Genomic DNA, 102,624 nt, shown 5'->3' on the forward strand with positions numbered 1-102,624 from the left:
GCAAGGGCTGCAAAAGTAGGAATCCATTGGCAGTTGTAGTAGCCAGATGCCTCTAAAAATTTACATAACTTTTTTTTTTTCATTTGGTGGTGGGGGATCAACAAAATCAACTCATTCCCATCACATTCACCACTGTGAGTGAATTCTAGGTCCAGTGATGATGTTTACCAGATATTCTAACCACAGTGTGCTGATTTGACTCCAGAAAAAATGTTTTTAAGTATTTTGCAAGACATTTAATGAAATAAGAGATATGTTTTTATTTCACCACCAGAACCTCTTTAAAAATTGAGACTATTATTTCTGGAGATTCCAGAATTTCCTTTGGAAACATCCTCCAACTCAAATGAAAGTCTGGTGTAGTCTCTTAAAAATCCATGTTGCAATAGGTGCTCTGTCACTGAGAATCACCGAAAAGACGGGGTTAAGGCCACAAAATGAGCCACAAACCATATATGGAAAAATGGTTTTCTGCAAACTTGTGGTGAACTCATGTTTTGCTTTCCGTTTTCTCAAAGCTGAAGTCTGCTGTGCTTTGCAAAGCTGACTCACACACCCTTGGAACCTACAGTGTTTCTGGATTCCAGCCCCTGGGGCACCATGTCAGACAGTCTGAGCAGGCGAGTCACATTTGCTGTGACAGCCTGGATGCTCTCCGTGGTCTCCAGTTCTTCCGCTCCAGCAAATACTTTGCCAGATATCGAAAACGAAGATTTTATCAAAGACTGTGTTCGAATGCACAACAAGTTCCGATCATCAGTAACTCCAGCAGCCAGTGATATGCTGTACATGGTAAGAAAACTTCAGTGCTTGTGGCCGAAGTCAGTCAAAAACAAGGGATGTGGATTGCTTTGGGTGGTGAATGCTTGGTAACCCTGGGATCATTTTCTTCTGTGATGAAATTGTGCAGTAGTTTCACTACCTCTGATCAAAGCAAACCCAGTTTTGCTCTGCCTTCTCAATTCTTGTTATAAGGAAGTTCAGCTAGTATGTTTTACTTCTCTTTTAGGGCACTTCCTTTCCTCGGGTCTCAGGTGGAATTTAGTTCTCTCTCTCTCTCTTTTTTTTTTTTTTTTTTGGTCTGTTAATTTTTGTGAAGTTTTGTTGTTTCATTGTTCAACTTCTTTTGTTATTGCTGGCAGAGTGCTGGCTTTCTCAGGAGGGTAGCAGGGGATCCAAGGGAAAGGCTAGGATTTTCATCAGGCTTGAGTTTAAATCCTGGGTCTATGGTTTTGGCCTGGTTTTTAACCTCTTGGAGCCTGATAGTAGAGGGGCTATTTGGGGTATGAAAATTGCAGAAAATATGTGAAACCAGCATATATTATTTTGCAACATAATTGGCCTTGAGTGAGATGTTGGTCTGTGTCACTCTCTTTGATTCTAAATTCCTTGATACCAGATTATCATGTCTCCCACGAACCCTAGTGAAAACTTAAAGACTATAATACGATCCTCCACAAGTGGAGGAACTCCGTCTCTATGGTCCTTCTCCTTTCCGGACGTGGCATCTCGCCTCCCATGCAAATTCCCGCTCTGGTTGCAGTGTTGTGTGAATTGCAGGCTTGACCCTCCTACTCTTTCCTATTTATTTCTGCAGACATGGGACCCACTACTGGCTCAGATTGCAAAAGCATGGGCAAGCCATTGTGAGTTTGCACACAACAAACGGTTGAAACCACCCTACAAGCTGCACCCAAATTTCACTTCACTGGGAGAAAACCTCTGGACTGGGTCTCTATCCATTTTTTCTGTGTCTTCAGCCATCACAGCCTGGTATGATGAAGTTAAATACTATGATTTCAAGACTCGGAAATGCAACAAAGTCTGTGGCCATTACACTCAGGTACGTATCTGACCTAAATTCTCTAGAAATGGTCATCTCATGGGTGAGGGGAAAACTGGAATCTCATGTGAAGAAAATAGAGTATACTAATGTCCCCATCAGAGGAGGCGATGGTACCTCACTCCAGTACTCTTGCCTGGAAAATCCCATGGACGGAGGAGCGTGGTAGGCTGCAATCCATGGGTTCTCGAAGAGTCAGACACGACTGAGCGACTTCACTTTCACTTTTCACTTTCATGCATTGGAGAAGGAAATGGCAACCCACTCCAGTGTTCTTGCCTGGAGAATCCCAGGGACAGGGGAGCCTGGTGGGCTGCTGTCTATGGGGTCGCACAGAGTCAGACACAACTGAAGCGACTTAGCAGCAGCAAGCAGTGTCCCTACAAATATGAGAGAATAGGGATGACAGGCTGTCTTCAAAAATAAATAAATGGAACAGAGTTCAATACCAGAGGAAATGGTGCTTGAAGAGTGTATGACGTGGACAGACATTAAAGGTGAGGCCCACCAATCTGGACAGCCTTTGATTAATTCTGATAACACCCTTCTGCCCATGGTACTTTGTTCCCTTGTGAACAATCAAAGGGCCTTACGAGTGAGTAGATTTATTTCCAGGCCCAGGTGTTGCAGTGGTAAAAGAATCTGCTTGCCAATGCCGGAAACACAAGAGACATGGATTCGATCCTTGGGTCGGGAAGATCCCCTGGAGGAGGAAATGGCAACCGGCTCTAGTTTTCTTGCCTCAAAAATGTCCATGGATACGGGAGCCTGATGGACTGCATACAGTCCATGGGGTTTCAGAGTCAGACACGACTGAACAACTGAGCACACACGAACAAGTCTTCTAGGAAATTTGAGGCAGCTGTTCGGGGACTATAAAATTAGGAGAAGTAAGCCTCTCAGACAGAAACATCAACAAGAACTGGCTCTTCTTTATCCTCGTAGTCTTTCAAACAGGGACTAAATATCTATGATGTAAAGAGGAAGAAAAAAACCCACAGTCCCAGCCTCAATGGAAAGACCAACATGAAAACTTGTACAGACAATCCTGCAGCTATCCTGCCCACAAATCTACAGTATAAGTCTTGATAGCTACATTCAGAGTCTCTCAATGAGATTGTTTTTTAAAAAGTCAAGCTGTTTTTGGCTTCCTAATCCTAACTCATATTTGCAGCATGATGGAAACAAATCCCTAGGAGGCATCTTCTACAGTCTTTTTAATATACTGCCTCCGTATACTGGCCACATCTTGTTCATTTACTTTTATTTTCTGTCAGTCCTTGACAAATAACTAAAGGCAGTGAACCTATGTATGACTGATTTTAATGTAGAAAAAAACTGTTGAAATGATGAAAGTGAAAGTGGCTCAGTTGTGTCCAACTCTTTGTGACTTCATGGACTATACAGTCCATGGAATTCTCCAGGCCAGAACACTGGAGTGGGTAGCCTTTCCCTTTCCCAGGGGATCTTCCCAAACCAGGGATCGAACCCAGGTCTCCCACATTGCAGGTGGATTCTTTACCAGTTGAGCCACAAAGGGAAGCCCAAGAATACTGGAGTGGGTAGCCTATCCCTTCTCTAAAGGATCTCCCTCAGACAAGAATCAAACCATGGTCTCTTGCATTGTAGGCAGATTCTTTACCAACTGAGCTATCAGGGAAATAATGTCTGAGAGCAAAAACATTTCTAACAAGCCAGTGAAGGTGGAACAGTAGATGTTTTTGTTTTTTTATTTCCATATTTATTTGGCTGTGCTGGTCTTAGTTGCAGCGTGCAGGATCTTCTGTCTTCACTGCAGCATGCAAGCTCTTGGTTGTGGCATGTAGGATCTAGTCCTCTGACCAGAGATCAGGACCCCAACCTCCTGCGTTGGGAGCAAGGAAACTTAGCCACTAGGCCACCAGGAAAGTCTGAAGGTGTTTTTAAAGAGCCAAATATTCATAGAAAAAGTCTCAATATATTTCAGTTGTAAAAAAGATTCTGACTGCATTGGTCTCGTTATAGGTGAAACACATTTGGCACAGTTACAGGCGATTGTTATGATGAAAGGGAAAGGGCTGATTTCAGTGAAATCTTCATCTGAAGTTTACTGTAATCAAGGAGGAGCTATCAAATCATCAGTAGCCTTGGTCTCTCTCTTGGAAATATAAATAAGATCTCCTCTAGACTGAACCATTAATTTTGGCTTATGTTAACCAATGAATTTAACCAGAAAACAAGTTTCACTGGATTCCCGCAAATCCCTAAAGGACAAGAAAACTAGATCCAGATTGCCTACAGTGTCATGTGGTGCTATTATGCATCGGGGTGTTAATCTCCAGAAATCACTGTCAGTTTGAAGGTGCTGACTCTCAATATTTAAGCTTCTCACCTATACCAAGTACTTTGTAAAGTATGGGTCACATATTTTAGTTCAGACTCCTAAGAAACAGAGCCTGACATAACAGTTTATTTGCAAGATTTTATTAGACTACAATCGCAGAGAAGTGGGAGGGAGGAGAAATGGGGAGCGTGGTGGGAAATGAGGGCCACATCTGGGAATGGCCCCCAGCCCTTGTTGTTCTCATTCAGTCACTCAGTCGTGTCTGACTCTTTGTGACCCCATGAACTGCAGCATGCCAGGCTTCCCTGTCCTTCAGTATCTCCCAGAGCTTGCTCAGACTCATGTCCATTGAGTCAGTGATGCCATCCAACCATCTCATCCTCTGTCGCCTCCTTCTCCTCCTGCCCTCAGTCTTTCCCAGCATCAGAGTCTTTTCCACTGAGTCATCTCCTAGCCCTTAGGAGTTGACTTTCTTTGGGAAAAGACCTGTGTAAGTGGATGTGTTACAGCATATGGCTAGTGCAGTTTGAAGAAGCTGACAATATGCCATGTGAGCGATGCGGACAGAGCAGCTTACTTGGCCAAAGGGAAGCATGGAGACATAGGACTTGTTCACACAGCAGGAGATATATGAGTGGTTCTGAAACTGAACAAGACTGTCAAATGAAAAAGAATGCAAAGAGAATGACAGGCAAAATTAACAAGATAAAGAAGATGTACAATGTGCACAAATGAGCTTGGTATTTCAGAAAAATGGCAAGCAACCTAGCCTGTCAAATACATAATAATCCAAAGACTGTTAAATTGACAAGACTCCTAAAGTTTGCAGGTTAAGAGACAACTTCATGTCCATCATTCTAGGAAGACAATACAGGAGGAAACTTCATTATACATCACAGAGAACTGAGATTTCAGAGATGGCCCTCCCCAGATTAACTGAACTTAATTGTAAATTTTTCTCTTGTAGCTAGGAGGGGAAAGGAGGGCTAGTATTTGGGACATAAAACAGTTCCTAAATCCACTTCTGTGTAGAAAGGTAGCAGAGCCCAAACTGAGTGATCCTAACCTGCTCTTTTAAGGAGACAACTACAGTCTTTGCCCACCTCAGATGATGGAGAGGCAGTCCAGGGCCTCCCTGGGTCTGGGAAGATGCAGCACCAGCAACTACTGTTTTAAGTGAATACATAAAATATATAACCTTTTAAGGTATGTAGCTCTCTGCATTTAAGATCTCATTCAACTCTCACTATACACTTCTAAGAGATGCTGTTATCCATAGATAGATAAACAGGCTCAGACAGATCAAGAAGTCGTTATCCCAGTGCCATTTAGCTAGTAAGAGGAAGAGTCGGGAGTCAGATATGATATGCTGCAAAGATTAAAAAATATAATGTGTGTAAATCACCTAGTAAAGTACTATTGTTTAGTAGTCATTGAACAAAGTTTAGATTTGTTCCATGAGTTATTTTTCCACCAATTATATTGGAAGAAGGCTCTGACAGCTTGGTCAAAGAATTCCTGTTTTTATCCTTGCAAGAAACCTTGCTAGGGTGTTCAGGATTACTCAGCTGCCATTTTAAAATCATGCTGGAAATGACCTTGAGTGGGTATTTTTAACTTCCCACTTAGCCTCATCTGTTAGATTTTGGTTGGTGAGCAGTGGTTTACAGAGTAAAGGCAATAGATAAAGATTCATTATTACTTCATGAAAGTGTGTTATTTCTGGACATGTTAACACTTTAGTTCTGTCTTCACTAGAGATAAATTTGAACTGTGGAAGAATTTGGCTATATTCATATGGAAGATTATTCAAATTAGATATTTTGTTGCCAACAGATTTGCTCTAAGTTTCTGAATGCTGCTAAGTCACGTCAGTCGTGTCAAACTCTGTGCGACCCCATAGATGGCAGCCCACCAGGCTCCCCCGTCCCTGGGATTCTCCAGGCAACAATACTGGAGTGGGTTGCCATTTCCTTCTCCAGTGCATGAAAGTGAAAAGTGCAAGTGAAGTCACTCAGTCGAGTCCGACTCTTCACGACCCCATGGACTGTAGCCTACCAGGCTCCTCCATCCGTGGGATTTCCCAGGCAAGAGTACTGGAGTGGGTTGCCACTGCCTTCTCCTAAGTTTCTGAATAGTTAGATTTAAATAGCTGGGAAGGCAGCAGCTCAGGTTTGATAGTTCTAACAGTGTCCACTAGAAGGCACTATTGATCTCATTTCTGGTTTTATTCCCCCCACCCCACCCCCGAACACACACACCTTTAAATTTTAATTTTTACACCCTTGAAAAACTGATGGAAAGTATGATGTCTCAGTTTGTGTGGCTGATTTTATATATGTTGTATATTATTGATAATAAGTCAGATGAACTGAGACTTGAAAGGAGAAGGTAAAAGGGAATTGTCAAGATGAGACATGCCTGCTCTCACTTGGCTGAGTTCCCCAGAGGCAATGTTTTTGTTAAGTGTAAATTCCTAATTCTGCTAAAAAGGAACACACTCCGGAAGCATCTTGCTTAGGGCATGGACAGTCTTTGTACTTCGTGGTCAAGTAGAATTAGGTTCCACCCCTCATCTATAAAAATCGGGGCAATGCCTATTTATTGATCTGTTTTGTGATTAAATGTGCTGAACACTATCGTGGCGCTAGGGAAATTCTCAATGTGTAGCTCTTATTTTTTAATTTTTGTTTAACATATTAAAAGAAATGAAAACATGCAACCAGAATCTGCCTGATAAAAAAATTTTCAAAAGTTTTAAAGCAAAAGAAAATTAGTCAAAAGAGAATAAAACAGGAACATTTGCTGAGAGCTTGCTATGTTTCAGAAGCTGTTTCAAGTGCTTTCTTCTAAGCCCATTTAAATTGTCACAATAAGCCTATTGAGCACCTTTGTTATCCTATTTAATAGACAAGGAAGCTGAGATCTAGGTCACACACTGAGTGGCTGAGCTGGAATATGAACTTGGTCTTTGTAGTCCTAGAGCCTATGAAGTTGCACCCCAAACCTGGATGCCCATGAAGCTATTAAAAAGAGACCAACATGAATGGATAAATAAACCTGATATATCCTGCAGTAAGTATTATTCAGCAATGAAAAGGACAGTGACTCTTCATGAATTGAATGACATAATGGATTTCAAATGCTTGTACTTAGTGAAAAAAGTCAGACTGAAAAGTCTACATTTAAACTGATTCCATTTATATAATATTCTGCAAAAAAGCAAAACTACAGAAAACAGATTAGTGATTGCCTGGGAGTAGGGATAAGAACTGACCACAAAGGCACACAAGGGAGCTTTGGGGGAAATGTTCTAGATCTTGAATATGGTAGCAGATGCACAACTGCACGCTTTTGTCAAAATTCATAGAACTATGCACCTAAAAAGATGTCTTTTATGTTAACTACAACCTGACCTAGAGACCAACAGGCTTCCCAGGTGGCATTAGTGGTAAAGAACCCACCTGCCAATAATAACAAGACAAAAAAAATAGCATATAGCATTAAAGGTGTGTGGGGGAGGAATACAAAGATTAAGACTACTCAAGATACAGCACTATCAAGAGGTGTTCGAAGACAAAAGGATAAAAATATAAAACGTGAGACTCAGGTGATAGTTCATACAACATTGCCAGTTACCGTGAAATAAGAATTCCCCTGAGGAACTTGTTAAAATAAGCTTTTTTAAAAAACTTTATTTTTATCGGAGTACTGTTGCTGTTCAGTTGCTCAGTCCTGTCTGACTCTTTGCAACCCCATTGACTGCAGCGTGCCGGGCTTCCCTGTCCTTCACTGTCTATCTCCTGGAGTTTGCTCAGACTCATGCCCATTAAATCAGTGATGCCGTCCAACCATCTTATCCTCTGTCGTTCCCTTCTCCTCCTTCCTTCACTCTTTCCCAGCATCAGGGTCTTTTCTAATGAGTCAGCTCTTCACATCAGGTGGCCAAAGTATTGGAGATTCAGCTTCAGCATCAGTCCTTCCAATGAATATTCAGGACTGATTCCTTTAGGATTGACTGATTTGATCTCCTTGAAGTCCAAGGGACTCTCAAGAGTCTTCTCCAACACCACAGTTCAAAAGCATCAATTGTTTGGTTCTCAGCCTTCTTTGTGGTCTAGCTCTCACATCCTACATCCATACATGACCACTGGAAAAACCATATCTTTGACTATATGGATCTTTATCAGCAAAGCGATGTCTCTGGTTTGCAATAGCTTTTCTTCCAAGAAGCAAGCATCTTTTAATTTCATGGCTGCAGTCACCACCTGCAGTGATTTTGGAGCCCAAGAAAATCAAGTCACTGTTTTCATTATTTCCCCATCTATTTGCCATGAAGTGATGAGACTGGATGTCATGATCTCAGTTTTCAGAATGTTGAGTTCTAAGCCAGCTTTTTCAGTCTCCTCTTTCACCTTCATCAAGAGGCTCTTTAGTTCCACTGCCATTAGGGTGGTGTCATCTGCATATCTGAGGTTGTTACGATATTTCTCCCTGCAATCTTGATTCCAGTTTGTGCTCCATCCAGCCCAACATTTCCCATGAACTGCTCTATGTAAAAGTTAAATAAGTAGGGTGACAATATTCAGCCTTGACATACTCCTTTCCCAATTTGGAACCAGTCCATTGTTCCATGTTCAGTTCTAACTGTTGCTTCTTGACCTGCATACAGGTTTCTCAGGAGGCAGGTAAGGTGATCTGGTATTCCTGTCTCTTTAAGAATTTCCCACAGTTTGTTGTGATCCACACAGTCAAAGGCTTTAGTGTAGTCAATGAAGCAGAAGTAGATGTTTTTCTGGAATCCCTTTGCTTTTTCTATGATCCAGCAGCTGTTGGCAATTTAATCTCTAGTTCCTCTGCTTTGTCTAAATCCATCTTGAACATGTGGAAGTTTTTGGTTCACATGTTGTTGAAGCCTAGCTTGAAGGGTTTTAAGCATGATCTTGCTAGCATGTGAAATGAGTGCAATTGTGCTGTAGTTTGAGCATTCTTTGGCATTGCCCTTCTTTGGGATTGGAATGAAAACTGACCTTTTCCAGTCCTGTGGCCACTGCTGAGTTTTCAAAATTTGCTGGCATGTTGAGTGCAGCACTTTCACAGCATCATTAGAGTATAGCTGACTAAAAATGTTATGATAGTTTCAGGTGACAGCAAAGGGACTCAGCCAGACATAAATATGTATCCATTCTTCCCCAAACCCCCCTCCCAATAACAAGTTTTTTAGGCTGAATAATATTCCAGATTGTGTGTATATATACACCACGTTTTCCTTAAGGAAATGCTGTCATTTGCAACAACATGGACAGATCTAGAGGGTATTGTGCTAAGTAAAATAAGTCAGAGAGAGAGAAACACCATAGAGAAACACCATATGATGTCACTCATGTGTGAGATCTAAAAAAATAAACACTTAGAAAACAGATTGGTGGTTGCCAATGGGGGCAGGTAGGTGAAATGGGTGAACAGGGTCAAAACTTGCAGTTATAAATAAGTCCTGGGGATGTAATGGGTAGCATGGTGGCTACACTTAACAATCCTGTATTGTGTATTTGAAAGTTGCTAAAAGAATGTGAGAAACACAGTCACCAGCCCAAAACCAAGGGAGGGACTCGGAGACACGAAGCACAGCAAAAGCAAAACTTCTACTGAATGTCTTGCAAGAGCCGGTGTCTGGCGGCAGGCACACCAGGGACGGTTGCAGCGAGCACTTCTACTCCCTGGAGCACGAATGCCTCCCTGGTTCCCCATTGGCTGAGTACCATGGGGTTACAATCTTCCCAGACTGCACTGCTTCTCATAGGGTATTCTTTCTTCTCCCTTCCCATCCTAAGTTCACAGTTCTCAACTAGGACTTTAGTTTATCCCTTCCCAAGCATCCTGTTAGCTTAGAGACTCTCCAGTTGTAAGCTGTTAGGTAAGACTAGCTTGCTAGTAATTTTTCAAGACAAAATTAGCTAGCTCTGAGTGGAAAACCATTTGTTAATAATTTTCCACCCAAGGCCAGCTACTTTGTTCCGAAAATGAACCACTTCAAGTTCCATTTCTTATAGAGACTATATCTTAAAAGTTCTCATCACAAGAAAAGAAGTTGTAACCATGTGTAGTAATAGGTATTAACCAGACACTGTGGTGACCATTTTGCAATATATACAAATACTGAATCATTATGTTGTACATGGGAAATTAATATAATTTTATGTCAGTTACAGCTCAATTTTTAAAAAAATCAGATTTCAAGGACAATTCCAGAGATTCTCATGTAGTAGAACTGAGATGGGCCCAGAAATCTGCATTTTAAACAAAGCACTCAAAGAGAAGTCAATTTGAGATGCAGTGATAGAAATGAAGAAATTTTAAAAGTAAACACAAAAATAATTGAGAAATTAAAGTACAAGAATCAAACCTGAAAATGAATGGCTAGGTGCTCTCAGGAAGAGAGAGAGGCTTAATTCACTTGGTTACCTGGAGTTCCCTGCAAGGGATTCTAGGGTGAGAGGTGGGAAGGGGAACACCCTACTTGGATCTGGGAGCAGTGAAGGGGTCATCTTTCACCAAAGGAGAGCACTGCTCCTCTGGGAGACCAGTACCTGCCTCCCTAGCTCCTCCCTAGTTGTCACACAAAAAGAAGGTGGAATGCAAAGTGCCCCCCACAGGCCTTCCACCACCTCCTACTCCATCAATAGAGGCTTCCCTTGTGGCTCAGCTGGTAAAGAATCTGCCCGCAATGTGGGAGACCTGGGTTCGATCCCTGGGTTGGGAAGATCCCCTGGAAAAGGGAAAGGCTACCCACTCCAGTATTCTGGCCTGGAGAATTCCATGAACTGTATAGTCCATTGGGTCGCAAAGAGTTGGACACGACTGAGCGACTTTCACTTCACTTCACTCCATCAATAAGCGTTGGAAACACTCAGTCTCCATTCCAATTCTCTACCCTCATGCTATACTCTCTCCCCAGAGAGCTGTTCTTAACTGATTGTTTTCCTTTTCTTTTTTTTTTTTTTAAGTAAATTTGGCTTTTTCCTGGGTCAAACCGGCACACAGGCCTTGGTTCTGTGAGTCTTTCCCACCTCAGGGTTGGTTCCCCAGGGATGCCCTCTGCTGGGAGACTTGTCCTTGCTCCCAAGCCAGCTCACTTCCGCATCAGCCTCACTCACGCAGAACAGGGTCCCTGCTACAAACTCCGGAAGCACCCTCTGCTTCCTCTTCACAGACCTCAAAACCTGTGTGCAATGGTTTCTGGACAGCTGCTCTCCACATTTAGTGAAGGCACACACTGGTTCCAGGGCTTCGCCTTTCTAAACCCCCTATTTGGCAAAACTAGTCCCAGAATTTGGAGAAGGAAATGCCAACCCACTCTGGTACTCTTGACTGGAAAATCCCAAGGACCGAGAAGCCTGGTAGCCACAGTCTATGGGCTCGAAAAGAGTTGGACACGACTGAGCGACTTCACTTTCACTCTCAGTCCCAGAATTTATATATATACATATATATATATATATATTATAGAGAGAGAGTTGGTGTTTTATATATATGTATGTAACCAAGAAGGGTTAATTTGAAATGTACACTGGATCTGCTTCTGCGACTCTGACCCTTTTTTGCTATTATAAACATACATCATGGCCCAACTCAGGGAGATAACCTGAGCTGCCCACCTGTGAAGGACTGTAAGGAAGGGAAACAACACATTCCCCTGCCGGAGGCCTGGCATTCTAGGGGACATTTGCAAGGACTGAAGTCTTTTTACTTTGTTTCCGCACCTCCCCTCTATCTCTGATTTATAAAAGAACCTGGCAACCAGGCTCTGACAAGATAGTTATTTCGAGATGCTCCCCTGCCATCTTCTGGGTCAGCCAGCTCCCAGTTAAAGTCTCTTCATTGCCTCGACCCCTCAGATTCATTGGCCTGTCATGTGGCAGCAGAGCAAGCTTGGATGAGGTAAAATTTAGCTGAGCCAGCCAGGAGCCTCGCTGCTCGTAGCTAGCCGGCCCTGATCAGGGAATATTGGGGCAAGACCCAGCAGCTGCTGAGACCATTTGTCCTGAGGTTCTTTCCTTCAAGAGTCCCTGAAGTGGCACCGGCTACCTCCAACACTTGGCCATTGAGACAAGGAACCCCCAGATTTCTATAGAGTCCATGGACTCAATTTGTCTACCCAAATCCATAGCTGGTTCAGCTGGTTCGCTTGCTTTGTGTGCCCTTTTGTGTTATGAACGGACAAGCTCAGTTTTGGAGGGTAAGTTGCTCCAGTGTGCGCACCAGGAACATTTTTTCCCCTCAATGTGGGCTCTTCCTTTACAGGACAAGCCGCTATGGTTGGGGTACCCTGTTGGAGAGGGTGAGTATTGTTGGACTCTACCCTGATCTGGTTCATTTAGAGAACTAGTTATTGTGGGGCAAGACCACCCTGGTTGGAATTAGCCCATTTGTTTTGTAGGGTACATTTATGTATCTGATTTGGGAATCAGTTCAGTTGGAACCAGTTCATTGGGGAGCTAGTTCTTGTGAAGGTGGGCAGCCTAGCTGGAATTAGTTTGTTTGTTTTGTAAGGTAAACCTATTTACCTAATTGGGGAAATCGGGTCATCTGTGCAATGATGCTGAAATTTGTGCTATTTTTCTTGTAATTCATCTGCGTCTTTTGTGTTTTGGTGTTATAAAGTTTATAAAAATGGGAAATATTTCATCTGTCCCAAAGGAAAGATTTTTAAATATTAAATATGTTAAGATCAGAACAATGGCCCCTGAATGGCTCACAATTAAGCAATCTGGTGGTCAGAAGCACTTTACAAAGGAGAGGAACACCCATATTGAATAGGCCCAGGGGCTCTCTTGGACTTGAGGCATCCAATACTAACTTCTTCTACAGGAGCCCCAGGTAACTTTGATAGTGGGGGACAAGTTGATTGACTCTCTAAAAGAAATTACTCTCTTTTGTAAGTTAAACACGCAAATTACCTTTTCCCCAGAACCGCGTGATATCAAGGTTCTACCACGGCCTTTTTGACCAATCTGGGGTACGTTGCCTCCAATTTGGGGTGTTCTCCCTGTGAAGGGAAACTGCATTTATAAGGTGCTTTGGGGAAGGTCACTGGTCTAATGGGACTGTGAGGTCATGTTAATATGACTTTCCAGCTTATTCTGGTTACTTTGGTAATGTGCAAACATCTGGTAATACGAGTTTCCTCCAAGGCTTCCTTTATGGTTTTCTCATTTCTTTCTCCTCAAGCCCACTATGAACAGCTGAGCGGCTGTGGGAACAACTGAGGAACTGTGGCCAGGCTTATTCTCTAGCTGTTGTTCAGTCGCTCGGTTGTGTCCGACTGTTTGTGACCCCATGGACTGTAGCACTCCAGGCTTCCCTGTCCTTCACCATCTGCTGTAACTTGGTGAAACCCATGTCCATTGAATTGGTGATGCCATCTTGTCCTCTGTTGTCTCCTTATCCTCCTGCCTTCAATCTTTGCCCGCATAAGGATTTTTCCAGAGTCTGCTTTTCACATCAAGTGGCCAAGTACTGGAGCTATAGCTTCAGCATCATTTATGTTTTGGTGTTATAAAGTTTATAAAAATGGGAAATATTTCATTTCAATTGCCCTGCTTCATTGGAAGATCTTTGGGGTCCATATTAGATATGTTAAGATCAGAAGAACAATGGCCCCTGAAAGGCTCACAATTAAGCAATCTTCCCCAAAGATCCTTCCAATGAATATTCAGGGCTGATTTCCTTTAGGATTGACTGGTTTAATCTCCTTGTAGTCCAGGGGACTCTCAAGAGTCTTCTCCAGTGCCACAGTTGATCACACCATCATGGTTATATGGGTCATTGAGATCTTTATGGTATAGTTCTTCTGTGTATTCTTGCCAGCTCTTCTTAATATCTTCTGCTTCTGTTAGGTCCATACCATTTCTGTCCTTTATTGTGCCCATCTTTGCATGACATGTTCCCTTGGTATCTCTAATTTTCTTGAATAAATCTCTCGCCTTTCCCATTCTATCATTTTCTTCTCTCTCTTTGCGTTGTTCACTTACAAAGGTTTCTTTATCTCTCCTTGTATTCTTTGGGACTCTGCATTCAGACGGATATTTCCTTCCCTTTCTCCTTTGCATTTCATGTCTCTTCTTTACTCAGCTATTTGTAAGGCCTCCTCAGACAATCATTTTGCCTTTCTTTTTTCTTGGGGATGGTTTTAATCACTGCTTCCTGTACAGTGTTACAAACCTCTGTCCATAGTTCTTCAGGCACTCTGTCTATCAGATCTAACCCCTGATTCTATCTGTCACTTCTGCTGTATAATTATAAAGGATGATTTGGGTCATACTTGAATGTCCTAGTTATTTCCCCTTTCTTCAGTTGAAGTCTGAATTTTCAAAAAGGAGATATGATCTGAGCTACAGTCAGCTTCCAGTCTTGTTTTTACTGACTTTATAGAGCTTCTCCATCTTTGGCTGCAAAGAATATAATCAATCTGATTTCAGTGTTGACCAGCTGGTGATGTCTATGTGTATAGTCATGTCTTACATTGTTGGAAGAACATGTTTGCTATGACCAGTGTGTTCTCTTGGCAAAACTCTGTTAGCCTTTGCCCTGCTTCATCTTGTACTCCAAGGCCAAACTTGCCTGTTACTCCAGGTATCTCTTGATTTCCTACTTTTGCATTCCAGTCCCCTAGGATGAAAAGGACATTCTTTTTTGGTGCTAGTTCTAGAAGTTCTTGTAGGTTTTCTTAGAACCATTCAACTTTAGCTTCTTTGGCATTAGTGGTTGGGGCATAGACTTGGATTATTCTGATGGTGAATGCTTTGCCTTGGAAATGAACTGAGATCATTCTGTTGTTTTTGAGATTGCACCCAAATACTGCATTTCAGACTCTTTTTTTGATTTTGAGAGCTAACCCATTTCTTCTAAGGGATTCTTGCCCACAGTAGTAGATATAATGGTCATCTGAATTAAATTTGCCCGTTTGCATCCATTTTAGTTCACTGATTGCTAAAATGCTGATGTTCACTCTCACCATCTCCTGTTTGACCACTTCCAATTTACCTTGATTCATGGACCTGACATTCCAGGTTTCTATGCAATATTGTTCTTTGCAGCATCTGACTTTACTTCCATCGCCAGTCACAACCACAACTGGGCATTGTTTTCACTTTGGCTCCATCTCTTCATTCTTTCTTGCGTTATTTCTGTACTCTTCTCCAGGAGCATATTTAGCACCTCCCAGCCTGGGGAGTTCATCTTTCAGTGTTACATCTTTTTGCCTTTTCATACTGTTCATGGGGTTCTCCAGGCAAGAATTCTGAAATGGTTTGCCATTGCATTATCTAGTTGACTGCATTTTGTCAGAACTCTCCACCGTGACCTGTCCGTCTTGGGTGGCCCTACATGGCATGGCTCATAGTTTCATTGAGTTAGACAAGGCTGTGGTCCGTGTGATCAGTTTGGTTAGTTTTCTGTGATTGTGGTTTTCATTCTATCTGCCCTCTGATGGATAAGGATAAGAGGCTTGTACTTAGCCTCTTGAGGATACTGGCTGTGGGGAAAACTGGGTCTTGCTCTGGTGGGTAAGGTCATGCTCAGTAAATCTTTAATCCAACTTTTGTGCTGATGGGTGTGGCTGTGTTCCCTCCCTGAATTTGGCCTGAGGCGAAAGTATGGTAGGGGTAATGGTGACCTCCTCCAAAAGGGCTTATGCCAGCATGCCATGCCTTCCAGGACTGCTGCGGTTAATGTCCCTGACCCTGAGATTAGGTCAACCCCTGACCCCGCTGGAGACTCCTGGGCACTCACAGGCAGGTCTGACGCAGTCTCTTGTGGGGTCCCTGCTCCTTTCTCCTGGGTCCTGCTGCACAAGGTCTTGTTTGTGCCCTCCAAGAGTCTCTGTTTCCCCAGTCCTGTGGAAGTTCTGGAATCAAATCCCACTGGCCTTCAAAGTCAGATTTCCTGGAGATTCTCAGTCCCTTTGCCGGATCCCCTGGTTGGGAAGTCTGCTGTGGGCCCTAGAACTTTGCGATGCTATGAGGACTTCTGTGGTGCAATTGTTCTCCAGTTTGTGGGTTGGTTGCCTGCTCAGCGGCTCTGTAGTGGGGCCAATGGCAACCTCTTCCCAGAGAACTTAAGCTGCGCGCTGTGCCTCTGAAGATTGCTGCTGCCAGAGCCCCCGTCCCTGAAGGCAGGCCACCACAGGAGACGCAGGGCAGCAGCGCTTGCTCTCTGGCGTGTTCCGAAGTCCCACAGCCCCCTGTGCTATCTCGGCAGGAGAGAGCCGTCCTTGCCTCTCCTCCCTGGCTGCTTGGATCACAGGGCGGACCCCTCAGTCTGTCTTCCCTCTGTCTTCTGTTCCCTTTGCCTCTTTCCCCCTCGGTCCAGATTGATTTGCTGGAGCCCGGGTGTTGCCTCTGAGCCTTCCAGAGGGGCCTTCTCCCTCAGGCTAGAGGGAAGGGTGAAGCTTTCCAACATGGGTAGATAGATGTGTCAGTCCTGCTTGGGGAGGCCACCCAATTCTTTGGGGAAAGGATGGAAAAACAAAACTGTCTTTGGTTTACAAATGTAATCTTAACAGACCAGAAAGGTGATTCCAAAAATCCTTTCACCACCCCCAAACCTTCCCTGTTCATCTCACGAAGGAAGTGTTATTCACTCAGTCGTGTCTGACTCTTTGCAACCCCATGGTCTGTGGCCTGCCAGGCTCCCCTGCCTATGGGGTTTTCCAGGCAAAAACACTGGAGTGGGTTGCCATGCCCTTCTCCAGGGGATCTTCCTGACCCAGGGATGAAACTCTGCAGGCAGATTCTTTACCAACTGAGCTACCATAGAAGCTTCATCTTATGAAGTTTGTAAATGTTAAACAAAGGGGAAACAAAATAACCCTAGAAAGAATTTGCCTGTATCTTTGAGAGGCAAATGTCCTCACAGGTCTTCTCAGAAACCTTTATTTCTGCTGTCTTTTTAATGGAAATTTTAGAAAGGGTAAAATAATTTAGAAGCTGGCTTGTCCAAGGTAATTAAAAGTTGCTTTTCCTACAGATATTAATATTTAGCCATCTATCCAAGTGAGCCTGACTTGGTTCCTCTGTGAGAACCCCAAATTTAATCCTACCTTGTTATAAACTAATGGGCTTTATATTACTGTACCTGACTCAGGATTGAAATAAGAACTGAGGCCTCACTGTATGTACATGTCTGTATGTGTCTTTTTTTTTTTTTTTTTTTTAATCACATTGCCGCAGTTAATATGAGTTGCAGGTTCACGTGAACTGGACATATTTAATATTAAATTTGTACCTAGTATTAATGTTTAAGTTTGCTTATCTAATAATAATAGTATAGAGATGTCTTGAGTCATCATCATGTTAAATACAAAGTTAAGTATACTTTCATTGTGCCTAGGTTTAACAGAAATAAAATATTATATTTGTTAGAGATTTGTCAGCCAAAATATACCTCAGTGTGGAAAAAACTTTAAGAAAACTAAGATACGTGTTTTCAGTAGGAGTGAAGAATAAAAAAAAAAAAACATATTGAAGACCTATGCATGATCAGGATTTCATAAGAGTAGATTGAATTTGGTTGGGTGAATGAGTCTTGGTGATGAATCTTGTTTGGGAGTAAGCTAAGACTTGGATTTGACTTTTGTTTCTGTTCAGGGAAAACCTTTCTTGGAATGCCATTTTGATGACAGATTATATGACCTTTTTGCCTTCAAGTAATGTGTATTCACTTTTGAGGTCTCTGGTTATTTTGGTTGTTTTTGTTGTTCGGTTGTTATGTCCTGTCCGACTTTTGTGATCCCATGAACGGCAGCATGCCAGGCTTCCCTGTCCTTCACTATCTCCCAGAGCTTGCTAAAACTCATGTCCATTAAATCAGTGATGCCATCCAACTATCTCATCCTCTGTCATCCCCTTCATCTGCCCTCAATCTTCCCCAGCATCAGGGTCTTTTCCAATGAGTCGGCTCTTTACATCAGGTGGCCAAAGTATTGGAGCTTCAGCTTCAACATCAGTCCTTCCAATGAACACCCAGGACTGATCTCCTTTAGGATGTACTGGTTGGATCTCCTTGCAGTCCAAGTGACTCTCAAGAGTCTTATCCAGCATGACATTTTGAAAGCATCATTTCTTCAGTGCTCAGCCTTCTTTATGGTCCAACTCCCACATCCATACATGACTGTTGGAAAAATCATAGCTTTCACTATATGGGTTTTTGTTGGCAAAGTGATGTCTCTTCTTTTTAATATGCAGTTTAGGTTTGTCACAGCTTTTCCTCCAAGAAGAAAGCGTCTTTTAATTGTGCGGCTACAGTCTCCATCTGCAGTGATTTTGGAGCCCAAGAAAATGAAATTCATCAAGTTTCCACTTTTTCCCCTTCTGTTTGCCATGAAGTGATGGGACTGGATGCCTTGATTTTAGTTTTTTGAATGTTGAGTTTAAAGCCAACTTTTTCACTCTCCTCTTTCACTTTCATCAAGAGGCTCTTTAGTTCTTCTTCACTTTCTGTCATAAGGGTGGTGTCATCTGCATATCTGAGGTTGTTGATGTTTCTCTTGCAATCTTGATTCCAGCTTGTGCTTCTTCCAGCCCAGCGTTCCTCATGATGTACTCTGCGTATAAGTTAAATGAGCAGGGTGACAGTACACAGCCTCAACATACTCCTTTCCCAGGTTGAACCAGTCCATTGTTCCATGTGTGGTTCTAACTGCTGCTTCTTGACTGCATGCAGGTTTCTCAGGAGGCAAATAAGGTGGTCTGATATTCCCATTTCTTTAATAATTTTCCACAGTTTGTTGTGATGCACACAGTCAAAGGCTTTAACATAGTCAATGAAGCAGAAGTAGATGTGTTTTCTGGAACTGCCTTGCTTTTTCTATGATTCAGCGAATGTTGGCGATTTGATCTCTGGTTCCTCTGCCTTTTCTAAATTCAGCTTGTACATCTGGATCTTCTTGGTTCATGTGTTATTGAAGCCTGGTTAAGAAATAAGTATTATCCAAGCCCCATTGTCAACTGATCAAATATTTAACCATGACTTTTAAGTCTTATGTCATTAAGATACTTCTGTACTCTGATGATGTACAGAAAGGGCTTCCTTATCAAGGAGATCCACAGGAAGGCTATAGAAATAATTCTAGCAGTTCCACATCAAAACGATGACTATTTATTTGAGGATTCCAGCCCATACCGATTGAAACAAGGAGCTGTCCTGCCCCTGGCACCCCTAGACCAGGTATCCTGAGGTTTTTGCTCCATGACAGGCAGGGTTGACACTGTACTCAAGCTTGAAGCAATTACAGAAGATAGATCTTCACCTGTATGTTTCCCATAAAAATATGGGGATAAAATCTGAGGGGGGAAATGACACAGAAGGAAAGGGCACAGGGAACAGTCTTTGAAAGAATCAAATAACCCAAGGACATTATATAGTCTACATATAAGCAAATAGGTCCAGGATGGTGGACTTAGTCAGTTCCCACTAGACCTTGAACCTCAATATACACTCTTACTCTTTGTAACACAACAAGCCAAGTGATACAAGTGGGTGGAGGCCCAATTGAATGTAAAGAAACATAGAAATATATGTTTCAGGATCTCTTTAGATATCTACAACTTAAAAATAAGTGATGAAAGGGTTTTGTACATGGTCAGTCAGGATTGACTAAGGTTTAAAACAAGTTTGAGTAAATGAAACTATAAGCTAATATAAAATATAAGTTGGCCTCTCTTAAAAGAGACAAATTTTCTGACAATGCTAAACTGCCTTTTGATAACCGAGTTTAAGCTTATTTAATCTGTATTTGCCTTTAAAATATTTTATTGTTGCTTTGGTTCAGTTTCACAGTGACCCATGGTCCAGTTGTATTTTAACATGTTACTTGGTGCTCCTTTGACAAGGCTTCCCAAATCAAATTATAATAAAGTTCCTTTGAACTCCAGCTAACTTTTGGGTGCTTCAAAGGGGTCTCTGAGGGATCCAAAGGGAGATTAAACTAATCAGGTTCATATGGTATCTTAAACTAGAAGGGAAGTGTTGTCAAATGAATAATAAACTCTAAATTATATTATATGGTAATTGGTACAGATATTCTGGAGATTATATGGAATTCCTCAGAATTTTATATGTCCTGATAGAATATTATGAGTCATAGTTGTAGTTATGAAGGTGTTCTATGTCACAGCAGTAACTGGGTTTAAACTTAACCTTCTTTAAGTCTTTTGTTACTATACACAGTTACGGTTTTGCTGATGCCTTTGTAAAAATACCTCCTCTTCAAAAAATTTAGGAAAAGGACTTTCAGATACATACAAGTGTCTGACTTTCAGACAATAATACTGAACTGAATAAAAAATAAATAAATTGAAGAATTCTAATGAGAAACCTAATGACTTCATAAAGCTGTTAACAAAAGGGATTAGTTACATAGAACTGAGTAAACTGGTAATCAGGCTGTAATTTTTGTGGTCTCTATCTCAAAGGATTACTGGTTTAAATCTGTTGTAAAAAAAACAAACAAAAAAAAACTTCTCCTTCAATTAATCAAGACTTGCAATAAATAGTTTGGTAGATTATGCCTTTGGGAACATTTACTTTTTCTCTCTACCTGGTTGATCCTGCCAGTAACATATGCTTGTCTCAAAGATTAAACTGTGCCTAGGTGTGCATGGCCAGTACAATGAAACTGTAGACAGCTCACTAAATCAGTTATGGTGGTTATTATAACTAGTTATACTAATCATTGGAGAAGGCAATGGCACCCCCACTCCAGTACTTTGGCCTGGAGAATCCCATGGACGGAGGAGCCTGGTGGGCTGCAGTCCATGGGTCACTAAGTGTTGGACACAACTGAGCGACTTCACTTTCACTTTTCACTTTCATGCATTGGAGAAGGAAATGGCAACCCACTCCAGTGTTCTTGCCTGGAGAATCCCAGGGACGGGGGAGCCTGGTGGGCCGCCGTCTATGGGGTCATGCAGAGTCGGACACGACTGAAGTGACTTAGCAGCAGCATACTAATTATTGGTTAAATCTGCTCTTTGTTTTCCAATCCTGCTTTGTGTCTTTGTGCTGCCCATGTTGTCTGCATTATATCCTGTCTAATCTGTAAGATTGTTGTCTCTTACAGTAACCAGTGTGTAAAGCAGGCCTCCAACAAAACTTCTATGACTAAGCACTTTTGAGGAAATAATAGTAATAGCATGATACTAGATATGGAAAGAAGCAACAAGAGAAAATATCTCTTGGATTATAGTTAGACACAATCCAGAGAATTTTAATTATTGATGAGCCCTGGTTCAAAACTTAACACCTGGAGCGACATATCAAGAATATTTTGACTGAACTGGGATGAGCCGCCCAATGCCATGGGACAAAAGTTGATCATGAAATGTTTCCCAGATAATGGTCATTCATGACCAAGAGGGGAAGACCTGAAAGACGGAGTCAACGATTGCAGCCCTTTCATGGGAGCCAGGGAGCCCTGGGAAAAGGGAATGCCTGCCTCCTGGCAGTCCTTAGACGGCTGCTACTCCAACTACTCCCTGTGGTGAACCCGAGGAAACACTAAGAAAGCAGAATGACAGGCCCCAGGTAGCTAAGATGTACAAAATAGGATTTAATGAGCCCTGACTCTTGCACCTTCCCGTGCATAGCAAAGCACTAAATTTCCTAACTTGCAATGCCCTCTTACGTTTGAAGTTCAGTATTTCTAAGTATACAGGCATAAAATAGGCACTTTTCCGAGAGGAACAGAGGAAGACGGGTCTTAATCATTTAAAAACCCCAGCACCAGAGGGGGCCGTTTTGCTTGTCGGACGGGGGGACTCCCAGGAAGATCCATCTGACAAGCAGAATGGCCCCCTTGCTCGCACGGGACTGTGGGCTTAACACTGAAAGGAGGCAGTTGTAACCCAGAAGGCGAATTTTATGTTTACACTGGGTCTGCTTCTGTGGCTTTCACCCTGTTTTAGTTGTTATAAACACACATCCTGGCCTGCCTCAGGGAGATCGCCTAAGCCACCAACCAGTGAAGGACTGTTGTTGCTCAGTCCTGTCTGACTCTTCGTGACCCCTTGACTGCTGGACTATAAGGAAGGGAAACTAGCACACTGCCCTGCCCGAGGCTCGCCATCCAAGGGGACATTTGCAAGAAATGAATAGTCCTTTCACTTTGTTTCCTCACCTCCTCTATATCTCTGATCCATAAAAGAACCTGGCAACCAGGCCCTAACAATATAGCTCTTTTGAGGCGCTAGCCTGCCATCTGCTCTCAGCTGGCTCCCCCATTAAAGTTTCTTCCTTGCCGCAACCCCTCATCTCTCGGATGCATTGGCCTGTTTTGTAGCAAGCAGAGTGAGCTAGGACTGGTAACATATATATGTAAAAACAATTCCAAATGCAATTTGGTATCACTGGAAAAAGGAGTGCATTAAATTGCTAGCACTAGCAATCTAGTAATCCACTTGCTAGATATTTTAAATACTTCAGATACTTTCTTCTTTAGGTTTCTATTACAGCAAACAGTGTCAGGATAAGCTGTATACTTTTGTGGCTGAATGCAAAATGAAAATGTGGATGCCCTTTCTCAAAAATCGGGAGGAAAGTGCCACTAAAAATGCATTGATGTGTGACAGCACCGAATTAAGTCAAGCACAGGGCCCTTCTGATGATGGGGTCCAGTGGGACAGCACGGTCCTGCTCCCGGCGGCTGGCCCTGTTCTTGGTCTCCCTCCTAGGCCACTGCTTTTCTTTCTTTCTTTCTTTCTTTTTTTCTCGCATGCTCTCATGATGTATACCCCTGGTCATCTGATGGGCATCTCAGGAGCAACAGGAGCTGAACACAACCCCTTGTCCCTGTTCCTACCTACCTCCTTCTTCACTAATTTTCCTCCTCTTGGTAAATGTTGTTTAGACCCAAACATTAACCTGATTTTTGTCCTCCCCTCTTACCCCACTCTCAACACAAAAGCAAATTCTCCAGCTTTACATAGAAGATGAAGCATGTGTGGTATGTTGTGCTAAGCAAACATCAGTTGTGTCCAACTCTTTGCAGCCCTGTGGACTGCCAGGCTTCTCTGTCTATGGGGATTTTCCAGGCGAGAATACTGGAATGGGTTGCCTGCCCTGCCCTCATCCAGATCTTTCCGACCCAGGGATCTCCTTGCATTGGCAGTAGGTCCTTTACCACTAGCGCCACCTGGCGAACCTGGTTAATTCCAGGAACCCTCACTACCGGCAGCCAAGTGGGAGTCACCATCTGCTCTCTCCAGGGCCAATGAAGCAGCCTCCCAAACCCCCCTGCTCCTTTCGCCCTTGTTCTTCTCAGTCCCTTTGGTATGTGACAGCCAGCGGGCCTTCCTGAGACTTGGTAAAGGGCTGTCCCTCCCTCCACTGCAAGACTTCCCAGGCGCTGCCCCTGTCTCTGACCTCGCAGCTTGCCGCTCGCCCCAGCCTTATTCCTGCCGCCCTTGCATGCCAGCAGACTCGGTCCCAGGGCCTCTGCCCCAGGGCTCCCGCTGCACCGCCTGCTCCTCCTCCAGCCTTTAGTTCTCCTGTGCTGCCTCTTCCCCACTCAGGCCTCAGCTCAAAGGCCTCCTCCACACTCCAGAGACAGCGTCCCTGCAGGGGAAGCCCCTTCCTCCGCAGCAGTCACACTCTATCCTGTTATCCTGCTTTATTTCCTCATTGCACTAGCTATCAGAATGCCTTACTGTTTATATGTTTATTTCACACACGCATACATGCACACACACACGCACGATTTGTTTCCAACCAAATTCTGACTGCACAACACTTCCCTGGTAGGAAGTGCTTTATCTCACTAGAGTTACTGTACCTCACCATGTTTAGGAAGGCCTAATCATACTTCCGTGTCCATTTTATTGTCTCTCTTCTTCATATCAGTCCGTGTTTTCTTTCAGGTTGTCTGGGCAGATAGTTACAAAGTTGGCTGTGCAGTACACTTTTGTCCTCGAGTTTCTGGCTTCGGAGCTCTTCTCAATGGAGCACATTTTATATGCAACTATGGACCACCGTAAGTGCTGAAATTTATTACTTTGTGGAAAAAAGAACTATTTTAGAGGTATTTATCCTCATTAAATAAATGCAGAAGATAGATTTGGGTAATATAATAAAGCGTAAAAGAGAAAAGGAATGTTACCCTTAATTCCTCTGTCCAATTTTCTCTGTATGTTTGCTTGTGGTGTGTGTATACACACCTTTATAAACACTACGTCAGTGCACACACACAGAGACACGTATGTATAAGGGTAGCGAGACTAACGTGTTTTCAGGGACATAGATTAATTGGATATGGTAATAATATACAAGAGGGGAAGATATTCTCTAATGTTCTACTATATTAATTTATTCTAAATTTCTCAAAACAAAAAACCCACTCTGAATGGAACTCCCCAATCTGTATAACTTATTCACTTACTTTTGACAGTTTCATTTTTGAAAGACATAATTTTTCTCCTTTTGAAAAATGGGAAGACATATGACATTTCCCCCAACTTCCTTTAAATGTATATATGCGTTCTTTTGCATCATATACAAACTTAGAAAACAGAGACCATAAAGGAAATACATGCTTTTCTAGTTTTTACTTACAATTATGTATGCACATTTTCCATGGCATTAAAGTTTTTTAATGGATTACAGTAATTAAAAACAATGAGGTAATAATTGTATAAAGCTTACCGTGTGCCAAGCGCTGTTTTAAGCGCTTCACCTATATTAAAGGTATTTAATCTTCGTACAGAGTCTGTGATATAGGTCCTACTCTTAGCCCTGTTTTGTAGACAAGACAGCTGAGGCCCTGACAGTGACTGGCCTACAGTTAGTGAATGTCAGAGTTGGACTGTGACTGGGGAGCTCTGGCTGCAGAGTCTGTTTTCTTGTTAGGAACAGCTCACCTTATTGAAGAGCTGAGATTGTTCTCTGTGTTTTCTTTTACTTGTTTATTTATTTTTATTGAAGTCTAGTTGATTTACATTATTGTGTTAGTTTTAGGTGTACAGCACATTCAGTTTTTTTGTCTATGCATATTTTCTTTTTCAAATTCTTTTCTCTTATAGAGAGAGATATATAAATAATATTGAGTATAGTCCATGTGCTGTACAATAGGTCTTAGTTGATTATCTATTTTATATGTATTATTATATGCATTATATCCATGTAATATCTATTTTATATTTTATACATAGTAGTCTCTATGTGTCAGTCCCAAACTCTTAATTTATCCCTCCTCCATCCCTTTCCCTTTGGTGGCTATAAGTTTATTTTCTATATCTTTGGGTCTATTTCTGTTTTGTGTAAATAAGTACCATTCTTTGTATTCCACATGTAAGTGATATCACATGACATTTGTCTTTGTCTGGCTTACTTTGCTTAGTGTGATAATCTCCAGGTCCATCCCTGTTGCTGCAAATAGCCTTATTTCATTCTTTTTTTATGACTGAGTAATAATCTAGAGGTTGTTTCCATGTCTTGGTTATTGTAGATAGTAATGCTATGAACATTAGGGTGCATGCGTCTTTTTGAATTAGAATTTTCTTGGGTTATATGCCCTGGAGTGGGATTGCAGGATCAAATGGCAACTCTACTTCTAGTTTTCCAAACGAATCTCCATACTGTTCTCCATAGTGGCTGTACCAACTCACATTCTCCTCAACAGTGTAAGAGGGTTACTTTTTCCCTACAACCTCTCCAGTCCTTATTATTGGTAGACATTTTATGATAGCCATTCTGATTGGTGTGAAGTGACAATTTCTCAGATACAAATGTGTTGAGCATTTGCATGTGATATTGAGTATCTTTTCATGTGCCATTTGGCCATCTGTATGTCTTCTTTGGAGAAATGTTTATTTAGATCTTCTGCCCATTTTTTAATTGGGTTGTTTGTTTTGGTTTGTTTGTTTGTTTTTATACTGAGTTGTATGAACTTTTTCTTTATTTTTGAAATTAATCCCTTGTCCGATCCATCATTTGCAATTATTTTCTCCTATTCCATAGGTTGTATTTCTGTTTATGATTTGCTATGCAGACGTTTTTGGGTGTCTCCTGAGGAGGTATGGGTCAGCAGTGGACTGCTGCAGGGCAGGGGCTCTGGGTGCAGCAGACCTGGGTATGGCATAAGCCCTCTTGGAGGAGGTCACCATTAACCCACCATAGAGCCGCCAGAACTTACACAGGACTGGGAAACAGACTCTGGGAGGGCAGAAGCAGAACCTTGTGCACACCAGGACCCATGAGAAAGGAGCAGTGACCCCACAAGAGACTGACCCAGACTTGCCCATGAGTGTCCACGAGTCTCTGGCAGAGGAGTGGGTTGGCAGTGGCCTGCTGCAGGGTTGGGGCACTGAGTGTAGCAGTGCCTGCATGGGACCTTCTGAAGGAGGTCACCATCATCTTCATTATCTCCATCATAGTTTGGCCTCAGGTCAAATAACAAGGAGGGAACACAGCCCCACCCTTCAATAGAAAGTTGGATTAAAGACTTACTGAGTGTGCCCTACCCATCAGAACAAGACCCAGTTTCCCCCTCAGTCAGTCTCTCCCATCAGGGAGCTTCCATGAGCCTCTTATCCTCTCCATCAGAGGGCAGATAGACTGAAAACCACAATCACAGAAAACTAACCAATCTGATTACATGGACCACAGCCTTGTCTAACTCAATGAAACTATGAGCCATGCCATGTAAGGCCACCCAAGATGGACAGGTCATGATGGAGGGTTCTGACAAAACATGGTCCAGTGGAGAAGGGAATGGCAAACCACTTCAGTATTCTTGCATTGAGAACCCCCTGAACAGTATGAAAAGGCAAAAAGATAGGACACTGAAAGATGAACTTCTGAGGTCAGTAGGTATCCAATATGCAACTGGAGATCTCTGGAGCACTAACTCCAGAAAGAATGAAGAGACAGAGACAAAGCAAAAACACCCAGTTGTGGATGTGATTGGTGATGAAAATAAGTCCGATGCTGTAAAGAGCAATATTAAATACGAACATGGAATGTTAGGTCCATGTGTCACGCGAGTATATGTTCCTCGGTTCTTTGTCTCGTCACAACAAAGATTTGGAGCGACGGACATTAAAGCCCTCGGCGTGTCACAGCTCTCAGGTCTTGGACAAACCGTGCTATAGCTCTTAGGCAAATCAGTGTTACAGCTCCATTTTATTTAGAAGATAGCAGGAGAATCCATCCTCAAAGCGTGAGGGCATGCCAACCCAAAGACTCAAAGAGAAGAGAGTGGAGGAGCACAGGGGGCAGGAGGGGGGAGAGAGAGAGAGGGAGAGAGGGAGAGAGAGAGAAAGAGCACACGCACGTGGGAGAGAAAGAGAGAGAGAGCACTTTGGCTCCTCCTTTTATGTTTTTTCCTCCACCTGGACCTGCCCTATGCAAATTGGGCTTAGCCAGGAGTGCTGTTTGTTCTGCCTGAAGTCTTCACTCTGGTCCTCTGACCTTCCTTTGACCTTCCTTGTCTTTTAGCCACAGCCATTTTGGACTCCTTTTCCCTATTCTACCTACCTAACACATGAATCATGGCATATTAGAAGCGGTCAAACAAGAGATGGCAGGAGTGAACATCGACATTTTAGGAATCAGAGAAATAAAATGGACTAGAATGGCTGAATTTAACTCAGATGACCATAATATCTACTACTGTGGGACAGAATCCCTTAGAATAAATGGAGTACCCATCATAGTCAACAAGAATCCAAAATGCAGTAGTTGGATGCAATCTCAAAAACGACAGAATGATCTCTTTTCATTTCCAAGGCAAATCATTCAACATCATGGTAATCCAAGTCTATGCCCTGACCAATAAAGATGAAGAAGCTGAAGTTGAATGGTTCTATGAAGACCTACAAGATCTTCTAGAGATAACACCCAAATAAGATGTCCTTTTCATTATAGGGGACTAGAATGCAAAAGTAGGAAGTTAAGAAACACCTGGAGCAATGGGAAAGTTTGGCCTTGGAGTACAGAATGAAGCAGGGCAAAGGCTATCAGAGTTTTGCCAAGAAAATACACTGGTCACAGCAAACACCCTCTTCCGACAACATAAGAGAAGACTCTACACATGGACATCACCGGATGGTCAACACCGAAATCAGATTGATTATATTCTTTGCAGCCAAAGATGGAGAAGCTCTATACAGTCAGCAAAAACAAGACCAGGAGCTGACTGTGGCTCAGATCATGAACTCCTTATTGCAAATTCAGACTTAAATTGAAGACAGTAGAGAAAACCACTAGACCATTCAGGTATGACCTAAATTAAATCCCTTATGATTAAACAGTGGAAGTGACAAATAGATTCAAGGGATTAGATATCTGATAGACAGAGTTCCTGAAGAGCTATGGATGAAGGTTCATAACGTTGTACAGGAGGCAGTGATCAAAACCATCCCCAAGAAAAAGAAATGCAAAAAGGCAAAATGGTTATTATACTGCATTTGCCATTTTGTCTGAGGAAGCCTTATAACCAGCTATGAAAACAAGAAAGCAAAAGGAAAAGGAGAAAAAGAAAGAATGCCCATTTGAATGCAGCATTCCAAAGGATAACAAGGAGAGATAAGAAAGCCTTCCTCAGTAATCAATGCAAAGAAATAGAGGAAAACAATAGAATGGGAAAAACTAGAGATCTCTTCAAGAAAATTAGGGATACCAAGGGAATATTTCATGCAAAGATGGGCACAATAAAGATAGAAATGGCATGGACCTAACAGAAGAAGAAGATATTAAGAAGAGGTGGCAAGAATACACAGAAGAACTATACAAAAAATATCTTCACGACCCAGATAATCATGATGGTGTGATCACTCACCTAGAGCCAGACATCCTGGAATGCGAAGTCAAGTGGGCCTTAGAAAGCATCACTATGAACAAAGCTAGGGAATTCTAGTTGAGCTATTTCAAATCCCAAAAGATGATGCTGTGAAAGTGCTCCACTCAATATGCTAGCAAATTTAGAAAACTCAGCAGTGGCCACAGGACTAGAAAAGGTCAGTTTTCATTCCTATCCCAAAGAAAGGCAATGCCAAAGAATGCTCAAACTACCACACAATTGCACTCCTCTCACACACTAGTAAAGTAATGCTCAAAATTCTCCAAGCTAGGCTTCAACAGTACATGAACCGTGAACTTCCAAATGTTCAAGCTGGTTTTAGAAAAGGCAGAGGAACCAGAGATCAAATTACCAACATCCACTGAATCATCAAAAAAGCAAGAGAGTTCCAGAAAAATATCTACTTCTGCTTATAGACTATGCCAAAGCCTTTGACTGTGTGGATCACTAAAAACTGTGGAAAATTCTTAAAGAGATAGGAATACCAGACCACCTGACCTGCCACCTGAGAAATCTGTATGCAGGTCAAGAAGCAACAGTTAGAACTGGACATGGAACAACAGACTGGTTCCAAATCAGGAAATGAGTATGTCAAGGCTGTACATTGTCACCGTGCTTATTTAACTCATGTGCAGAGTACATCATGAGAAATGCCAAGGACAATAAAGCACAAGCTGGAATCAAGATTGCCAGGAGAAATGTCAATAACCTCAAATATGCAGATGACACCACCCTTATGGCAGAAAGTGAAGAAGAACTAAAGAGCCTCTTGATGAAAGTGAAAGAGAAATAAAAGCAAAAATAAACAAATGGGACCTAATTAAAATTAAAAGCTTCTGCACAACAAAGGAAACTATAAGCAAGGTGAAAAGGCAGCCTTCAGAATGGGAGAAAATAATAGCAAAGGAAGCAACTGACAAACAACTAATCTCAAAAATATACAAGGAACTCCTGCAGCTCAATTCCAGAAAAATAAATGACCCAATCAAAAAGTGGGCCAAAGAACTAAACAGATATTTCTCCAAAGAAGACATACAGATGGCTAACAAACATATGAAAAGATGCTCAACATCACTCATGATCAGAGAAATGCAAATCAAAACCACAATGAGGTACCATTTCACGCCAGTCAGAATGGCTGCTATCCAAAAGTCTACAAGCAATAAATGCTGGAGAGGGTGTGGAGAAAAGGGAACCCTCTTACACTGTTGGTGGGAATGCAAACTAGTACAGCCACTATGGAGAACAGTGTGGAGATTCCTTACAAAACTGGAAATAGAACCGTCATATGGCCCAGCAATCCCACTGCTGGGCATACACACCGAAGAAACCAGAATTGAAAGAGACACGTGTACCCCAATGTTCATCACAGCACTGTTTATAATAGCCAGGACATGGAAGCAACCTAGATGTCCATCAGCAGATGAATGGATAAGAAAGCTGTGGTACATATACACAATGGAGTATTACTCAGCCATTAAAAAGAATACATTTGAATCAGTTCTAATGAAGTAGATGAAACTACTATTATACAGCCTATTATACAGAGTGAAGTAAGCCAGAAGGAAAAACACCAATACAGTATACTAACGCATATATATGGAATTTAGAAAGATAGTAACGATAAGCCTGTATGTGAGACAGCAAAAGAGACACAGATGTACAGAACAGTCTTTGGACTCTGTGTGAGAGGGCGAGGGTGGGATGATTTGGGAGAATGGCATTGAAACATGTATAATATCATATGTGAAACGAATCACCAGACCAGATTCGATGCATGATACAGGATGCTCGGGGCTGGTGCACTGGGATGACCCAGAGGGATGGTACGGGGAGGGAGGTGGGAGGGGGGTTCAGGATGGGGAACACATGTACACCCGTGGCGGATTCATGTTGATGTATGGCAAAACCAATACAATACTGTAAAGTAATTAGCCTTCAATTTAAATAAATAAGTTTATATTTTAAAAAAAGAAAAAGTGAAAGAGGAGAGTGAAAATGTGGCTTAAAGCTCAACATTCAGAAAACTAAGATCATGGCATCTGGTCCCATCACTTCATGGCACATAGATGGGGAAACAGTTGAAACAGTGTCAGACTTTATTTTGGGGGGCTCCAAAATCACTGTAGATGGTGATTGCAGCCATGAAATTAAAAGACGCTTGCTCCTTGGAAGAAAAGGACCAACCTAGATAGCTTATTAAAAAGCAAAGACATTACTTTGCCCACAAAGGTCTGTCTAGTCAAAGCTATGGCTTTTCCAGTAGTCATGTACAGATGTGGGAGTTGGACTACAAAGAAAGCTGAGCGCCGAAGAATTGATGCTATGGTGTTGGAGAAGACTTTTGAGGCAGCAAGGAGATCCAACCAGTCCATCCTAAAGGAAATTAGTCCTGAATATTTATTGGATGGACTGATACTGAAGCTGAAACTTCAATACTTTGGCCACCTGATGGGAAGAACTGACTTTACTGGAAAAGACCCTGATGCTGAGAGAGATCGAAGGACGGAGGAGAAGGGGATGACAGAGGATGAGATGGTTGGATGGCATCACCAACTCAATGGAGATGAGTTTGAGTAAACTCCAGGAGTTGGTGATGGACAGGGAGGCCTGGTGTGCTGTGGTTCATGGTGTCGCAAAGAGTCAGACACGACTGAGCAACTGAACTGAACTGAACTGATGCAGAAATTTTTAAGTAGTTCCCACTTGTTTATTTAATTTCCTTTACTCTAGGAGACCGATCCAAAAACATCTTGCTGCAATTTATGTCAGATTGTTCTGCTATGTTTTCCTCTAGGAGTTTTATAGTATCCCATCCTATATTTAGGGCATCTCTGTATTTTCTTTTCATGGATGATGCACAGTCTTATAAAAATCTTAGGTCATATCTGTTTCCTTCAGTTCCTAGAATGATACTACTAGGTAAAAGTGTGATCACTTTATGTTCTGTAAAATTACATATTGCCAAATATCCTCTACCGTTTTTACATCAATTTATACTTCCTCATCAGTACTGGATATAATTTTTCAGGATTTTCTAATTGCTAGAAAATTATATTGCATGTTTTCTTTTGTATCTTTGCTCCTAGTGATTTTCATTTCTCACCTGATTGCCTACTTAGATTTCTTCTTTTGTGAATCATATGCTCTGCCCATATTTCTACTAGAATAATTTTGATTTAAAGTTTTTAACTTTGTCATAATATGACAATTTGTGATTTTTTGTCCTTGAATTTTGTTTGGATTTTACCAATCTTCAGGCCCCAGAAGACTTGTTATAGAAACCTCTCTCTCTGTCCCTGAAGTCAGAAAATGTGTTGACTACTCTGAGCATGAGTGGAAGTGAGGTGACCAAAATGGGTCTTGGTGACCCATTGACCAAATGACCAAAATGACCAAATGACCAATTTGGTGACCCAAATGACCAAAATCTTAAGTGAACAGATTTCACTTAAAGTCTTAGAGACAGCAAATGAGGGAAACCCAGGAAAAACTAGCCAAGCCATGAGTCAGACAGCAGTAACCTTTCATGACATTTGTATATCTTAGTATTTGGGATGTAGGCTCCTAAGACCACCCAACTTACTTCATTTACTGTGTGACTTTGAATAAGTCACAGATATCTCTCTGAATCTATTTCCTAAGTAAAAGATCAATATAAGCACCTACTGCTTAAGAGTAGCTCTGAAAATTATACAAGAAAATTATGTAAATGCAATGACAGGCCATGGTGATTGTTTGAGAAGTATTCGTAATTATTACCATTATAATTGTTGTTGTTCAGTTGTTCAGTTGTGTCCAACTCTTTGAGTGCCATGGACTGCAGCATGCCAGGCTTCCCTGTCCTTCACTATCTCCCAGAGTTTGCTCATGTCCATTGAGTCAATGACGTCATCCAACCATCTCATCCTCCGTTGCCCGCTTCTCCTCTTGCCTGCAATCTTTCCCAGCATCAGGGTCTTTTCTGATGAGTTGGCTCTTTGCATCAGGTGGCCAAAGTATTGGAGCTTCAGCTTTAGCATTGGTGCTTCTGATGAATAATCAGGGTTGATTTCCTTCAGCATTGACTGGTTTGATAAGAGTTCTCCAACACCACAGTTTGAAAACATCAATTCTTCAACGCTCAGCTTTCTTTATGGTCCAACTCACACATCCATACGTGATAACTGGAAAAACTATAGCTATGACTATATGGACCTTTGTCGGCAATGTGATGTCTCTGCTTTTTAATATAATGTCTAGGTTTGTCATAGCTTTTCTCCAGGGAGCAAGCGTCTTTTAATTTTGTGGCTGCGGTTACTGTCTGCAGTGATTTTGAAGCCCAGAAAATAAAGTCCGTCACTGTTTTCATTTTTTCCCAATCCATTTGTCATGAAGTGATGGGATCCGATGCCATGATCTTAGTTTTTTGAATGTTGAGCTTTAAGCCAGCTTTTCACTCTCCTCTTTTACCTTCATCAAGATTCTCTTTAGTTCCTCTTTGCTTTCTGCCATTAGAGTGATGTCATCTGCATATCTGAGGTTATTGATATTTCTCCCAGCAATCTTCATTCCAGCATGAGCTTCATCCAGCCCATGTACAGCATTTCACATGATGTACACAGTCTTTAAGTTAAATAAGCAGGGTGACAATATTCAGCCTTGACATACTCCTTTCCCAATTTTGAACCAGTCCATTGTTCTATGTCCGGTTCTAACTGTTGCTTCTTGACCTGCATATAGGTTTCTCAGGAGGCAGGTAAGGTGGTCTGGTATTACCATCTCTTGAAGAATTTTCCACAGTTTTTAGTGATCCACACAGTCAAAGGCTAATTTAGCATAGTCAATGAAGCATAAGTAGATGTTTTTCTGGGATTGCTTTGTTTTTCTATGATCCAAAAGATGTTGGCAACTTGTTCTCTGATTCCTCTGCCTTTTCTAAATCCAGCTTGAACATCTGGAAGTTCTCAGTTCATGTACTGCTGAAGCCTAGATTGAAGGATTTTGAGCATTACCTTCTAGCATGTGAAAGTGCAATTGTGCTATAGTTTGAGCATTCTTTGGCATTGCCCTTCTTTGGGATTGAAATGAAAACTGACCTTTTCCAGTCCTGTGGCCACTGCTGAGTTTTCCAAATTTGCTGGCAAGTTGAGTGCAGCACTTTCACAGCATCACCTTTTAGGATTTGAATAACTCAGCTAGAATTCCATCACCCCCACTAACCTTGTTCATAGTGATGCTTTCTAAGGCCCACTTGACTTCACACTCTTGGATGTCTGGCTCTAGGTGACACCATCATGGTAATTTGATCATTAAGACCATTTTTGCACAGTTCTTCTGTGTATTCTTACCATCACCTCTTCTTAATATCTTCTGCTTCGGGTAGGTTCATACCATTTCTGCCCTTTATTGTGCCCATCCTTGCATGAAATGTTCCCTTGGTATCTCTAATTTTCTTAAAGAGATCTCTAGTCTTTCCCATTCTGTTGTTTTCCTCTATTTCTTTATATTGACCACTTAGAATGGCTCTTATCTCTCTCTGTTATTCTTTGCAACTCTGCATTCAGATGGGTATATCTTTCCTTTCCTTAGTTGCCTTTCACTTCTCTTCTTTTTGCAGCTATTTTTAAGGTCTCCTTAGACAACTATTTTGCCTTTTTGCATTTATCCCATGGATGAGGAACCTAGTAGGCTGCAGTCCTACCAGAGTCGGACACGACTGAGCGACTTCACTTTCACTTTTCACTTTCATGCATTGGAGAAGGAAATGGCAACCCACTCCAGTATTCTTGCCTGGAGAATCCCAGGGATGGGGGAGCCTGGTGGGCTGCCATCTATGCGGTCACACAGAGTCGGACACGACTGAAGCGACTTAGCAGCAGCAGCAGCAGGGATGGTTTTGATCAGTGCCTCCTATACAATGTTATGAACCTCCATCCATAGCTCTTCAGGTGCTCTGTTTATCAGATCAAATCCCTTGAATCTATTTGTCACTTCTACTGTATAATCATAAGGAATTTGACTTAGGTCATACCTGAATGGTCTAGTGGTTTTCCCTACTTTCTTCGAGTCTGAATTTGGCAATAAGAAGTTCATGATCTGAGCCACAGTCAGCTCCCAGTTTTGTTTTTGCTGACTGTATAGAGCTTCTCCATCTTCAGGTACAAAGAATATAATCAATCTGATTTCGGTTTTGACCATCTGGTGATGTCCATGTATACAGTCTTCTCTTGTGTTGTTGAAAGAGGGTGTTTGCTATGACCAGTGCATTCTCTTAGCAAAACTCTGTTGGTCTTGTTACTCCAGGTATTTCTTGACTGAGAAGGACATATTTTTTTGATGTTAGTTCTAGAAGGTCTTGTAGGTCTTCATAGCATCGTTCAACTTCAGCTTCTTCGACACTAGTGGTTGGGGCATAGAGTTGTATTACTGGGATTTTGAATGACTTGTCTAGGAAACAGAGATCACTCTGTCATTTTGAGATTGCACCCAAGTACTGCATTTCAGATTCTTTTGTTGAATATGAGGGCTAATCCATTTCTTCTAAGGAATTCTTGCCCACAATAATAGATATAATGGTCATCTGAATCAAATTCATCCATTTCTGTCCTTTTTAGCTCACTGATTCCTAAAATGTCAATGTTCACTCTTGCCATCTCCTGTTTGACTACTTCCAATTCACCTCGATTCATGGACCTGACATTCCAGGTTCCTATGCAGTACTGCTCTTTACAGCATCAGACTTTACTTCCATCACCAGTCACATCCACAACTGGGCATTGTTTCTGCTTTCGCTCAGCCTTTCATTCCTTCTTGGAGCTATTTCTCCCACTCTTCTCCAGTAGCCTATGGGCACACAACCTGGGGAGTTCATTTTTCAGCGTCATATCTCTTTTGCCTTTTCATACTGTTCATGGGGTTCTCAGGGCAAGAATACTGAAGATGTTTGCCATTCCCTTCCCCAGTGAACCACATTTTGTTGGAACTCTCCACTATGACACATCCATCTTGGGTTGCTCTACACAGCATGACTTGCAGTTTCATTAAGTTACACAAAGTTGTGATCCATGTGATCATTTTGGCTAGTTTTCTGTGATTGTGGTTTTCATTCTGTCTGCCCTCTGATGGATGAAGATAAGAGGCTTCTGGAAGCTTCCTGATGGGAGGAACTGGCTGTGGGGAAAACTGGGTCTTGCTCTGGTGAGCAAGGCCAGGCTCAGTAAGTCTTTAACCCAATTTTCATGCTGATAGTTGGGGTGTGTTCCCTCCCTGTATTTGAGCTGAGTCAAAAGTATGGTAGGGGTAAGGGTGACCTCCTCCAAAAGGTCATGCCCTCTTGCTGCGCCTCCCAGAACTGTTGCTGTCAGTGCCCCTGACCCCGAGGCAGGCCACGGTCAACCCATGCCTCCCCCGGAGACTCTCAAACACTCACAGGCAAGAATGGCTCAGTCATTTGTGGGGTCCCTCCTCCTTTTTCCTGAGTCCTGGTGTGCACAGGTTTTGGTTTTTCCCTCCAGGAGTCTTGCTTTCCCTAGTCTTGTGGAAGCTCCATAATCAAATCCTGCTGACCTTCAAAGTCAGATCCCTGGAAGATTCTCGGTCCCTTTGTAGGATCCCCAGATTGAGAAGTCTGTTTTGGGGCCTAGAATTTTCACAACACAGTGAGAACTTCTTTGTCATAATTGTTCTCCATTTTGTGGGTCATCTGCCTGACAGCTTAAGGGGGACTAACGGCGACCTCCTTCGAGAGGATTCATGCCACACACCGCACCTCCCAGGATTGCTGCTGCCAGAGCCCCTGTCCCTATGGCAGGCCACTGCTGACCTGTGCCTCCTCAGGAAACACTCCAAGGCAGGTCTGCTGCTCGTTTCCCTGGGTCCTGGTATGCACAAGGTTTTGTTGGCGCCCCCCGACCCCCCACCAAGCACCTCTGGTGGGAACGAGATTTGATTTTAAATGTAATTGTGCTCCCCCCCGCCCACCGTCTGGTTGCGGCTTTTTCTTTGCCCTTTAATGTGGTGTATATTTTGGGGTGGGTTCCAACGTTCTCCTGTTGGTGATTCTTTGGCAACTAGTTGTGATTCTGGTGTTCTCGCAAGAGAAGAGAAGGCACACATCCTTCTACTCTGCCATTAGTATCATCCTGCTGAAGCAGCTTCTTTGTCTTTGGGTGTGGGATAATTTTTTTCGTGGGTTCCAGGTCCTCTTGTCAATGGTTGTTCAGCTAGTTGCAATTTTGTTGTTTTCGCAGGAGGTGAGATGAGTGCACGTCCTTAATAATAAGGTACAAAAGTGAGTTCTCTTGGTTTCAACTCCCTTTTCTTGATTTCAGAGATATAAACAATACTAAGTTGTAAAGCTTGTAAGCCAATTCATATTTGGGCTTCCCTGGTGGCTCAGATGGTGAAGAATTTGCCTGCAGTGTGGAAGACCTGGGTTCACTCCCTGCATTGGGAAGATACCCTGGAGGAGAGCATGACAACCCATGCCAGTATCTCCATGGGTAGAGGAGCCTGGTGGGATACAGTCCACGTGGTTGCTAAGAGTTGGACACGACTAAGCACAGCACATTACATAATGTTTCTATGAACACTGAGTAACATTCATTTATTCATACAAATAAAAGCATATGTTCATTCAATTATTCAAAAAATATGTGTTCACTCAACTTCATAGGACAACAAGCCAGACACAGTCCCTGCCCCTTTGGAGTTTATTGTCTGTGGCATTCAGACAATAAAAGTACAGAGAAAATAACTGCATGATGACAGGAGCCATGCTGGAAATAGAAATAATGCTGTAATTCACTATGAGTAGGCAGGGCCCTTGTTTGAGATAAAATGCTCAGGGAAGGGCTTTCTGCGACATATTTAAGCTTAGGTGTGAAGAGTGAGAAGGAACCAGACATGTGAAGAATCTCAGAAACAGTTAGATATTCAGTTGTGAAAACAAAAAGGATGTGGAAAGGATGACAGAACAGACAGAAGACCAGGGTGCTTGGACCGTGAATGAGATGAAGCTGGGGGAGGAGGGAGCGCAGATCACCCAGGGCCTTGTAGACCACTGCACCTTCACTTTACCCACCTCACAAGCTGAAGCCATCCAGGTATTTTAAGCAGAAGGTGACAAGACTTGCCTTAAATTTGGAGTTCACTGGGCATGCCTGTGGGGAAAGGATTGGAAGGGGAGTGGAGGGGAGCCCAGGGACCAGTGAAGAGGGTCCTCGTGTCCATCTGAGCCTGTTTTTCCTTCTCTACACAAGAACTTCCACGTAATTCTGAAAAGCGAGTCCCTCCCCAGTGTTTCTGAAATTCCCTCAGAATGGGCTCTGGGCAGTTAGTTCTCCAGTCCTGCGGCGCTCAGCTCTGGACTCCTGCCCTTGGCCCATGTTGACTCCTCCCCTCCCGGTCACCTCGAGTCTCCCTGATCTGCAGCATCCTGACACAGACTCTTCTTCATCAAGTGGGCCCCACCTCCACGCAGATGGCTGAAGAGATGATTATACCACAGAAGTGGAAACAACCGCTTCCATAAGCAGACGGTACAGGAGCCAGTGTACTTTGGCCATCACTGCCTTGGGGACTGTTACTCATCTCTAAGCTTTTCTTTATAAAGATCTTTCTTTCCTCTTCACCAGAGTCCCAGGGCCCCAACCCTCAGGCAACCAGGGGAACACTGAAACCTCCTACTTCTCCATTGGGCAGAATACTTAGGCTCCCTTGTCTCTTTGTATAAAATTTTACTTTATTGAAATATAGTTGACTTACAGTGTTGTATTAGTTTCTGGTATACAGCAGTGATTCCGTTGTTCAGCCACTAAATCATGTCTGACTCTTGCAGCCCCATGGTCTGCAGCCTGCTATGTTCTTCCGTCTATGGGGTTTTCCAGGCAAAAAATACTGGAGTGGGTTGCCATTTCCTTCTCCCAGGAATCTTCCTGACCCAGGGATTGAACCTACATCTCCCACACTGGCAGGCAGATTCTTTACCACTGAGCCACCAGGGAAGCCCAATGCACTTATACATATAGAACAGTTTGATTTGCTAATCCCAAACTCCTAATCCACCCCTCCCCGACCTTATCCTTTGGCAGCCACAAGTTTGTTCTCTATATTTGTTTCTGTTTTATAGATAAATTCGTGTCATATTTTAGATTTCACATTTACGTGATAGCATATGGTATTTGTCTTTCTTACTTCACCTAGTGTAATTATTAGGTCTATCTGTCTTGCTGCCAATAGCATTATTTCATTCTTTTCTATGGTCAGTTATATCCCATATATATATATATATATATATATATATATATATATATATATATATACACATTGGGCTTATATTGGGCTTCCCTCATAGCTTAGTTGGTAAAGAATCTTCCTGCAGTGCAGGAGACCTGGGTTCAATTCCTGTGTTGGGAAGATCCCCTGGAGAAGGAAATGGCAACCCACTCATTTTCTTGCCTGGAGAATCCCATGGACAGAGGAGCCTGGCGGGCTACAGTCCATGGGGTCACAGAGTCGGACATGACTTAAGGACTAAACCCCCACCATATTCCATATATATTCCCTTTACTTCACACCCTCTCCAGCATTTATTTGTAGACACTTCAACGATGGCCATTCTGACCAGTGTGAGGTGGTACTTCACTACAGTTTTTATTTGTATCTGTCTAGTAATTAGTGTTGGAGAAGGCAATGGCACCCCACTCTAGCATTCTTGCCTGGAAAATCCCATGGATGGAGGAGCCTGGTGGGCTGCAGTCCATGGGGTCGCTGAGGGTCGGACACGACTGAGCAACTTCACTTTCACTTTTCACTTTCATGCATTGGAGAAGGAAACGGCAACCCACTCCAGTGTTCTTGCCTGGAGAATCCCAGGGACGGGGGAGCCTGGTGGGCTGCCATCTATAGGGTCGCACAGAGTTGGGCATGACTGTAGCGACTTAGCATCAGCAGCAGTAATTAGTGATGTTGAGCATCTTTTCATGTGCCTGTTGGCCATTTGCATGTCTTCTTTGGGTTAATGTCTATTTAGATCTTCTATCCATTTTTTGATTGGTTTATTTGTTATTGAGCTATATGTGCTATTTGTATATTTTAGAAATTAAGCCTTGTGGGTCACACCATTTGCACATATTTTCTCCCAGTTCATAGGTTGTCTTTTCATTTTATCTGTGGTTTCCCTTTGCTGTGCAAAAGCTTGTAAGTTTGATTAGGTTCTGTTTATTTTTGCTTTTATTTCTATTGCATAGAGTCTGTAGGTCTCTTAGTCTTAATCATTGCCTTCTAGACAAAATCCAGGTCTTTGCAGAGCATGTTTTTCCCAAGGTGAATTTTGCCATTTCACTGCAAGTCACAACTGCCTTACTTTTAGCTTGTTTTTGAAGTAGCAATTTTTTCCTCTTAATAGTACAGAATGCACAGTTAAACAAAGTATGACGTAGTATAAGTGATTGCATTAAAAACATTCTAGAACTTAACTCAAAGAGTGCTGTGCTTTTTAACAATGAAAGATAGCCCAAGGACTAATGTCTATTTTGGACATCTTCCATAGTTGTTATCAGAACCTCTACTATATTCCTTAGACTATTTTCCACAGTGTAGAGTAAGCATGGGGCTAAATTTAATTTCTGAAACAACCTAAATTAACTTGGAGTCAAAGAATTTGAACATGTATTTTTAGTTGGAATTGAGGTGTTAGTAAAAAGTAATGTCTCTAAAGGGGGGAGTTCTTATTTTCTTTGAAAATAAATGTATAGCATTAGAGGATAGGAGTCCATGAATTTGAATTAGAAAAAAGTCACATCTTTTTCACTAACTTCTATAGAAAATAATATTTTTTGTGAATTAACATTCCAGTCATATCAGCAATACTTATGATTGGACAGTACTACCTGTGTCTTTATAAATGTCAGATATGCTCATATCACATTCTAGTTGTAGTTCTCTCAAAATATAGTTTGTATTCATCCCTAAAATTACTGTTAATTATTAGGCTCCCTGCTGTGCTGTGCAGGGAGTTGCGTCAGTAGTGTCCGACTCCTTGCGACCCCATGGATTATAGCCCACCAGGCTACTCTGTCCATGGGATTCTCCAGGAAAGAATACTGGAGTGGGTTGCCGTTTCCTTCTCCAGGGGATCTTCCTGGCCCAGGGATCAAACCCCCATCTCTTATGTCTCCTGCCCTGGCAGCGGGTTCTTTTCCACTAGAGCAACCTGGGATGCCCGACTCCTGCTAGCTCTCATCTAATACACAGAGAAGTATGTTTGTATATCACAAGTATTTTTAACATGATAATAATCATTTCAATTTAATTGGCTTACTTTGTAATCCTATGAATTTTATTTTAGCTATTTTAAAACTGTTTTGAGAAAGAACCTATAGGCTCCACCGGGCTGCCAAAGGGTCCATGACATGAAAAAGTCAAGAACTCCTTTCCAAAAGCAGAGTTCCAAAAAAAGCTTAGTGCAATGGCAAGTTCATTGAAATAAATGTACAGCCTCTCATCATTACTACTCCAAAGTTGTTTATGGAGATGTAAATTGTTTGGATATTATTTCACTTTCTAAGCTGATCTTGGTCAGTTACTTAACAGAGTGTTAAGCCTCTAGCTATGGGGATTAAAAAAATTAGTGTCTTCCCCATTGGGTTATTGTGAAGATTGATTCATTCAAGGACACTTAGAACAGTGCCTAGTACATGAGTATTCGGTAATTATTACGTTACCCGTGTCACATCCTTTATGTGAAAACAAACTGCACTTTAGGAACTCCCTCATAGCTCTTGTGATTTTCTTTTGGAAGACCCTCACCCCAGCCAAATGGCTCCTATCCAATAATAACCATGGAGATTTGCTGGACTAAGAACAAAAATGTGGGTCATGAGAGCTTTTCTAAGATGGACAGTTTTATGGATGGCAGTGATCACACAAGCCAGACATTAACTAGAGGGAACATTTCTTTAAAATCAAACCTAGGTCTCATTGATTCTGATATCTGTACATTGTGGTTTTTGGTAACTTAATCTTTGAGCTGTAGTTTCCTTACCTGTAAAACAGAAATAAAAATAACTTTCTCCCAGAGTTGTCTCAGGAATTAACTGAGATGATTAAGACAAAGGTTCCTAAACACAGGCACTTAGAGTGAGTTTGGCAAATATTAGCAGGTTTCCACTTCTGCTTCCCTCTCTCCACTTCTCTCATTAATCTTCTGAATTTGTGGACTTCAATCCTAGGATTTAGCAAAAAAGAAGACAGCACTCAGTCGTGTTTGACTCTTGTGATCTCATAAACCATAGCCCACCAGGCTCCTCTATCCATGGGATTCTCCAGGCAAGAATCCTGGAGTGGGTTGCCATTTCCTTCTCCAGGGGATCTTCCCAACCCAGGAATTGAACCCATGTCTCCCACATTGCAGGCAGATGCTTTACCAACTGAGCTATGTGGAAAGTTCAGTGTTTAGCCAAGGACCATGATAAATTGCAATTGGTTGGTGGGGGGAGGGGGGAGGGGGTAGAAAAACTTCCTAATGGATACTTTTCTTCTTCACAGAGGCAATTACCCAACCTGGCCATATAAAAAAGGATCCACGTGCAGTGCCTGCCCCAGGAATGACAAATGTTTGGACAATCTTTGCAGTGAGTAAAAGGAACAATCTACCAATAATACAATGTGTTCAAAACTCTTGTAACTTTCTAGAGATCAGTCCTGAATATTCATTGAATGACTGATGCTGAAGCTCAAACTCCAAAACTTTGGCCACCTGATGTGAAGAACTTATTCATTTGAAAAGACCCTGATGCTGGGAAAGATTCAAGGTGGGAGAAGGAGACGACAGAGGATGAAATGGTTGGATGGTATCATCTACTCAATGGATATGAGTTTGAGTCAACTTCGGGAGTTGGTGATGGACAGGGAAGCCCGGTGTGCTGCAGTCCATGGGGTCGCAGAGTTGGACAAGACTGAGCAACTGAACTGAAGAATGAAAACATTTGTTTTATCCTAATAGCTCTTTTCAGGAAAAGGGGCATCAGGTAGCAATCAAAGCAATGACTTACTGTCCTAGGAATGAATATATGTTCAAGAGAAATTTAAAGAAGCAAATATCCTTTATAGTTAGCACTAATCAGAACAACAAATGACTGATTATGGGAAATTGTAGACCCAAGATTTGCTAATTTCAGCAATATAAAAATAGTAACAAAGTTAACCAAAAGAATTCTGAATTGTGTTCAGGTAGAATTCTACCTGTCCAAAGCATTCAAGACTTAAATGTTCATCTATAGAACTGAATGAAATAAAGGCTGCAGTGTAGCACTTTTCACTAGTTCAGTTCAGTTCAGTTCACTCAGTCGTGTCCGACTCTTTGCGACCCCATGAATCGCAGCACGCCAGGCCTCCCTGTCCATCACCAACTCCCGGAGTTCACCCAGACTCACGTCCATCGAGTTGGTGATGCCATCCAGCCATCTCATTCTCTGGCGTCCCCTTCTCCTCCTGCCCCCAATCCCTCCCAGCATCAGAGTCTTTTCCAATGAGTCAACTCTTCGCATGAGGTGGCCAAAGTACTGGAGTTTCAGCTTTAGCATCATTCCTTCCAAAGAACACCCAGGACTGATCTCCTTTAGAATGGACTGGTTGGATCTCCTTGCAGTCCATGGGACTCTCAAGAGTCTTCTCCAACACCACAGTTCAAAAGCATCAATTCTTCGGTGCTCAGCTTTCCTCACAGTCCAACTCTCACATCCATACATGACCACTGGAAAAACCACAGCCTTGACTAGACAGACATTTGTTGGCAAAGTAATGTCTCTGCTTTTGAATATGTTATCTAGGTTGGTCATAACTTTCCTTCCAAGGAGTAAGCGTCTTTTAATTTCATGGCTGCAATCACCATCTGCAGTGATTTTGGAGCCCAGAAAAATAAAAGTCTGACACTGTTTCCACTGTTTCCCCATCTATTTCCCATGAAGTGATGGGACCGGATGCCATGATCTTCGTTTTCTGAATGTTGAGCTTTAAGCCAACTTTTTCACTCTCCTCTTTCACTTTCATCAAGAGGTTTTTTAGTTCCTCTTCACTTTCTGCCATAAGGGCGGTGTCATCTGCATATCTGAGGTTATTGATATTTCTCCTGGCAATCTTGATTCCAGCTTTCACTAGTAAGACGGCATTTAATGAGGAACAGTGTAGAAGGTGAATGAAGATAACTTTCCAAGGATGCTTTACATCACTTTAAAGTATTAATACACAGTTGGCCAAGAGTCCATTTATGTTTTCTGTTCCAGACACATTCCTTTCCATCTTAGTTTTTTTTCACTTTTTGAACCGGTGTGAAACGAAACATCAATCAAGCTATTACAGTTGTGCAAATTCTCTACTACTTTTGTGCTTTTATCTGTAACCAACTGAACCTCTCAGGGCTGCAGGACTGGCGTGGGGTGGTCAAAGCAGAAGGAGGCTGGAATGGACTGAGTTTAACAGCATACATTTTTGTTTGGCCAAAGTGTCCTATTGCTTACATGTCTTCAAAGTCCCTCCTAGGTCTAAAACTATAAAATTCTTTTCAACTGTTTGTTCCCTTCTTCCTGATTTGTATACATTAAATTCTCATTTTCTCTCCAGCCATATAGCAATACTTGACCACCTTTCTGAGCCAGTTATTTCTCTGCAGTTCAACCATTTTTTCTGAGAATCTGGAACAAGTGCCTGGCACACACTTTACAAATATTACCTACTATCCCCAAGTTCATCCTCCCTCTAATCTCAAATCTTGTTTGCTTTGGTATTCTGGTAGCATCTTTATGCCCAGTTTTAGATGTTTTTATGCTCAAACAATCCTCACAATGCTTCTTCAGAATCAGTGATGAGAAGAGACAATTAAATTATGTTGAGTAATTTTACTGTTGCTCCTGGTTAACTGTCTTTCCCACTAGACTGAATTCCAAACAGACAGAAGTTAAGCCTACCTAATTCACCTTTGTAACCAACCAAGGTGCCTAGTCTGGCTGACCAATTACCACTAATTTGACTGCATTTTTTAAAAAATCATATTTTGAAAGGCGTGCTGTGATTGGGTTGCAAAGAGTCAGACACGACTGAGCGATATTTTTTAAAATCTAGACAATTAGTAACAACAGCACCAGAACAATAACAAGGAGAAAACTTGTGGACTTTTAGCTTTTGATCTTGGAGATCTAGCTTGAAATGGTCTCTAATCTTGTGGGATAAAATTCAGAAATTTAAGACTGCACTCCAACAATAATGAAAAACCCCTGGCCTCTTAAGAAAGACAAAGGAAAACACAAGCGAACTTGCAGAGGGGTAAGGGTTGGAGGATGAAGGCTTTTCTCTATCAGATTCCATCTCTGACAAATTATAGCAAACACTGGAGGAAAAAAAAAACCTCTGTGGTCTTCCAGATAACTATTCCATAAATACCAACGGAGGCCAAATTAGGATGGTTTTGCAAAATGCACTGGGAATACCAATGGCACACAAGCTGATCTGAGCTAGTGCTCGTTGTGGACGGCATCTGTTTCACTATTCAAAAGTTGGAGGTTTAACATTTAAAAAAAAAATATATATATGTAAGAAAAAATATAACTAGCACATCACACCTTGATTTCATGGAAGTAAGTGCCAAGAAAAGTTAAAGCAGCTGAAGCTTCGATGGCAGGTCACCACAGACAATGCCCAGTCACAGGTATGACGGCCAGAGATGCTCACAAGCAGGCCGAGGATCAGCTCCTTTATGGATTCCACACCACAGGGGTCCAGGATCGGCTCCTTTATGGATTCCACCACAGGGGTCCAGGATCGGCTCCTTTATGGATTTCACACCACAGGGGTCCAGGATCGGCTCCTTTATGGATTCCACCACAGGGGTCCAGGATCAGCTCCTTTATGGATTTCACACCACAGGGGTCCAGGATCGGCTCCTTTATGGATTCCACACCACAGGGGTCCAGGATCGGCTCCTTTATGGATTCCACCACAGGAGTCCAGGATCGACTGCTTTATGGATTCCACCACAGGAGTCCAGCAGCAGCTGGCCTGGAACCAGTGTAGAAAAGGTGTTTAACCATTTATAAAAAGTATAAGAAGGCTATGGCAGATGTGGATTTTTTTCCTCATAACTACTTGGAATGTCAAGTGGTTATGACCTTTGATAGCCAAATGCCCTATTAATAAGTTAATGACAGACTAGAACAGATCAGAGGACACTCTTCACTACTGACTGATTATAGGATGATTCTTCTCAGGGAGAAACTTATTTTCAGGAAAATATTTTAACAAACTGACCACACTGATTACTACTAATACTTATTTTTAATTGCAATGTCTTATTTTTATTACATTTATTTTAGCTTATGTAAAATGACTTTCCATTTACAGTAGTGGTATATAAAAAGTTTTATATAAACAAGATGATTTTAAAATATCAAGTTATTACCATAAGTACAAAAAAATCTTGAATAATTAACCTTTGAAAATCACTGCAGTAAAGCCAAAGCAACAGTCATTGGTTATAATTAAGAGACTTGGCTCTTAAAAAGAAAAGCCTCACCAGTACCTATTCTTTTAATTTTTGTTTTCTTTCTTCTGATTTTACAGCTAACCCACAACGAGACAAAGTGACACGTATGTATATAAACCTTAAATTGTTTAAGATCTATGTGAGCTGTGTTACTGCATTATGGGTAACAACATTAACGAGAGTATTTCATGTCTGTTTCACAGGTTACTACTCTACTGTGTTTCCAGACTGGCCGATATTTCCACGTGACAGATACACATCTCTTTTTCTCATAATTATTCCACCAATCCTAATACTGAGTGTTATAATTATCATTTGGGCCAAGGGCAAATACCCTCATTTATTTACTTTGAAATAATACAATCCAGGGAGGAAAAAAATCCTCAAACACGGTGTTTTGTTTTTGTTTTAGTAACAACTGAGTGTATTTCTGATTTGCAGCAAACCCCTACTCAAAAGAAGAAATGGTTCATCTTCCTAGCATTATAGGAAGACTCATCTTTACATTCCACTTTTTAAGAAGCAGCACTGTTTCCAAGCTGCCACAGCTGTGACTTGCAGTGAGTAAGCTCTATCCGCCGTACGCCTCAGCTTCTGAATATGTAAAGTGAGAGAGCTAGATTTAGGTGAGTCTGAGAAACTGCACCGGCCCTCACGAGTAAAAACACTCCGATATAACCTGGTGCATGCTGCTCCAACTCTACGTATCTGGTTTTCCACTTTCTCTTGGAATTTGATATGGTTTACTACTTCCTCAGACTCAGACTGGAATAGTAATTAGGGAATTAATTTAAAAGGCCTCGCTCTTTTGGATTATGAATTAATTTTGGAACAAAATGTAAATGAGATTACATTAGAGCACTTCCTCAAAACCAAATGCTGGGACATGATTATATTTAAAGTCTAAACAACCTTAAAAATTACCCCTAAAATCATGCTTAGGTAAAACCTGCCTGGAATAGATTAGATACAATGCATATAAACACATATATACCACTCTCTAGTATAAAATTTTTCAAAAAACATATGGATGATACAATAATTTATAAAGAAAAGTTGTTTATATTAACACTGTAATTAAGCACAAACTCAGAAAAAAGTGATCAGGATAAGGCAACTAATGTTGCCAACTACAGTATTTCAAAATCCTTTACAAAAGGAGATAGCTTAATAAATTTTAGTTCAGAGTTTGTGTTACTTTTTCTTCTTTTTCTTTTCATCTGCTTCCATTTTAAGCTTAACTTCTTCAGCTGTAAGAGCTCCCAGTTTCTTATTCTTTGCTTTCTTAACCTTTTCCTTGAGGGCAGCCACATCAATTTTAGTTTCAGTAGAAGCTAAATAAATTAAAAAAAACAATACATGTAATTCCTTAGATTTTACCAAATAAAACAAAGATTACATAAATATGAATAATTTTAGAGTACTATTGTAATTGAAAGGTCATGTTATAAAATACAAAATACCTGCTAAAAGGAAAGTTAGAAATTTTTTCAAACTAGGAGAAAACAAAGTACTTAAACAGACTAGTAAGAATATACATGAAAATGACATTATACTTTAACTATCTGAATGAATTATTGGATTCAACTATGTTGAAATTACATTTTTCAACATAAAATGTTGAAATTTTAAATTGTTTGAAATTATTATTTTTATTTGTTTCCATATTCTGGAACTTTACAGTACTCTTTAAAAAACTTAGTTTTCCAAATATTAGTTCAATTAATGATTAGTATTATTTCATTTAACAAGATTTTGGTAATAAAGACAATAATCTGAGAGTATCTGGAGGTCCTAACAGAACCAAACCATGTAGCTAACACCAAAAGTCTGAACAAAATAGAGGAAAGCAGCAGCAAAAAATGGCAACTTTTCTTATCATTTAAAGAACAGTATTCAGGACATAAAGAACCACAAGATAAAATGTCATCATACAAACACCCCAGCAACTTGAGAGCAGACTTCAAGTCTCCACTACAATGGAACAGCTACACTTTATCCAGTATTAAACTGAGGTTAAACTACTATTTGAACACCTTGAGAGTACAAAACTGACTGACTAAAAATTATGATGCTTATGATATTTTTAACTTTTATATATCCAATGATCTAAGAAGTAGAATATAGTATTTTTTAAGTTATTAACACTGATATATATTAAGAAAATAGTAACATTACACCCGGCTTAGACCAATAGGTGATGTACAATACTGGAACTTTATAATACTGGCGACCTCCCTCCCCTCATTATGCCACTGACCACTTCGGAGAGTTACTTTACAGAAGAGTACAAGGGTTACTAGTGGAAAAGAAAATGTAAAAGAGAAGGTAGGTCAAAACAAGGCCAGGAATAATGTTTTCTCTGAGTGTCTTTTTAATAGCCTCTGAGTAAGAAAGATATTCCTGCTATTCTGCTGGTGTTTTAGCCCAAGGTCATGAGAAATCCATGTTAACAATATAAGCATCAAGTTCTAAGTCACAGATTATACAAGTAAAGAAAGTATAAATTTGATAAGCTCTTTAAGGGGCATGACAGCAGACCTCAGGGATCTTCCTGCTCTATTTCTATAGAGGACTCACTGCTCTGGTTTCTATCTTTCGAAACAAAGAGTCCTTCCTTAGCACAGCAGAGATCAGGAAGTGACTGTCAATCTAGGATACTCTCAAATAGGCACTGAAAGTGAAAGTGAAGTCGCTCAGTTGTGTCCGACTCTTTGCGACCCTGTGGACTGTAGCCTACCAGGCTCCTCTCTCCATGGGAATCCCCAGGCAAGAATACTGGAGTGGGTTGCCATTTCCTTCTCCAAGGGATCTTCCCGACGAGCTGGTACTAAATTATGGGTTATCTCAGTCACCTCGTCCCGAGGACTTGTGAGTAATGAAACGCTGAGAGAACTGATGAAAGATGTGGTTATTTCTTAACATGAACTCAGAGATTCAACAAATTCACTATGGGTTTACTTTTCCTCTAACAGACTTCAACATCATAACAAGACTTAGAAAACAGCATTACCTTCCTTAGGTTTCTTTAGGTGAACTGGTTTTTCTTTAGGTGGAATAAAAGCTTTGTTTCTTTCCTCTTGTCTCTTACTAAGAGCTTCTGCTTGTTTAGCCTACATGATTAACAAAGTTTTCAGTTAAGTAAGAATCCAAAGTATCCACGCACTTTGCAGTTAATGTTGCAAGCTAGACACAGTCTTACCTTTATTGCTTCCATTTTCTGTCTCTTCTTTTGACTTGCCTTCAAAAAGTATTCACCACTAGCCAATTCTTTATCAATCTGTTGAAATGAGTATTTACAATTACTTCAGAAATCATGTAGATGGGAAGTCAATTCCTAAGAAATTCACAATGACCCTGAGGTAAAGACAGTAGGGTCGAAGCTCTTATGTAAGGTAGTGGCCTAAAAAGAAGGAAATGTACTCTAAGCTGACAAGAATATACATACACAAAAGCTCGCAGGTAGGAAAGTAGGTGATGTGTACATGGAATACTCAACAGACTGCTTTAGGGGAGGTAGAAGGTCAATGACTCAGGAAAGTGAGGTAAGACACTTGGAAAGAGTTTGGGACATGAAGAAACATGAATAAGGGAGGTGGGATGTGATTTAGAAATGACTGAAGCTTCCTGAGAAGAGTGAAGAGAGCAAAGTAACACTTTATAAAAGGAACAGAAAAAAGGAGATAAAACCCTGTTTTTTTTTTTTTTTTTAAGTTTCATTTTGTTCATCATACAAAATGAAAAGCAAGAATTATCAGGATGTAGCGACTTCACTTTCCCTTTTCACTTTCATGCATTGAAGAAGGAAATGGCAACCCACTCCAATATTCTTGCCTGGAGAATCCCAGGGACGGGGGAGCCTGATGGGCTGCCGTCTATGGGGTCGCACAGAGTTGGACACGACTGAAGCGACTTAGCAGCAGCAGCAGCAGCAGCGACTAAATACTAATTAGAGCAAGTAACAACTCATTCATTAAATAGTTAACATACAACTAATCTATCTAAGGCAACGCTCTAAACTATTACTACGCTCTCTACAATGACTAACTCTGCCACTTATTTGCTATGTTCAGTTGCTCAGTCGCGTCTGACTCTTTGCGACCCCATGGACTGCAGCACGCCACTCTTCCCTGTCCATCACGCCACTCTTCCCTGTCCATCACCAATTCCCGAAGCATGCTCAAACTCATATCCATCGAGTCAGTGATACCATCCCACCATCTCATCCTCTGTCGTCCCCTTCTCCTCCTGCCTTCAGTCTCTCCCAGACAATTCTCAAATTCTCATAGACAATTCTTTGAGACAGGTATGATCATCATCCTCATTTTATGTCCGAAGAAACTGGGGGCACAGATGTGTTAAATTATGCTAATTAACATAACCCCAGACACGCAGATGACACCACGCTTACGGCAGAAAGCGAAGAGGAACTGAAGAGCCTCTTGATGAAAGTGAGAGAGAAGTGAAAAATCTGGCTTAAAACTCAACATTCATAAAACTAAGATCATGGCATCCAGTCCCATAACTTCATGGCACATAGATGGGGAAACAGTGACAGACTTGATTTTCTTGGGCTCCAAAATCACTGCAGATGGTGACTGCAGCCATGAAATTAAAAGACGCTTACTCCTTGGGGAAAAAAGCTATGGCAAACCTAGACAGCATGTTAAAAAGCAGAACCATTACTTTGTCAACAAAGGTCTGTCTAGTCAAAGCTATGGTTTTTCCAGTAGTCATGCATGGATGTGAGAGGTGGACCATAAAGAAAGCTGAGTGCTAAAGAATTGATGCTTTTGAACTGTGGTGTTGGAGAAGACTCTTGAGAGTCCCTTGGACTGCTAGGAGATCCAACCAGTGCATCCTAAAGGAGATCAGTCTTGAATATTCACTGGAAGGACTGATGCGAAAACTGAAGCTCTAATCCTTTGGCCACCTGATGCAAAGCACTGACTCATTGGGAAAGACCCTGATGCTGAGAGAGACTGAAGGCAGGAGGAGAAGGGGACGACAGAGGATGAGATGGTGGAATGGTATCACTGACTCGATGGATACGAGTTTGAGCATGCTTCGGGAATTGGTGATGGACAGGGAAGAGTGGCGTGCTGCAGTCCATGGGGTCGCAAAGAGTCAGACGCGACTGAGCAACTGAACATAGCAAATAAGTGGCAGAGTTAAGTCCATCGAGACACTGCTGATTCAAGAAGCTTACAGTCAGAGAAGAGGAAGACAAGACAACTAGTGAGTACAGGACAGGGCTACATGGAACACACCAGATGTTACAGAAGCGTGCTTTAGTACCTGGGTCACTCACTACTTTTCCCCAACTAACACTTTCTTTCTGGCTTCACTTTACTTTCCAATGTAGAGCTCAAGATCCAACACTTACACAATTTTTTTTTTTTTTTTTTTACAATGATGATCATCATCCCTTTTTTACCTCTGACCTTTCATCAAACCTTCCCTGAAAAACTGCAAACACAGGGCTGTGGGGAAGACAAGATAGTATAAAGAAAAAAAAGGGTTAAAGGAAAAACTTCAACATACACCCAAGGGAGGGAATAATGAAGAAAGATCCTCCAGCAGACAGGTGAAGAAAGAACTCAAAGAACAAGCAAAGAATGGACTGATGCAGATGGGGAAAAAAATTGTGAGCTAAGAGCAAGCTGAAAGAGTTTTTGCCTGGTAATCTCAAATATTTGAGGGGAAAAAAAGCAATGTCATCTACAGGGAGTGGAAGAGTGGCGAAAGAATTAAGAGGACACAAAGCAGCCAGAGAATACTGCTGAAGACCATCTGAGGCTGGACATGGGAGTTTTTAACGGATATAATCCAAAGATCTGACTTTCTTCAGCTATGTTTAGTAGCCACACTGTGGGAAAAGAAGTCAAGTTTTAGGACTGATGCAAATTTCAGGGCTGTTCTGTCAGACAAGTGTGACAGAAAAAGGGAGTATGAAAGGAAACAGCGACAGGCAAGAGAGAAAAGAAATTATGCCAGAAGACAGTAGACAGAATGAGAGGCATTCACATCTTAAAAAAAAAAGCAGATATTAGAAGTTAAGATTTCAAATCCAGAGCAAAATATATAGTACATGTCACACGAATGAGGCCAAAGCAGAACTGAAAGCACTGTGGGCTGCGTCACTGACACTTTTTAACCGTGGAACATTCACAGTGGCTACAGGTACAGACACACAACCAACATCACCCACTTTGATGTCACTTTACTCTCACAACATGAAGCTTCCACTCCCCACCTCCATATAGTTAGTTCAAAATAAGTGTATTTACACTTACCTTCGGATTCTTGCATCTCTACACACCCAAACACCCACAGAAATCCCACCTAAAATACCCTCAAAGTTTCTGACAAAATAGATTAAAACGGTTTCCCTCTCATGTAACAAAATTCCACATTTAATACTGACCTGACTTTCTGGCTGTGGTGGTGGGAATGGTGTATACTCTTTCTTAACAGTTTTCTTCTTTGGTTCCTTGCGTTTATTCACATTTTTGTGCTTGAACTGTGGCAAAAACCTTTCCCAACTTTGTGATCTTAACTCAGAGTCCTTCGCCAGCTCTCGTTTAATCATTAAGGTCTTGGGTCATGGTAATATACGAACAAAGTAAACACTTTTAATTTTAGAAGTGACATGTTTCTCACCCTAAGACATTATAAACAATGTTCCTATAAATAATAAAATTAAAAGGAACAACTCTTAGCCGCTTCAGTAGATTAAATCAATTCTGTAAAGAAAAAGCATATAATCTCAAATATGCATAACTAACCAAGCATCACAAAACCATTAGAAATTTAGATTAAGAAACAGAATCATTAAAATAGAGATGAAAATAAGACTGAGTTTTTCATTAAAACCCTTGAAATTCAACTTCATTATACAGAGAGAGTGCTTAATTGTGAAGTTTCCTACAAGCAGGAAGCTTTCAGTAGCACATGAAATATCATTATCATAGAGAAATAAAAAACTAAAGTTTCTCATGATCAATGAACCAGTGTTTTCACACTTCCCCCAACTCCACCTGAATTTTATCGACACTGAAACATCACAGGATGCAAAGTAGGCATCAGATGCAAGACATGCTCTCTTTAATGTCCCAATGAAACCCAAAATCATTTTTTCACCCTAATCTAAGAGTGACTTTTCAAATTCATCAAATTCAAGGACTGTTTAACAAATATCCATCATAAAACATCATATACCATGGTTATGTCTCCAAGAACAATTACTGAATGTTATGCATACAGGGATATACTCTCTCAATGGGCCTATAATTTGAGTGTTAAATTCCAAAACAAGTTTTAATGCAATCTGAATTATTCCAGACTTACAGAAAATGGCAGAATTCTAAAAGATCACACTTATAAATACAGTCTGTGGGCTCATCAGACTAAGAAAACTGAACTGGTACCCTCTACAACAAATTCCATGAAGCATATTTTATTTGTATCAGAACTGAATCACTACATTACAGAGCCCCCTTCAACAGCTTTCTTTCACACTAACTCCTCAGAGACCTAAGCTTTCAAGGAAGGAACTATAGGACTGGGATAGTGTTGAGTGGGCTGAACTCTACCCAAATAGTTCTGCCTTATCTGTTTTGTATATTAGACTTTCATAAAAGATTTATTTTTAAGAAAAGTTTCTATAGCTAAAAACAATTCGATAACCACTGTTATACTAATGAACAGTGAACACTCACTTTAATATTGTAAATTGGATGAATATTCTTCATAGTGTCCAGGACTACTTTTCGAACCTGAAATTTGCAAAGAAAAATGAATCAGTTATTTATAATGAAGACTTTAGTGAACTACGTAGAAGAGGATTAACAGATTGCAAAATAACCTATGAACCAGGCAATGGCTACCAAATTGAATACAGTAGTCCCTTCAACTGTTCTGAGTGGCTTCTGGATCTTTCATAACAGTTAACTTCACTTGGATACAATGAAGTCTCTCAATTTTACTGCTAAAAAGTGATACGCAGAATTAACACAGCAGTCTGGAGCTGTGTAATTTAGGGGAAAGAGAGATGGATTTAGAGTTAGAAAATATGTGAGCAAATGCTGGGACTTCAAAGGGGAAAGTCACTTAATTTTCCTCCTGACTTCAGCTTTTGAATTCTGTACTACATTTGAAATAAAACCACCTTAAGGATCTGTTGTAAGAATTAAATAATAGACTCTACAAAACTATGAAATACTCAAAACACCTAAGTTGTTATTGTGCCATAACAACTTATGAGATATTGAGTTACCTCATAAGATTGAGTTATCTCATGATAACTTACGAGAAAGAAGTCCAAAAGACGTATTATTAAAGGCCCCGAAAAGGAAGTAAGAGCTCACAGCCAGATACACACAACAAAAGCCTCAAAAGGAGCTTACAGAAACAGTATGTGCTCTGTAGATTTTCTAATAACATGTGACAAACTAATATTCATGAAACATTAACATATTAAAACTCAAAGAAAATACATCTTAAAGGAAGTTTTCTGACCCTGACCTCTACTGGCTGTATCTGTTACTGCAAAGAACAAGATCTGCTCAATTCTCCAATCATTTAAACCCATGTGTTTTCTAATGTTTGCTACAGACTGAGATCTTAAAATACCCACTTAAAACCTGTAGTAGGGGAAGTAATGATGAACAGACCTTCTAATTCAGAAATGAATCTCTCTGTAGTTACCAAAAGTTGGCCATGATATGTTAAGGTTCAGGAATGGCTATTCCCTCAAATTACATGAAGAATTGACTAATGAAAATCAAACAAAGCACAATTTTTTAAAATTATGAAAAAATATATTTTGCAATGAACGATTATAGTATACCCATATTCTTTCATTTATTCTCTGCTAAAACTAATTTAAGAGCGTAAACCTCACCTCCTTCAAGCCACTAAAAGGTCCAATGGCTGAAACCGTGTTTCCCTGAACCATAATGTAACAGTTTGTCAAGAGTTCCAACGCCTATATCAAAAGAGCACAAAGTTGAATTTCAGTACACTGAAAAACTAACAATAGAGGAAGACATACTTTTTCACTAATAAAAAGTACCTTCAAAGTAGATCCTTTGGGACCAATAAGCCGTTGTCTTCTTTTTACAAATCTCTCTTTATTTCTTACTAAAGAACCTATTTTAATGATGTCACATGCAACATCATCCTGAAGAATTCGTATTGCCTTTTGGGAAAATAAAGAAAATAGCTCATCAACATTCTTTACAAGTACAAATGTTTTCCAAGCCAAGAAATTTAAGCACAAAAATGAAAACGTTTTAGGGGGGAGGGTGGTGGTGGCAATGATATATGTTGTCTCTAATGTTGATGCAAATAAAGCAAAGTCTAAATTTAATTCTAAATTTACCTGTTCAAATGAAACACTCCTTGCTAACAGTTTGATTAGGTCTCTGGCCCTAATGATGATATATGGATCAAATGTCTTCTTGGTAGTACAGACAGTCATGCTGCCCTCAATCAGGTCCAGGGTTGCATTAATATGCTACAAAAAGAGCGAACAGCAGTTATCTGAAAATGAATTCAATTTTAGATGATTACAGAGCCTATCCTAGCCTAACTATTAATTTCTGTGCCATTAAGATATCTCAAAATCGTTTAACTCTCTCCTTGAAGAAGCTGGAAAGTTAATGTAAATAAGGAATACTTGATTACGTTTACATTTCAAAGAGTATAAGAGACTCAGGTAATTAAAAACATTTATAGTTGGCTTTAGGATAATTTATACTTTTTGGAATAAATATTACCTCCAGTCTAAAAAATCACATCAATCAAAATGAGGTCATATTTAAGACTTAAGGTAAAAATGTAAAGCTTATAATTTCCCTACCCTGGCTAGATGTTGCTCTAATCTAAAATCTTCTCCCTAGAGTGAAAATAGACTTTCCCTTTCAAACTCTCCCCTGGTAGCTCAGCGGTGAAAAATCTGCCCATCAATACAGGAGATGCAAGAGATGCAGGTTCCATCTCTGGGGTGGGAAGATCCCCAGGAGAAGGAAATGGCAACTCACTCCAGTATTCTTGCCTGGGAAATCTCATGGACAGAGAAGCCTGGAGGACTACAGTCCATGGACACAATGGAGCGACTAAACAACAACAACATTAGCTAAATACAAAGTAAAAACAAACTGTCATAGGTTTAAAAATAAAAGCAATAACTAGAGAATCTGTGCGTTAACTTTCAAAAGAACCAGACTTCAACAAAGCAAATAAAAATGCTATTTTCTAACTGTGAGCATGACCTCAAGAATATTTCAATACAGTGAATGATGAACAATTAAACATAAGGTTAGGTGTCTATCAGTTTAAACACACACACAGAAACAAATTGGGTCTAATCCCAGATGTGGACAGCTGTAAAATACGGCCTGGTGTGCTAACCACCCTCATGCCTAGTGGGCACAAATGACTCTAGAGCAGTCCCACAGCTGAGAAAGAGATTTTCTATCACAACCTAGTGTGTACACAAACACAGAGACAAACCAAAAGCTTCAGAAAATGATACTTATCCTTACCACATGTGATATGTTTTTTTCCTAAGGCTCACTATGGCCATTAAATTCACTTCCTGATTCTCTAAGGGGGTCTCAATCCAGTTTGAAAAATAAAATCAAATGCACTGCTCTAGGAGCATGGCAGGAGCAACAAACAGGAAAGTTGGTCACATCCATCATCTTTCATTTACAATAAGATGTTAAACAATGCCAGGAGCATGCCTCAGCTCCAAACCGTACAGGCTGATGGCAACCATCACAGCAGAGACTACACATTCTGAAATCTGGAGTTTCCAAACGAGTTTCAGACACCCCTACAAATTTAAATCCCCTAAAAATGTAAAAGCATGTCAATTTTTCCGAGTAATCTGTTATTCACAAAACTAAGAACAAATGAACAGTAAGGATAATGCTTACCTAGTCTGTTTAAAATACCAAATGAATCAAATTAAACAGCTATGCTAGCACCTTTACATAGAAATCCATCATCACACATTCACTTACTCAAAAGATATAAGCAATAACAATATCAGAGAAATACATAAAACATGCATACATGTTCATTCAAGGCTTTCTGTACCAATGGCCAGCACTCTTTCAAGTAAGCCTCTCTGTATTTCGGAAACAAAGTTGCAAAACTGCTCTCCTCCAGAAGTCCTCTGGGATTGTCCTCTTTGGAGAAAGCTGGCTCCTTCCAACCATCTGGAACAGTGAGGAGTTCAGATTCATCTACAGAGGAGGAAAAATCTACACATCAGATTTAACTTCTTTTGAAGATTTTTGAACACTTGTACGCATACATGCACAAGTGTCCCAATACTCTCATGCATTTCCTTCTTTCCTGCTTTTTATATTATTCAACAGCCCAAGAACATGCCTCTGTCATTATCAACATACTGTATTAGAATTATCTGCAGTGTGTGTTCCAGTCGCGTCACAGACAAAGCTCCTTGAGGGCAGGGACTCTGCTCCTTGGGTCCTCAGTTACTGGCATACACCTGGCATATAGCGGGTTCTCACAAACTTCTACCGCACTACACTATTTTAGAGTTGAGGATCCAAATACTATTTGGTTTACACTACTATTTTAAATAAAGTAACATTTCAGACTCAACTGAAGTGGAGCCTATGTGTATATATATTTGTATGTGTGTATACATAAAGTTTTCAAAAACTGATTCCAGTGTATACTTTCAGTTAATATTCACTACTGTAGGGTTTTAGGTTTTCCTAAGAGCTTTCATGTGACTTCCTTCTGTATACTCTCATCAAAGCTATGAAAGGAAGAACTGGTATTATTATTTCCACTTTAGAAAAGATATTCCATTCAAAGCGTTCAAGTGACTAGCGTAAGGGAATATGAAGCTGCCTCAGTCTAGGTCTCCTCTCATTACAGCAAAATGCCTCCTAAGGCCATAAATTGTCTCCTATATCACTTATTAAAACTCCTGGTCCTGGATTTACCTCTTAAATCTAACGGCTATATCTTAACTCACTGTTACACAAAGGTCTGATCCATGGGCCTGCAGCACAGGCATAAATTGGGAGTCTGTCAGAAATGCAATTCTTGCGTTCCATCCAGACCTATTAAATGTGAACCTCTGAGATGAAGCCCAGAAATCTGTCTTAATGGTGTCATGAGGAGACTCTTGTGCATACTGAAGTTTAAGAAGCAGGTCTTCACGGTCCATTGTAGCCATCCCAGTCAGATATATTTGCTTTCTGTTTCTTTTACTCACACCCACTTTGTTATTTAGGGCTCAAGTCACAGAGAATTAGTCTTCATTTACCATTTACTCCTCAATATCCTGAAAAAAACCCTCAAATTCTGCAATACTGACTACTTAAAATGCATATCTGGGCTTCCCTCCTAGCTCAGTTGGTAAAGAATATGGCTGCAATCTTGATCCCTGGCGTCAGGAAGATGCCCTGGAGAAGGAAATGGCAACCCACTCCAGTATTCTTGCCTGGAGAATCCCATGGACAGAGGAGCCTGGCAGGCTACAGTCTGTGGGGTCGGAAGAGTTGGACATGACTTAGTGACTAAATCACCACAAAAACCCATCTGACCAAGATTCTACCAAACAACTCGTTGGTTGTGAATTTAAAAAAAAGAAAAAAACCTGGCTAAAGAGATAGTTTAGTTTCACAATAAAAGAACAACAAATAAATCCCAAACATGTGTAAAGACATATAATCTCATTAGCAATCAGGATAGTTTGAATTAAAACCACAATAGGATTTCATACTTAACAAAACAACAAATTTAAAATTCAGATAACAGCCAGTGTTAGCGCTCCTACTACTTCTGGAAGTATAAAGTGCCACAGCTTCTTTGGAAAATATTATTATTTGCACATGCTCTACCCTACACTACAAAGATTCCAATCCCATGTAATGTACATAAACAAAGAAACTCCAGAATACATTAACCAGGAGAAATGTATGAAGATGTTTATAATAACAAACAATGGGGACAGTCCAAAAGTCCAGCAACATTAAAATGAAAATTTACATTACCGTGTATTCATACAAGGGAACATCATACAGTAGCGAAAAGAATAAATTACAGCTACAACTATTGCCCTAACTGAATAACAACAAAGTTTAGTCTAAGAAGCAAGACAGAAAAAAATACCTACAATCCTTTTTCATTCATGTAAAATTCAAAATCGGACAAAATTGAAACATTTTGGGCATAGGTGGTAAGGATTATGAAGAAAGGAAACAATACTCAACATGATTCAGAATGGTTACTTTAAGTCCCTAAAGTAAAAGAATGATCTGAGAGGTGCACGTAGCGGGTTTTGGAGATATGGTTGGTAATGCTCTATTCTTCTTAATGCTCTGACGAGCTGCTTTTCACCTGTTGGTGTTATTCTTTAAGCTGTATATGCACCGGCCTCTGCCATACCCTTAATTAAAACAACAAAACACTTTTAATCTCTAATGCCTATAGAATCGAAATTTGAGGTTTTTAATACTTCCAGTAAGTCTGGCTGAGCAGGCCCCCAGCTATTTCTCTGTCTACCACACTGAAGATAATGGATAAAACAAGAGCGCGAGCGCAAAGCAAGAGAGCAATTTAAAAAGAACGCAGTTGCAAGAGTAGGCGCTGGGTTGGCTGATAACTTCAGCAACTTGACAAATAGGAATAACAACAAACGCTCCAAAATTTTTTCAATGGCTGACAAATTGACGCTAAGGGCACGCCGGTTACCTCCTTCTATCACTACAGCTGTCTTAGTCCTTCATTATCACTACCAGTCGTTCACTCATATGCATAACCACTACTTTCTCCCACCTCATTCCTCATTCTGCCAACAATTTCCAAACACCGCCGCGAGTTTAAAGTCCTGAAGCGCCCTCCTCAATTTCTTAATCCTCATATTTTTACAGAACACGCATTCAGCAACATCTCTACTTTGGAAAGCAATAAATTAGGAACACGTGGCTGGCACCATACAGGCCGGTCAGTCCTCAAGTCTGGTCAACAACCCTCCAGATCGGCAATTACAGGTACACAAACTCACAGAACAAGCCCAAGGCGGCGTTACACGTGCCTAGCCAGCGAAAGCAAAAAAAAAAAAAAAAAAACACCAACTCAAAATCCACAAACTCCAGGCTTCGGTTTTTAGACAACCTCACCTCGGTTCTCCGACGTCGGCTTCGGGCTACGAAGCTCACTTTTCCCCGACGCTGTAGTCGGCCCATTCTGCTTAGAGGACGCCATCTTCAAGCTGCTTCCGGTCCTACCGGAAGCGAAACCTCCGTAAATCCTCCCGGCTGTAATCCGCGTACTCAAATTGAGTTCCACAGAACTCAGAGGAGGAGCTCTGCGCAGTTTCTGCGCGTGCGCAAGCTAGAGCCCGCGTATTTGCATAAACTTTTGCTCTACTCCCGCGTAGCGAAAGGAGAGTTGGAGACTGCTTTGACCTGGCGCGGGTAACTACGGAGTTCTATTGCGTGTTGGGAATTAGTAGTTTAGCACTGGCAGCAAGTCGGAGGTTTTTATCCTTCGTTTTCTCATGCACTCAGGGTCTAACGCGAAAAGCAGGACTCGAAGCTTGAACTAGAGTGCAACTTGAATCTCAGTGCTATCACTCCTTCACTCATTCGAATGAAATATTTATATGACTGTCCAATATGTGCTAGGCGTTGGGAGGTGGTACAGATATGAGAATATATGAGCCTTGACAGCAAGGAGTGACAGTAATAGATCCCATTTATTGTGAGACTATTTTGTCGGAGGGTATTTATTTAACATTATTTCTAATCCTTGAAACAAAGACGAAGTTAAAGCAAAGCCCTTTAAGATTGATTTTTTTTTTTTTTTTTTTGGACAGTATTAATAAGTTTTCAAAGTCATTGTTTCTGATGATTACTGTCTAGGGTCCTGGCATTTCTAAGCAGAGATATAGTAATTAAGCGACAATTCTGAAGTTTTTCACCTAGCCTGTTCAGTCTGACAAGTCCAACTCTTTGTGACCCCATGGACTGTAGCCCGGCAGGCTTCTCTGTGCAAGGGATTTTCTAGGCAAGAATACTGGAATGGGTTACCCGTTTCCTTCTCCAAGAGATCTTCTGGAACCACGGATCCAATGGCAGGGGCTGGGGGCGTGGGGGTTGACGGGGCGGGGGTGGGGGGGCGGTGGGGAGGGGAGGACTCCTGCATTAGTAGGCGGATTCTCTACTGCTGAGAGGCTGGGAAAATGACTTAACTCCCACCTACCCCAACAGTATACATGGCTGATGTCACGATGTCCTTACTATGACTCTACACTGTGAGGAACCTAAAAGTTCTTACACACGACAAAGATGATACTTTGTTGGTTAAATTGTCTTATTGCTATACATTTTTAAATTTTTCTGCAGCACAGATAGAGAAAGCATTTGACAGGTTGGATTTCTCACATTAATGAAATGGGGAACATTTATTGGACGTCCGGCCTCCTGTATCTTCTATAAAAGATACTCGTTTATAAGGTTCAGGTATAAATCAATTACTTGGGGACAGAAGATCAAAAGACACATGATTATGTAAAGATTTCTGCTTTAATTTTGTGTGTCTTCTAAATGACAGGCACTGATCTTTAAACAAGCCCCTGTGTCCTGTCTTCCAAAGTAAACTGGCTCACGAGTTAATGATTGGGAAATGTGAAGATGTCAAAAGGAAGAAAAGCTGTTGGGCTAGAAAACTGATTACAGCTTAGACTATAATCCTGCCACGTATGGACTCACCACGGCTCACTGGTCCCTGAAAGATATAAAGGCCTGATCCACATTCCTAAGTTGTTTTTACAGGAAGCAGACCCCCTCTAAATGAAAACTGCTGACCGTAAGAACATAGACCCTACATGGGTTGAAACAAGGAGGTTGATGATGCTTAAACTTTACCTCAATGCCAGCCAGTCCCAGAATTGTCCAGGAGCTGGTCACGCCCTGCTCCGTAAACACTGTGAAAGCGCTCCCTGCCCGCTCCAGGGTGGCTCACACAATATTGAGGGCATCAGCCCCCTGTGGCCCCCTTTGTCTGGCAAAGCAATAAAAGCTACTCTTCTACTTCACCCAAACTCTCTGTGCTTTTCTGTTTGGAACCAATGAACAGAGGCCAAGTTTCAGCAACAATTTCATATGTTATTAACAATTTATTGAAAAATAAAAGACAATCCCTAAAATAGAACAAATAACAGCTGAAAGTTACAAAGTGAGAAGCTTTCGAAGAAGCTCTATGAAGCAGGGTTTTGAGGGCCTTACTTGAAGGAACTCAAATCAGTAATAAGTGAAGAGCTAGACTTCACGTCCGGGCAGTCTGAACTTTAGTAGCTCCAGAAAGGCTACCATACCCAAAGGGTTAGTTGTTGCAAATCTGTTGGCAGAAGAGCTGGGTCTTCAGCCTCAGAGTCTTTGGACTTGGACAGCAGCATCAACTGTTCCAGCCTGCTGGCCCACCCTGCCCCAAAGCCTACATTTTGGACCTTCCAGGCCTCCATAATCACCTAAGTAATTATATATTCTGTGTCTCTGGAGAACCCTTATACAGCAGTTTACAGTAGAGCAAATCTGAACGGCTGATATATCACACTCAACCTTACTGCTGTCTGAAAAGCACAGAGACATAACAGTGAAATCACACCCTTCACATTGGTTAAAAATACATGTGTAATATTTTTAAATGATAATCTCTTGAAGAAAAGGGCACTCTCATATATTGTTTTGATGGAAATGTAAACTGTTACACTGTTTTTGCAAATCAGTCTATCAATATGAAATATACACATTCTTCCACTCCTGGGAAACTGTCAGCTAGAAATAAGGCACCATTCTATTAAGATGCAAGTACAGTTGTGCTGACAACTGCTCTGTATAGAACTAGTTCCGTGAAAGATACCTTGGAGCCACACTGACTAGTTTGCCAGACTGACTAGTTCACCATCTACTGGCTATACAGCCTTAGGAAAGTTTCTTAATCTACTGTTCAGTTTCCTGTAATGGAGAGAATAATCTTAATTTAGTGACTTTATACATATAAAGTGCTTGCAGAAAAGTGCTTTGTCTGTGGAACACAACAGGTGTTAGCTGTTATTTTTTATAGTAACAAATTCATCTTGACTATCAATTAGGGATATAGTTAAATAAGTTGGTGTTGTCTTTATAACTGAGCTATTATGCAACCATTCATAAGAATTAATTAAATCTATATGGAGAGATTACCTAGAGGCTTTGAGGGATAAATGCCAGATACAGAAAGATGGGATAATTATATATATGGAATAATTATTATAATAATTATATATACATGCATGTAATTATCCCACTTTTATGAAGCAAGCCATTCATTCATTTAATAAATATTGACTATCTATAATGCTGCAGACACTGTTTTAAATACTTGGTTCTGTTCTATGTTCTGCACATAATAATAATTATGTGTGTGGGTATGTGATTATACAATGAGAAAAGATTTGGAAGGATATACATTAAACTTTCAAGGCTGGCTACTTTAGGGATGAAGGTGATTAGAAAAGAAAAACGAAGTAGGCAAAAAGGCTTTAAAAAATAGATGTCCATGATAAGACAGCAGGCATATGAATCTATTTATGTAAAACTGTCTGTATGTGTGTATGCTCCTGTGTGTCCATAAGAAAGTCTATGGAAACCCAGTCACCAAAATGTTGACTGTTGCCTCTTCATAGACATTTCAAAGGATGGCAACTTAAGTAACAATACAGTTGTAAATTAGTCATGAATGTATATCATTTAACTTCCTTAGAAATCTGGATATAAATATGTACTCAGATCTGCAGTGTGATTTCTAGAAATCGCACAAATCGCCCTAAAAGAGGAAGGAAGAATGCTCTCTCCAGAGTTTCTTGGCACTAGCAGGGGGGAAAGTCCTGCAGGCAGACCTGCTTGGTTGAGATTTCTCCCCTCCTTGGCCTGTTAAGCAACTTAGACCCACATGCAGCCATCTCCCTATAGATGATGACTTTGCCAGCTCTCACCCTGCTCATTTATTTTCCCATGAAAAGCAAGTTGGCCTCAACTCTTCTTTGGAATTAAAGGCCTTAATTCCCACAAAATTAACCCAGAAGGTGGTGGGCAGAGAAGTCAGGGTATGGCTTAACAATGTCACGGCTGTGCTTATTTTAAAAAGAAAAAAGTGAGCAAATAAGTGTGTTATTTTCCATTTAACATTCTACACTCATTTATCAGAGATAAAAAACAGTTCTTTTCCACAGTAATCTTTTGTGGCTTTTTTCACTAATTTTTTAAAAAATAAGCAATCGAGGAGGGTTTCCCACATACAAAGTGTTGGCATATTTTATTTTCTAACACAGATAAACTGTTTTCTATTTCTGTGAACCTCATAGACAGGTTTAAAATCTGAAATCAACATTTATCTATCAACATGAATGACAGTAATAATAACTGTGACTATAAAAATAAGGCCTCTTCTAACTCCAAATGATTGCATATTAAAAAGGGATCTCATGATAACAGTTAAAAAAAAAAAATAAAGAAGCCCAGCTGTAAACTAATCATGTTATTACCCTATCTCTTACAAAGTGACGTCAATAAAAATAAGGTATTCTGGATGAAAGCCTGGGAAACCTGGGATCCACGACTGTGTGTGCGTGCTCAGTCCTGACTGACCCTTTGTGACCCCATGGACTGTGGCCCACCAGGCTCGTCTGTCCATGAAATTTTCCAGGTAAGAATACTGGAGTGTGTTGCCATTTTCCACTCCAGGGGATCTTCCCAACTCAGGCACTGAACGCCTGTGTCGGCAGGCACATTCTTTACTGTTGCACCACCTGGGAATCCAGAAGAGGGACCAATTTTGAGAAACATACTCAGCCAGTCCTGGAACGCTTTCTGCAGTGCAGCAGGATGTCTCACGTGTCAGGCTTCAGGGAAACACCTTTGCAGGATTTCCACCTCTTCCTGCAAGGCCATGCTTAGCAAACTCTCTGGAGTTGTGGTTTACTGCTGGGGCTGCTAACAAGTTTGGATCCTGAGTAGCATTTACTCAACCTCTGATTCTTTGATTGTGAAATAAAGGAATTGAGTTAGATTACTATTTCTTTTTCTGCTGCATCGCACAGCCCCTACAGCCCGCAGGATCTTGGTTCCCTGACCAGAGATTGAACCCCGCTGCCTACAGTGGTAGCTCAGAGTCTTAACCACCAAGGAAGCCCAGATTACTGTTTCTTAAACCTTAGCCAATTTCAGAATCACATGGAGGGGTGTGTGCATGCTCAGTCGCTCAGCTGTGTTCTATTCTTTGTGACCCCGTGGAGTGTAACCCCCCAGGCTCCTCTGTCCATGGGATTTTTTAGGCAAGTATAGTGGAGTGGGTTGCCATTTCCTTCTCCAGGGGATCTTCCCGACCCAGGGACTGAACCTGTGTCTTCTGCATCTCCTGCATTGGCAGTGGGTTCCTTACCACTGAGCCACCTGAGAAGCCCATGTACAGTAGATAATTGGGGTCTAAAGACACTCATTACCACTAGAATATTAGTCACTCCAAACCCCAGGCCCACAAGACATCAATATTTCACTGGGAATCTAATCTAGACTTTCCCACTGTTTCCAGGGCAATCTTCCCTCTTTCTCTTCCTGATTGTTCTTGTTGATAAGCAATAGCTTTTGATTTAATTTTCAGTTATAATATTCTCTCTAAAGGAAAGCTGAAGCACATTTCACAATATGAGGTTCCACCGTAGCAACAGAAGGCTTTTTAATGCATGCATGAATATTCAAGATCTGCTCAGTGGCGTGTGAATGTATTGGTACTACTAAGAATTATTATTTTATGCAGATAGAACAAGCAGACTACAGTCTTTTATTTGTTTACATGACACTTGGGGGGATATTTGAACTTTTCCAGGGAGCAATTTCTAGCCATTTTTTAAATCTATAAGCCTCTTCCATCCTTCAGATAGTGGTAACCGCAGATGGCCCACAATGAAATGAACTTTCAGATGAAGTATTTTAAACATCAGATGGATTTTTATTTAAACAAGTCATTTCATGGTGTTAATAAGATGGTGACATTGCTTCTGCAGTCTAATTGAAAAGTCTAGCTACCTGACACACTTCGAGTCATGGAAACTCAGGCTTCAACACTATACTTTGCCTTTAATCATCTAGTAGAGATCTACCCTCTTGTTTTACCAGTCCCTTTACTAATGTGATGAAATCTACATATCTTTTCCCCAGAAAAGCGCATGTATTTGTGTACACATAACTTTTTAGCTACAATTTGATGGGATGTTCACATGCCTGTCACACTCTACACAGAACCCCAGGGAGATCAAGTTATTAGGTTAAGGACCCTTGCTTTAAAGCAGCATGGAAGGAGTGTCTCAGAAGCCTGGATTTGGGGACTTCGTTGGTGGTCCGGTGGTTAAAAGTCCACCTTTCAACTCGGGTTGCAAGTTTGAGACATAGTCATGGAACTGAGATCCCCCATACTGTGGGGCAGCTAAGCCCATATGTGGCAACTGCTGAGCCTTTGCACTCGGAACCCACACACCACAACTAAAGAGAAGCCTGCACACCACAGCGAAGGTCCTGAGTGCCGCAACTAAGACCCAATGCAGCCAAAGAAAGAAGAAGAAGCTGGGATCCAATCTCAAGAGCTCTCCAGTTCCCTACACTTAAAAGCTCCCTAGGAGGGGCATGGGGTTGGAGGGGCCCCTTTACCTTAAATAGGCAATGCCTTCCAGAGTTATAGTTTTAGGACACTTTAGTACACTTGTATATAGGTATAAGGTATACTTTACAACATTCCTTTGACTGCAGGTCATAGGGACTCAAAGTAACAAATGAAAAAAGGATTTATTGCCCTACCTACCTGGAAACTAGATCTAGGACCTCAACAATGCCATGGAGACATTCATGCTTTTCTCAGTCATGATCTGGAAATGTCTGTCTCTCTTGTACTCCTACCCGCCCCTTCCCCCAAGCCACCGGCCTTATTTTCAGCACCCCCACAGATACACATGGGGAGGAACTGAAAGCTCCAGCTATCAGCCTCCTAAGAGAGATTGGAAGCACATCTTCTCTGTTCGATTCAGTTCAGTCGCTCAGTCGTGTGCAACTCTTTGTGACCCCATGGACTACAGCACACCAGGCTTCCCTGTCCATCACCAAATCCTGGAGCTTACTCAAACTCATGTCCATCGAGTCAATGATGCCATCCAACCATCTCATCCTTTGTCGTGCCCTTCTCTTTCCACCTTCAATCTTTTCCAGCATCAGGGTCTTTTCCAATGAGTTAGTTCTTCGCATCAGGTGGCCAAAGTATTTGAGTTTCAGCTTCAGCATCAGTCCTTCCAATGAGTATTCAGGACTGATTCCCTTTAGGATGGACTGGTTGGATCTCCTTGCAGCCACAGGGTGCTCAGCTTTCTTTATAGTCCAACTCTTACATCCATACATGACTACTGGAAAAATCATAGCTTTGACTAGATGGACCTTTGTTGGTAAAGTAATGTCTCTGCTTTTTAATATGCCACCTAGGTTGGTCGTAGCGTTTCTTCCAAGGAGCAAGCATCTTTTCATTTCATGGCTGCAGTCACCATCTGCAGTGATTTTGGAGCCAAAAAAATTAAAGTCTCTGTTTCCATTGTTTCCCCATCTATTTGCCATGAAGTGATGGGACCAGATGTCTTGATTTTAGTTTTCTGAATGTTGAGTTTTAAGCCAAGTTTTTCACTCTCCTAGTGTGGGCAAACTCTCCAGTGAGCGCCGTTCTGGTTGACAAATTGGATTGCAACCTCCTAAGAGACGCTGAGCCACAGGCACCCAGCTAAGCTGCTCACAAATTCCTGATCCCCAAAGAAACTGTATGTTTGTTGTTTCCAATGGCTAATTTGGGGGGTGGTAATTTTTTTTGCATTATACAACTAAAACAATATTGCAGCAAGTCTAAGCATTCATCAAAACAGCACGTTTTGATGGACAGTGAGCATGAAACTTTCTCCCAGGAGGAATGGTTTTCTTTGATTCTTGCCACTAGAGGGCAAAATAGTCACAAATGATGGCTTCAGGAAAGAACTGAAAGACTTCTCTTTCCAGGGAGCCACCTAAGTCAGACATGCAAAAAACCTTAGCGATCATCTGGTTCAGTTCTGTTGGGTCACAGAGGAGGATTCTAATGGCTAGAGATTAATTGAATGGTCCAAGGTTACACAGACTCAGCTGCATATAACATGCAGACCAGGTAACTGTTCATCAATTCTGTTGTTTTAAAAAATCACTACGTACTTAATAGAGAAAGGTTTTTTAAAAATCTTCTCTATTTAAACTAACCTATTAATCCCCTAAGACCAAAAAAAGTATGATTCAGTATCTATTATGAGCCATCTACCATACATTATGTGCTGCTGCTGCTGCTGCTGCTAAGTTGCTTCAGTCATGTCCGACTCCGTGCAACCCCATAGACGGCAGCCCATCAGGCTCCACCGTCCCTGGGATTCTCCAGGCAAGAACAGTGGAGTGGGTTGCCATTTCCTTCTCCAATGCATGAAAGTGAAAAGGGAAAGTGAAGTTGCTCAGTTGTGTCCGACTCTACCAGGCTCCTCCATCCATGGGACTTTCCAGGCAAGAGTACTGGAGTGGGGTGCCATTGCCTTCTCCAACATTATGTGCTACAGTGTAAGCTTTTCATTTAATCTGCACAACAAACCTTTAAAACTTACACTTATCAGTACATGAGGAGCAGTACTTTTCAAGGACATATAGCTAGAAAGAAGAAAAACAAATCTGAATCTGATACAATTTGAATCTGATAAAATTATTACAATAATTTTGGCAGGAGGTAAGGGGACAACACTTTGTATCAGAAGTTTGTTGCTTCTGGAAATGTCTTAGTATGTTAAGATAACTTAGTGAAGTGAGTAAAAGTTGCTCAGTCTTGTCCGACTCTTTGCAACCCATGGACTATATAGTCCATGGAATTCTCTAGGCCAGAGTACTGGAGTGGGTAGCCTTTCCCTTCTCTAGAGGATCTTCCCAACCCAGGGATCAAAGCTAGGTCTCCCGCTTTGCAGGCAGATTCTTTACCAGCTGAGCCACAGGGAAAGCATTAAAGAGAAAAGAATAATTTTGATGATGCTCCATTATTTCCCAGAGGACACACACACACTCTCACTCTCCTCTCTCTCCTCCCTTGCATCTTCCCTTCTTTCTACCTGACCAGCTTTGTGAGCTTGGTAACCTTCCAGGGCTTCATTTTGTTGCACCTCTTTCATTTCCAAAATGAGAGTACACCTACCTCCTTCAAACTCTCAACAGGGATGCTGTGATGATTCATGAGGAAATCTTTACAAATCTCAATTGATTTTGCAGAAGACGGTTGTTTAGTAAAGATGAAGAATCATTATAATGGTAATTAGTCATATTTTAAGGCAGATGGAGAGGTGTCTGGCAGCAGTGACTTGGAGCTGTCGCCACACCAAAGCAATGAAGTGATGTTAACGTGTAGTTGCATCAAGTAAGAAGCAGTGTGTGACCAGCTCACACACTGCCTTGGTCATCATCCCTAAAGGGCACATTCTGATGCACAGTCACGACAGTCACAAGGCAGCCAGGCCACCCTGGAAGAACCACCTGAGTGTTCTGATAGAATCTGGTCTCCAGGGAGAGCTGCCATCGAGGGCTTCATGCCTTATTGATGCACGCCATTCCTCACACCAAGAGACTGAGCCTGTTTCTCCTCCCCTTGAATCTGGACCGGCCCTGTGACTGACTTAGACCAGTCGGTTGCTCTGGCTACTGCTGCTGCTGCTAAGTCGCTTCAGTCGTGTCTGACTCTGTGCAACCCCGTAGACGGCAGCCCACAAGGCTCCCCCGTCCCTGGGATTCTCCAGGCAAGAACACTGGAGTGGGTTGCCATTTCCTTCTCCAATGCATGAAAGTGAAAAGGGAAAGTGAAGTCACTCGGTCATGTCCGACTCCTAGCGACCCCATGGACTGTAGCCTACGAGGCTCCTCCGTCCATGGGATTTGCCAGGCAAGAGTACTGGAGTAAGGTGCCATCGCCTTCTCCGTTGCTCTGGCTATGACTCTACTAATACCAGGTCAAGGCTTCAGGAGGGTGGGAGCTTCTGCTTCCTCTCTCTTGGAAGAGAGCTGCAGTGTGGGGAGTCCAGCTGCCTTGGGACCATGTCACTAGGAGGAAGCCTGAGCTGGCCAAGTGGAGAGACAGAGATAGGGAGGCGCCAGTCAGCTCTCAGATGTTCCAAGCATCACAGCTGATTCTGTAGATGTGAGGAGTAAAGAAGCAACCTTAACATTTCAGCTCTAGTAGACAACGTGAAATGAAAGAACTGTCCACCCCAGAAATAGGAGAATTAATACACATTTGGTATTGAGGAGTCATCATGTTCTCAGGATGTTTGTTATCCAGCAATAGATATTTGAAATACCTTTTACCACTTAAAATAGGGTCATATACCTTTTGACCCTCTCTCTTTGCCAAAGGAAATAGAATAGTCCTTCAGAGAAATGAAATGAGAAAAAAAGTTACAGTTTGATAAAATGGGGTGCGCTAATTTCTTTTTAGAGGATACAGTTTTTAGCCTCATAAAAGTTCTGATAAAATAGAGCATTCCTTCCTCCCTTCACACTCAATGTATCTTTGTTGAATAAATTTATTGTCTGTAGTGTATCTCGTACAATTCTGGGCGTGGAGTACTTAGTGCTAAATGAGACACATACAGTGCTAACACCCTAACTAGTGAAGAGAAACAATCGTTACAAAAGATTATTGCAGCCAACGATAATGCAATTGAGAAAGGGTAAAGTGGTAGCATCATCGTAATCTTTCCAAGGGCTTCTTCCTCATGTATCTATAATAGAGAGAGAGGGAAAGAAAGCAAGCAAGTGTTCCCCCCGAGTTTCTAATACAGTTTAATTGTCTGCACACTAATCGGCAGTTTCTTGGTATACAATTCAGGATCTTCCCAGTTTAGACTTCACATCTGTAGCTTTGCTAACACTGAAGCAGATCTGGTAATATTTTTTTTTTTTTGCTAGCTTATCACTTTGGGGAAGGTGAAGGTGGGATGTGCCAGTCCTGAAGGAATAGGTGCTTCAAGGCCCGCAGCCTGGGGCCCCGGCTGGTCTCTTAACACAGTCTCTGAGTCACGGTCACTTCTGCACTCAAGGAAAATAAGTCTGAATTAGGAAAGAAACAAGCTAGATATTTGAGAGTCCTGAATTTCTGGGAGGCTTAACTTACTGATTTTCTTCTGAAGGAAGGGCATTTTTCATTAGAGAATTCAAGTGAAGAAACGATTCTTCTTTTACACACGATGTGGCTCCCTGTGCTATCCTGTGAGTCTGTTGCTAGGCACTTCCTTATTCTTTTAAAGGGCCTCCCAGGAGGCTCTAGTGGTAAGGAACATGCCTGCCAACGCAGAGATGTAAGAGATGCTGGTTCGATTCCTGGGTTGGGAAGATCCCCTGGAGAAGGAAATGGCAACCCACTCCAGTATTCCTGCCTGAAGAATCCCATGGGCAGAGGAGCCTGGTGGGCTACAGTCCATAGGGTCACAAAGAGTCAGACAGGACTGAAGCAAATTAGCACACAGCACATGTTCTTTTAAAAGTAGCAGTGACTTCTTTGAAAACAGTGACTCTGCCTTACTTTCTTTGCTCCTTCAGTCTTTCACATACTATTCCTCTCATAGTACATGCTTAACAGATATTTGTTGAATGAACAGATACTGGAAAAAGAGACCAAGGTCTGCATTTGCATCCTACCTTCTCATCCTACTAGCAGGGTGACTTTGGACAAATTATTTAATTTCTCTACATTTCCATTCTCTCAATTGTAAAGTAGGAAAAATAACACTTTACATAATTGGTTGTAATAAAAATTACATACATATGTAATTACATATGCAATTAACACAGAGGTTACATGTGGTTGAAGTTAATTAAATGTAGTTCCTCCCCAAAGAGGTTATTTGGCTTTAGGTAAAATCTGGGAAAAGTAGACATCACTGCTATGATCCAAATGTTTCTGTCCCTGCCTCTCTCCCCATTTATATGTTGAATCCTCACCCCCATGTTAATGGTATTAGAGGTGAGGCCTTTTCGAGGTGATTAGGTGGATGGGATGGGAGTTAGTGCCCTTCAAAAAGATGCCAGAGAAAGCTCCTCTGCCACCTCCTGCCATGCGAAGACAAAGCAAAAAGAGCTGGAGAATTCCATGGACTATACAGTCTGTACAGTGCATGGGGCCGCAAAGAGTCGGACATGACTGAGCGGCTTTCATTTCACTTCACTTCACTTCATGAACCAGAAAGCTAGCTCTGAGCAGTCACTAAATCTGCAAGAGCCCTGATCGTGGGCTCCCCAGCCTCCACCACTGTGAGGAACCGATGACTGTTGCCAGAGGCCACCCCATCTATGGTGTGATGCTATGGCAATCTGAATGGGCCAGAACAGTCACTATTGCTAGAATTCAATTTGAGTGCCATTTTTATTTAAATGGTGACTTTTCAAATCCTGCTTTCAAATAAGGTGACTTCATTTGGCCACTGTGAGCTGGCAACATCTAGCATTATTATACTGTTTTGAGTCACTGTTTTGGAAATGATAATACTGTATTTTAAGTGGATGATATAGCGATCAAAGTTTGCTAAGACAGAAGTCAGAAAAACTGAGAAAAAAAAGCTGCAAGCTTGACTCCTTTTATAAACTATAGTCTAATACCTGGAGAAGGCAATGGCACCCCACTCCAGTACTCTTGCCTGGAAAATCCCATGGATGGAGGAGCCTGGTAGGCTGCAGTCCATGGGATCGAGAAGAGTCAGACACGACTGAGCGACTTCACTTTCACTTTTCACTTTCATGCATAGGAGAAGGCGATGGCAACCCACTCCAGTGTTCTTGCCTGGAGAATCCCAGGGACACGGGAGCCTGGTGGGCTGCCATCTATGGGGTCGCACAGAGTCGGACACACTGAAGTGATTTAGCAGCAGCAGCAGTCTAATACCAGATGAGCTAATCCTCAAATGTCTGTTTATGGGAAATGCATTGTAAAGTCCCATGATGTTAATAGGAGAGGTGCTACATCTTTGCCAAAAAGAGACCTGGGCAGATAGTTTGAGAAAAAAAATTTTTTTCCTTCAAAGAAAGCTATTACCTATAAAGAAAAAAGCAACACAGATAATTTTTGTCATTTTTTGATGTTTATCACCTATTTGTGGAATAGGTGGATAAAAACTATTGATACAAAATTTTTAAAAATTCAAATGAGGGGTTTATTATAATTTTTAGAGAATCAGCTTGATTTGGTAAGATGAAAACAGTTGAGACCCACCAGTATTTTAAAATGAATGATAATGAGAAAAAATTATGAGTGGGATAATCAGTTTAACATTAAGAGCTATTTGGTTTAGACTGTAACTTAGCAGGAAACAAAGCAATGATATTCAATTTACAGTGTGTAAGAGGATTCAAATCTTTTCTCTAACCACTAGGGAGAGACTTATCTGTGCTTAAGAATTAACTGAAATAAGCCAATTCTGACTTTTCAAAATCTGTATGATTGCTAATTTCATGGTACTTCATCCTACATGAACATAAGAGTTGGTAAATAAATTTAGAGAGAACAAGTGATTTGTCTTCCTAGTAACACATTCTTACCTTGCATAACAAATAGCTGAAAGATTTCCAACTACTCGCATGCCTTGCTGACTTGGCAATCTGCAATCAGAGCACAGACTCTGGCCCTCGGCGTTCTAGACATCATCTCTGTTTAGGAGGAAGTTAGAGCAATTACCTCTGTAACTTTAAAAACACTTTGCCATCTCCCAGAAGCAATCAGTTGGAAACATAAGATAAACAACAGACCCCAACAATATGGCAAAATAAAATATGGTGTTTTTATCACTGGGCTCCAACTGGATACAGCATGCAAGCTAGAAGATTCTGTGATCTGGTTGTATATTCCATATCACACCAGCCAGACCAGTGAAGGTTCTTTAGGATTTACTGTGACATGTCTGTTTTTTTAATAATCTCTAACTCTGGACTTAAAGGTATATATTTGGTTTAATTTCTACCCAGAATTTCTAGGTCTATACCATTGTCAGGTAAGCCCTATTTTCTCTGTGAAAGGAACATTTTCCTGAAGATCTATTTTCCTTCAAAAACCAGGGAGCTATAAATACCCCTCAGTCCTGGGAAAGTGGATGATGAGGAGGGTTAGGAACAGAATAGGTAGGAGAATCTTCCCTAGTCTAACTTCGTGTTGACTCTTTACCCAATTTATGACCTGAATGATTCTGGCCTTGAACATACTGGTAGTCAGGGGGGAAAAAAGATTACAACCTCTGTCCGGTGTAGATCGTCTAGTCTTCCATTTTCTCATTCCATAAAAATACATCGTGTCCCAAAGTTGTATCGGATCTTAGAAAAATACTGCATTGAATAAGATGGACATAGATCACACCTGATGAGAGTTTACGGTGTAGTGAAAAGTGTTAGTCACTTAATCGTGTCCAACTCTTTGGGACCCCATGGACTGTAGCCCACCAGGATCCTCTGTCCATGGGATTGTCCAGGCAAGAATACTGGAGTGTGTTGCCATTCCCTTCTCCAAGGGAATCTTCCTAACCCAGGGATCAAACCCAGGGTCTCCTGCATTGCACGCAGATTCTTTACCATCTGAGCCACTAGGGAAGGCCACAGTGTAGAAATGAAAGAAACTAGACAGATGTTTGCAGGTCAGTGTTACCTGTGGGAAGTTCGAGTGCTGTGGTAATATACTATGGGGGTGCTCCTACTTCTTCCAAGTGGTAGAAGAGTAAAGGACACCAGTGACCCTCATCTGGGTTTTGCAGTGCAAATAATTTCATGGGATTCTATTTCCTCAGATGAACATAAGAGGGCATGGGCTAAATGAATTCTAAAGGTTGCTTCCAGGGATAAGGTGCGAGAATTCTATTCAAATCTCTTCAGTCTCAGTGGTATGTTCATATTCATTTCTCTGAAAGGATAACTTGAGAAATTCTTGGGAACTGAGTATAAACAACAGTTATGTCTTTGGTCATCACTAGGGTGGCCACAATGAAGCTCCAAGGGCCCTCTGGTACCCAATATGGCCTTACTGTCTGTTTCCCACAGGCCCCCTTTTCTGCGTGTGTATACCAAGCCAGGTGGGGATACTATACTCTGCTGGTTCATAGTGAGCTGTTACATGCCCCAAAGGTGCCACCTCAAAAGGCTGTGCCCTGTCATTTTCTCCCTGAAGTAACCAAGTGGATTGCCAAGAAGATAATTACCAAATTATCTTCTTAGGCCTTTCATTACCAAAATAAGCGATGAGTCACACAAACAGACATAGAAACCATCCCTAGCTTTTCCATAGTTTCCAAGGTAAATATGCAAATGACTTCCATAGTCAATGTCATTGCAAGGCTCTTCCAATATCTTTTCCAACCCTTCCCTCTTGTTTTACCCACTATTGAGACTAAGAAACAAATGTGTTCAACTCCCAACCTTTCTCTCAGCTAAGAGTAGCTATGTAGCTCAGTAAGGGCTTATGAAATGTAGATGGAAGCCCCTGGGGACTAGGAGGGCTTTTTATTGCTTTGTTTTCCCTATTCTTCCTGCTTGAAACAAGCCTGTGATGGCTGGAAGTACAGCAGCTATCATGATACTATGAGAATGGAAGTCATCACTAAGGTTGATGGAGTAGAAAGAGATAGAAATTTAGTTTTCTGAAGACATTTTACAGATACCACCTCAGCCTTGGACCATCTACAGTAAAACTGATATTTTAACTGTTTATTGGGTTTTTGTTTCTCACAGATGAATATCATCCTAACTTATAATGCTTACTAAAATGCTGATTATATCCAGAAGGGTCACGTATAGAAATGTCAGAGTGGCCTGGTTAGCAGGAGCCTGAAATTGATCAGAACATGCCTGCCTGTGTTTGAATGGTGTAAAATCATCTAGGTTCTTTCATAGTGCTTTGTCTTTTAAGTACGAGATTTTAACCAATAAACATTGGAATATCTGAATTGGATGGAAACAAAGCTACTAGTTCCAACCTATCTCAACAAGAAGATAAAATTCCTTCCAATTTTGAGAAGTCCAGAGTGACCACTCTGAATGGTCATGCTGTGCCCCATTTGAAAGAAGAGTCTGAGCCTGAAAATATGTGTTTTTAAAAAATGCAAGACTGCCACAAGCTGCATCTTATGGGACATGCTGAACACAAGTTTCCACTCTGGAGAAGACATTTCACAAGTATTTAAACATCTGAGGATATGAGCAGTTCCTTGTGTCCTATTAAACAAAAAGGGTTTTGAAAATATCTTCACCCTAGGCTCTTGAGTCAGACTGCTGCTGCTGCTGCTGCTGCTAAGTCGCTTTAGTCGTGTCCGACTCTGTGTGACCCCATAGACGGCAGCACACCAGGCTACCCGCTCCCTGGGATTCTCCAGGCAAGAACACTGGAGTGGGTTGCCATTTCCTTCTCCAATGCATGAAAGTGAAAAGTGAAAGTGAAGTCACTCAGTCGTGTCCGACTCTTAGCGACCCCATGGACTGCAGCCTACCAGGCTCCTCCATCCATGGGATTTTCCAGGTGAGAGTACTGGAATAGGGTGCCATTGCCTTCTCCTGAGTCAGACTACCTGTGTCAAATCCTTGTTTAAATTCTCATCGGTGATGTGATTTTGGATAAGTAGTGGAACTTTAGTAATGCCCAGTTTCCTTATTTGTGTAGAGGAGTAATAACAGCAGTTACCTCCTAAGACTTGTACACGCTGTACAGTGAACTAAATGCTTGTGTTCCTCCAAAATTCATATGTTGAAATTCCATTCCCAAACATGATGGTATTAGGAGATGGGTCTCTGGAAGATGTGAAGCCTATATGGGTAGGATTGTTATTGTTGCTTAGTTGGTAAGTCATGTACAACTCTTTTGTGACCCCCACGGACTGCAGCCCACTAGGCTTCCTTGTTCATAGGATTTCCCAGGCAAGAATACTGGAATGGGTTGGCCATTTCCTTTTCCAGGGGATCTTTCCGACCCAGGATCAAACTCACCCATGTCTCCTGCATTGACAGGCATATTCTTTACCACTGAGTCACGTGGGAAGCCCATGGGTAGGATTAGCGTCTTCATAAAAGGGACCCCAGAGAGGTTTATTAACCTCTTTCCATCAAGTGAGGATTCAAGAAGACAGCCATCTGCAGCCTGGATCCTCACCAGAACCCCACTTCTGTTGGCATCCCATTCTTGGTCTTCCAAGCTTCCAGAATGACAATAAATAAATCCCTGTTGTTTATAAACCACCCAGTCTACTGTACTTTGTTGTAACAGCATAAACTGGCAAAGAGACATTGGATAGAGGTTAATGTCCAAGTATTATATATTATTATAATTGTCAGGATAGAAGCTAACTTTGCAGGTTTGTCTGTTTCATTTTAGATTGCTATACAATTTCTTTTCATGTGTTTAAGGTATATCAGTCTTTATGGGTATGTGGTCATCGGTAATATTTTTTCATAGATGAAATATAAGCCCTCTACACTTGTTGAAGTTATTGGAACTCTTTGGAGCCAAGAAATATTTCGTCCAGTGTCAAACATGATGTTTGGCACATAGTAGGCTTGTAACAAACATTTGTTAAATAATCAAGTAGGATTGCTAGGAAAGAAGGTAAGAGGAATAGGCAATTTTTATCATATTACATTTCTGAAGGGCCAAATACAAGAGCTGTCATTAAAGCATCAAGCCCCCAGTGTCTTTGTGGACTAACTTCTGAGTTCCCAGAACTTGTTTTCAGCTATAGTATTGTTGGCATCATGAGAACATCTCAAATTGTCTGGTATCTCTTTGTTATTTATTTATTAGTGCTGTTTGGTTTGTTCAAGAGAGATAGCAGTGATATGGGAATTAACTTTAAGCCACTGAATTATTCATTAAAATCTAATATTCTCAGGTGGGGGAAAACAGAACAAGAAACAAATTTCATCAGCTCTCAATAAGCTATTTTTGGGTTGCTACTGACACGACACATAGAACCTAGGCATCTTGTTAACTATAGATTAATACTTTAGACAACAGTAATATAAACAGAAACTCTTAAAAATAAAAAACCAAAAATCATAAAAACATTATTTGATGAGCCACAGGCCTTCTGTGGAATGTTTAGGTGACAGTTGTCTGGTATTCATTGTTCATGAACACAGTCTATAATTATGGATGAAAATATAAACTGATAAGAGAAGTGAGCTCAACCATTGACCCTGATTACCATAGGCATGCTGGGCTCAGCCAGAAATTCTTGCAAGGAGACAATAAGATGATGATTTCAGATTCTGTTTACTAGAGAGCTGGAAGACTAAAGAAATGCCTGAAGATACTGAATTGTAATTTTCTGAGCTTCAGGTTAGATAAAACGCTGACGTCTGGGGCTTCCCTGGTGGCTCAGTGGTAAAGAATCTGCCTGCCAACGTAGGAGACATGGGTTCAATCTCTGATCCAGGAGGACCCCACATGTGTGGAGCAATGAAACCCTGTGTCACAACCATTGAGCCTGTGCTCTCGAGCCCGGGAGCCACGAATACTGAGCCCCATGCTGCTACTGAAGCCTGTGCGCCCTAGAGCCCGTGCTCTGCAAAAAAAGAAGACACAGCAGTGAGAAGCCCATACACTGCAGCTAGAGAGTAGCCCCTGCTCTCCAGAACTTGAGAAAAGTTCATGCAGCAAAAAAGACCCAGCACAGTTCAGTCACTCAGTCCCCTTCTCCTCCTGTCCCCAATCCCTCCCAGCATCAGAGTCTTTTCCAATGAGTCAACTCTTTGCATGAGGTTGATGTCTGCCAATTTGTTGACACAGGACATATTCTTAGGTAATCTATACATTCTTCAGTTCAGTTGTTTAGTCGCTCAGTTGTGTCCAACTCTTTGCCACCCCATGGATTGCAGCATACCAGGCTTCCCTGTCCACCACCAACTCCCAGAGTTTATTCAAACTCATGTTTATTGAGTCAGTGATGCCATCCAACCATCTCATCCTTTGTCATCCCCTTCTTCTCCTGCCTTCAATCTTTCCCAACGTCAGGGTCTTTTCCAATGAGTCAGTTCTTTGAATCAGGTTAACAAAGTATTGGAGTTTCAGCTTCAGCTGTTATCAGTCCTTCCAATTCAGGACTGATTTTCTTTAGGATGGACTGGTTGGACCTTCTTGCAGTCCAAGGGACTCTCAAGAGTCTTTTCCAACACCACAGTTCAAAAGCATCAATTCTTTGGTGCTCAGCTTTCTTTATAGTCCAACTCTCATATCCATACATGACTACTGGAAAAACCATAGCTTTGACTAGATGGACCTTTGTTGGCAAAGTAATGTCTCTGCTTTTTAATTTGCTGTCTAGCTATACATTCTTAGTTACATTAATTTTGTTTGGTTACAAGTTTTAAAATAACCTCAAAGAGTCACAGCCTACACTAGATAGTTAATTTCTCTTTCATATAAAGGAATTCAGAGTGAAACAGTCCTAGATTGGAGTAGACATCCTTGATAAACATTTTATCTCCAAGGCTAGGAAGAAACTCATGCACTTTACACAGAATTCTGACAGATTCGGGAGATCCCATGTGATGGCTTTTGTATGTTTTGATTAAGATAAACTCTAAGTGTGGCTTTTAGCTAATTCCAAAGTTCACATTCACCCTTAAAATAACAAAATTTTGTCACAATTTAAAATATCTTTTAAAAGTAATACAGAAATGTTAAAGTGAAAGTGTTAGTCTTTCAGTCATGTCCGAATTTTTTCATCCCCATGGATGTAGCCTGTCAACCTCTGTCCATGGAATTCTCCAGGTAAGAATGCTGGAATGGGTAGCTATTCCCTTCTCCAGGGGATCTTCCTGACCCAGGGATTAAACCTGAGTCTCCTACATTGCAGGCAGATTCTTCATCTGAAAATCTAAGCCATCAGGAAGCCCTTAAATAACAAAACTGTCACAATTTAGAATATTTTTTAAAAGTAATAGAGAATGCTACATCAATTTAAGGAAGGTGTAACAGAGATATTAATATAAAACAAAAGCAATTTCAAAAATATTTTCGGTGTGTGTGTTCCAGGATCACTAAATTGGAATAGACACAGGCATTTTGAATATGTAATCCTATAATTTCTTTTATTGTAGGCATTCAACAGATATATTTTTCCTTAAACATCGTAGATCCACAGAGAGCAAGTCACCTGCACACTTTAAGATGTAGTTCTGGCCCTAAGTGAATTCGCTCGGTCACGTCCGACTCTTTGTGACCCCATGGACTGTAGCCTACTGGGCTCCTCCATCCATGGGATTTTCCAGGCATGAATACTGGAGTGGATTGCCATTTCCTTCTCCAGGGGAACTTCCCGACCTAGGGATTGAACCCGGGTCTCCCGCATTGTAGGCAGATGCTTTACCATCTGAGCCACAAGGGAAGCCCAGTTCTGGCCCTAAAGGGGCCACAAATCATAAACACAGAATCCGAAGACATATGCTATGTTCCAAGTGTCAAGGGTTATCCCAGGAGTAAGCACAGATTGCGGGGGTAGTGGGAGTACCAGGGAATCCAGAGGGGCTTGTGGCTTTCCTTGCCAGGAGCTGGAGAGAGACAAAGGCTGCGGAGGAGGGGAACTGGCAGAGCTTGAGAGTCCTGTGCCAAATGGTGGAGAACCTTGCAGCCATAATTTTAATTCAGGCAGATCTGGTCTTTAATTGGCTTAGCCAGCAGTACCTCAGGCAGCTCAGTCACCCTCATAGAAACAATTCCTAAATCTGGTTTGTGGGAAGTGAATAGGAAAAGCTCATTAGTGTTGAGCAGCCAAACACCTCTTCAGCAAGCGTGCAAGGCTAGAACATCACTGCCAAACAAGAGGCAGCAGGGTGTGACAGAGAGAGACAAAAATATTGAAGCAGCCCTGTTCTTCATGCCCTCTTCTGCAGCCTCATCTAAAAGAGAAATTAGACTCGGCCATCCACAACTTCTTGCTTTATGCTGGATTTTCTAATGTTATTAAGTTATGCCTATGCCCTTTGACATGTTCAGTAATTCAATTTATTAGGAGACTAGATTTATCTACCTCCAATTTTCAATTCCATTCTGACCATCTTCCGTACACTTATTATCTTCAGAGAGAGCATCACACAAGGATACAGATGTGCCCCCAGACTGAAAACATGGTTTGTCCACTCTTCTACCAATCAAAGCTGGTTACTCAGGGTCATTGTAACACTTGGGTAATGTATGTAATGGGCTTCCCAAGTGGCGCTAGTGGTAAAGAAACTGCCCGCAGTGCAGGAGACAAAAGAGACGGATTTGATCCCTGGTTGGGGAGATCCCCTGGAGGAGGGTATGACAACCCACTCCAGTATTCATGCCTAGAGAATCCCATGGACAGAGGAGTCCATAGGGTCGCCCAGATTAAGGCATAAGACTTTTATAAGAATAATATTGCCATTGTTTCTTAAAAAATCCAATACAAGGACTTCCCTGTGGTCCAGTGATTAAGAATCCAGTTGCCAATGCGTGGGACTTGGGTTCAATCCCTGGTCCTGGAAGATCCCACATGCCTCAGGGTAACTAAACTCATATGTCACAACTACAAAGCCCATGCTCTGCAACAAGAGAAGCGCTGGGAGGAGAAACCCATGCACCACAGCTAGAGAAAGCCCATACATGGCAACAAAGACCCACTGCAGCCAAATAAATAAATCTTTTTAAAAGGGGAAAAAAAAATACAATGTTAATAGAAGTATCACACCCTGTTTTTAAATATCCTCTGATTAATCAAATATATGCCCACATGTGCCTACATATTTTTCATTTAGAAGTCAAGCTTTGTTTAGATTTTGTTGAATTATGAGATGTTTTAGGTACACAGAAAAATTACAGAAAAAATGAAATTGTTACCTAGTACCCGCTACCTAGAATAACACTTTGTCATTTTGGTTTTCAGATTGCTTAATCCTTCGTGCCCAATGATCATCCCTGTCCTAAGGTTGGCAAGTGTCTTTTCCATGCACATCTTTACACTTTTACAATATACAAATGGACTTCCCTGGTAGCTAAGATGGTAGAGTCTGCTTGCTATGCAGGACACCCAGCTTTGATCCCTGATTCGGGAAGAGCCCCTGGAAAAGGAAACGGCAACCCATTCCAGTAAATATACTTGTAACACCATACAGTATTGTTTTGTGCAATTTTAATGAATATTATACTGAACATATTTTACAACATGCTTTTTTCTCAATATACATCCTCATCAACATTTTACCTGATAGTCACCACATAGTATTACATTGTACTGCAAACAACTTCTTCCAATATATAGCTTTTCTTTTCACATTTTTGTGACATCCTTTGATAAATAGACATTTAAAATTTCAGTACAATCTAATTTGTAACACTCTTCCTTTATGATTTGCAATATTTGTGTCTTATTTAAAGATTTTCTCTCCATGATTATAAAATATTCTCATTTTTTTTCCCACTCCTATAGCTTCAGGGTTTCAGGGTTTTATTTTTACATTTTTGTCTTAATTCAGCTTGAATTAATTTTTCTGTGTAGTATAAAGTGGGAATCAAATTGTATTATTTCCAAATGGAAAACCATTTGTCCCAAGACTATTGATTAAAACTGTCCTTTCCTGTGGCTTTGCAATGCTTCCTGTGTCATAGATCAAGTTTCCATACACGGGCTTTCTAGTCTGTTTCACTGCTTTACTTAACTGCTGCTGCTGCTGCTAAGTCGCTTCAGTCGTGTCCGACTCTGTGCGACCCCATAGACGGCAGCCCACTAGGCTCCTCTGTCCCAGGATTCTCCAGGCAAGAACACTGGAATGGGTTGCCATTTCCTTCTCCAATGCATGAAAGTGAAAAGTGAAAGTGAAGTCGCTCAGTCGTGCCCGACTCTTAGGGACCTCATGGACTGCAGCCCACCAGGCTCCTCCGTCCATGGGATTTTCCAGGCAAGAGTACTGGAGTGGGGTGCCATTGCCTTCTCCGGTACTAATGCTATGCTTGTTAAAAAAGTATAAATAACAATATGTAGTAATGAGATTCTCTCAGCATAATCCTTTAAAAAAAAATTTGCCTGGACTATTCTTGTCTCTTTTTTGGTTAACTGAATGTTTAGAATCAGTTGTCTAGTTACACACACACATTGGGATTTTATTGTGATTGAAGTGAATTTAAAATTAATGGATAGAACTGACATCTTTATATATTGAATTTTTTAATCTGTTTGCATTTTATAATCTTCCCATTTACTTGTCTCCTTTAAGATCTTTCCATAATATCTCATACACTTCTGCATATTTTAAGAGGTATTCCAAAGTACCAGCAATTGTGTTCTTATTTTAAATGGTATCTTTTAAAATCACATTTCCTATATTGTAGATCATTAAGAATATAACTTCTGCTGCTGCTAAGTCACTTCAGTCGTCTCCAACTCTGTGTGACCCCAGAGGCGGAATCCCCGTCTCTAGGATTCTCCAGACAAAAACACTGGAGTGGGTTGCCATTTCCTTCTCCAATGCATGAAAGTGAAAAACGAAAGGGAAGTCGCTCAGTCGTGTCCGACTCTTCGTGACCCCACGGACTGCAGCCTACCAGGCTCCTCCATCCATGGGATTTGCCAGGCACTTTAATATATTACTAATGTATGTAGCAAGCATTCAGGACACTCATATATTCTATTTGTAGATTCTTGTGGGATTTTTACATAATCAATAAGAAAATCTCTGTATAGTTGTAGTTTTGTCTCTTTCTTCCCAATTTAACCTTCTATTTCTCACCATGCCTGAGGGGACACTCAATATAATGTTGAATAGAGGTATCACACACTGTTTTAAAATATACTCCAATTATCCAAATATAACACACACACACGTACATACATATTTAAAGTTACAACTTATTTAGATCTAATTATGTGTTTACTATTTCTTTGCTCCCTGCTGCCACATCCACACTGCAGATTCAGTTCCTTTCTCACCAAAATGTATCTTTGAGTAATTCAGCGTGGGTGTGTGAGTGCTGAATGTTACCTCTTAGCCTTCTTTGGAAATATCTTTATTCTGTTCTCACACTTCCAGAAATTCCCTGGGGTATAGAATTCCGAGTTTACATACTTTAGCATTTTTATGGATATTTTCAGTCTTTCTACCTTTATTGTTGCTGAGAGCATTATGGCTATCAGTGTAAAAATTGTTTCACTGTAGGTAATCTGTGCTTTTTCTCTGATTGTTTTTAACATTTTTTGTTAAACATCTTTGTCTTTGGAAATTTGTAGTTTCATTGAAATGTATCTATATGGGAATTTTTTCCCTTTATTCTACTTAAGGCCTGTGTGTTTTCAGTCTGTAAACTCATATTTTCATTAATATTGACCTCTTCATCTATTTTCTCCTTAAATATGATTTCTTCCCCACTGCTCCTTTTCTCTTTCTTGAATTCCTATTAAGCGTTTTCTGGTTGTCATTCTGTTATCCATTTCTCTTAACTACTCTTTGATACTTGGCATCTCTATTTTAAGCCATTTCCTTAGAAATGTCTTCCAATTTACTATTTCCTTTTTTAGTTGTAATATTTTTATAAGTTTCATTTAGTTCTTTTTCATCTTTGTCTCCTCTCTTTGCTTTTGGTTTCTAGGCTTTCTTTTATCTCTTAAATATCAATACATTAATTTATTTTACAGTCTTTTTAGATTGCTCTAATAGTTCAAATTCTTATGAAGTGTTAATCCTCTTAGTGTTTGTATCTACTAACTTTCCCTCATTACAAATGTCACTCGCATAGTTAGTAATTTTTTCCTACTGGGATTCATCTTCATTTGGGAATTTCTGTCTCTTCCGGGAGTCGTAAGTATTCTGTGGTTTTGAACTGTTGGTACAAGCAGTTTTCTATGTGTTTCTACTGGTTACCCCAAAGTCTTCTTTGGTCCAAAATCACATCATTATTATTTTTCAACCTAAAGGATCCTACACAAAGGTAGTAATATATATATTTGGATTCCATTACTGTGTCTGACACAGGCTTTTCAGTTTTCCAATAGAGCTTTTTTTCCCACTCAGTTCATTTCAGTTCAGTCGCTCAGTCATGTCCGACTCTCTGCAACCCCATGAATTGCAGCACGCCAGGCCTCCCTGTCCATCACCAACTCCCGGAGTTCACTCAGACTCACGTCCATCGAGTTAGCGATGCCATCCAGCCATCTCATCCTCTGTCGTCCCCTTCTCCTCTTGCCCCCAATCCCTCAGCATCAGAGTCTTTTCCAATGAGTCAACTCTTCGCATGAGGTGGCCAAAGTACTGGAGTTTCAGCTTCAGCATCATTCCTTCCAAAGAAATCCCAGGGCTGATCTCCTTCAGAATGGACTGGTTGGATCTCCTTGCAGTCCAAGGGACTCTCAAGAGTCTTCTCCAACACCACAGTTCAAAAGCATCAATTCTTCGGCGCTCAGCCTTCTTCACAGTCCAACTCTCACATCCATACATGACCACAGGAAAAACCATAGCCTTGACTAGACGGACCTTTGTTTCCCACTCAGCTTTAGGCCAAAACAAACTTTCCTGTCACCTGTTTAGCATATCCTTTCCAATGTTCCATGTACGTGTCAAGGCATTTCAGTCACAGTATTGCAGTTCACAGCAAAGGACTAAACTTACTGTTTGTCTTAATGAAACATGATCCGTCCTAACTGCCGATCAGGATCCTCTGAGGCGTCCGATCACAAGGCTGTCACATTAGCTGTAAGTTTTCTCTTCTGATGACTTAGAATTTCCCTGTCAATTAAAAAATATCAGCGATTTATTCCTGTACGTGCACAGGTGCATCCTTAGGCTGTATTTCACTTTGTTTAGCAGCTCCATCTATTTTTAACAAGAGAGGTTTCCATACTAGGTCAGTCTGCATGACTGACAGAAATTTTTAAAGATAGAGAAACTTAAGTTACCAAGAACACTCAGTATTGGGAAAATTTTTGTATTTCTTCCAAAGGGTAGGACAACTTGTATACACGAACAGTCTCAACCATGTACTTTGTGACTGTCCAGACCAATAGACTCACCTCTAAATCCTGGTCCTCAGCTAAAAGAAAAAAGCTCAAATAGTCTTTATAGTATGTTAGAAAGATCATTTATATTATAATAACACAGTTTTGTCATACATTATAATAGCTATTCATCTTCAGAAGATGTTTGAAACAAGAGTCTAAGGTCACTGGAAGTGAAATAAGTAAACCGATAAGGAGTGCTTCCAACATGTCATTATTTTGGGGAGAATAAATGGTTTTGGTTAAATATCATTTTTAAGTAAGAAACAGACAAGATCTTCTACTGCTTTCATTAACAAAGTATCTATCTCATTAAAACAAAAGTAATGAATGCTTTTTTTTTAAAAAAATCTGATTTCCACAATGATTTTGTGGAAGACTTCATCAGAATTGAAGGCTGATGAGTGAGGGATTAGTACCATTTAGTACTAATTCAGTACCATTTAGCCTAGAGTATGAAGTGGGGGATGGTAGAAAAGAAAGGCTGGGACATGGAGAAAGCCTCGAATTCCATGTGAAAAACTTCACATTTTATCCTGGAGGTGGTGGAAAGCCATTGAAAAATTTTAGTGAGGGTAGTGATGTGGCTGAATTTCATTTTGGGTAGATGATAAATGTGAGAAGTCAGATTTAAGAATAAGGAGTCCAGTTAAGAGGCTATTGTAACATTTTAGGCAGGAATGTTCTCAGCCCAGGTAAAGGGCTATAGCAGTGAAGATAAAGGTGGAGAGAACAGAATTGATAAATATTTAAGAAGCAGAACTATCAGAACTTGGAGACTGATTAGATATAATCAAGAATGTGAGGGGAAAAAAGAATTCTCAAGCAACCCACAGACTTTTGGCTACAGGGATGTAATGGGTAGTGGTGTGATTAATCGATATTAGAAAATAGAAAAAGAAGCAGATGTGGGGAAAGTAATGACCATTAAGTACTTAGTAGACTCACGAGCTATACCCTTAGTGCATAGGGAGAAGGCAGGGCTAGACAATATGTGTTTTGCATCATTAATACATTAATCATTAATCCGTTAAAACAACAAAGAAACTGAGTGTATCTGAAAGGAGCATGCAGAGTAGAAATGACCTGGGAGCTAGACCCTGGAAAACATCAGTATTTGAGATCAAATGGATGATGAAATGAAAGGAAACTGTCAAGGGTATGGAAAGAAAGTCATAGAGGCCAAAAACACAGAATTTCAGACTATGTGTGTGTGGGGATACCCGTACCTTTAATGCAAGTCCCATTTAGGTACTTCTAACATACATCTTGGAGAAGGCAATGGCACCCCACTCCAGTACTCTTGCCTGGAAAATCCCACGCATGAGGAGCCTGGTGGGCTGCAGTCCATGGGGTCGCTAAGAGTCGGACACGACTGAGCGACTTCCCTTTCACTTTTCACTTTCACGCATTGGAGAAGGAAATGGCAACCCACTCCAGTGTTCTTGCCTGGAGAATCCCAGGGACGGGGAGCCTGATGGGCTGCCGTCTATGGGGTCGCACAGAGTCGGACACGACTGAAGTGACTTAGCAGCAGCAGCAACATACATCTATTCACTATCCTCACTCTTTCTAAGAACTCCTGATGGACAGCAGGGACTCTTTGTCTGGAAATGCAAATATTAAAAGTGAACAACTAAAACCGTGAAATTCTTGGGAATTAGAAAAGAATGAGAGTTTCATTCTGCAACTCACTTTCTTATCACCCAGCAGGAAACTACCATTATTATTCAGTTATTGTTAACAGAATTAAAAAGCTGCGCTTGAAGGGAAAGACATCCCTTTATCTCTACAGTAAGTAAGTAAACATTCCTGCTATTACACAAATTGAAAACCAGTGGGCAAATTTTAATTAAAAATATTTATAGCAAGTAGAAGGGCTTCTCAGACAACTCAGTGGGTAAAGAATCCACCTGCAATGCAGGAGACGTAAGAGACGGGGGTTCCATCCCCCGGTGGGGAAAATCCTCGGAGGAGGAAATGGCAACTCACTCCAATATTCTTACCTGGAGAATCCCATGGACAGAAGAGCCTGGTGGGATACAGTCCATAGGAGTTGTAAAGGGTTGGACACGATTGCATACCAAGCGGAAAACCAGCTGCTAGTTCCTCTTATCACTCATAAAGAGTGTTTTATAGCTGGCCATAATTCTCTTACTTCAATCAGCTTAACCAATAATAACTATTAATTAGGCAAAGGACAGTTTATTATCACCCATGCAGTGGTAAAGAACCCCTTAACTGAATAGTTTTCAAATGAACAACACTTTGAGGAATCATTGTCTTAAGGATTTTTGTTTCTTTGAAAGTAAAAGTCTCTCAGTGTTGTCTGATTCTTTGTGACCCCATGGAAATTCCCCTTACAGTCCATGGAATTCTCCAGGCCAGAATACTGGAATCGGTAGCCTTTCCCTTCTCCAGGAGATCTTCCCAACCCAGGGATTGAACCCAGGTCTCCCGCACTGCAGGTAGATTCTTTACCAGCTGAGCCACCAGGGAAGCTTTAAATAGGTAAAAAGTTCCTTTGACTTCAAAAATGTCCCCGGTTGTCCTAAGGCTCAGATATTTCTACAGATTTCCTCATCGATTCATTTAAAACAGTAAGAAATCTTAAACCACATTAAACAAAAGCATAGCAGGAAAGGGGATCGGGAGGAGATGAAGTATGTATGAAGTGAAGTGTTAGTTGCTCAGTTCTGTCCGACTCTTGCGATTCCATGGACTGTAGCCCACCAGGCTCCTCTATCCACGGAATTCTCCAGGCAAGAATATTGGAGTGGGATGCCATTCCCTTCTCCAGGGGATCTTCCCGACCCAGGGATCAAACCTGGGTCTCCTGCATTGCAGGCAGTTTATTTACCATCTGAGTCACCAGGGAAGAATGTATACAAGAATGAATTTGATGCAATATTTGTGGTGTTTCTTAGGACCACATTCCTAGAGATATTAGCAATCTTGTTCACGAATGCAAAACACCACTGAGTCAAGGCCTGATCACAGCTTTTTGCTTATTCACTTATTTGTTTTGTTTGTGAAGTTGCCAGGGTTTCTCTGCCTTGTAAGACATTCTATTCTAGTTCGTGGAAAACAGAAAAGACAGACAAGAATTCAATGAAATGAACAGAAATTGCTTAAACCAATGACACACATTACGAAAAGGAATTTAGCAGATCTAAGACATCAAAGAGAGGAAACTGATGACTCAGTAGCAGGGACCTATATTGGCCCTGCTGCTCAGAGCTTGCTGGGTGAGGGCACCACACCCTGGTATTTGCACAGATCTGGTTAGTATGACTTAATAATGGGAAGAAAAAATGTCTGTTTCAAGAAAAATACACATAAAAAACAGATCCTAACAGAGCTCATGGTCCTGCTGTCAGGGGAGACAAGAAGAAAAAGCTGAATTGAAACTCTGTTCTCATAAACAGATCAAAGGTACCCGGAAGTGGGACACACAGGTGATTTTCAATGTGTTGAGAGGATTCCTGTGATATACTAGTTCTGAAAATATGTCCAGCTTCCACTTATTAGAAACCATTATTTATGGAATTCAACGAGATACAAGAGGTCAACTTAATCCCTTGTTGTATTTTCCAAATGTCTCACAAATTAAACTTCTTTTCTTCCTTGAAGCACTGAATTCTAAAAAGAACATCACCCAAAATGAATAAGTCATTTTTTTTCTGACTTACATGTTCCTTTTAGTTAAAACAGAAAACAATGAAGGATATTTTAAGATAGCTTTGTTTCCCTGCATATTTAAGTATGATGTTTCTTATGTATGAGCAACCTCCTTTTAAACTAAAGGAGGTATACTCTGAGGATGTGGAGGAGGATGAAACGGGTCAAGCCAGAAACAGGGGACTGAGAACTGAGCCCTCTGAGCCAGAAGCACAGACTTCTTACAGATGCTTTTTGGCTTTTTTACAAAGACCCCGCTCAAGCTTTGAGGTGGTCAGTTGCAAAATATCCGATTAAATTTGTAGCCAAGAGTCTTTCTTTTTGCCAGTTTTTATTTTAAGGGAGGGGAAAGAGACTTGCTTCATTTTCTATTTACCAGGAAAATGAAGGACTCTAGATGACTTTAAAGGATTCTTCCTATTCTCTGATTTTCTTCTAAAACATTGAGCACTTCCACTTGACTGCCTGTTCTAAATTTACATGGCAGGCACAGAAATAACCAATCAGTCACTAAGCCAAATTTGTTTCTAAATGGGCTAGAAACTTCATTTTAAAATAGATGATAATTGGAAGGAAATAGTGAAGTCAATGCAATTTATAAGGAAGGGCTTCTGATTTTTTTTTAAAGATGAAAGTGGAAAAACAAAATTAAGGGGAATGAGACAGAGGGAGAACTTGTAACAATGGGACGCAATGGATTACCATGGGGTGTGACAATAGAATAATGAAAGTTATTTCATTTATATGCTAAGAGTAACTGACTTGTTTGAAGCAATCTGACTATTTTTGGTGTCAAGCAAAAAATACAAATTTGGGAGAGCTTTGAGAGGGCAACTTAACAAGCAGAATTCTTGTTAAGAATTCATTTTTTCTATTACATTTCGCTGGCCCTCCCCATTAAGACTATCTACCAGCTGCTGTGTAATCCTCATGTTGATAAAAGAACATGCTCATGATTTGCTGATCCAATCAGGACAGAACAATAAAAGTCTGTAAGTACAAGTGGTTATCCCTGCTCTAATTCCATAAACACCAGGGGGATTATCAATTAAAGATGCCCTCTCAATCTGCTATGAAAAAAATGTATGTGCTGGAAGTCAGTTGAATTTTGATTATATCGAATGTCCTGTTTCTTACACGCCTTCACAAACTGATTTTCAATCTTGGATAAACCTTTATAAATGTGACACACATCTCGATTCATGAAGCAAGCCGCGTAAGCAAACCATGGTATATGTAGCGATGAGGGATATGACTGAATCATAACGCTATACATCTCCTGTTAGCACATTAGTGTTACACGACATTAAAGATCTGTTTTGTTTCGTTTTTTTCCCTGTCCCTTTATATGTTTATTTTCTTTTAAACTAACTTGGACCTGTGTGACTTGTGTCTACTTGGCTGTGTCACATTCACTCTTTAACTCCATTGTTTCAGAAAATGTAAGCCATACTTTAAAAAGAGTACCATAGTACTTCAAGGATTGTTTTAAAGGTTTGGTAGAGAGAAAGAGGAGGGACAAAGTATTCAGTTAGAAAAAAAATTGCAAATAATCCCTGCTTTTCTTTGTTACTTCTGACTTTTCCTTCTGGCTGTCTTCAGATTGTGGGTGAAAAGACTGGCTACAAGGGGAAAAAAACCCAGTAGTGTAAATTAAACAGTACCTGTGGGGCCTGAAAAGTAGGTCAGCTAACAGAAAGTCAACCAAATAGCTATAACATTACAAATTGATTTATTAGTCTTGGTCTTAGATCTGTTTTTCATGTAATTTATTCTTCCTGAACCTTATATAAGCAGAGAATATCTTTCACTAGTGGGAAAAATATCTTGATTGATGTTCTTTCATGAAGTATTTAGTGATTTTTATGTTATTTTAATCTATTTAATAACCAGAAGTTCATTGATTTATATTAAATAAAAACTAAATATTTCTGGAATATTGAATTCCCAAACTGCAATTTTCCTCTCAAATCTATAAAAAGGGAAAGGAAAGAAAAAGGTAGTTAGGGAGGAAAAAACAAGCTGAATGTCACTACAGATCTCAGCATTTACTAAGTTCATGCTGTTTGCCGGGCACAGTGCTAAGCTCTGGGTGACGAGGAGCGAGTTACAGAAAATCGAACTATCAAGAAGTTGACTCTCCAGGTGATGAGATAAATATTTCCACATTGATAGGCAAAAACACCAAGGCACTAATGAGAGGTGTTGTGAATAAGGACTTTAGGAATTGAAAGGTTGGGGAAATCAAGAGTTAATCTTGGTGGTATGAGAAGATCACCAAGAAGTATTGAAAAAAGAATGAATGACGGTGACGGAAAGATGATCATCATCTTCCTCTATGCAAAAGTGGAAAGGGTGACATTTTGGGTGAAGAAAAGTTAAAATCAAGAGCAGGGCTGACAGGTAACTAATGAGAGCTGTGTATAGCTCAGGGGGACTCTCCTCAATGCTCTGTGGTGACCTATTAAATTCAAACAAAGAGGGGATACATACATACATACAGTTGATCCCCTTTGTTGTACAGGAGAAACTACCCACACTGTTAAGCAATTATACACCAATAAAATTAATTTTTTAAAAAAGAATATGGCTGAATCAAAAAGTTATAAGGATCAGGCTTGGCTGGAGTGGAGCACTTGGGCTAGACCCTCAGAGTAGGTAAGAAAAAAGAGAGTGAAGAGGGATTTTGGAAGACTCTGAAGGTTAGGTAAAGAAAGGGAACCAGGAGAATAGAGTCTGAAACTTGTTTTTCTAGCTGGTGGGCAGTTGCTAAGGCGAAAAAAGTCTTCTGGAGACATTAGATTATTAAACTGGGAGACACGTTGTTTTATTCAGACAAAATTAAGTGAGTTACTCCAAAGAAATTTGGTCTTCTGATTTTCCTCCCTTGCATATATTGAGACTCTTTTAATACTCAGTTGACCTAAATGTATTTAATCAATAAACATTAATTAGATTCCACAGTAAATTAACATGTGTTGAAGAATCTACTATATGTCAGGATCCTTCATATAGTCCTCCCAACACCCTGGGGCATGTTAGCAGTACACACCCATGTTGTGCTGGCTTTACAGATGCTTAACTGATTGCTGACCCAAGGTCTCAAACACTTAAGGGATGAGCAGTGCTTGGCCCCAAGTCTTCCAAATGAAAATCTCATTCTCCTTCCTCTATTACACTCCATTTCTAGCCTGTGCCAGGCACTGAGCTGGGTAATTTTTCATTTTAAAAAACAAAGCAGCGTCGATGCAGTTACATATTAATATTTTCATTTAGAAACTTCTCTATGTACATGGAGACAAATAGTAGTAACTGCAGGATTTTTAGTAATTCCTCCAAATCAAGAATAGGTAAAATTTCAGATACTTAAAAAAATAACCAGAAGAAGTCAAAAGGTTTGATAAATTCACATCCATTGAAAAGTTTATTAAGTGTTTTATAGACATTATGTTTTCACGAAAAATGGGAATTCTGTTGTTTGGCACATTTTTTCACTTCATAAAAGAATTCTACTAGGGTATGCAGTACCCTAGTACTGACTCCTTTTTTTTTCCCTGACTCATTCCTAAGAGTTGGAGTCTACAAAGCATAAAAATGTTATCAGAATTACTTTTATATACACTCAGATAAAATTAATCCAATTTTTCCAAATGTAGAAGGAATATGTAAAATTATGGTAAGTATTTAGTAATTGGCTCCAGGAAAAACAATTACAGTATTTGCCTGTTTTTATAGGGCAATGGCCTAAAGCAGCCACTAGAGGGCTCTCTGTTTTCAAGCCACTAGAGGGAGGTCGTTGAACCCAAGCTGGGAAGGGTGCACTGATAGGCACCCTTGTTCAGAGTGTTTACCACACAGATGAGACAGACGTCAATAACCTTAGGAGTACAGGTAACAGTAAAATTCAGGGAAACAATTATGAAGTATTGAATTTTGAGTATCAAGTTGAAACTTTGAGTATCCAACTTTTACATGTAATTTACTTAATCATATGTTCCTTTTCATCTGGTGGCTCAGATGGTGAAGTATCGGCCTGCAATGTAGGAGACCCAAGTTCGATCCCTGGGTCAGGAATATCCCCTGGAGACCCACTCCAGTATTCTTGCCTGGAGAATTCACAGAGGAGCCTGACAGGCCACAGTCCATGGGGTCGCAAAGAGTGAGACACGACTGAGCAACTGCCACTTTCCTTCTCATCTATTTTTTAATTATTCAGTTCAGTTCAGTTCAGTCGCTCAGTCGTGTCCAACTCTTTGTGACCCCATGAATCGCAGCATGCCAGGCCTCCCTGTCCATCACCGACTCCCTCTATTGAGTCGGTGATGCCATCCAGCCATCTCATCCTCTGTCGTCCCCTTCTCCTCCTGCCCCCAATCCCTCCCAGCATCAGAGTCTTTTCCAATGAGTCAGCTCTTCACATGAGGTGGCCAAAGTACTGGAGTTTCAGCTTTAGCATCAGTCCTTCCATATTGGCAGTATTTAAAAATCAGATCTTAAAATCCCTAAAGATTTAACAGTTGACTCTTGCAAGCCAGTACAAGCTGGCTTCAACACACCACTGGGAGACCAGGAAAAAGAAAACAGCCATCAAAACACCCAAGAATATTTAGATAAAGACAAAAATTCCATGACTCTATGTGAGTCATGTGTATGGTGGGTCAACGAGACATCCATTAGTACTTACTGGGAACTTACTAAACAGCAGGCAGCTCTTTATGTATCATTGCTTCTTTATTCTTCACAACCATCTTATAAAGTTGTGTTTCTATCATTACTTTTTGACAGATGGGAAACAGGCATGGAGAAGGTTTTGACCTAAATGCCCCTGCTCTTAAAAATGTATATAGCACCCTGATGCCCCAGTGAAAGATCTCACACCCTTCAAAGGTTTTCAACCAGGCTTTCAACCCTGAAAGCCACTCAGAGCTCCGACTTAAAAGGGCAGTGGATTTGCTCCTCCATCAGGAAAGTCTCAATAAGCAAACATTAGGTGCAGCCTTCCCTGGTGGCTCAGTCAGTAAAGAATCCACATGCAATGCAGAGACCCGGGTTCGATCCCCAGGTCAGGAAGAGCCCCTGGAGGAAGGCATGGCAACCCACTCCAGTATTCTTGCCTGGAAAATCCCATGGACACAGGAGCCTGGTGAACTATAGTCCATAGGGTCCCAAAAAGCTGGACACGACTTAGTGGCTAAACCAATTACACCATGTGCAGGAAGCTGATTACCAAGCTGGAACAAAGTTCACTCTGATCCTCTTCCACCTAAATTCTAGGGGTGCACACAGCGCTCATATCACTACATTGTTTACTTTCTGCATGCTTCTATTCACCTGAGATTTTCTTTCTTTTTAAGTTTTTGCCCAGGCCCAGCAGCATGTGGGATCCTAGTTCCCCAATCAGGAATAGAACCCAAGCCCCTTGCATTGGAAGCCTGGAGTCTTAACCACTGGATCCCCAGGGAATCCCCATGTGGGATTTTCAATTTCCAAAGAACTAAATACATTTTAGTAAACTAGATGCTTTTATTTTTTTCCATTTCCTAGATTTCCAACCATTATTCTGGGAACAGAGGGCTTAGTTCTTGTCTTCCTGTCAGGGTGATTAATTAGATTTAATTTCATGCTGTCTTCTCTGCCATCCTGTCCTGGCCCCTGGTGACTAATAACTCGTCTACAAAGTCCAAACAAATGGTCACAGTATCTACTTTTTATTTTTGGAAGTTTTCCCCAGCCAAAACGCATAGAACCTCTTCACAGGCAGCAGTTTAGAAATTCCTGGCCAGGATTCCTGCTCTTAACAGCCGCCCTTGATATGGCTAGATGGCTCGTTGACTGATACCCTAGGTGGCATCACGCCAGCTCAAGAGTTGTCAGGCTATTTGAATCAAGAAGCAGCACAGGGAGGTGATAAATATAGATGGGCAGCCTGCAAAACAGCTCCGCGAGGCGCCATATCTTCTTCAGGAAGTCCCTCTGTGCCAGTGCTAAAGCATTAACACCCCATGTCTTTTTCTACACTTGACGTCTGTGGACACTTAGAGTGTGTGACAAAAGGAGGAAGGAGAGTGGAAAGGGAGACAAGAGAGTCTGTAGGTAAAGCGAGCAAATCTGAGATGGGTGAACCGCATCAGGGGACCAGGAGCTGCCCCCACCGCCCACCCCGCCTGGCTTTTTCAGTGTGAGGTGTGAGCGCTAACAAGAGGCGGCTTTTTAAAGGGGGGAGCTTAGCAGGCCTGAAGGAAGGGGTCAGGAAGGAGCAGGTCACACCTCTGTTCTAGCCTTACCACCAGCCCCTCCCCCCACCCCGACTCACCCAGAAGGGCCCGTGAGTCTGACACACCACCTGGCCCCCAGGGGAAGCCTTAGGACAGGAAATAGCCCAGCCCGTGAGTTAAATCCTGTTATGAGCCCAGATCACTGGCCTCTCGAGGGGGCGAGGAAAGACGGCTGTTCAGACAATTCCAGACATTCAGACGAGCTTGACATAGCTTTAATAAATTCATCAGGGAGATGAAGATGTCTAGCAGCCTAAATATGTGTGTGAGTTTGGGAGAACTTGGGATTCGAGATCTGTGGGACTGAAACTCTGCCCTATAGATTATTTAAGGCTCAAGAAGGTTAACAACTGGTCCAGTATTATTTTACAGATAATCCTCAATTTCCTCATCTGAAAACTGAGAATAACATTAAAATACACCCTGCCACACTGCTATGAGGCTCAAATGAGATGACTTATGCAAAGCACTTTTTGAATGGCAAAGTCCATACGAATATACCACTGGGTTAAGTTTTGGGAGCAGTTGTAAATGAGTTACAACACTAATCTCCATTATCAGTTGTTTTTAGAAATCATATAAAACACACTTTGGGTCGTGACTCTAGTATTAGTACTATAATTGTTTCTAAATTGGTAGCATTTTAAAAGCCAACTGGGGACCCTATATCTTCAGACTAACATGGAAGTCACTGTACTTTCTAAAAAGTCACTCACTGAGTTACCTTCAGAACCTATATACAACTCAAAAAGTCAGTCTCAACAATGACTGCTCATTTATGACCCCATATAGTGTCAGACTTTATTTTGGGGGGGCTCCAAAATCACTGCAGATGGTGACTGCAGCTATGAAATTAAAAGACACTTACTCCTTGGAAGGAAAGTTATGACCAACCTAGATAGCATATTCAAAAGCAGAGACATTACTTTGCCAACAAAAATCCGTCTAGTCAAGGCTATGGTTTTTCCTGTGGTCATGTATGGATGTGAGAGTTGGATTGTGAAGAAGGCTGAGCACCGAAGAATTGATGCTTTTGAACTGTGGTGTTGGAGAAGACTCTTGAGAGTCCCTTGGACTGCAAGGACATCCAACCAGTCCATTCTAAAGGAGATCAGTCCTGGGTGTTCTTTGAAAGGACTGATGCTAAAGCTGAAACTCCAGTACTTTGGCCACCTCATGCGAAGAGTGGACTCATTGGAAAAGACTCTGATGCTGGGAGGGATTAGGGTAGGAGGAGAAGGGGACTACAGAGGATGAGATGGCTGGATGGCATCACCGACTCAATGGATGTGAGTTTGAGTGAACTCCGGGAATTGGTGATGGACAGGGAGGCCTGGCGTGCTGCAGTTCATGGGGTCGCAAAGAGTCGGACACGGCTGAGCGACTGAACTGAACTGAACTGATAGTGTTTGCTCTATTTACCTAATATGCTTAGGCTCAGATATGAAATCAGGTTCATCCTAAGGAAGATATTTACATTATGCTTCATAGAAACAATGTCATATAACTTTAGAATTTGAATCTTCTTGGTTTTTTAGGTTAGGCAGGGTTCATGCTTATAGACCTTCCTTGTTTATAAAGACATTGAGGGCCAGGGAGATGGAGTTCTGATACAAAATCTGATTCTATCTTATTCTAGGGAGAAATTGTCCCCTATTCTCCGCACCGCCGCCCCCCCCCCCCCCCCCCCCCCGATTCTTTAGGTTTGTTCTCACTGAAGTCCTCTAATCATTGAGTCAGTGACATAGTTGCAAAAAATAATTTAAACAATAGTAGCACTATTGGAACATATTATAAACACCATCCCTCAGAGTAGCCATATCGAATTACTAACATTTCACAAGTGTGTACTGCTATATTCATTGAAAAATCAGTCTGTTGGATTTTTAAAATCTATTTAATGTATTAATGTATTTATTTAGACTTGTTTAATTTAAACATAGATTTATTTAATCTATGAATTATCTACTTCTAAATCTCTCGTTTTTACTCAGAAGGTTTAAGGGTCTCAAAATATTCATTGATGTTTAGGCAACTCAGTATCAAATCATGGGAAAACACAATAAATCCCAACTGGTTTTTTAGAAAACAAAAACAACACAGTGGTTTTTTTAAAAATGCAGCTGTATGTATATGGCATTCTGAGTGTGAGATTATTTTCAAAATTTGAACTTATTTTCCAACGTTGAAAATTCACTCTAGATTGAGAATTTCCATTTCTTCTTGACATGTCAACATGAATTCCTACCAACTCAATGTTGCCTCCTCAGGGAAGCCCTCATTCTCTCCTTGAGCCACCATAAATGTATTCTTTCTGTGTGTTCTGACAGCATTTCCAGTTTGCGGCTGTTTTAACATCGGTGTGTCGCCCTCATTGTTCTGTGTCAAACTCCAGTTTACTGGGAGCTTATAAAGAGCAGACATCCTTATCCGTTCCTCTCTCCCAACACCTAGCCTGATGCCTGGTACATAGTAAAGTGTAGAGTTCAATAAATTTTTGATGAATTAATGAATACAAAAAATTTAAACTAAAAGGCAGTGTAAATAAACAAAAAGAGTTTACACTCTGTTAACACAGAAGCAGCTTGGTCAAACGCTTGTCTATTTACTGCCGTCTCCTTATGTCTCAGGAGAGGATCAGGCTGTCTGATTCTGAGTATTCTGAAGAGCATGCAGTCGTAGACACTGGAGGACCCAGGCTGCGGACACTGCCAGGAGAATTACGGGAATTATTTTTAGTACTTCTGTTTAGCTGAATGCATTCCTTTGCAGGGAATTTAAAGTGCTTCATTCAGCTGTCCTTTAATTGTCACAGTCCTGCGAGCTGGGGAGGCACAGAATTATCACCTCATTTCATGAATGAGGAGGCTGGAGAAGCTTGACTCATTCAAGGCCACTCAGGTGGCTTTTGGGAGGGAGATCAGAAAATGTTTCCTTATTCTTGATGTTTCTGTTGTGTGGCAGTGCCATTAGCTTCAGCAGGAGAGTAGCCGAGGCTTGGTTGCCCTGAGGAACTCCAGCATTCACTTGGACGCTGACCTAGGCTGTGAGCAATTCAAAGCTGCCCCAGTCAGGAATATACTGTGTAGGGTTTGTTTTCCCTGACATGTAGGACCTGGAGGTGTTTCTGTAAGTTCCTTTTTCAGAACCAGCTATGGAATCTGTAGGGACTGCCACAAAATAAAAATGGGCTCCTTGCTCAGAAATTTCTAAGAATTTCAAGAATCCTGTAGAGCCTTTAGCCCTTCTGAGGCTGCACACTCATGAAAATTGCCATATCTGAATCTGGGATTGACATGTACACAAGACTGTATTCAGAATGGATAACCAAGATGTCCCTGGTGGCGCAGTGGGTAAGAATCTGCCTGCCAATGTAGGGCACATGGGTTCAACCCTGGTTTGGGAAGATTCCACACGCCACGAAGCAACTAAGCCTGTGTGCCACAGCCCCGGAGCCAGTGCTCTGGGGCCTCGTGAGCCGCAGCCCCGGAGCCTAAGTGTTGCAGCTACCGAAGCCATGTGCCTAGAGCCTGTGCTCTGCAAGAGAAGCCGCCACAGTGAGAAGCCCGCACTGCAATGGAGAGGCACCCCCCACTCACCGCAACTGCGGAAAACCTGTGCAGCAGCAAAGACCGAGCAGGCACCTAAAAAAATGGATAAAATGGATAGCAAACAAGGACCTACTCTATAGCACAGGGAATTCTGCGCAATGTTATGTGGCAGCCTGGATGGGAGATGAACCTAGGAGAGAAGGGATACCTGTATATCTGTGGTTGAATCTCTCTGCCGTCCACCTGAAATTATCACAGTATTGTTAATCGGCTATACACCAATATAAAATCAGGTTTAAAAAAATTACCCTATCTTTGCTCTTCTCCTCAGTTTAGTTCAGTCGCTCAGTCGTGTCCAGCTGTTTGCGAACTCCATGGACTGCAGCACGCCAGGGCTCCCTGTCCATCACCAACTCCCAGAGCTTGTTCAAACTCATGTCCATTGAGTTGATGATATCATCTAACCATTTCACCCTCTGTCGTCCCCTTCTCCTGCCTGCAATCTTTCCCAGCAGCAGGGTTTCTTCCAATGAGTCAGTTCTTCACATCAGGTGGTTCCTATTTTCTTCCAAATCCTCTTAAAGTTTTTACCTTTATGCTGCTTCTAACATCTCCTATCTTCTCTACCTGTTTTCAGTAAGACCCAATTCAGAGTGCCCTCTATGTCTACATGGGGGTGAAATCTGTAAAATAAAACTCTGCTGAGGCCATCACCTTGTCTAAAATCTTCCAACAATTTCTTGCCATCTCCTGGGATAAACTTAACTTTCTGGCTTCCCTTTCAGATTTCTATCGCTGCATGAGGATCCACCCCAAAACCCAGTGCTTTAAAATAACAGCCACACACTTTCTCGTAACACTGGGTCTCCCGGTGGCATCTGCAAGGCTCACTCACGTGTTCTGTGTTTGTCGGGTGGCAGATCAGCTAAGAATTGGCAGGCCCCAGACGACGGTTGCCTGGGGATGCCAGCCAGCGTGCCTCCCTTCTCCTCTTCACAGGCTCTACAGTGCGACGAGGTTGGCTGGGAAATGCTCTAGAGGCAGCTGGATTCCAAGAGAGTCAAAGTCAAAGATGGAAATGCTTCCTGGGGCCTCAGTTCATCACACAGTCAGCCATTCTACACCCGATGGATCAACATAAGTCACTAGAGCAGCCCAGATTTGAGAGGTTGGAGAAAGAGTTTTCTCCTCCTGGTAAAACAGCAGCAGCAGCAGCCTAGAGGGGTATGAGGAATTTGTGGGCAGACAGTAAACCCCCTACACACGAAACTTGAGTTGTGAACTTTCAAAGATGCAAATGTGACCCTGGATGCCAACTATTGTATTGTACGACTGTGCCTTTCCAGGCACGGTACTATAAGATTAAGAATGCTGTCTTTGTTTTTAATGTGCACATTACTTGTGTGAAACCTATTATATTATAAAGTCTTTGTAGTACAGTACTGTATAGCCGATCGTGTAACTTGGGTACCCAGGCTAACTTTGTTGGCATTATGAATAAATTGGACTTAAAAATGTGCCCTCCGACTTGCTCATATGTAGAAGACTTGCTGTATTTTGCAACTGACCATACCTTGCCATGTGTCCTCCCTGACCTACACCTGCTGACCTCTCCTTCCTTGTCTCCATTACTCTCCCGAAACGATGCTCTAGACTTGGTCACATAATAGTGATGATAACCAGTACGCAGATACAGTCTTTGAGTACTCTGTCTCAAGCACCGTAGCCAAAGTTCTGCATATGTCATTGTGTATTTCATCCTCCAGATTCCCTATCATGGAGGTATTTTTATTCCCATTTTAGGGTCAATGAAATTGAGACACTCAGGAGCTTAACAGGTCTCACAAGGAAGAACCTGAATTGGGATTCAAACTTAGATATACTTGATTCCAACATCCATCAAGTTTTTACTCTGCCACACAATCACACCAAAATGCTGGCCTTCTTTGTTGTGTACTCACATGCCTGTGTGACCCTCATAGGCCTTTCCCTTAGGCAGAAAAAGCCTCTCTCACTCTCTCTCCTCTTCCTTTTCCTTCCGTCTTCCTCTCCACTCACCATGGAAAAGCACACACACGACACTTCACAACAGTTCTCATTTCCCCAGGCCAAGTTATATGACCCACTTCAGGATCCTATAAAACCTGTTTGCTTACTTTTCCCTTCTTCTTGACCATTTGCTCCTTATCTTATCTAATTTGCATCTCCCTGACCTAGTATAGTCCTCAGCTTATGACCACTGGTTGATAAGTGATTGTTGAATGGAATTTTCAAAAGCATACTAACTTTACACACTATTATATTTAAAATAAATAAACTGTTATATAAGGACCTACTGAATAGCACAGGGAACTATAGTCAACATCTTGTGATATCCTATAATGGAAACAAATCTGAATGAATACTTATCTGTCTATCTGAATTGTTCAGCTGTACACCTGAAACAAACCC

General features: G+C 41.2%; 2 protein-coding genes across 2 annotated transcripts; one reads left to right on the forward strand and one right to left on the reverse strand.

Moving 5' to 3' along the window:
• Positions 1-514: 514 nt before the first annotated feature.
• GLIPR1 (GLI pathogenesis related 1) lies at positions 515-46,920 on the forward strand. The gene is given in 6 exon segments (NM_001076984.2): positions 515-792; positions 1,598-1,843; positions 24,080-24,192; positions 42,547-42,632; positions 46,612-46,638; positions 46,738-46,920. Coding segments are annotated over 6 exon segments (819 nt in total). The 5' UTR covers positions 515-600; the 3' UTR covers positions 46,893-46,920.
• KRR1 (KRR1 small subunit processome component homolog) lies at positions 46,308-60,805 on the reverse strand. Its single transcript, NM_001037819.1, is given in 10 exon segments — positions 46,308-47,868; positions 49,548-49,647; positions 49,737-49,814; positions 52,962-53,132; positions 54,256-54,312; positions 55,440-55,523; positions 55,611-55,736; positions 55,920-56,054; positions 57,620-57,792; positions 60,712-60,805. Coding segments are annotated over 10 exon segments (1,149 nt in total). The 5' UTR covers positions 60,797-60,805; the 3' UTR covers positions 46,308-47,728.
• Positions 60,806-102,624: the final 41,819 nt, after the last annotated feature.

Source organism: Bos taurus, chromosome 5 (assembly GCF_002263795.3).
Source record: "Bos taurus isolate L1 Dominette 01449 registration number 42190680 breed Hereford chromosome 5, ARS-UCD2.0, whole genome shotgun sequence".
Taxonomy (NCBI): Eukaryota; Metazoa; Chordata; class Mammalia; order Artiodactyla; family Bovidae; genus Bos; species Bos taurus.